Below are 118,854 nucleotides of genomic sequence, written 5' to 3' on the forward strand. Positions count from 1 at the left end.
GTTATACATGGTCTCCAGCCCCTTGATGTACTTCAGCAGGAGGGCCTTAGTTATCAACCTTTCCCCAGTAAGCTTTTGTGGCAGCCGTCCCAAGCTTTAGTGCTTCCCTCAGCACATAGTCCTGGACCTTGGTATGTACCAGTCTGTAACACTCGGGCATGGACAGGTCCTTGCACTGGAAGACCAACAATTCTCGGGTGAGTATTGTAATCTCTGTGCAAAAGGTTGGTTGTGTGTCCCTCTGTGCCCTCCTCCTCTCTGCTCTCTTCCAGGTTCATGATCCTGGTGCCCCTTTGGGTGCTGTGGCCCCTCTGCCTGTGGCTCCAGTTCTCTCCCTCTCTGATGCTCCTCCTCACTGGAGGTCTCAAAGCCTGAGTGAATGAGGCCCATGGCAAATAACTGCACTCAGTTCTCTGGGTCTCCCACCCTACCTTGCACTGTACATACAAATGCCAGGTTAGAGAAGATACTCAAGCAGAATGCCCCCACGGTGCTTGGCAAGTTTGTCTTTGCTCCTGATTGCTACTACCACTGTCCACTCAGTTTCACCTTTCCTACCAAGTCACGCTACCTGTCGCAATGACTGGTGACTGCAGCCAACACTGACCTCCGGCTAAACCTCTGCCTCGTTATAGCTGATGAGGCTCTGAAGCTCCATTATTTCCATGTGCCACTCATAAAATTAGGGAAACTTGATAAAATAGCAGTTATCTGTTTAACAGGCTTAGTTACCTTCCCACTGTGTTCAGCATGACCTCCTTCTGCCAATTCACCTGCCTTTGGTAATATTCGGTCATGACATAAAGACATCGGACTTCCCTCCCAATGCCTTTTGCTGCTATTTTCCCACTCCTCCCACCTCACAGCCTGTCACCAATGGGATGGTAAAATTCTGGCCCATGAGTCCTACAGCTGCGCAAAGGAGGACAGCCCTTCATGGTGATGCATTGTCACTTACACTCACCTTTCCAAGCATCAATACACAGATCAGCATCCCAAGTGGGTATTGATAATGGATTGGAGGGTCTTCACTGAATGATTCACTCAGCACAAGTGAACAGGAGCAGGTGAAAGTGGAACAGACAACCCAGCAAATGGCTCGCTGGAGGGCAAGCTCAGGTAATAGTTCTACTGAGAAGACAAAAATGTAGATTTTGGGGACCCAGCCTTCAAAAGGAAAATGTTTTAAGCCACGAACAATTGTTCAGTGTATTAGACAGCATGCAGGGAGCTACAAATACTTCAGTCCTGTACCAATTTGTATGGAGCTCTGGTGCATGTTATCAACACTCTGCAGCAAACGGTGGAGTGTGTGGTGGTCTCAGTGGACAATGAATTCAAACCCTCGTTGCAGGAGTCTGCAACACCCAAAATAGAATCTGTTGTGGATACTCATAGTGGAGCCATGAAGGGTCTCTAGGTTTCACCATCTTCTCTGCCTAGGGCTGGCTGGGAGTCTAAATTGATAGGGTTGCATCACGGATGTACTACAGTTTGTTCTTCTGCAGATCAGTGGTGGTGCTGAGCTGCAGGCCAATAGCGTGGGCAGTTATACAATGGAAATGGAGCATATTGTCCTCTCTCAGGGTGATAGCATATCCACATCCTAGCTACCTACTCAACCAATGCCCAGTGTCATGCCAGAATTGCTGCTGAGCTAAACAGTCCCAAAAGCTGTCAAGGTGTTGAAATCTGTAAATTCTCCTTCTCAGGCCTGAGATCCGAGAGGTTGCCGACCACAAGAGCCCTCATCTGAGCCATAGCAGCCTTCCACCTACTGCTCTGAAGCCACTGGGCAAGAACCTCGGAGCAGTAGTACAGTAGGTAAGAGATCACTTAAGGAAGGCACTATGTGCTCTTACCTGGGTAATAATTGGTTTGTAGGCATTTTTGTAAGCCAGTACAATGAGATAAACCTTTTTGGGAAATCTTTGCTTGCTGATATTCACTGTGTACGCTACACCTGAAGCATGGGAGCCTTGAGGACGACTACTGTGAGGTGATGCATTTTGAGAGGACTAACAAGGCAAGGGAATATACAATGGATGGTAAGATCCTAGGAAGTACAGAAGGTCAGAGGGACCTTGGTGTACTTGTCCATAGATCACTGAAGGCAGTAGCACAGGTAGATAAGGTGGTGAGGAAGGCATATGGGATACTTGCCTTTATTAGCCGAGGCAGAGAATATAAGAGCAGGGAGTTTATGATGGAGCTGTATAAAACACTAGTTAGGACACAGCTGGAGTACTGTGTACAGTAAGGATGTGATTGCACTGGAAAAGGGTGCAGAGGAGATTCACCAGGATGTTGCCTGGGTTGGAGCATTTCAGCTATATAGAGAGACTGAAAAGGCTAGGATTGTTTTCCTTAGAGCAGAGAAGGCTGAGGGGGGACATGATTGAGGTATACAAAATTATGAGGGGCATTGATAGATTAGATAGGAAGAAACTTTTTCCCTTAGCGGAGGGGTCAATAACTAGGGGGCATAGATTTAAGGTAAGGGGCAGGAGGTTTAGACGGGACTTGAGGAAAAAAAATTTCACTCAGAGGGTGGTTGGAATCTGGAATGTATTGCCTGAAGAGGTGGTAGAGGCAGGAACCATCACAACATTTAAGAAGTATTTAGATGAGCACTTGAAACACCATAGCATACAAGACTACGGGCCAAGTGCTGAAAAATGGGATTAGAATAGGTAAGTGCTTGATGGCCAGCACAGACATGATGGGCCGAAGGGCTTGTTTCTGTGCTGTATGACTCTATGACTCTACTGTTGCCTGTGGAATTATACTCCCAGTAACCGTCAGCCTCTTCGGGAGAGACAAAGGGAAAACTTGAGGAGAGGGGAGTAGGAATACAGGCTGTAGTCCATAGTAAGTGAAATCAGGAGCGAAATTAGGAAACACTTCTACACGCAAAAGGCAGAAGAAGTTTGGAACTCTGTTCCATAAATGGCAATTGATATGAGATTAATAGTTACTTTTAAAACTGAGAATGATGGATTTTTGTTAACCAAAGGTATTAGGGGCATGAGGCAAAGATGGATACGTAGAGTTAGGTTGCAGATCAGCCATGATCTTATTGAATGGCTGAACAGGCTCAAGGGGCTAAATGGCCAACTACTGTTTCTATGTTCCTATGTGAGACATGGCTCTTCTCTTACTTTCTCCAGATAAGCACACAGCACGTAGCTTGGCGATACATCCCCTTTGCTTATTGCGTTACACAGATCACGAACTGAGAGAAAGTAAACGGAATCAATTTTTGTTTGATAGCTTTCCTAGGAGGAAGAGAAAATTGTCTTGGTTATATTGTAATCAGAATTGTGGATAGTCAGTGATTGAGCAACTGAGCTGCTATAACGTAGTGTTTCAGGAACCAAATATACCATAAGAGCAGAAATTAAATAAAGAACAAAACATGAATATAAAATGAAAGAATGTAGATGGAAGATGGAAGCTTTAGATTTGATTCATTACAAATGCCAATACACCATTTATTATTCTGTTAATATCCACATTTCCTCAAAATACAAATAACTGAGGGGGAAAAAAATCAGAGGATGATTCAATCCAGGACATTGTAATCCTCCAAATGAATGGGTCAACAGCTTTAGCTATAAGGGGCCAAACATTTCCTTGGGTTATTCAACCTCTGATCTTCCCTCCCTTCCTCTTGTCCCTACACATACTGTGCCTCCCATTACTACGACAGAGGAATTGCAGACAATAACCACCCATCTCCACCTGCACCTTCCCACCATCCCACCCCATCTCCTCAAGTGGCGCAGGCTATGGGGGAAGTCAGAGTCAGGTAAGCAGGGAGGCGGGTGTCACCTACAGGTTTTTGCAGAACATTACCTTTTTGTCTTTCTCATCTAGCTGGATCGCACATAACCTCCCAGCCAATTATTTTAAGAAATCCTTTATTTCATTCCTTCCACTTGATTCTCAGTAACCCAATCTAACCTTCCATGCTCTTTTCCTGCACCATATGTACCTGAGCAGGAAACAGAGGAAGAACCATCAGCTACTCTGCATCTGGCTCAGCTGACACTTCAAAGCATTTACCGTCAATCACGTTGAGCCTCGCAAGCACCAGCCCGGAGACTAAATGTACAGGTACAGTAGTGTACTGTATTGTATTAGCAACCTAGATATTGTGAAACGGAATTCAATAAATCTGGTAACCTGTGGGCCAGACCAGAAAAAAATTGACCATATAAACTGCCAGAGTGTCAGAATACTCTAACTTGTTAATTAATGTTCATGAGGGAATAGAACTTGCCACTCATATCCAGACTGCCCTATATTTGACTCTTGTCTACACTTGACTCTTAATGCCCTCAGAAATGGTTTAATAAGGCAGTAATTTGCAATATCAATTTATTAAAGTGGCTATATCAGCACCACCCCCTCAGTGCAACCAAACTTGGGTAAGAAATAGGGATCTCCAAGCATCACCACATTCAAAGAATGGCTTCCTTCTGTGCCATAAATCTTTTTATGTTTCTAAAGAATAATAACAGCTTTCCACTTGGGGGAAATTAGAGTGAAGCAGAGAGGAGTGCATTAGATGAACACAGTGCAGCAACAAACATGTGCAATCTGATTAGAATGTAAGAACTTGCATTTTCACAAGGCACCTCACAGTCAATGATGTAGATTTGAATTCTAATCACTGTCATAATGGAGGCAAACACAGCAGCAAATTTATGAACAGCAAGTTTCGACAAACAACAGTGAGTTAAATGACCAGATAATCTGTTCAGAGGTGAAGATTGAGGGATACTTGTCAGTCAGGACACCAAGAGAAATTCCATTTTCTTCGTGAAATAATGCCATTTGTTCTTTTATGTTCACTTGAGAGAGCAGGCAGGGCCTTGGTTTAACATTTCATCCAAATGATGGCAAATCCACGATACTGCAGTCTGCACTGAAGTGCCAGCCTACATAATGTGCACGATATCTGAAGTGGGACTTGAACCCCTATCTTTCCAGGTCAAAGGCTCAACTTCTATATCCTTGTAAATCAAAACACCAGTATGCAGCTTGCAGGTAGATGGATAATGCCTCAATCTGGTAATTTAGTAATGAAAGTTAGCTTCCACCTTACCTCTAGCTATTTCAACCACATTACCCCATATAGCTACAGACACATAACAAAACAAAAAACAGAATTTTCCTCATTAGATATAGAACCAAAGTTCTCCTTTTGTCACAGTTGTATTTACTACGATTTCATTTTGGGCATAAATCAATTAAGGAGCACCTCCAGAGGCCTTCAATTATTCAGACCAAAGTACTGTCCAAGACATATCATTTTATAAAATATTTATAAAATCAAAATGTTGCTTGTTTTGTTTTTGTCCCTTAATGTGGCTGAGTGAGCACAGCTGCTCCCATATACTGTACATGTATTTTTTGTGACAAAAATAGAAAATGCTAGAAACACTTAGCAGATCAGGCAGCATCTGTTGAGAGAGAAAGAGAGTTAATGTTTCAGGTCAATGACCTTTGATCAGAATTTGTTGCCTGAATTGATTTGGGGATAAGTGAAATAGAGACAATAGTAGAATGGAATTAGTATAGGAATAGTGTCAACGGGTGGTTGATGGTCGGCACAGACTCGGTGGGCCGAAGGGCCTGTTTCAGTGCTGTATCTCTAAACTAATCTAAACTAGAGAAGAACAAGTGGATTTATTTTCATTTTGAAACTAAAACAGTATTATTTTGCGAATAATAGATGATTACAGTGTGCACAATTATTTAATATATTTGTTTTCTGTTGTTTATTTCAAAAACTTCCAAAAAGCTTTTGATAAAGCTCCACAGGAATCAACTGGTGATTCTGGGTAAACTCTGGGAATAGATAAGAAACTGGCTGAAGGGTGGGGAGTAACAAGTTGGGTGTCTCTGATCTCAGTGATGGGGCCACTATTGTTTCAAATTAGATCAATGACCTGTATTAAGGAACTCTATGCAACTTGCAGGTGATACTAAACTATGAAGAGCAGTGATAGTAGCACAGATATTAGAGAATTAGTTGGCCAGATATGTAAATTGATAACACAATGACGGATGAAATGTATTTCAGAAAGGTATAAAATGCAACACACAGGAAAGAGAAACAATTTGCGTACATCCTGAGTGGTACTGAAATAGCTAAGTATGAAGCTGAAAGAGATGTCAGAGTCTCATAAATTTGTTGTTAAGCATGTCCAATTGATGCAGAACAGTAATCAACAAAGCCAGAAGGATGTTGAATTACATAGCCAAAACAGTAATATATAAATCAGACAGGTCATTGTCAAATGTTATATTACTCTTCTTATACCACACCTTGAATACTGTGTCTAGTCATGACTGCCAAATAACGAGACTCAAGCATTGGAGACAGTACAAAGAAGAACTAATCCCTTATGTCAACATATGGGTTATGAGACAAAACATGTTCTTTTCTGCTTCGAAAGGCGGTGTCTGAGAAGTGATTGTATAGAGGTATAGAAGATTGTTAAGAGCATTAAAAAAGTGAAACTTTGGAAGTAGAACTAGATGATATGAGTTCAAATTAGTAAAAGGTCATTTTAAAACTGATGTCAGGAAACTGTTCTTTACCCAAAGACTGGTCAATGTTGTGGAATACCTTTCCAAATAGAGTAGTGGAGGCAAAAATCCTGGAATCATCTAATAAAGAGGTATATGTTCCAATGGGAAGATGTTAAATTATCTCTGGATGACGAACTGTAATAGGTCAAATGAAGCTTCTCATCCATAACTATCTTCTACATTCTTTCATCTTATCTTTGGCCTCCTTATCTTGAGAGACAATGGGTAAGCGCCTGGAGGTGGTCAGTGATGTGTGGAGCAGCGCCTGGAGTGGCTAAAAAGGCCAATTCTAGAGTGACAGGCTCTTCCACAGGTGCTGCAGAAAAATTTGATTGTCGGGGCTATTACACAGTTGGCTCTTCCCTTGTGCCTCTGTCTTTTTTCCTGCCAACTGCTAAGTCTTTTCGACTCGCCACACTTTAGCCCCGCCTTTATGGCTGTCCGCCAGCTCTGGTGATCACTGGCAACTGACTCTCACGACTTGTGATCAATGTCACAGGACTTCATGTCGCATTTGCAGACGTCTTTAAAGCGGAGACATGGACGGCCGGTGGGTCTGATACCAGTGGCGAGTTCGCTGTACAATGTGTCTTTAGGGATCCTGCCATCTTCCATGCGGCTCACATGGCCAAGCCATCTCAAGCGCCGCTGACTCAGTAGTGTGTATAAGCTGGGGAAGTTGGCCGCCTCGAGGACTTCTGTGTTGGAGATACGGTCCTGCCACCTGATGCCAAGTATTCTCCGGAGGCAGCGAAGATGTCGCTCTTGGCTGACATACGTTGTCCAGGCCTCGCTGCCATAGAACAAGGTACTTAGGACACAGGCTTGATACACTCGGACTTTTGTGTTCCATGTTAGTGCGCCATTTTCCCACACTCTCTTGGCCAGTCTGGACATAGCAGTGGAAGCCTTTCCCATGCGCTTGTTGATTTCTGCATCTAGAGACAGGTTACTGGTGATAGTTGAGCCTAGGTAGGTGAACTCTTGAACCACTTCCAGAGCGTGGTCGCCAATATTGTTGGATGGAGCATTTCTGACGTCAGGCCCCATGATGTTCGTTTTCTTGAGGCTGATGGTTAGGCAGCCGCAAACCTGTTGATGAGACTCTGCAGACACTCTTCAGTGTGAGATGTTAAAGCAGCATCGTCAGCAAAGAGGCGTTCCCTGATGAGGACTTTCCGTACTTTGGACTTCGCTCTTAGACGGGCAAGGTTGAACAACCTGCCCCCTGATCTTGTGTGGAGGAAAATTCCTTCTTCTGAAGACTTGAATGCATGTGAGAGCAGCAGGGAGAAAAAAATCCCCAAAGGTTTGGGTGCGAGAACACAGCCCTGTTTCACGCCACTCAGGATAGGAAAGGGGTCTGATGAGGTGCCGCTATGTTGAATTGTGCCTTTCATATTGTTATGGAATGAGGTGATGATGCTTAGTAGCTTTGGTGGATAGCCAATCTTTTCTAGTAGTCTGAAGAGACCACGTCTGCTGACGAGGTCAAAGGCTTTGGTGACATCAATGAAAGCAATATAGAGGGGCATCTGTTGTTCGCGGCATTTCTCCTGTATCTGACGAAGGGAGAACAGCATGTCAATGGTCGATCTCTCTGCTCGAAAGCCACACTGTGCCTCAGGGTAGATGCGCTCGGCCAGCTTCTGGAGCCTGTTTAAACCGACTCGAGCAAAGACTTTCCCCACTATGCTGAGCAGGGAGATTCCACGGTAGTTGTTGCAGTCACCGCGGTCACCTTTGTTTTTATAGAGGGTATGACATTGGCATCGCGTATGTCCTGAGGTACTGCTCCCTCGTCCCAGCACAGGCAAAGCAGTTCATGTAGTGCTGAGAGTACAGCAGGCTTGGCACTCTTGATTATTTCAGGGGTAATGCTGTCCTTCCCAGGGGCTTTTCTGCTGGCTAGAGAATCAATGGCATCACTGAGTTCCGATTTTGTTGGCTGTACGACCAGCTCATCCATGACTGGTAGAGGCTGGGCTGCATTGAGGGCAGTCTCAGTGACAACACTCTCGCTGGAGTACAGTTCTAGGTAGTGCTCAACACATTTACTTGCATTGGTCAGTGATTATGTCCCCTGATTTAGATTTGAGCGGGGCGATCTTCTTGATGGTTGGCCCAAAAGCTCTCTTAATGCCATCATACATTCCTCTGATGTTTCCGGTGTCTGAGGCCAGCTGAATATGACTGTATAGTTGCTGCCAGTAGTCATTTGCGCAGCGCCTGGCTGTTCTTTGTGCAGTGCTTCTGGCTGCTTTCAGTGCTACGGATGTTAACTCGCTGGGGGCTTTCTTGTAGTTCAACAGTGCAATGCGCTTAGCGGCTATGACAGGTTCCAGCTCTTCAGTATGACATTGAAACCAGTCTGCATTCCTCTTCGCACATTTGCCATAGGTGGTCAAAGCTGACTCATAGATGGCGTCTCTGATGTGGGCCCACTTGGTCTCAGCATCCCCTGTGGGAGTGTTTTGAAGGGCTGTTACAAGTGAATTTAGAAATTTTTGTAACAGCTGTGGATGAGAAATTCTGCTCGTGTTGATGCGCGGGTGGCCCTTCTACTTGGAATGATGCAACTTCTTTGGTCTGAGTCTAACCTTGCTGCACACCAGGGAGTAGTCGGTGTCGCAGTCCGCACTGTGGAAGCTGCGTGTGATTTGAACACTGTTTAAGGAGGCTCGCCTTGTGACGATGAGGTCTAGCTGGTGCCAACAACGTGATCTTGGGTGCCTCCATGAAACCTGGTGACAGGGTTTACTGTGAAAGAATGAGTTGGTGATGCAGAGGTTATGATAGGTACACAACTCAAGCAGTCGCTGCCCATTCTCATTCATCCTTCCAACGCCATAGCGCCCAAGGCAGGAGGGCCATGAGTCATGGTTGGTCCCAACCTTGGCATTAAAGTCCCCCAGCAGGAATAGGTGTTCGGTGTTGGGGATGCTACTAATGATATTATGGAGTTCCTCGTAGAACTGGTCTTTAGTTTCAGCTGGAGAGCAGAGTGTTGGAGCATAGATGCTGAGTAGGTGTACTGGACCAGAGGTGGTGTGCAGTTGGATGAACAGTATGCATTCCAAGCCATTTGAGGGAGGCTCTATTATGCTGAGCAAGGAACCTCTGATGGCGAAGCCCACTCCATGCTGTCTTGGTTCTTCAGGATCCCTTGCTGCCAGAAGAAGGTGTAGTCTTGCTCTGCTCGAAATCCACTCGCAGGGATGTGTGTCTCCTGAAGTGCTGCAATGTCTACATTGAGTCTGCTGAGCTTGTTGTTAATGATGGCGGTCTTCCGAGAATCGTTGATTTGTGTAAAGTCTTCCGACAGGCCAGGACACTCTATGCCCCTATTAATGAGGCCCAGAATGCTGTATGCTCTATTAACTGCTCTCTCAACCTGCCCTGCCCTGCAACCTTCAATGATTTATGCACATATACAGCCAGGTCCCTCTGCTCCTGCACCCGCTTTAGAATTGCACCCTTTATTTTATATTGTCTCTCTGCTTTCTTCCTACCAAAATGAATCTCTTCACACTTCTCTGCATTGAATTTCATCTGCCACTTGTCCACCCATTCCACCAACCTGTCTATTCTTTTGAATTTCTACTCTATCCTCCTCACAGTTCATAATATTTCTAAGTTTAGTACCATCAGCAAATTTTGAAATTGCACTCTGAACACAAAGGTCTAGGTGATTAATCTATATCAGGAACAGCAAAGGTCCTAACACCGACCCTTGGGGAACTCCACTACAAACCTTCTTCCAGTCCAAAAAACATCCATTAACCACTACTCTCTGTTTCCTGCCACTCAGCCAATTTCATATCCATGTTGCTACTGTCCCTTTTATTCCATGAGCTATAACTTTGCTCACACGTCTGTTGTGTGGCACTTTATCAAGTGCTTTTTGGAGGTCCATGTACACCACATCAACAGCGTTGTCCTGATCAACCTTCTCTGTTACCTCATCAAAAAACTCAAGCAAGTTAGTTAAAAATGATTTTGCTCTTCACAAATCCATGCTCACTTTCCCTAATTAACCTGCATTTTCCCAAATGACTATTAATTTTACCCCAAAAAGACACTGATATATGCTTAGAGGCACAGGGCAAGGCTACAATACTTAACAAGTACTTTGTATTGGTGTTCACTAAGGAAGAGGATGCTGACAAAGTATCAGTAGAAGCAGAGATGGTAGAGGTAAAAATTTATAGGTAGGATGTACTGGAAAGGCTGGCTTTCCTTTGAGTGGATAAGCCACCCAGTCCAAATGGCTTGCATCTCAGGTTGCTAAAGGAAGTGGGAATGGAGATAGTGGAAGGGCTTACCATAATCTTCCAATCTTCTCTAGATATAGGGGAGGTGCCAGAGGATTGGAGAGTGGCAAATGTGACACCCTTATTCAAGAAAGGGTGTAAGGACATTCTTAGTAACGACAAGCCGGTTAGTTTAACACGTGTGTTGGGTAAGGTTTTAGAAACAATACTCAGGGGAAAAAGAGTCACAGACCCTTGGAGATGTTTGAGTTAATTAGGGAGTGCCAGCACAGATTTATAAAAGGCAGATCATGCTTGACTAATCTAACTGATTTTTTTTGATGATGTAACAGAAGGTTGATGAAGGGAAAGCAATGGATGTTGTCTACAGGGATTTTAAGAAAGCGTTTGATAAAGTACCACATAAAAGTCCGGTTAACAAAATTTGGGCTCATGGGATAGGAGGGCAGTGTCAGCTTGGATAAAAAAATTGGCTTAAGGACAGTCAACAGCGAGTCATGGTCAATGGTCGTTTTTCAGACTGGAGGATTGTAGACAGTGGTGCTCCCAAGGGTCAATGCTAGGACCACTGCTCTTTTTGCTATATATAAATGACTTGTACTTTGCTGATGAGACCAAACTTGGAGGAATGGCAAACAGTGAGGATAACACAAACTGCCTGCAAAAGGACATAGATAGGCTGGCAAAATGGGCAGACAAATGGCAGATGAAATTTAATACAAAGAAATGTGAGGTGATACATTTTGGCAAAAGGGATAGGGAGCAACAATACAGATGAAATGGTACAGTTTTAAAGAGTGTGCAGGGACAGAGGGACCTGGGGAAGAGAGTAGATAGCAAAGCATATGGGATCTTGGGCTTCATAAATAGAGGTGTTTTGTACAAAAGCAGGGAAGTTATGCTGAATCCTTATAAAGCTCTGGTTAGGCCACAACTAGAATATTACATCCAGTTCTGAGCACCACGCTTTCGGAAGGATGTGAGGGCACTTGAGAGGATGCAGAGGAGATTTACTAGAATGGTTCCAGGGATCAGGGATTTTATTTACAAGGTTAGGTTGGAAAAGCTGGGATTGTTCTCCTTGGAGCAAAGGAAATTGAGGGGAGATCTGATAAAGGTGTACAAGATTATGACAGGTTTGGATAGAGTAGACAAAGAAAGGCTGATGTTAGAAGGACTACAGGACACAGATTTAAGATTTTGTGCAGGAGATGCAGGGGGGATGTGAGGAAGGACGATTTTCTACGCAGCGAGTAGTAATGACCTGGAACTTGCAACAGTGATGGAAGCGGCGACAATGTATGATTTCAAAAGGAAATCGGATGAACACTTGAGGGAAATATATTTACAGGGCTAAGGGATATAGCTGGAGAATGGAAATGATTGGATTGCTCTACAGAGAGCCGGTATGGACTCAATGGGCCAAATAGCCTCTTTCTGTGTTATGACTCTATGATTGTGTAGTATTTATAGAAAGGACAGATAGCCACTCTTCTATTTGATTATTTGAAAGTTTTGTTTGCGAAAGGCCAGATAAAATAGTTTTGTAATACAAACATAGGAAAATGTTTAAAACTACACATCACAACACAGGAAAAAATTTTGCAGAAGACCAGCCAGAAGCTGGGAGTCCGAGCACTTACCATTTCTTTAATCCCATTCACCACGTTTCTCATTTTCTTCAAGGCTACTACACTTCTCAGGCGGGCTTTTGCTATCACCTGATAACAGTTTCTGCATTCTAGCCATCTCATCAGCTTCAAACTCACGACAGTGCAGAATATAATGGCAGAGATGAGCTCCAGGGGAAGAAGAATAGGCTGAAAGTAGGATATCACAGCAAGGACACCGATTAATATTTCTATGACTTCTGAACATACAGCTATGCTCAGTTGTTGAACATGAATAACACACTTCAACAATAATAAAATCACGAGATGTGATGGGGTTATCTTCAATGCTGACAGAGGACCACTTGGTGCAAATGATTGGAACACTTTTAGAATATTGCTGTAGCCATTGTTTGACCAATATTTACATTTTTAGTTTTTCCTCTCTCATTTTAGGTTCTATATTTCAATTTAGCCTGATTAACAATTTAAAGTTATTTATGTTTAATATTTTAATTTATTATAACAAACAACAGATATAATTTTAAAATTAAATTATCAAACTAGGCACTCCTAAACAATAATATTGTAAGGTATTTTTTCCCACTGGTCCAAATCGTGAGTTTCTAACATTAACTTTGAAACTTCACAATTACAATCTATAGGTAGCTCGACACTTACAAAAAGCTTTTTCAATGCAAACACTGACACCTTCTGTATTACCATATATATATAAATTCACTGTCTCCAATTCATTAACATATATATTATCAATATTATACACTACTTCCTAAATGATAGCTTGGCTCAGTGGTAGCATTTTCATCTCAGACATTTGGGATTCAAGTCTAACTCCAGGATTTGAGCATATAATCTAGAGTTGCACTTCAATGCAATACTGAGAGAATGACACATTATCAAAAGTACCACCTTTTGGATGAAACATTAAACAAAAGGTAAAATGGCACTATTTGAAGAGTGAAAATTCTTCCAATGTCCTATCCAAGATTTATTTTTCAACTAACATCACCAAACCCATAAAAACTTACATTCCACTCATTTTTCATCTGTGAGATATTACTGTCCATAAATTGACTGCTGTATTTATTCCTTTTACAAGAGTGACTGCACTTTAAAAAATAACTGCTGTGCGGTACCCGCAGATGTCTTGGGGACGTGAAAGTTATGATACAAAGTCAAGCTTTGCTTTTCGTTCCTTACAGGAATAATTTCCTCAAATTGACACATTCAAGTTGATTAATTAGTTGCACCTGTGATACTCTTTTCCCATCTGCTTCAATGGTCCAGGTATTTTCAATTGATTGTTTCTATTAAATGCATCCTTATATTCTCTTTCATATATTCTTGATTTTTATTGTATTAAATATGAGTGCTATATTTTTATTTTCAGTTTACTAGCTCACCTCTATCTTGGCAGTTTTATGATTCTTAATGTTTCAAGAATTTTGCTACGCCACCTCTTTTGATTTTCTATCACTCTTTGTGTGGTTGTTTTTTGATCTCTCCTTTTCTTACCAGTTTCATCCTTAACACTAACTTTTGGATTTTGTTAGCAAGATTCCTGCTAGTTCTGACTTCTCTTCCTCCCTTAAGTTTTCTTTTTACGTTTGTATTATTTCAACTGTTGAAACTGCCACATTCTTACCTTTTTGTATTTCCTCATTGCATTCCAGAACTTGCCAGTTTTAAATGCCAGCATTCCAGACTTTCAACTGATTGGCTTTTTGAGCAACAGCTGATTTGTCCTCGACATACATAATATGGCATCAGCATGTACGCCAACTGTTGGGGTAGGTGAACTTCTCTTATGCTGTCCCTTGTCCTCATTGTGAGGAAGAAGGTAGATAGTACTTGGCAGCCATTCTTTCTTCCTGTTAAAATGTTTAATGATGGCTGAGGCCAAATTCCTGGCTGGTCGCAAGCCTCCCAGTTAAAACAGTTTGAGCTAACTGAGTCCTGAAGGACATCGCTGCCAGACTGGGCTGCAGAAGCTGGTAAGAGAAGAGAATTAATACGAGGGAATCGGGGGAAACTCTCCACTGGATGGAGTCATACCTAACACAAAGAAAGATGATTGTGGTTGCCAGTCACCAATCACCTTAGCCCCAGGACATCACTGCAGGAGTTCCTCAGGACAGTGTCCTAGGGTTAACCATCTTCAGCTACTTTATCAACGACCTTCCCTCCATCATAAGGTCAGAAGTGGGTGTGTTCATGTTGTGGAATGACCTTAAGAAGGGACCACCTTAAGGAGCTGCAAGTGAACATCACTGGAGTAAGTGATGTTGTGTCACACATAACCAGTCAGTTGTGGGTGGAGCACGACAGAGTAAGATGTGTTTAGATGTAGCTTGTGCAATGACTGTTGGTATATACATGTTCCAGTTAAAGTATAATAAAACCCACATTTACTTTGGATATTACTTGTAGTCTTGTGAGTCTTACAACAGATCACACACCAAAGGAACAAGTAATATTACACGGTGACAGCATCTGGGATTTACATTTTTTCGGAAGGCCACCAATAATTACATCGTGGCAACTTTGGATTTATTCCGCAGAGCACACCAACAAAGAGCAAACAAAGAACAGCAGGCTGCCTACCTGAAGCGGGTGAAGATCCTGGACAGCAGTCAGCAGAAAACCCCACAACACTGCAATGAGCGAGACTACAGATGGACCCCAGGATACAACAGACGATTTGACAGGAGACCGGAGCTTTGACCTATCTAGCAGAGGGTTGAAAATTTTGAAAAGCAGTAGCTGAAGCCCTTACTGTTTTAGTTTTCCCTTTATTAGCTTCATGGGTGGGGCCTAAGCTGAAAATGCAGGAAGATCTTGATCACATCACTGGAGGTCCAGCACAAAGTAAAAGGTTATTTGTGGCAGCTGCTGGTACTGCAAGCTCCAGCCCTCTGTAAAAAAAAAACTGCTCTCAGTTAAAAAAAATCAGCAGTTCACTATGTAAAAAAACCACAAGCTGTGTAAACACAGCTGTCACTCCATTTAAAAAGAACAATGTAGTCTCTCACTCTTAAAAGGGGCAGGCCTGAAAATAAAACATCTGTCCAAAAAGGAAACAAGCCTGTACAAAGCCCTATATTTATATAAAAATAGGATCATCGAGACAATGGCTTTCAGATATCCAGTTATAGATTGGAAGGTGTTGGAAATAGCATCTGAATTTAAACTGTTCCAACAGCAAATGGAGCTGTGTTTCCTGGATCAAGAAATGAGTGAACCAGAGCAACAAGCTACCAAAATTATGATCGTATTGGGCAACGAGAACTTGCAACAAATCAATACATCAGGATTATCAGCTGAGGATCAGAAGGACACTAGCAAGATATGGGCATTCCTGGAGCAGCAACTCACGGTGAAGGTAAATTTCTGAGTACATAGGCTTGAGCTTATGACCTACTAGCAAAGGCAAGATGAGTCCATTGATCTGTTTGTTGCAAGGTGCCGAGACAAAGCTCATATTGTGACTTTGCAGATAGCGAATTGTTCAGAACGGGTTATAGAGCTTTTACATTTACCCCAATAGAGGCCTCTCAAAAAAAACCTGCTAGAAAAGAAGAAAGGGCCACCATAGATGCACTACACAATGATGGAAGGAAATTTGAAGCCATCATGGCTGGGCGCAAACAGTTACAAGTGTTGGGGACGGCTACAACAATTGGTATGGTAACCAATGCTCAGATGTCAGCTACGCCTTGTCGCAAATGTGGCCTGACTCACCCAATTCACAGTTGTCCGGTGTACCATGGCCAGTGCAAAGCTTGTGGCATGCGAAGACACTGAGTAAGGCAGTGCAGAAGGCCAAGCTGAGATACTGCACACAGGAATGGTGGCCGATCACATGCAGAGAGAACGTCTGCAAGACAGGATGGCAAACGCAACAAAAGCTATGCAAACATGCAACAAAAGCCTAAGCAGGTACATCAGGTCAGCAGAGAGACAGATTGCCAGGAGGACAGGTGTGAAGAATGCACTCATGCAAACAGTGAACAAGCATTTCACATAGTCAATTTGGATCAACATGCCAATGCTATTATGCAATCTGAGGTATTCACCATGATTGGGATTGTGTTCAGTCCCATTCGTAACTCCTTATATAATGAAGCAGTCCATGCCTGCATGCAACAAGACCTGGACAACATTCAGCCTCGAGCTAATATGTAGCAAGTAACATACACATCACACAAGTGCCAGGCAATGACCATCTCCAACAAGAGAGAATCTAACCACCTCCCATTGACTTTCAACAGGATTACCATTGCTGAACAATCAACTGGGAGTTATCATTCACCAGAAACCTAACTGGACCAGCTACATAAATACTGTGGCTACAAGAGCAGGTCAGAGGCTGAGAGTTCTGCAGCATATAGTTCACCTCCTAATTCCCCAAAGCCTTTCCACCGTCTAAAAGACAGAAGTCAGGATTGATGGAATACTCTCCACATACCTTGATGAATGCAACCAACAACATTCTGGAAGCTCAACATTATCCAGGACAAAGCAGCCCACTTGATTGCAACCCCATCCACTAACATTAACATTTACTCCCTCCACCACTGACACACAGTGGCTGCAGTGTGTACCACCTATAAGATGCCACTACCCACTAACACTTAGTGGTTATTCTACACGTGCTCTTGTGTAATCTAGTGCTTCTACAAAGTGAACTCCAGTAGCAGTAGCAGGCGAGGTGAATGGCTGCTGAGAATCTGAAGAGAGCAGTTTAGACATTCTCCTAGGCTGCCCACTAGAGGCCATGGGCCATGATTTCCCTGCCTCAGACTGTGCAATCTCAGCATGGGCTTCAGCAGTCTGGGCTGCCTGGCTGGCAGGACACGGCAAAGGCAATAGCGCAGTGGCATGGGACGGATCAGCAATGCTGGTATCCGGAAAGAGGCCAGTAGGCTCCTGCTCCATGATTCCCATGTCACTGCCTCAAGGCGTCTGTTCAGCCAGCCCAGTGATCTGGTGAAGGACAGATCTCTGGGCACCAGACACACTCTGCAAACCCCTTTCGACCAAGGAGCCGAGAGCCACATGGCAGCTCCTGAGCTTCCATTGCAGCACTTTGTTATCCCGCACCAGCTGCAATGACTGCATTGAAAGCTGCAACCTGACATCAAATGCTGTATGATTTCAGGCTCTACAGGTCACTGGCTCCAATTGACCAGCCTCGCCATGATGGAGGGGATGGATTCCAGGCTCTGTGTCAAGCAACAGACCAGATGGAGGCAAACTCCTCCATCCCCCAGGCTATGACCTGTAAACATTCAGTCAGGTTTTCCATAGCTTCAAGCATTTAGTGTCTCGCACCCATCAGCCTTCTTCTGAAGCTTGGTCCTGAGGTCCTAATCTGACTCCTCTACAGTAGAATAAAAGCAAAATACTGCGGATGCTGGAAATCTGAAATAAAAACAAGAAATGCTGGAAATACTCAGCAGGTCTGGTAGTATCTGTGGAGAGAGAAGCAGAGTTAATGTTTCAGGTCAGTGACCCTTCTTCAGAACTGGCAAATATTAGAAATGTGAAAGATTATAAGCAAGTAAAGTGGGGGGTGGGGCAAGAGATAACAAAGGAGAAGGTGTAGATCGGACAAGGTCACAGAATAGCTGACCAGAAGGTCGTGGAACAAAGGCAAACAATATGTTAATGGTGTGTTGAAAGACAAAGCATTAGTACAGATAGGGCGTTAACGGACTGAAAATTGAACAGCCGCAAGTACAAACATTAAAAAAAAGTGGGTAAGCAAACTGAACAAACTTTTTTTTTGTGTTTATTTTATTTCATCTTAGTTTGCTAACGACTACGAATACCCGACATAACCACGCTAGTATGCATACATGATAAACACACACGCAGATAGAGACAGTAAAGTAGAAAGAATAAAGGAGAAAAGTTTGAAGCAAAAGCTGGTGTTTATTTACTGTCCTTTGAGTTCGATGTAGAGTCTTTGATTGCAGAGAGAGACAGGCAGGAGAGAGGATCTTTCTTCAAGTTCAGTTACAGTCTGACCCAAACTGTTCTGTCAGCAGTTCAAAACCAAACCTGGGCCAGCATGTGACTAGTTGTTTTTTTTAACAAACTCCACTGTGTTTTTGTAGATTCCTTTCATCTTAGCAGGCACCCACAGTGGAGGGTGGGGTGGAGGAGGGGGAGGGGGGGGGGGGGGGGAATGGAATGCTGGCTTGTTCCACATTCAATGTCTGGTGATCAAACCCATTTTGGTTAATTGGATCAGAGAGCCGTTCTATTGACTGTTCAGGCAACTGTCGCTTAATATGCAATTTTTTCCAGCCACTGCTAATCTCTTTAAACAATTCATCTCTTCAGTCCAGCAACAGTTTAAAATTAATGTTTCATATGATGAAATTAATATGCATCAGTCTAGGCAGGTGGGGTCTTCATGACAACATACAAGTATGGTTGTCTTCCTGTAGTGAGGTTCTGCTGTGGCCTGTTATGTGTTGTCTTGTCCTGGAAGAGAAAGAGTGGTAACAGTGAATGAGCATATTTGGCAGGTGTGTTTGTGTGTTGTGTGTGAGATGCCTCACTTGGTTAAAGAGATGTGTTTGCAGTGTGAGTAGTGCCAGTGAATGATACAGTACTGTGGGTTTTGTGAATGTCAGTGCATAGTTAGAAAGTGGATTAAGCGTGTTGAGGTTATGATGCTGGTGGTGGTACAGTTATTGCAAAGTGTACTTGTGAGATGGGACTCTACCTTGACCATTCGTGTCAAACCATTAAATTTCATGCGACACTGGAGCTATAATGTGGGCGAGGGTTTCCAGCTGTACTCTCTTGGGCGATCTCCTCCCACATGCACTGCATTAGCTGACGCTGTGGCCTCCTTTTCCCCTTGGGTTCAAGACATCCCTCCTCCTCTATACCTTCTGCACCAGGACCTGCAGTGCCATGTCGGAGAACCTGAGCGCCCTCTTTCTAGCTCTTTAAAATATCCTTCCACAGTGACTTCTCTCCCAGCCTGTGCACTCCATACCTTCAGTAGAAGTGAGTGAGTGCAGGCTGCATAGACAGCTCCAGGAAAATTGTGTTCAATCAGTGTTTGAGTGCAAAATCTGCCATTGTTGGTTTCAGCACCTGCAGGCATGTTTAAATCATGATAATCACCAATTAGACCAAAAGCTGCATGCTAAATCCACACTTTCAAACAGGCATTTCTCATTAGCACAGCACCCATTTTCACTCTTTGGCTAAATTAACTCTCGTCATGCAGGCCCCCACCTGCGAAGAATGAGGCACATTAATTTTGCCACATAGACGTTAAATTTCAAATTGTTGCTGGGAAGAAGAGAAGGCCTGTTACAAGTGGTTGCCAGGCCCCCTGGCTGGAAAGATATTTTTGCATATTAGCAGACAGTATTGGAACAAAGGAGCTATCCTCTGCTCCTATACAATACACAGATAAGACCTAGTCAAACCAGTTCGTCACGTGACCACCCTGCTGGCCAATAAGTTGCAGAGACAGTGTTTGAACTGGAAGGAAAGCTGTTTGCTCCTGGATTGAAAAAGAGCACTCCTGTCCTGTCTGCTCCCATCTCTTTCTCACGGAACTGAAAGCCACTAAAGACACATGAACCCCAAGAGAGAAAAGTCTCCTACAGTGAGCAAAGTTTAAGAATAATACTGGGCCCCAACGAAAAGCAAGATTTACCTACAAGCAAGGACTATACAGTGAGCTCGAAGACCCATAACAAAAGAACTCTCCAGATATTGCCTCAAACTTTTCCACTTTATTTCTTCTGCTCTTTTCTGTCCCCGTCTGCATGTGTGTATTGCGTATGCATGCTAGTGTGGGCACATCGTGTATCCGTAGGCGTCAACTGAATTAGAGTTTAAGTATATGTTTAATACGTTTCACTTTTCTTCTTTAAACCTAAGAAAGCCTGTTTATGCTTGTTTCTCTGCCTTACAATTGGAAAACAGTGAACAAGGATTCACCAAGTGGAAGCTCAAAACACGGTGTATTTAATATCAAACCCTGTTACAGTAAGACCAGGTGAAGGCTGAGAGGCATCCCTAGACACCTTTCTCACCTGGTTGTAGCACTCGCTTTATGTTCACCTAAGGGAGCAGACAGGGCCTCATTTTTATGCCAAAGTTATCGCCTTTGACAGTGCAGCACTCTCTCAGTATTGGAATTTAGGAGGAAATTCCTGACTGTAATTTTTAAAGTCATGGATTTAATGTAACTCCTCCCAAACCCAGTTTCTTCTTCTGAATCTGCTTGAAAACTGGTGTATACTCTAAGCCTCTGTATGATATGCAGTGCATTCCTATGCCCTTGTAAGGTTGCACACCACTTACCCAAGTCCAGTGAGGTGCAAGTTGATAGTACCAAGATTTGGGAACCCCAAGCATTGCTGGAATTTTACCAAAGAGACTATACAGTTTCTAATTACAGGGCACTCATGAGCTTGTTACTTCTTCAGCCAGGGTGATCTCATGAATGGAGTTGCATTATTTCTTGAAAGATTTATACTTTTTTAGATTTTCCTGATATCACAAGCAAACAGTTTAGTAATGTATTTTACCAGTTGATAGATAAGGCTAGTCACACCTAAAAGTAAAAAAAAAATTCTTTTACATGCTTACATGAACAGTAGGCCGGATGAACATTGTTAAAGGTAACAGGGAGACCATCTCAAAGCGAAATTAATAAATTGGAATGTTTTCTGGATTAGGACATATTACTTAAACTATTTTGAAAATCAGACCTGCCTCCTTAGAAAGACTGTACCTGGTGAGAACCCTCTCTCCTTTTCTGATTGTGCTCTTGTTCCAAGGTGTCCTGCTATCAGTTGCAGTCAAAAGTATTCAAGGGGAATTCAGCAAACCAGGTTGAAACTGTAGAGGGTAAGAGACGGTAATATTACTTTAATCAAAATTTGTGGTTGAGACTTGCGAGGCTATCCAACCCAGGAGCATCGATAGTTTAAATAAAATACAGGAAGCTATGCTGTATACACGTGTACAGAAAACTGACCGAATCTGTCCAGCATACATTGCAAAAGCCAAAAGATTTTTTTTTTAGCTAAAGTATCCTGTTAATAGCTGTAAACTGTTTTCATTACAGATAAACAGAGTCGCTGGTGAAAAAAAACACTTTAAGGCTATGGAATGTTTAGCAAAAAGCAGAAAAGCTGTAAAAATTGAGTTGAAACCAATAAACAGACATACTGCAATGCTATGTTTTGCTTTGATGCCAAGTTGGAACTTTGGAGATGCTTCACATACACAAAATCATGGAGTCATGGTGTCTGAAAACACAAAGATGAGATTGACATGTTTTAAAAAGGCTAATTTAGCTGGCCTAAGTGCACAAAGTGTTTTGAAAAGCTGCAAAGTGATACAGACTGACGTTGATTGATGACATCAGAGTTTTGCCTTCTTTTGAAATGTGCAGAAACTAGAAATTCAACAAGCAAGTTTATAAGAAATCAGTAATTTAAGGGTCTTAGATTTTTCAATTGTCCTGTGGTTTTGAAATGTGAGAGAGACCAGGAAAGGAAGCTGCTATTGTGTTTACTGATAAAGATCTTGAAGGCATCTGTAACATCCATGAGGGGTGATGAAATTACTGAAGGAAATGTATGTAACATGCTCATCATCGAGGCAGTCTCTAATATTGTAGTTTGAACAAAGAATTAGATGCTTCAATGGGCAATTCTATCTTAAGATGCATTTTGATCGGACTGTATGAACTTGAGAATGAAACATCCTGCCCACCTTGGAAAGAAAGGTATAAAAATTGTTGCAAAGTGTGATTTGTTTAAGGCGGGTAGCTTGGTCAGCTACTGAAGAGAATGATCGGCAGGGAGAGAACCACTCACTGGGGGATTGTGTATGTATAACTCCTTCTAACGTATTTGTGACTAACTGGTGTATTGTTTGCTAACTGATATTCCTATCAAACCTAGAAAAGACATTAGTATTTAATTTGGGCTTTGAGTGTCATCTCATTATTTTTCATCATTCTCATATCCAAACAGTAGAGTAACCTGTCAAGGGATTGACGATGTTAAGACCAAGGCGGGAGTAATGCACTGTTAATTCAGTCCCACTACTCCACAGGTCACAGCATATTACTAAAGTTTCCCACCTCCTGGAAATTAGCCAAATTAAACACTTTATTTATCCTCCAGAATAAAGCATGCCAAACCAGGTTTCTTTAAACAACAACAAAATTAACTATTTATTAATAAACAAAGTTTTAAATGATATTGAGAAAAATCTGTATGAAAAGATTTTATAACTTATTCTTCCTAACCCTCATGTACACACACATACATTCAAATACCAACAATTAACCAGTTTTAAAAGGTTGTTTTAAGTTGCAACAGTTTCTTAGAAATAATAAAATAATTAGTTGTCACAGTCTGGTAGGATATTTCCAGATCGGTGAGGTGTCCCAGAGTCGAACAGTCAGATGCCACTCTAAGTCTCACCAGGTGAAATTAATGAACAGTCTGTGATGGATAGGTGGTCAAGTCAATTTGTCTGCAGCAGGCATCACATATCTCTTTCAGCAAAAGGTTGTTTCTTCACCCAGAGAGTGGTGAACCTGTGGAATTTGCTACCACAGAAAGCAGTTGAAGCCAAAACATTGAATGTTTTCAAAAAGGAGTTAGATATAGCTCTTGGGTCTAAAGAGATCAAAGGGTATGGGGCGAAAGCCGGAACAGGCTACTGAATTGGATGATCAGCCATGATCATAATGAATGGCGGAGCAGGCTCGAAGGGCCAAATGGCCTACTCCCGCTCCTATTTTCTATGTTATAGCAACTTAACTTTTAAAGTAGCAGTCTAACAGTAGAAACTTTCTTGAGATTTCAGGATCTCCCAAAAACACAAAAGGCAACAGGACTCACTCTTGAGTCAGGAATTCTTGACTGGAAGCAACAGCAATCTGCCACACCTCCAAAGCAGTGTTCCTCCATAGAGTGTAGCAACTCCTCTTTTCCTGAGTCTTTTCTCTCTCTTCAGACAGGTCAAACCCACACCTTAAATGTAGTATTTCTTTCTAAGAGATGCAAGGCTTATTTTTCAGAGAGAGTAGGTCTTTTCCCTGGTCTACAAACACAAGTCCCAGCCAGCTCTCTACTAGCTGCTCCCAGTTCCTCATCTGTTTCACACTGCAAAATTGAAACTAAAACCTTTCAACAACCAAGTCACAGGACAGTCATAAATCTTCCTGGTTGCTTGGATACAAGTTTTACAGCCTGCACACTTCAAACAGAGCAGCCAGTATTCACAGAAATCCCCTTTTCCAGCTCTTAAAAGCACACAGACCTCTTAATTTAAAAACTCTTGTGGCAGGGTGGCACAGTGGCGCAGTGGTTAGCACTGCAGCCTCACAGCTCCAGCGACCCGGGTTCGATTCTGGGTACTGCCTGTGTGGAGTTTACAAGTTCTCCCTGTGACTGCATGGGTTTTTGCCAGGTGCTCTGGTTTCCTCCCACAGCCAAAGACTTGCAGGTTGATAGGTAAATTGGCCATTATAAATTGCCCCTAGTATAGGTAGGTGGTAGGGGAAATGAGGAATATGGGATTAATGTAGGATTAGTATAAATGGGTGGTTGATGGTCGGCACAGACTCGGTGGGCTGAAGGGCCTGTTTCAGTGCTGTATCTCTAAATAAATAAAAAAATAAAAAACAATGGTTAGATCTTACATAGAGAATGAATCTATAATGAGACTTCAGTATGTGTTTTCCAGATAGATTCTAAAAATAGTTTCTCATTATGTTACTGGTTTTAGTAGCGAGACTATATAGTATCGCATGACATTAAAATCAAAGTCCAATCACAAGAACACATTAAGGACTTGTGTGTACAGATCTCATTGTACTGAGTTAGCAGTAAAGCATGAATGTCGAGCAGTAGTTTTCATGAGGAGTGTATTCACAGGTGAATGATTCATTATTATTAATAAAAGGTATAGTCATCTCGGCCTGTTTTCAGATCCAGACCCGGCGTTACACAGGCAGTGTGTTTTTGTTTCATTCGTTCATGGCATGTGGGCGTTGCTGACAAAGCCAGCATTTATTGCCCATACCTAATTGCCCTTCAGAAGGTGGTGGTGAGCCACCTTCTTGAACTGCTGCAGTCCTTGTCGTCGGTACATTCACAGTGCTGTTAGAGAGGGAGCTCCAGGATTTTGAGCCAGTGACAGTAAAGGAATGGTGATATATTTCCATGTCAGGATGGCGTGCATCTCAGAGGGGAACTTGCAGATGGTGGTGTTCCCATGTGTCCACTGCCTTCGTTCCTCTAGGTGATAGAGGTCACTGGTTTGGAAGGCGCTGTCGAAGGAGCCCTGGTGAGTTGCTGCAGTGTATCTTGTAGACGGTGTTTACTAGTGCCATAATGCACTATGGTGGAGGGAGTGAATTTTTAAGGTGGTAGATGGGTTGTCAATCAAGTGGGTTGCTTTGCCCTGGATGGTGTCGAGATTCTTTAGTATTGGAGTTGCACTTATCCAAGGAAATGGGGAGTATTCCATTACATTCCTGATTTATACCTTGTAGATGGTGGACACGCTTTGAGAGTGAGATGAGTTACTCACTTCAGAATTCCCAGCCTTTGACCTGCTCTTGTAGCTGCAGTATTTATGCAGCTGCTCCAGTTAAGTTACTGGTCAATGGTGACTCCCAGGATTATGATAGTGGGGAAATTCAGTGATAGTAATGCCTTTTAACATCAAGGGAAGATGGTTAGATTTTCTCTCGTTGGAGATGGTCATTGCCTGGCCCTTGTGTGGCACAAATCTTACTTGCTGACTATCAGCACAAGCCTGAATGTTGTGCAGATCTTGCTGCATGCAGGAATGGTCTGCTTCATTATCTGATGAGTTAAAAATGGGATTGACCACTCTGCAATAGTCAGCGAACATCCCCACTTCTGACCTTAGGACGGAGGCACAATTTCTGCTGCTAACGCCTGCTCTCTCCAGATTTACAGATTGTGGAGCATGCAGCAAAGCACCACAAATCTGGACACCTTGTCAGCTGAGTATTGCAGGACACAATCTGACTGGTTAAGGCATCTAAACCTCTGCTCAATGATATGCCTGCTGGCTGAGTGGCTCTCATTGTATGGATACTCAGTTAGTGTCAGGGGTTTCTCAAGGGAGCCATAGTATCAGAGGATATCCCTTGTCACCTAGTAGCCAGCAATGCAGGTTTCTTTAGAGCTTAAAGATTATAAACACATTTTGTCAGTTCTGTGGATAGAAGGCATTCAAGTGCATGATGCGCTGCAAGTGTCACAGACAAGCTGCACATTGAGGGATTGAAATCTTTTCCTGTTCTTGAGTTGAAATGAGGGGCTTGCATGGGCACATGTGCAGTCAACGGCTTCCTTGACCATGGGGAAGCCCGCAGTCCTGTCGAATCCTACAGCTGTCTCTGGTCTTCTCCAGCAACAGGGAATGATATATAATCATTCCTCAGAGCAGATAGAGCCATAGTGACCTACCTCCCTTATGCAGAAGTGCACAAAGGATTGTGATGTGTGCCTTAAATCACTCAAGGCAGCCTGAAAGGTTTATGCTACTGAAACATTAATGCTACTGTGACCTTGACTACCACAAGCAATGTAGGCTATGTTGCAACATTGAGTCTTTGTTCCACGAGGCCACAGATTTCTGTAATAACCTCTTTGGTAAAGCGCACCTCCTCATACACTGGTCTTGAATCATATGAATATAGGAGGTGTGCTCTTTGAAGAGCTGGGTGGATAGGGCCTTTTTTGGGATAAGACATCAGCCATTTGGGACTGAGATGAAGAGAAATTTCTTCACGCAACAGGTTGTGAATTTTTGGAATTCTCTACTCCAGAGGACTGTAGATGCTCAGTTGTTCAGTACATGCAAAACTGAGATCAATACTTCTTTTTGCACACTAAGGGAATCAAAGCATATGATGATAGGGCGGGAAAGTGGAGGCAGCTCAGCCATCTTACTGAATAGTGGAGCATGCTCAAGGGGCCTTATGGCCGACGCATACTCCTACCTCTTATATTCTTAGGTGCCCACATAGGTTGAATTGAAACTGCCCTAAGTTCATCTCATTTAGAACCCCCTATTGGTTCAAACTAATACACCAAGTTTCTAATGTTATTTGAACCCTCCAGTAAGTTTCCCCCCAAAACTCACTCCTAGATAACGAGTAGCATTGATGTAACAACGCACACACAGATAGAGGCTATAATAATCAGAGTTCAACTTTGTTTTGTTTTGTAGTCTATACCATTACATTCAACTGATTAACAGCATCAAGTCACTGTTTCTTAAAGTTTCTTCAAGTTTCATTTTTCGCATTAGAATAATGAGTATTAAAACCAATGGAAAAAATTAGATTTGTAGAAGGAAAATAAAGCCAGTTACTGGTCTATTAAGTTAAAAAAAATATATATTTTTTAATGTATTCTCTGCAGTTTACAAAAATACATTGGCCCATAATTTGCAGTGAGATGCGGAAGGACTAGTTCTCCAACTCTACAATGGTCATTGAAGTTAAACGTGTCTCTGTAAAGGGTCCGGATAGCAGTCAGATTCACCAGACGCAGTTCCACATTATGCTCTGTTGCTGCCACTTCCATTGCTCTCTCCACCACATATTCATTTTGTAACTGGGACAGACTGCACGTTGAGTACATGATTGATCCGCCAGGCTTTGTGGCAAGAATACCAGAACTGAGAACGAAAACCAAAGAAAAATCAGCCGTCACCTCTGGGTCTGAAAGAAAGAACAAACTCTACTGCAAGAAAGACAAGATGATAAAATCTGAGGACTTCTTGGTGGTGGGGAGAAAGTAGAAAAAGAACATTACAGTCAACCTCACTAACAGTCATCGCCTGATGTTCAGACATTCAGGCTTTCGTTATTTGTGATTACCTGATCCTGCTGACCCTGTACCAACACTCATTTTAATACATAGTTGGTATAGAAACATAAAAAATAGGAGTAAGCCATTTGGCCCGTCGAGCCAGCTCCGCCATTCATTATGATCATGGCTGATCATTCAACTCAGTAGCCTGTTCCCGCTTTCCCCCCATATCCTTTGATCCCTTTAGACTCAACAGCTATATCTAACTCCTTCTTTAAAACATACAATGTTTTGGCCTTGACTGCTTTCTGTAGTAGCGAATTCCACAGGCTCACCACTCTCTGGTGAAGAAATTTCTCATCTCAGTCCTGAAAGGTTTACCCCGTATCCTTAGACTATGACCCGTGGCTCTGGACTCCCCCACCATCGGGAACATCCTTCCTGCATCTACCCTGTCAAAATTCAGAACTCCAGTGAATATAAACCTAACCGACTCAATCTCTCCTCATGCGTCAGTCCCGCCATCCCACGAATCAGGAACATCCTTCCTGTATCTACCCTGTCAAGTACAGAGTACACACTTTGTAAAAGAGAACATTGTACTTGTATCTAATTCTATATAGGCTCTCCTGGCAAACTGTTCATGATCAATACAGACAGGGTAAGTTACATGCTCATCACAGCTAACGAGCCTGTATTTCACCTGTCCAGAATCTCAGAAAGGTACAATGGTTAAAACAATGGCATACACAGGAAAATCAAAATACTGAGATACAGAAGGGTGGTGGGGGGGCTGGGGGTGAGGAGCGCAGAGCAAAATAGCAGAAATACTCACACCAGTAACTGGGTCTGTAATAAAGGAAGTCTTTGCCGCTCCCTGAGCCGTAATCGACTAAAGATATTGTTGTCTTCCTCAAGTACCGAGTGTCTGTCAGTTGTACAGGGAACATCAACTAACACCTGCAAGTACCAATTAAAATCAACGACTTTATTATAGACAGACCTTTCAGAAAAGTTACCAGTCTCCAAAATTTCTCAAAAATTTGAAAGGATGTAAATAAATGTTTATATTTTCCCCAAAGTCAAAGTCTTCATTGTCCAACATACCACAGGTTGACAGGCCATCACTCAGGTCTCTGCAACCAACCACTCTGAAATGAGTAAGAATGGCCAAACGGGAAATTACTGTCTGATTTTTTTTTTTTTAAACCCCTCAAGCGGCTGTCAGTTGGTCCCTTCCTATGACACCACGGCCAAAACTTGGAACTTTCCACACAGGAATTGGAGTCATAGAGTTATACAGCACAGAAACAGGTCCTTTGGCCCATCGTGTCTGTGCTGGCCATCAAGCACCTAACTATTCTAATCCCATTTTCCAACACTTGGCCAGTAGCCTTGTATGCTACGGCATTTCAAGTGCTCATCTAAATACTTCTTAAATGTTGTGAGGGTTCCTGCCTCTACCACCACTTCAGGCAGTATATTCCAGATTCCAACAACCCTCTGGGTGAAAATTTTTTCCTCAAATCCCCTTTGTGGGGTGATTAGGAAAAGTTCTCTCCTGGGAAACCAACTTATAAATTAAAGCAAATTCATCAGCCAGAACGGCTGCTGCCAGGCTCCCAGAGCCTGCTGCTCCTCTACATGGGTCTTTATTGAGAAGAGGAGAGTGTTTAAATTTCTCTAACAAAATTACTTCTCTGAGAGTCTCATAGCTGAACTGTATTTTTAAAGTACTCAGCCACTGGTCAAAAGCCAGCTGCTTACTTCTTTCAAACTCCAGATAAGTTTGATTAGCTTGCTTTTTGAGTGTTCTAAACTTTTTGTGATAGGCTTCGGGTACTAATTCATATGTCCCAAGGATAGCCTTTTTGGTCAGTTCATAATTTGATGAACTCTCATCTGGCAATAAGGAAAAAACCTCATGGGATTTTCCAATTAGTATTAAAAGAGACCAGGTCTCAGCTGGTCATTTTAGCTGCCTTGCCAGTTGCTCAAAAGACACGAAAAATACTTCTACATCTTCCTCATTGAAGTTTGGAATTAATTGAGCAAGTTTTAGCAATTTTGTACCAGCCCCGAATTATGCTCCTCCGTATTGGCCATGCTTTCACTGGGGTTATTCTGTCGCCCCCTAGTTAACTCAAGCTGCATCAACTCTCTTCGCATTCTTATGGCAGCATACAAAAAAAAGACAAAGAAAGCCTGCATTTACACAGCGCCTTTCATGACTTCAGAACATCGCAAAGCGCTCCCCAAACAATTAAGTACTTTGTAGTCACTGTTACAACGTAGAAAAAGTGGCAGCCAATTTGCACACACCAAGGTGATAATGACCAGATAATCTGAGGGTTTTTTTGTTACACTGAGGTATAAATAATGGCCAGGACACTGGGAAAAACTCCCCCACTCTTCAAAATAGTGCTATAGGACATGTTGCACACATCTAAGAGGGCCTCAGTTTACCATTTTATTTGAAAAACAGTAGCTCCCATAGCACATCACTTCTTCAGTACTGCACTGGAGTGTCAACCTGGATTATAGAATCATAGAAATTTATGGCACAGAAAGCGTCCATTCAGCCCATTGTGTCTGTGCCAGCCAAAAAAACAGCTATCCAGCCAAATCCCCTTTTCAGCTCTTGGTCCATAGCCTTGTAGGTTACGGCACTTCAACGGCATAATCCAAGTACTTCGTAAATGTGAAAGGGTTTCTGCCTCTACCACCCTTTCTGACAGTGAGTTCCAGACCCCCACCACCCTCTGGGTGAAATATTTTTCCTCAACTCCCCTCTAATCCTTCTACCAATTACTTTAAGTGTATGCCCCCTGGTTATTGACCACTCCGCTAATCTGTCCTTCCTATCCATTCTATCTAAGCCCCTCAGAATTTTATACACCTCAATTAAATCTCCCCTCAGCCTCCTCTGTTCCAAGGATTATATGCTAAAGGCTCCTGTAAAGCAGTACCTTTCAATTTTTTCTGAGAGGGTTCCCTGTAATTACTGACATAGTGCCAGAGCCCTTATCCTAACTTCTGAAGGACAGTACGAACTGAAACTATCATTGAGAACTGTTTTTATTAGTAGATGCCAACAGAAATAATATGCTAGTAAGTCAACTAGTAAGAAAAATACAGAAGTCCAAAGAGTAACAGGTCTCATGGACCTCCCTGGGATTACTCTGACAGACTCTATGGGACCTCAATTTAAAAGCGGATGCTGTGTAAGTGTCAGAGATCCTGAGTATTTTGACAGCAGCTGATTAAGGAAGGGAATAATTGGATTGAAATATAGAGTACATGCCAATCCAAATGTTTTTTCTTCAGGCATTTTCTCACTTTGGAATGATGGATTCTCTAATTTGTACACTTTCTACGTTCTATGCATTTGTATGTCATTACCTGAACAGAAAAATGTTTCTTTTCTCCAACATGGGTATTTTATATCCCCTTTTCAAGCTGCTCACTACCATATGTTTAAGTCGGAGGGCAGGTATGGCTCAGCTGTAGACGTGACCTTAGCATCTGTGGAGTGCACTCCTTACCAGGTTAAGCAGGCAGTGTGACTTCAACGTGGACCAGCCTTTTCCAGCCTGCACTGCTCCCATTTAAAAATGATAAATCTCATCTCTATACAGTGCATGGTCAAGGAGTCTGGCAAAACTCACTCAAATAATGTTGAGCCACAAAGACACCTGAAGTTAAACCTCTTGACCATCTTGTGGAAATCAAGTAGTCAGCTGTGTAGGGTAACAACTGTTAAGTTTTAAAAATATAGCTGGAAGTTCCGTTAGAATGCAACTAGAGGGTTTTTTTTTATAAATCACACGAACATCTGTCACACAATGTACCCACCCGGTCAAAGGTGTTCCTCTCTAGTTCTCCCCAGTGCCTGCCATCAAATGCTGTGATGCGTAGCTTGTCCTCTGTACGGACATTTTTTGGGACATAACTGTGAAGAATTTTACGCAACCTGCTGAGTCGAGATGAGGATATATCATTGACAGCGAGCTGGCCTGTCCCGACACAAAAGAACAAAGTAACGTTTATTCTCATTCTTCAACATTACAGAACAGTTCACGATATGGTATATAAACAAGAAATGCTGGAAATACTCAGCAGGTCTGGCAGCATCTATGGAGAGAGAAGCAGAGTTAACGTTTCAGGTCAGTGACCCTTCATTAGAACCAGACCTGCTGAGTATTTCCAGCATTTCTAGTTTTTATTTCAGATTTTCGGCATCTGCAGTATTTTGCTTTTACGATTATGGTATAGTCTGCTCCTAACATTTTCTCCTCTTCTCATCTTCCTACACTCTATTTTCTTTTTAAAAAAGGTAACAAAAAGACTTGCATTTATAGAACACCTCTCACCACTTCAGGATGTCCCAAAGCACTTTACAACCGGTGAAGCTTAGTCAAGATTTTGGCGTATTTGTAATTGTTATTGAGATGAGGAAAGGTAGGGATGTTAAATGGAACGCCTTCCTGGTACACAGCATCAGTACCAAACATTCCCAGGCTTGGCACAGTACAGGCAGGGGTAGAGTAAAGTTGAATGAACTCTGTTTTTACAAAGTGGATTAACTCCAAACTCAGAAGTGCAACTCACAACTTAACATTAATGCCCCTTCCAAGTGAGACTGCCAATTGATATCAAATTATGGGCCATTTTATGCTAGGAATTACACCTACTGAAAGTAGTATAAAATAATTCAGACCTATTTCATGCTAGACCCTGACAAATAATAGAGAGGAGATTTTTTGATCCTCTCAGTCTTGGCTACATTAGACAATGTACTAACTCCAGCCCAGCCTCACATCCTCCTTATACATTTTACACTCATAAAACTGACTGTGCAACCTCCTAATGAGGTCAGTGCTGGACTATTTTTACAGCAGACTCCCTCTAAAACCAGCAGCTGGAAATCATAAAACACAGCAATGAAACTAACTGCAGGTACAAGCATTTCTATAAATATATATATTTTTTAAATGAACTATTGAATTGGAAAGGAAAAAGTTAGATTTATTTTGAATGTTTCTTTTGCTGAAGGGAAACTTACAAATTGAACCAATTAAGTTAGAGTCATGTTTGCTGAAAACAGATTTAACTGTTTCATATCTCAAAGCAAGTTTCCATCTTCAGGCCATGAACCCTTTCACACCACAGTGGATAGACCATTGCTTGCAGGCCTCTATGAAAGCTGGTCTATAACCAGCTGTTCGCAGGAATTGATTTTCCTCACATTGGGAAGCATACTTTCAGGTGGCACAAAAAAGGTCAGGAATGTATCCCATAAATGTCAGACCATTTTGTTACACTGTCTTCAGAATTTTGAAATGTTGCCATTTTACAGTTTCTCCCGCTTATGCTAAAAAGAACCCGTTAACTTACGACAGCATTCAGTCTGCAACAGTGCCAGACACTTCCCACCAGGTGCTGCACAGAGGTCAAGGACTGTATGACCTGGCTGAACATCCAGAGCGAGTACTGGGAGGAGCGATGCAGCATCCATCAGATAATATTCCAACAATCTTAAACCATCTGCTCTGAAGTAGGGCAAAATAATGTATCAGAATATTTTATGACAATAGTAGAAGTTGAAAAATACCCCACATCTGAGAGGAGTGAGGGGAGGCGAGTTCAATATCCTCACAAAATATCTTATGCAAAGCTTTTGGGAGCTAATGGCTAATTTGAAATGGAATCATTCCCCACCCCCCCCCGCCACACCCCCCGATATTATTTTGCATTTATCTTCCCTCTCTTTTTAAAAATCCCACCACTTTTCTGTTTTTCACTTCCCATTACATTTTTTAAAAAAGCATTTTAGAATATGATACAATTTGAACTGCTAAGAGGTTGGCACGAGTGGGCTTCTGCTGACAAAAGGTGACTTTCATCTGAACTGGAGTTTGGCACTGAGATAAGGTAGGCCTGCATCTACAAAAAAACAAGCAGCCGCAATTAGTTAAAACTAATTTGTTAATCTTGACTAAAAGAGGAGTATATTCGGTCAGGGTTAGGAGTTCAGTTACTGGTGCATGCAGCATATATGCAGGTGCAGGATATCCAAACTCAGCAAAGTATCCAGTACTATACATGTCAAATCAGTTAACTGTGTTGCTTGAGAAGAGGTTTGCTAAGGTTCTGGGCCAACAGACTACTTTTGGAAAGATTTCCAAAAGGGGAGGAAAGATTTCTGAAAGACCCTATGCAAAAGTGGATCATCCTACAAATAGAGATGAATGAAACAGAAGAAAGTTAATTGGATGATGATCCACAGGGAGAAGGAAGAATCAATACACGAAAACTCTGTGGGTCTGGATTGTCTAACAGGTAAACGGTTCTCACCACCCCCAAGGAAGATGGAGGCATAGGGAGTGTAATCATGAGCAAAGCCACTATACTGTGACACAGGGCTTACCCATCAGTAGTGTGGAACCTGTGTAGAGATTCTAGGATTAGAATTCGGTGGATGGACAACCTGGCCTCCTAGGTGTTATGAGATATAAATGAAAACTGATGATTGCACAATATTCAGCACCATTCGTGAATTCTTCAGATACTGAAGCAGTCCATGTCCCTATGCAGCAAGACGTGGACAACATCCAGGCTTGGGCTGATAAGTGGCAAGTGACATTCGCGTCACACAAGTGCCAGGCAATCACTATCTCAAACAAGAGAGAATCTAACCATCTCCCCTTGACATTCAATGGCATTACCATCGCTGAATCCCCCACTATCAACATCCTGGGGGTCACCATTGACCAGAAACTGAACTGGACCAGCCACGTAAATGCTGTGACTGCAAGAGCAGGTCAGAGGCTGGGAATTCTGTGGCAAGTAACTTACCTCCTGTCTCCCAATGCCTGTCAACCATCTACAAGGCACAAGTCAGGAGTGTGATGGAATACTCTCCACTTGCCTGGATAGGTGCAGCTCCAACAGTCATGAAGCTCAACACCATCCAGGACAAAGCAGCCCGCTTGATTGGCACCCCATCCACCACTTTCAACATTCACTCCCTCCACCACCGACGCACAGGGGCAGCAGCGTGTGCCACCTACAAGATGCACTGCAGCAACTAACCAAGGCTCCTTCGATCGCACCTTCCAAACCTGCGACCTCTACCACCTAGAAGGAAAAGGGCAGCAGATGCATGGGAACACCACCACCTGCAAGTTCCCGTCCAAGTCACACACCATCCTGACGTGGAACTATATCGTCATCCCTTCACTGTGACTGGGTCAAGATCCTGGAACTGCCTTCCAAACAGTACTGTTGGTGTACCTACACCACAAGGACTGCAGCAGTTCAAGAAGGCAGTTTACCACCAACTCTCAAGGGTAATTAGAGATGGGCAATAAATGCTGGCCTAACCAGCGAAGCCTACATCCCCTGAAAACAAAATCCAAAAATCATGTTTCACATAGGAACTGATGGCATTGGAAAGAGTGGAACAGAGCTCTTGCAGAGAGACCTTCAGGAGTTAACTAACAATTTCACAATTATAACCGATGACCAAAAGATGGGTGAAAACAGTCCTATCGGGAAGTAGTTGGCTTCAACTTGACATCGTTCCATAACGGAGTTGAGATCAGTACAATATCCCTGCGAGAAATGTGAATACCAATTTGTCTCGTTCAACAATCAAACTTCGAAACCGCACGAGGTTTACAACAAGTGACTAAAATACCTTGCAGGCTTAAAACGTGTGATGCCTCCCCTTGGAAAAGTAAAACACTTGAGGTTCGGGCTAATGGGTAAAGACTGTTTCATTTCGAGGATGGATGGCAATTCCTGGTCCGTGTTACTGCTGAACACTGAGGGCTCAGAATAAGACTCGGGAGTTTGCAGATTCGGAGGCAAATCCTGCATTGCCTCCAGTTGAGGGTCCGCGTGTGATGTACAGACCGGCCCCTGGCATTCCGATTTCCTCCGGGCCTCGTACACAAAGTCTAAGGCCTGCTGCCGCTCCATCTCGTGGATCACTTTGTCCACGTCCCCGAACCCGTTGAGCAGAGCCGCATATTTCTGCTCACAGAGCAGACTGAGGCGGATGGAGGGCCACAGGTCCCCGAACTGCAGGCTGTAGTTCATGTCCATGTTCTGCAAAGCCAGCTGAGTGCTCGGGACCCTCGGCCGGGACGAAGCCTGGAGATTGAAAGCAAAGACTGTCAACATTATTGAAGGTGGTTTCTCACCGAGATTGTACACGCGCGCGCACACATTTAACTCCATCACTGATCGACTTCTTCTCCGACTCACCCATTTCTTCTTGTAAATGTTCCGCCGCTGCAGCCGCCGCCATTCTCCCAGTCTCTCGGTTAAAAGCTTCAGGCGGGAACTCGATCTCCTCAGCGCCGCCATTCCGTCCCCCACTTCACCGGTCCCACCAGAAACTCAAACCGCTCCACAAGCGTTCCGCCTACTCCAACATTGGGTTGGGACTGGGTCAATCTGTCTGTTCCTCTCTCCACAGGTTCTGCTTGACCTGCTGAACGTTTCCAACATTTTCTGGTTTTGTTTCAGATTTCCAGCATCCGCATCGTTTTATTTCTTTCCATGTAGCTGGCTTTATTCCAAATCTTAGAATTATTACATGAAAGAAGCAAGTGTAGTTAAAAATGTGAAAAAAGGCTTGAAAAGCACAGCAAGTTAGTCAGCATTTCTGAAGAGGGAAATATAGTCTGCATATCAGGTTCTACATGAACGCTGATGACGCCCAGCTCTATCTCACTACTATCTCTGTCAACCCCTATGCTGCCTTTGTACTGCTTGTTTGACATCAGTCCTGGATGGGCTGAAACTTCTTCCAATTCTTCTTCTTCTTTGGTCTCCTTGTCTCGAGAGACAATGGGTAAGCACCTGGAGGTGGTCAGTGGATTGTGAAGCAGCACCTGGAGTGGCTACAAAGGCCAATTCTAGAGTGACAGACTCTTCCACAGATAAAATTGGTTGTCGGGGCTGTTACACAGTTGGCTCTCCCCTTGCAATTCTGTCTTTTTTCATGCCAACTGCTAAGTCTCTTCGACTCGCCACACTTTAGCCCCGCCTTTATGGCTGCCTGCCAGCTCTGGCGATCGCTGGCACCTGACTCCCATGACTTGTGATCAATGTCATAGGACTTCATGTTGCGTTTGCCGACGTCTTTATAAAGGGAGACATGGACAGCCGGTGGGTCTGATACCAGTGACGAGCTCGCTGTACAATGTGTCCTTGGGGATCCTGCCATCTTCCATGCGGCTCACATGGCCAAGCCATTTCAAGCGCCGCTGGCTCAGTAGGCCGCCTCGAGGACTTCTGTGTTGGAGATACGGTCCTGCCACCTGATGCAAAGGATTCTCCGGAGGCAGCGAAGATGGAATGAATTGAGACGTCGCGCTTGGCTGAAATATGTTGTCCAGGCCTCGCTGCTGTAGAGCAAGGTACTGTGGAGACAGGCTTGATATACTCAGACTTTTGTGTTCCGTGTCAGTGCGCCATTTTCCCACACTCTCTTGGCCAATCTGGACATAGCAGTGGAAGCCTTTCCCATGCGCTTGTTGATTTCTGCATCGAGAGACAGGTTACTGGTGATAGTTGAGCCTAGGTAGATGAACTCTTGAACCACTTCCAGAGCGTGGTCGCCGATATTGATGGATGGAGCATTTCTGACGTCCTGTCCCATGATGTTCGTTTTCTTGAGGCTGATGATTAGGCCAAATTCAGTGCAGGCAGCCGAAATCCTGTCGATGAGTCTCTGCAGACACTCTTCAGTGTGAGGTGTTAATGCAGCATCGTCAGTAAAGAGAAGTTCCCTGATGAGGACTTTCTGTACTTTGGTCTTCGCTCTTAACGGGCAAGGTTGAACAACCTTCCAATTAAACGTTGAAAACATAGAAGACATTGTCTTTGACCTTGCCATGAACAGCATTTCCTCACCATTGATTCCATTCCACTCCCAGACCACTGTCTCAGGTTGAATAAGGCTGTTCAGAGCCACAGCATCCTACTTGACCCCAAGGTAAGCTTCCAACCCCATAACCTGTCCATCATAAAGACTGCCTGTTTCCACCCTGGCCTCAGCTCATCTGCTACTGAAACTCCCATCTATGCTTGTTACTTCCAGACTCGACTATTCCAATGCTCTCTGTAAATTTGAGCTCATCCAAATCCCTATTGCCTGTATCCTAACTCTCATCAGGTTCCATTCACCCATCTTCCCTATGATCGGTGGCCTACATTGGCCACCAATGCCTCAATTTTAAAATACTCATCCATATGTTTAAATCCCTACATGGCCTTGTGCCTTCCTATCTCTGTAATCTCCTCCAGCTTTACCATCCTCTAAGAGCTCTGGGTTTATCCAACTCTGGCCTCTTATGCATCCCCCACTTCCTTTCCCCCATCAGTAGAGGCTGTGTCTTCAGCCATCCAGGCCTAAAGCTCTGGAATTCCCTCCTTAAATCTTTCAACCTCTTTCCTCCTTTAAGATGCTCCTTAAAATCTATCTCTGACCAGACTTTTAGCCACTTGCCTAATATCCCCTTCTTTGCCACAGTATTAATTTTTGTCCTGTGAAGAGCTTTGAAATGTTTTGCTGTGCTAAAGTTGCTATATGAGTGTAGGTGGTTGTTGTTGGGCAGAACCATATCCGGAATCTTTTTAAAATTGCTTCACTTTTGCTCTATCTTCGAATATTATGTTCCATTGCGAATAAATGTTAGTGTAAATGTTTTTGGTGAATAACTGGATAGAAAAATTTCCAACATGCGCAACTTTAGTTTTATAGTATAGTTTCTTAATTTTTTTTGGTATGTCTTATTACCACTCTTGTTTTAACAAATCTCATCTTTAGTGGCTTACTGTAGGTGCCAGTGTACTTGGGGAATAGGCCTCCATTTTAAGTATCATCTGTATAGCTATCTATATTTAAAAACTCTATCACCACTCCAGATGCCACAGAATGTCTGAAGAACTTCCGTTTATATAGCACCTTTCACAATGTCCCAAAGCACCACAGCCAATTAACTACTTTTGAAGTGTAGTCACAGTTCTATTTGTAGGGAAATTGGGCAGCTGATTTGCATACAGCAAGGTTTTATAAACAGCAATGTGATAAATGAGTTGATTTTTAATTATGTTGGTTGAGGAGTAAATATTGGTCAGGATACCAGGGAGAACTCCCCTGCTTTTCTGTGAAAAGCATGATGGGATCATCCACTTGACAGGGCAGACAATCTGACATTAAAGGCCAGCTCAGGTCTGGTAATGAAACCCAACCTGAACCCGACAGAACCAAATCCGACCAGAGTCCTTCCAATTTTTCCCACGCCTGACCCAACCCGACCATCAGTTAACCTACCTTCCGTTTTTCACTTTGTTGCTATCTGCACAAGCTTAAAATAACTTAACAAAACCACCCTTCTAGTCCAAAAATTAAATTAACAGCAGACCACTTACTTGAGCTTGTGATAGAGCATGTTTGACCCAGCCCGGCCCTACCCGAGCCCCATTGCCGGACCCAGAAGTGCGACCCAACATGTTGTCGGGTTTGGGTCGGGTAGCCGGCCTTTAGCTGACATCTCATTCTAAAACATGGCCTTTGCCAGTTTGAGCTGTGATGGTTGATGTCTGTTCCTGGAAGAGGGAGACCCAGTACAGTAGCAGCCCTTGTTGGTAAGGCTCTAAGTGTACCAAGGTAAAGGCTGGAGTACAAAATATAGGGTGGCCTCAATTAACTACTTTTCGCAATTTCATAGTATTACTGGTTCCTACATACATATTTTCGATCCTTCGGACAGATCCATTCTTTGTATGTTGTCGACGTGATCCAACACTTTGAATCTCTCAATATCCAAGAGGTTGCCCAAGTGGGATACTTGCATATTTTTTATTTAATCCTTTCCCCTAATACTACAGTTTCAAACATAATCACCACCCAGACTATAACTGGGCAAATAAAATTGTGAGAACAAATTGAGTTTTGCCTCAGCTAAGTGTAGAGGTGGGTCTGGACTTGGCAATAATGGCAGTAAAGCCAATATGTAAAATTCTTAGAGGGCTTGACAGGGTAAATGCTGGGAGGACATTTCCCCCGGTAGGGGCATCTAGAACTAGGGGTCACATCTGAGTAAAGGTCAAGACTAAGGCGAGGAAAAATTTCTTCACGAAAAATGGATTGTGAATTTTTGAAATTATCTACTGCAAAAAGCTGTGGCTGCTCAGTCGTCGAGTATATTCAATTCAGATCAACTAATTTTTGGATGGGGGATACTGCGGGAAGGTGTAGCTGAGGTAGATCAGCCATGATCTTATTGAATGGCGGACCAGGTTTGAGGGGCTGAATTGGTCTACTCAGGTTTCTATTTCTGTTCGATGTAGAATATTTCCCCACAGAACAAAAACAGATCTTTCTTCAGAAGGAATACTGAACAACAACTGTTGTAGTGCCAGCACTAGGAAAGCACATTGCAGCCTCTCCCCATTCAGGACAGCAGTAGGCCATTCAACCCCTTGCGTTTGATCCACCATGCAATTGGATCATAACTGATGTGTATTTTAACTCCATTTACACACCTTGTTTCCTTATCCCTTGTTCAACTTCAGGTGAGGAAAATAGTTTAGCAGACTGCCAAACTGAACTATATTCCTCACCTGAAGTTAAGCAAGGGGGACCAAGGTGGGTAAATGGAGTTAAAATACAGATCAGCCAGATATATGATTTGACTAAGGAAGCAGTTTAAATAGGGCAAGATTGAAAGAATCTATTTGTATAGAAAAGGGGATACACCTTCACTTCAGAACAGTGCTAGCCTGTTTCAACTCTAAACCATCAGTGTAAACAAAGAGAATGAGACGAACAAGATTATTCAAGTTTGGGTTCAATAAATTTATTTATAATGGCAAGTAAAACAATTTCTAGTTCCAAACCCGATCACAAACCTTTGACAAAAACAATGCTTGAATCATTGTGCAGTGGACCACAAAGGTTCATATCTTACAAGTACAGTCAGAAATCAGTGAATAACTGAGTTTCCAACAACTGATTTGAATCCCGGTACAGATGAGTTCCTCAGGTACTGGACTTCACTTTAAATTACTGAAGATCTTTACAGCCACCTGGAACAAAAAAAGTGTTTTAATCTTGTGTGGGGCAGAGACCAGAATGGGAGCAGTTGTGTATGAGTATCCTGTAAGTTAATTTGGAGGAAATTTATAACAAGTGCATCCAAAACACAACCTTTTAGCAATATTGATTTATTGCTTTTTAATTGATAGAGGACGATCAAGAACACAAATTTTTGTATTTCTCATTTATTTTGGCCTTTTTAACAACATAAAACATTGCAGGTTTAGCAGAAAAGGTTAGGGGAGTGGGACTAATTGGATAGCTCTTTCAAAAGAGGCCAGAGAGACAATGGTCCAAATGGCCTCTGTCTCGTATCATTCTATACTTCCAAAACTAAGTTTAAATTTCAATTGGAATTCTTTAAAATTTATACTGACCATCTACTTTCCAATGTTTAATTCTGATCACAAAAATTAATGCATTTTCATCACTATTTTTTTTTTTAGAATTAGAATATTACAGCGCAGTACAGGCCCTTCGGCCCTCGATGTTGCGCCGATCATCTGACCTACACTATTCCATTTACATCCATATGTCTATCCAATGACCACTTAAATGCCCTTAAAGTTGGCGAGTCTACTACTGTTGCAGGCAGGGCGTTCCACGCCCCTACTACTCTCTGCGTAAAGAAACTACCTCTGACATCTGTCCTATATCTTTCACCCCTCAACTTAAAGCTATGTCCCCTCGTGTTTGCCATCCTCATCCGAGGAAAAAGACTCTCACTATCCACCCTATCTAACCCTCTGATTATCTTGTATGTCTCTATTAAGTCACCTCTCCTCCTCCTTCTCTCTAACGAAAACAACCCCAAGTCCCTCAGCCTTTCCTCGTAAGACCTTCCTTCCATACCAGGCAACATCCTAGTAAATCTCCTCTGCACCCTTTCCAAAGCTTCGACATCCTTCCTATAATGCGGTGACCAGAACTGCACGCAATACTCCAGGTGCGGCCTCACCAGAGTTTTGTACAGCTGCATCATGACCCCGTGGCTCTGAAACTCGATCCCCCTACTAATAAAGGCTAACACACCATATGCCTTCTTAACAGCCCTATTAACCTGGGTAGCAACTTTCAGGGATTTATGTACCTGGATACCAAGATCTCTCTGCTCATCTACACTACCAAGAATCTTCCCATTAGCCCAGTACTCTGCATTGCTGTTACTCCTTCCAAAGTGAATCACCTCACACTTCTCCGCATTAAACTCCATTTGCCATCTCTCAGCCCAGCTCTGCAGCCTATCTATGTCCCTCTGTACCCTACAACACCCTTCGACACTATCCACAACTCCACCGACCTTCGTGTCATCCGCAAATTTACTAACCCACCCTTCTACACCCTCATCCAGGTCGTTTATAAAAATGACAAACAGCAGTGGCCCCAAAACAGAACCTTGCGGTACACCACTAGTAACTAAACTCCAGGATGAGCATTTGCCATCAACCACCACCCTCTGTCTTCTTTCAGCTAGCCAATTTCTGATCCAAAGCTCTAAATCACCTTCAACCCCATACTTGCGTATTTTCTGCAATAGCCTACCGTGGGGAACCTTATCAAACGCCTTACTGAAATCCATATACACCACATCCACGGCTTTACCCTCATCCACCTGTTTGGTCACCTTCTCGAAAAACTCAATAAGGTTTGTGAGGCACGACCTACCTTTCACAAAACCGTGCTGACTATCGCAAATGAACTTATTCTTTTCAAGATGATTATAAATCCTGTCTCTTATAACCTTTTCCAACATTTTACCCACAACCGAAGTAAGGCTCACAGGTCTATAATTACCAGGGCTGTCTCTACTCCCCTTCTTGAACAAGGGGACAACATTTGCTATCCTCCAGTCCTCCGGCACTACTCCTGTCGACAATGACGACTTAAAGATCAACAACAACGGCTCTGCAATCTCCTCCCTGGCTTCCCAGAGAATCCTAGGATAAATCCCATCTGGCCCAGGGGACTTATCTATTTTCACTCTTTCCAAAATTGCTAACACCTCCTCCTTGTGAATCGCAATCCCATCTAGCCTAGTAGGCTGTATCTCAGTAATCTCCTCGGCAACATTTTCTTTCTCTACTGTAAATACTGACGAAAAATATTCATTTAACGCTTCCCCTATCTCCTCTGATTCCGCACACAACTTCCCACTACTATCCTTGATTGGCCCTGTTCTAACTCTTATCATTCGTTTATTCCTGATATACCTATAGAAAGCCTTAGGGTTTTCTTTGATCCTATCCGCCAATGACTTCTCGTGTCCTCTCCTTGCTCTTCTTAGCCCTCCCTTTAGATCCTTCCTGGCTAGCTTGTAACTCTCAAGCGCCCTAACTGAGCCTTCACGTCTCATCCTAACATAAGCCGCCCTCTTCCTCTTGACAAGCGCTTCAACTTCTTGAGTAAACCACGGCTCCCTTGCTCGACAACTTCCTCCCTGCCTGACAGGTACATACTTATCAAGGACACGCATTAGCTGCTCCTTGAATAAGCTCCACATTTCGTTTGTGCCCATCCCCTGCAGTTTCCTTCCCCATCCTACACATCCTAAATCTTGCCTAATCGCGTCATAATTTCCTTTCCCCCAGCTATAATTCTTGCCCTGCGGTATATACCTGTCCCTGCCCATCGCTAAGGTAAACCTAACCGAATTGTGATCACTATCGCCAAAGTGCTCACCTACATCTAAATCAAACACCTGGTCAGGTTCATTACCCAGTACCAAATCCAATGTGGCATCGCCCCTGGTTGGCCTGTCCACATACTGTGTCAGAAAACCCTCCTGCACACACTGGACAAAAACAGACCCATCTAAAGTACTCGAACTATAGTATTTCCAGTCAATATTTGGAAAGTTAAAGTCCCCCATAACCACTACCCTGTTACTCTCGCTCCTGTCGAGAATCATCTTCGCTATCCTTTCCTCTACATCTCTGGAACTATTCGGAGGTCTATAGAAAACTCCCAACAGGGTGACCTCTCCTCTCCTGTTTCTAACCTCGGCCCAGACTACCTCAGTAGACGAGTCCTCAAACGTCCTTTCTGCCGCTGTAATACTTTCCTTGATTAACAATGCCACACCCCCCCCTCTTTTACCCTCTTCTCTGTTCTTTCTGAAACATCTAAATCCCGGAACCTGCAACATCCATTCCTGCCCCTGCTCTACCCATGTCTCCGAAATGGCCACAACATCAGGATCCCAGGTACCAACCCATGCTGCAAGCTCACCCACCTTATTCCGGATGCTCCTGGCGTTGAAGTAGACACACTTTAAACCAAGTTCTTGCTTGCCAGTGCCCTCTTGTGTCCCTGTAACCTTATCCCCTACCTCACTACTCTCAACAGCCTGTACACTGGCACTGCAATTTAGGTTCCCATTCCCCTGCTGATTTAGTTTAAACCCCCCCGAAGAGCACTAACAAATCTCCCCCCCAGGATATTGGTACCCCTCTGGTTCAGGTGAAGACCATCCTGTTTGTAGAGGTCCCACCTACCCCAGAAAGAGCCCCAATTATCCAGGAAACCAAAACCCTCCCTCCTACACCATCCCTGCAGCCACGTGTTCAACTCCTCTCTCTCCCTATTCCTCTCTTCGCTAGCACGTGGCACAGGCAACAACCCAGAGATAACAACTCTGGTTGTTCTCGCTCTAAGCTTCCACCCTAGCTCCCTGAATTTCTGCCTTAAATCCCCATCTCTCTTCCTACCTATGTCGTTGGTGCCTATGTGGACCACGACTTGGGGGTGCTCCCCCTCCCCCTTAAGGATCCCAAAAACACGATCGGAGACATCACGTACCCTGGCACCTGGGAGGCAACACACCAACCGTGAGTCTCTCTCGTTCCCACAGAACCTCCTATCTGTTCCCCTAACTATGGAGTCCCCAATGACTAATGCTCTGCTCCTCTTCCCTTTTCCCTTCTGAGCAACAGGGACAGACTCTGTGCCAGAGACCTGCACCCCATTGCTTACCCCTGGTAAGTCGTCCCCCCCAACAGTATCCAAAACGGTATACCTGTTGTTGAGGGAAACGGCCACAGGGGATCCCTGCACTGCCTGCTGGTTCCCTTTCCTTCCCCTGACGGTAACCCATCTACCTACTTCTTTTACCTGAGGTGTGACTGCCTCCCTATAACTCCTGTCAATAATCCCCTCCGCCTCCTGAATGATCCGAAGTTCATCCAGCTCCAGCTCCAGTTCCCTAACGCGGTCTGCGAGGAGCTGGAGTTGGGTGCACTTCCTGCAGATGCAGTCAGCAGGGACACTCTTGGCGACCCCTACCTCCCACATTCTGCAGGAGGAACATACAACTGCCTTTACCTCCATTCCCACTATTCTAGATTCCCAATAAATCTACTGAAAAACCAAACGAAAAAAAAAGTCAAAACTTGTTCGCTTAGCAATCCGACGGACTGAAGTTTTAAATAAAAAGCTTACCTTATCAACACCCTGGAGTCCCTTTTTTTTTGGTTAGAGGAGGAGGGTGGGTGGGAGACACTACACGTGTAGTGTCTCGGGTACTGCCACTGCCCAAATAAATAGTGTTCCCCTACCCAGCAGTCCCCGGTCCTCCGAAACAAAAAAGGGATTAACTTGTAACTTACTGAAATTGACCGCTCAGCTGAAAGTCCGCTCCGCACCCCGTTCTATCAAGGCTGCTCCTCGCAAAAGACAAAGATTTTAAAACTGCCCAAATAAATAGTTTTCCCCTACCCAGCAGTCCCCGGTCCTCCGAAACAAAAAAGGGATTAACTTGTAACTTACTGAAATTGACCGCTCAGCTGAAAGTCCGCTCCGCACCCCGTTCTATCAAGGCTGCTCCTCGCAAAAGACAAAGATTTTAAAACTGCCCAAATAAATAGTTTTCCCCTACCCAGCAGTCCCCGGTCCTCCGAAACAAAAAAGGGATTAACTTGTAACTTACTGAAATTGACCGCTCAGCTGAAAGTCCGCTCCGCACCCCGTTCTATCAAGGCTGCTCCTCGCAAAAGACAAAGATTTTAAAACTGCCCAAATAAATAGTTTTCCCCTACCCAGCAGTCCCCGGTCCTCCGAAACAAAAAAGGGATTAACTTGTAACTTACTGAAATTGACCGCTCAGCTGAAAGTCCGCTCCGCACCCCGTTCTATCAAGGCTGCTCCTCGCAAAAGACAAAGATTTTAAAACTGCCCAAATAAATAGTTTTCCCCTACCCAGCAGTCCCCGGTCCTCCGAAACAAAAAAGGGATTAACTTGTAACTTACTGAAATTGACCGCTCAGCTGAAAGTCCGCTCCGCACCCCGTTCTATCAAGGCTGCTCCTCGCAAAAGACAAAGATTTTAAAACTGCCCAAATAAATAGTTTTCCCCTACCCAGCAGTCCCCGGTCCTCCGAAACAAAAAAGGGATTAACTTGTAACTTACTGAAATTGACCGCTCAGCTGAAAGTCCGCTCCGCACCCCGTTCTATCAAGGCTGCTCCTCGCAAAAGACAAAGATTTTAAAACTGCCCAAATAAATAGTTTTCCCCTACCCAGCAGTCCCCGGTCCTCCGAAACAAAAAAGGGATTAACTTGTAACTTACTGAAATTGACCGCTCAGCTGAAAGTCCGCTCCGCACCCCGTTCTATCAAGGCTGCTCCTCGCAAAAGACAAAGATTTTAAAACTGCCCAAATAAATAGTTTTCCCCTACCCAGCAGTCCCCGGTCCTCCGAAACAAAAAAGGGATTAACTTGTAACTTACTGAAATTGACCGCTCAGCTGAAAGTCCGCTCCGCACCCCGTTCTATCAAGGCTGCTCCTCGCAAAAGACAAAGATTTTAAAACTGCCCAAATAAATAGTTTTCCCCTACCCAGCAGTCCCCGGTCCTCCGAAACAAAAAAGGGATTTAATCCTTCTTCAGTGTGAACACCACTCAAAAACACAATCAAGTACTTATAAGTAGCAGTTTCAATAAAAAAGGGTTGAACGCCCTTGATGTATCCTATAACAGACATTCAAGAAAGATTTCTGCATGAGGTGAGTAGTTAAAAACTTGCACATTAAGTGGTACTGTGAAAAGGAAGATCAGAACTGTATGCCACCAAAACAAAATACAAGAGTGAACAATGCCTGTAAGGAAAATTGGACGTCTTCGCTAAAGATCTTAATGAGAACACAGGCATGTATTTACTGCACAAGGAGGAAAGTGCTTACACAGTGGTCCCGGGCATGCAGGAAGTCAAACAGCTCCTCAGTACAGGTCTCTGCTGTTTGCGATCGAGAGTTCACTCGCTCTGTACAGACGTCTAGTCGTGCTCGCAGTTCCACACACTTTTCAATCTGCTCGCATTTCTCCCTGACAGTCGTTAAGGGATCCTGTGCAAAAACAGATGGTTTAAACCAATCAAACTTAAATTGTATCTTCATCAATGTAATGTGTTCAAATACAAACTTTAAGCATTTGCCCAGTATTTAAACACTTGTTTTCAAAGAAAGGTAGATTTTTAGGGCTATCAAGTTAGATTTAATTCTCAATTTTTTGTCTGAGTTTGTGAATATTCACGTTGTGTTACTACGTTCTCAGAAATGAAGGGCACCAAACTGGAAATCCAAGAAGGGATAGGTAGAGGTTTCAGGCCTGCTAGCCTCACAATGCTGACTTTGTAATCCCAGCCTTGCCTATGTGGGGAATATTAAGTGGAGTCTTACCTGTACATTTGAATAGTAGCTTGTACTGATTGAATGCTTTTTCATCAGCTCCTGAACTTTTGCCTAAAAGCTTAAAGTTTCCTCAATGCAAAAGCCATTACAAAATAATCAGAATTTAGCTTCATGTTCATAATCACCTTAACAGGTGAGATTTTCAACTTCAACCAAATATTCCAAATGACAGAAGGCAGCAAATGAACAGGAAGTCAATCACGATTTGAGTTTGACAAAATCAGCTTGAAACCAGTAAAAGTAGAGGCCTGAGAATACAATGACCATTTATTGTATGCAATAAATGACCAGTTCTTTATGGAGGTTTAGAGGGAGAGGGTGGTGAGAATATTGTTACTGTAAAACCATGTTAGACCATTGCAATCTGATTGCAATGTCAGACCAAATCTACATTTTCTTCTTGCCTACAGGTAATTAATATGAGTAAACAGGTAATTAATTTGTGAAAAATATTTAACCCTCACAATCTTGTTGCAGCTTCGCTTTAGTCCTAGATTGCTACCCACCGCTACGTAACATTTCTAAATTTGTTTTTGCAGAGTTCAAGAAGCAGAATTAATAAAATAGAAAGGAAGCAAGTAATAAAAATGAAGTAAGAGACAAAATTTGCACTCAATTTTTAAACCATTTCGCTTTGTATCTACAACAGACCAGATAATTTCAAATGTTTTACACAATGAACACAAACGAGTTGGTAACTAGAGATTAAACAGCTGTTTCTTCGCGAGAGATTAATATTTCAACTTGGACCCTTAACCTTCAATAGCACAAATGGCACAATCAAGCCAAGTCCCCTATCAACATATTGGGGTCACCACTGACCAGAAGTGAATTGGACCAGTCATACTAGCCCCACAGCTACAAGGTCCAGGCAGAGGCTGGACACTCAGCAACAAGTGGCTCACCTCCCTATTCCTCAAAGCTTATCCACAAGGCTCAGGTCAGGGGTGTAATGTACCACACTTACTTGGATGGGTGCATCTGTAACACTCAAGCTCAACAGCATCCAGGACACAGCAATTCACCTGATTGGTACATTATCACCAGACTCAATATCCACCCATTCCATTACAGATATACTGAAGCAACAGTATGGGCTATCTAAATGATGCACCAATTCATCTCAACAGCACCCTCTTCCCCGAGTTCTGCCATAGAGGACAAAAACAGTAATGTTATGGAAACACCATAACTTGCAATAGGGATGGGCAATAAATAGGACCTTGCCCACATCCCAAGAACAAGAAACATCAATGAAGACTTCCAGGTATCTAGGATTTACAAAGAGCTTTGTGTACTTACCACCAATTCTTCCTCTTCTTCATCCTAAGAATAAACAAGAAATGAGATAAATGACAAGTTGATCCATAACATCTATTTGCATTTAGATGGCATCTTTCACAGACACACAATTAAAAAAAGGAATCAGGATGACAAAAAGCTTGGTCAATGAGATAGGTTTTAAAGAGGGTCTTAAAAGGAGGGAGGTAAAGTAGGTTAGGGAGGGATCTCCAAAACACTAGGCTTCAGCAGCTGAAATCACAGCCATCAATGGTGGAACAAGCTTGAGGAGCTAAATGGCCTCCTCCTGTTCATATGTTGCTGTAAGCCAGTGTAGGTTGACATGGAGAAGGCTAATAGACAAGTGGAATGCTGCAAGACAGGAAACAGGCCGAAGCTTAGGGAGAGTGAAAGTTGGGATAGCAGAACATTGAACTGAAGGTGACAAAGGCATGGTTGAAGATTTCAGCAGCAGAAGGGCTGAGGGAGAGGTAGAACTTGAGGTGGAAATCTTTATCATGATACTCAGCTGGGTTTTAGAAAGACACTGCGGCGGCAACAAACATGGTCACAGTCACTGGAATAGATGATGGAATCTGTTTGTGACGTGGGTGGAGGGGCAAAGATAGCTTCAATCTTAGTTGGAAAAATCATGGCTCATGCAAGACTGGATGCTGAACAATATCTGACAGCAGACAGGTTGAGAGGTGCTGGAGGTCATCCACATACATGTGCATGCTGATGGTATCACCAAAGGGTGGCAGAGAGATGAGAAAGAGGAGGTGATGGCTAATCATAGATCTATTATGGACTTCTGAGGGAATGGTGCAGGAGTAGGAACAGAAGTTATTGTTACAAGTGATCTGGCTATGATTGGATACGCAAGAGTAAAATTAAGCAAGAACAGTCCCACTGTATTGAATAGAGTCAGTATTAGGAGGATGGTTCTGATGATGATGCTGGCCACTGTCTAACACTGAAACAGAATGACCACAAATGCAACAGAAAACCTCATTCATGCCTCTATCACCTACAGTCTCAACTATTGCAAGACTCCCCTGGTGGGCCTCCTACCCTCTCCCGACAACATACTTCAGTTCATCCAGAGATCTAGCACATCCATTCTTGCTGATCCACGATAGCACCAGTTTCCACAGCTTCAAGTTTAAATTTCTTCATGACCATGGTTCCTCCATAACTACAACCTCTTCCCGAAGAATTCCCCATTTCTCTGACACAAGCCTTCTATTCGCCCTAGCCCTTCAGTCACCTGGGCCCCACATTCAAATTCAATCCTTAATACACTCCTCTCCACCTCCCTTTCATTCTTTTGGATACTCCTTAAAACACATTTTTGTCTAATTCAGCTTCACATTTATCAACATTAAAAGGCACTAGATTAATGTAAGCTGTTCTTGCATCAAGCTAGATAAGAATTTAGAAGTTGCCATATTTAAAAAAGCATCAATATTCAAGACACCTTTTCTGCATCTATCAAACTCTACAAAAAAAAACTCATTATATTTCATTAGAGGTATCTAAAAAGGGATAGAAGGATGAGCAAAAAAAAAATCACAAGAAACAGTGACCTGTAAAGTGCTTAAGTGGAAAACAGGAGATTATTAAATATGTGCACATCTTCCCTTTTGTTCTGTTCCTTTTTAAATGCTGTTCATCTGAAACATCTTTATCTTCACAGCTAACTGAGCAATTGAGTCTTTCAAATATTTTACATTTTTGTTTTAAATTTCAAACATCTACTTGTTTTTTTGCTTTATTACATTAGAATCCTCCCACAGCCAAAGACTTGCAGGTGATAGGTAAACTGGCCGTTGTAAATTGCCCCTAGTGTAGGTAGGTGGTAGGGAATATGGGATAACTGTAGGGTTAGTATAAATGGGTGGTTGTTGGTTGGCACAGACTTGGTGGGCCGAAAGGGCCTGTTTCAGTGCTGTATCTCTAAATAAATAAAATGTGACACCTGTTGGGCAAGAAAGATAGATATTTTTATAGTCAATTGCTAGTACAGAACTTGAGTTCTTTTGGGCCTCCTTATCTCGAGAGACAATGGATACGCGCCTGGAGGTGGTCAGTGGTTTGTGAAGCAGCGCCTGGAGTGGCTATAAAGGCCAATTCTGGAGTGACAGGCTCTTCCACAGGTGCTGCAGAGAAATTTGTTTGTTGGGGCTGTTGCACAGTTGGCTCTCCCCTTGCGCCTCTGTCTTTTTTCCTGCCAACTACTAAGTCTCTTCGACTCGCCACAATTTAGCCCTGTCTTTATGGCTGCCCGCCAGCTCTGGCGAATGCTGGCAACTGACTCCCACGACTTGTGATCAATGTCACACGATTTCATGTCACGTTTGCAGACGTCTTTATAACGGAGACATGGACGGCCGGTGGGTCTGATACCAGTGGCGAGCTCGCTGTACAATGTGTCTTTGGGGATCCTGCCATCTTCCATGCGGCTCACATGGCCAAGCCATCTCAAGCGCCGCTGACTCAGTAGTGTGTATAAGCTGGGGGTGTTGGCCGCTTCAAGGACTTCGGTGTTGGAGATATAGTCCTGCCACCTGATGCCAAGTATTCTCCGAAGGCAGCGAAGATGGAATGAATTGAGACGTCGCTCTTGGCTGGCATACGTTGTCCAGGCCTCGCTGCCGTAGAGCAAGGTACTGAGGACACAGGCCTGATACACTCGGACTTTTGTGTTCCGTGTCAGTGCGCCATTTTCCCACACTCTCTTGGCCAGTCTGGACATAGCAGTGGAAGCCTTACCCATGCGCTTGTTGATTTCTGCATCTAGAGTACTTGAGTACTACTGAAAATAGAGACATGTTGACAAAGCTTTTCACATTGGTATTCTTGTAGATTGTCCTTATGTGAGCAATGTAAGGGAAAGTCCGAGAAGACTGCTGATTTGTTGGCAATCACCATCCTTGCAGACAAAGTAATGCTGGGACACTTAGAATATAGAACTGGATCATATTTTAAAGGCAAAATACTGCGAGTGCTGGAAATCTGAAATAAAAACAAGAAACACTGGAAATATTCAGTAGGTCTGAAGGTCAGGGTCACTGACCTGAAACGTTAACTCTGCTTCTCTCTCCACAGATGCTGCCAGACCTGCTGAGTATTTTCTGCGTTTCTTGTTTTTATTTCATTTTTTAAAGGGTTGAGTAATATTCTAGGTATCCTATACGGTCTTTCTTACATTACAGGGCAGATTCCGCAACAAACTACAACTAAAAGAAAGTCATGATTTAAGAATAAAAATATTGGCACCAGAGCCTTCCCAATAGTTGGGGAAAGTGTATATATCAGCTAATCGGTAAAACAAAATAAATACTTCAAGAGCTAGAAGCAAAAGCTGAAACTGCCACAGACACAGGTCCGTCAGTAACGCTGGGGGAAATCAGCAGTCGCCGTGCACATTTAGTGACCTGATCTGGAAACCAGGACAAATCCGGGCCAAGCTGACTTCAAACACCTCACACTGTCCCTCAACCCTTTCACCCGGATCTCCTTACAGGTCGACGAATACTGGCCTCTGTCCTTGGACTCACTCTCGGCCCAGGCTTGTCCTTGGCTTGCCGCTGGGCCCAAGTTCAAAGCCAGAGCAAATATTTAAACTCCAGCCTCAATTTACAGACTGTTTCGCCCTGCCCGTCCATTTATGCCCGTTCCTATCTCACTGAACCTTACCTCAGGCTCTCCAGTGCTCAACATCACCTCATCCTCCAGCCCCATGGCGCCAACCTTTCGCTCAGACCCGGCAAGAAATGCTGCGCATGCTCAACTGACTGAAATGACGTACGCATCGAAAGACCCGGATGGCTAATAGACGGGCATAGACCGTATTCAATGGCAGGAAATGGTGGAACACATGCACTTCCGGGTTACGTGCTCAAGCTAGGAATGACAAATCCATTCATTTGAATGACAGAGGCTATATACCTGGGCCATACTTTGCTAATAATCAATTTACATTTTACTCTGAAGTGAAAAACAAGCGCGAAATCACATTCGCCGCTGCCGGAGTAAATTGTACGGCGTTTTATTATTTATCAATACATTATTTAGTTAACATTGAAGGCTCGAGGCGTGGTCGTCTTTTGCATACAATATTTATTCAAGAAACAAACGTTCAAAAAGTGCACAAATAGCAAAGTTGCGAGTTCACTGTTGTTCTCAACATCGTATTTGGCTCTGATGAAAGGTTATTGACCTGAAAAGCTACGGTACAGAAACAGACCATTTAGGCCATCGTGTCGGCGCCGGCTGAAAAAATCTAGCCGTCTATTCAAATCTTACCTTCCAGCACCTGGTCTGTCGTCTTGCAGGTTACAGCACTTCAGCTGCAGGTGCGGGTACGTTTTAAGTGAGTTGAGGGTTTCTGCCTCCACCACCAGTCCGGGCACTGAATTCCAGGCACCCACCACCCTCTGGGTGAAAATGTTTTCCTCATGTCCCTTTTAATCCGTACCCCCTGGTAATTGACCTCTCTGCTAAGAGAACCAGGTCTACTCTATATAGGCCCCTCATAATTTTGTACACTAAGTCACCTCTCAACCTCTTCTGTTTTAAGGAAAACAACCCGAGGGAAGTTCGTGTCTTACTAACGTAATTAAAGTTTTTAGAAATGGAAATGGGAAGTGGTTTCCAGTGGTAAGACATGACCTTCCCTTATCCAATCTTTCCTCATTGCTGCAACTTTCAAGCCCTAGCAACATTCTTGTAAATCTCCTCTGTACTCTCTCTACCACAATCATGTCCTCAGAAACAGAAAAAGAGGAGCAGGAGTAGGCCATTTGCCCCTTCGGGCCTGCTCCGCCACTCAAAAAAGATTGTGTACCCTGTTTCTGCTTTCTCCCCATATCCCTTTGGCAATTCCTTCTTATCATGTGGTGACCAGAACTATAGTTTTATACAGTTCCAGCATTACATCCCTGCTTTTGTATTCTATACCTCAGCCAATAAAGGAAAGCATTCCATATGCCTTCTTCACCACTTTATCTACCTGTCCTGCCACCTTCAGGGATTGTGGACATGCACTCCACGGTCTCTCACCACTTCTACCCCTGTCCCTATGCTCCCGTTTTTGGTGCATTCCCTTGCTTTGTTTGCCCTCCCCAAATGTATTACCTCACACTTCTCCGGATTGAATTCCATTTGCCACTTTTCTACCCACTCAACCAAACCATTGATATCATTCTGGAATCTAGTTATTCTCTTCACTATCAACTACACGACCACTTTTTGTGTCATCAGCAAAGTAAGACACAAACTTCCCTTAATAAATCCATGCTATCCCTGATCAACCTGTGCCTTTCTAAGTGATAGAATCAGTTCTGAGATAGTTTATCCTAATAATTTGTCCACATATTTCACATATGCTGCGTGATCTACTGAGTGCTTCCAGCATTGTTTTTAATGTTAGGCACCAGTTATCAAACCTGTAAACCTAACGGGTTTTGCATGCGGATATAATTAGAAACATTTTTGCTTTGTTTAAGATAAAATTAAGATTAGGGGCAGCGGTGGCATTGTGGTAATGTCACTGGACGAGTAATCCAGAGGTCCAGGCTAGTCCTCTGCAGACATGGGTTCGAACCCCACCATGAAAGATGGTGAAATTTGAATTCAATTAATAAATATGGAATTTTTAAAAAGCTGGTCTAATGGTGACCATGAAACCATTGTTGATTGTTTTAAAAAACTCTTCTGGATCACTAATATCCTTTAGGGAAGTAAATCTGCCATCCTTACCTGGTATGGCCCACGTGACTGCAATGTGGTTGACTCTTAAATGACTTCTGAAATGGCCTAGCGAGCCACTAAGCTCAAGGGCAATTAGGGATGGGCAATAAATGCTGGCCTAGCCAGCGACACCACATCCCATGAACGAATAAAAAGGTAAAAGACGGACTTACTGCTGTTCAATTTTGCTGGCATCACAGCATCTCATTAAATTTTTTTTTTATTACAGAACGACTTTGCCTGCACATCATTTTAATTAGTTTATTCAATATATCGCTTCTAGTGATGGTAACATATGAAAGAGATCGAGAACAGTTTAAACAGCGAGCACATTATATAATTCTTATTTATAGAACAAAACCAATTCTATGAAAAATCCCTGAAGTCGAATAATGAAGTTATTATAAATCAATTTCATCCTACCCCTAAAATAACATTGGAGAAATGTAGAAGAGTACAATGATTTAAAAAGAAGCTCCTTCGTATTGTCCTTTAAACTTTTTTCTGGTGACCTGAAGATAAGCCATTCTGCTGGACCCAAAGATTTTTTTTTTTTTAATAAGAAAAAGGAGACTTTTTGCTTACATTATTGTAGTACTCCAGCACAACTTGGAGAACTCTTTGCAATGGCCACAGCCCTGCTTTCTGTCCAATATTTTAGTTTGAGTGTTAAATCTCCAATTATACCTCGAAGAGATTGTTAATTATGTATATTAATGCTAATGAGGTTAGATCAGTGGAATATGAAGGGTTACATTCAATTAACAATACTTCAAACACAGCAACAATTTCCCACTTGAAAAAAAAACAATCTCTATAGATCAGGTCCGAAGTCTTTCTCAAAAGGAAATGGAATGTGCCTAATTACATTAAAAGAGTCAGAAGTATTTCAACATAGTTATCTAACCTAATCATCAAAAAGATAACTTCTCACTGCTGAGGGAATTTAAAGTGACACTCCATTAATTTCAACATTCTTCACATTTATGATTATTTACCTTGTAATATTTAACTGGAATTCTATTAGAAGGATAATACAGCTTTAAAAATGATCTTAGTCTCTGAAAATTAGGGAAATGCTTTGTTCTATTCAGTGATTTACATCCCCACTCTTCCCTTTAAGATGTAGACATGTTACGTCCACGTGGTGATGTGATGTGGTTGGTTCCCATTGTTCCACTCCCCACCTGACCACAGCAAACGTATTTGTATTAGAGTTTAGCCCCTTGGTGTTTTACTTTTCAAATAAACAGACAGCAACAGGTTTTCTTGTAGGTTTGAGAAAACTGAAAATGAATTATTTATTGATCAACACGCCTTATCCCGAAATTGCCACAACCGCATGCACTCTCACATTCACGCTTGCATAACACACACACACACACAACAGCCAGAGAAAGGAAAAAGGAAGGAGACTTTTAGTCGTGGGGGGTGGGGGGCAGAGAGAAGGTTACGACAAATCTGTTGAATTCGCTTGGAATTCAAGTTCTTGATGGATGCAGGCCTGAGATGAGTGTAGCTGTCTCTCTGGATTGAAGATTCTATTGAAGATGGCAGGTTACTTCTAGATCTCACTGCTGTACAAGGTAGATGTTGGATTCTGTAGCAGGACATATGCTATTTCTGGCTTGGTTGGAACACAAGCCGTTAAACAGAAGCAACATCCTCTCTCTTTCTGGCTTTTTAAAAACGCTGTTATTTCTCACTTCCTGTTGGGACACACTCTGGTTTCCTCCCAATGGCCCAGGATGTGGCTACTTCACACCTCCTTTGTTTCAGAAGATAATCAACTCCGGAATGTTTTAGCATAGATGCATGATCAGTTTAATTGACAACTCTTAGCTTTTGTCAGACAGTTTGAATACATAAAAGGCCAATCTCTTTTTCTTCGGTGGCCATTTTGGACCATTGTTCACTTTTTAAAATAAAGGTTCTTTTTTTTTAAAGACAAAGTCTGCTTTTCATAACTCTTCAGAGTTAGTCCATGATTGTTATATCATCACACTTCCAGTGTGCACGACACATCGCATAGGGAGCTGCAAACCCACAACCCACCTTTCCTGATGTGAACAGACACTACAAGGAGATAGAGATAACAGTAAAGTCCCTTTCATATTGTAAGGGATGTGAAAATGAAGCAACTGATCAACCTATATTGTAAGAATTCTGTGTTTGGTATCCCAAAAAATGTCACTGAACCAGATGAATCATTAACTCCCTTTGCCTTAACTCCTCACCAAGGAACCATCTAGTGTTTCATGGTCATCTTAGGTCTAGAAGGGAATGATGCCTTAGTTTATTTTGCTGAAATATCTCACCAGCAAGTAAAAACTGACTGAGTTTACCTTACCAGCCATCAATTCGAATGCTTGCAAGCTGGAATAAATTAATTAAGCCTCTCTTGCCAAATCAAATAAATCAGGCAATGGACTAACAATTATTTATTGAGTACAAGATCCTAATTATCACTACTTAAACATGGAGTACAAGGTTAATAGATTTGTTATAAACAGGATTACCTAGAAATTGGAAAAACATAATAGTTACTTTATGAATTAATAACAGCTGTTGTAAAGGCAGCTCAGTGTATCACTGATTCAGCATAATTGGATTGCTGAATTTTAAATTATAGTTGAGACAAGAGTTTGAGACTACTGCAAACTGGTGAGATTAATTGAGGATTAACTATTTAGAAAGATGAAGATTTAAGATCATTGCAAAGCTAGTCTATTGAATAGATTTGAGTCTATGTGTTGATCAGCAATGGTTCCAGAGCTTCTACAGCTATGGGCTGAATCTTAATTCCCATAAATGGATGTGCTGGAGTCATGTCAGAGGGTAAAATGCAAGAAAGAGCCATTCCTACCACTTACAGTTTTAACAGGATCCACTTGCAGAAAGTGAGTGGTATTATAATCAGGTTGCCTGTCTTCATTTTAAATAGTAATTCTATTTTTAACCACAGGCAGCCAAGTTTCTCAGGCATTGCAAAATTTGGCAACATAAAGGAGATGAGAAAGGCTGAATCTATGAGGTAAGTGCCTTTATAGCATCACTTGCAAGTCTGGAGAAGTAGCAATATTTCCTCCAGGCCCAACAAGCAACCCAGTAAATCCACCCCAAAACCTGCCCCCACCCCATCAATAAACAGAACTACAATGATGGATCCCTCAGATCACCATAGGAAACACCACCCAACCACCTCCACCACCCCCCCCCCCCCCCCCCCCCACCCTTCCCCCAACAGAATTCGCCTCCAGGCTGAAAATCCAGTCCAATGTCCTTATATGCATTGTGTTTGGGTTGTTCTTCCATGCCCTGGGATGGCGGTATTAGCGTCTGGAACACCAAACAGATGCTGGCGAGATTCTCTGTTGCACTTGGGATCCTCCATTCCAACTGAATTTACCTTACAAACTGTATCTGATTGAGCTGACTTAACTCTCACCTTCTTTGATCACAGACAACAAGTCAATGGCACATTTATCTTTGCCTGTATGTGGCTGGTGTAGCCATACAATCTGAATTTAATAGCCTCTCACTCTTTTATCTTGAATAAAATGTGTACTTGTAAAGGTACTATATCTACCAGGTAAAAATTACAAAAGACTAGAGACAACAAATAAAATCTCTTAACAAGCCAAAATAATCTAATGTAGATAAGGAGAATCTAAGGTGTTTCATGCACCTGTTTATATATCTTACATTCAAAAAAAGACCTCTTTCCATTCAATTGACCAATCTGTAGCAGAAGGGTTCACCTGCTATCGTGTAAATCATTTCTAACAGTCACACAGGTTCCTGTAAGATGACAAAATTAGTAAGGCAAGGATAACTAGACATACCAGTCCTAATTTCACTCCTCTAACTTCTCAATCATTCTTTAGCAAACAGTCCAACACAGGAACATGATTGGCATTAATTAGCTATTCCTACACTCAGTTCTAATATTGACTATTTTATCACTGGCTAGGAATGTTCTGTTTCAATAAATGCCCTCATCGTTTTAGTAAGTTAAGTTTCACTGTATTGAGTTTAACTACTGACTCTATAGTGTGCGGCTACCTTTTAGCTGAAACTCCATTTTGAGAACACATTTCCAGCAATTGAGAGAGCATTTTCCCTGCAATACCTCGCACTATGCTGTATTAGCTTGATTGTCCAGAACATACACAAATAAAGACATCAGATTTGGAGGGGAGGGAACACATTTATAAAACAGTTGAGATAGTAGAAATATTTACATACAAGTGTAAAAAAAAGTCATCTATGATCCATCATCTTTTTTTCCTTTCATATATGTGAATATGGCTTCCTATTCGACCATCTGGCACATGAGTGTGAAAAAATATTGCAGTTTTCACATAGTTTCTGGTCGTCAGAAATGGCTCTATTTTCTTTGAGAAAGAAACAAAATCTCCAGGTTAGAAGATGCATAAAACGACAGCAGATTTAAATCTATTTCTTCAAATTTACTGTCAACAAATATGCTGGTTGGCTTGACATGAGATTTACTAACAAAGAAATCTATAAAATGTTAGTGTTCCTATAATACATTTGCTCAATTTGTCCACATTCATGCTCCCCTATTTTAGTTGAAAGCACAGGATAGAACCAGGTGTGCCACAAATCTTTTTCTCAAGTCACTTTTACTGCCACTCAGTCTATGTGACCTGCTTCACTCTGATTTGACAACTGTCCACATTATATATGTCAAGGCTGTAATTTAAATAGCAAAGGATGGAGAGAAAACAAATTCTTAAATTCTGAAGGGTTAGAGCTGAAAGATTCTGCATTTGGGGCTGTATCTGCATCACTTTGAGTTACCCATGAAAAGAGCCTTCGCATCATCAAGACTCAGTTATTTCTAACAATTCCCCACTCCTGAACTCAAAAAGCACAAAAAAAAAATGATTTTCCAAAAAAAGGAATCTGCTGGCTAGATCCTATAATAGCCCAGCATACATATGCAGGGAATGAGTTCCAGGATTTTGATGCAGCAACGATGAAGGAACGGCAATATATTTCCAAATCAGGATAGTGTGTGACTTGGAAGAGAATTTGCATGTGGTGGTGCTTGCATGTGTCTGCTGCCCTTGTCCTTCTAGGTGGTAGAGGATGATGGTTTGGAAAGTGCTGTTGAAGAAGCCTTCACAAATTGCTGCATTGCAGCCACGTGTGATGTTGGTGGAGGGAGTGAATATTTAAGTTGATGGATGCAGTGCCAATTAAGCGGGTCGCTTTGTCCTGGATGGTGTTACGACCGAGGCAGGAGAAGTGCACCGTTTATTCTAGTTCCACTTCTCCACGGGTCACAACTTATATTTAACTTTTTTCCCCCAATTACCGATACGTTTTCATAGACAATCATAGACTCCATTTTTATCCCAGAATAAAACACACCAACTAGGTTTCTTTAATAAACAAAATGATCAGTTTATTATAAAACAAGTCTTTACCAGTTATGAAGTAAAGCATAAACGCACAGATTGAAATATTAAAGTGCCCTTTTTACCTTAGCCCCCTACACACACACACATACACCGGTTAACTGGAAAAATAAAAGGATTTTTGTTTTTAGAGCTCTATTATAGGCAAAAGAAAACACTTGGGCTGAATGCTTTCTCATTCTTGAAGAAACAACAATTGAGATATGCTGTCTTCCAAAACTGGCATACAGTCTGGCCTCCGAATACACGTAGATGGGTCACTGGGATCTTTTAGAACAGATCTTTTCAGGTGGCATTAAGAATTAATTTAGGAGGCTTTTCTTCAAAGACAGGAGATGAGATGAGTTGACACAGCGGACTTCTCATGAATTTGAAAGGGATGCTGGAAAGCTGAGCTGGGTTGTGGTCTTCTCTCCTGGGAAGTTCTCTTTTCTCCTGAGAAATGCTCTTTCTTTTTATACAGTTCACCCCAACTCAAAACAATTAAAAAGTGAAACCGACAACAGGAGGTCAACCTTTTGACCGCCATCAATCCTGACCTGTCACTTCTTCGTAAACAACTTTTCCAAGTGTCCAAAGTTCTCTTGTTTATTGAGCTGGAAGTCAGGTGGTTTCCCAAAAAGGCTCATTTTCCTCACAAGACCTCTCAGTACCCCTTTTAAACAACATTTCCAGGGACTGTTTCTCAAAGTCAAGTGGCCTTTACATGACCCCCTTTGAAAACCCCAATGTTTAACATTCCTTCAATCTTTCGAAAATTATTCCTCAAAAAATATATTTAACAAAACACAAAGGCACTTTTGTAACAATGGTGTTGAACCTCGAGTGTTTTTGGAGTGGCATTCATCCAGATAAGTGGCAAGTATTCCATTAAATTTCTGACTTGTGCTTGTAAATGGTGGAAAGGGTTTGGAAAGTCAGGAGGTGAATTGCTTGTCACAGATTATCCAATCTCTGACCTGCTCTCGAAGCCACAAGATTTATGTAGCTGGTCCCCCCAGGATATTGATTGTGAGGGGTTCGGCAATGGTAATGCTGTTGAAAATCAAGGGGAGGTGCTTAGACTCTCTTACTGGAGATGGTCATTGCTTGTCTCTTGTGTGCCACTCATCAGCCTAAGCCTGAACCTGAATGTTCTCTAGGTCCGGCTTCATTAGCCAAGAAGTTGCGAATGGAACTAAACACCGTGCAATCAACGAACATCATTTCTGATCTTATGATGGAGGGAACATTGTTGATGAAGCAATTGAAGGTGGTTGGGCCTACAACACTGCCCTGAGGAACTGCTGTAACGATGTCCTGGGCCGAGATGATTGGCTCCAACAACCACAATCATCGTCCTTTTAGCTAGGTATTACTTCAGGCAGTGGAGAGTTTTCCCCAATTCCCACTGATTTAAATTTTAATCAGGCTCCTTGATGCCAACTTGGTCAAATGCTGCCTTGATGTCAAGGACAGTCACTCTCACCTCACCTCTGGAATTCAGCTCTTTTTCCCATGTTTGGACCAAGGCTGTAATGAGGTATGGAGCCACGTGGTCATGGCAGAACCCAAATCAAGCATCAGTGAGCTGGTTATTGGTAAATATCACTTGATAGCGTCAACGACACCTTCCACTTTGCTGATGATTAAGAGTAGACTGATGGTTCGATAATTGGCTGGACTGGCTTTGTCTTGCTTTTTGTCGTTTTTAATGACAATTCAGTAGTTTCATGGTCACCATTACTGAGACTAGCTTTTTGTTCCAGATTTATTTAATTAATTTCCCAGCTGCCCTGGTGGGATTTGAAATCTTATCTCTGAAACATTAGTCCAAGCCTCTGGATTACTAGTTCAGTAACAACTGCTATGCTATCATCTCCATTTTTTTTTAAAGATACATACATACCTCTTCCATTACATTATAAAATACTAGGTGAGTAGGAAGGGAGGCTTGACCAGAAAATCTTCTGTTCAACCACTTAAGTGGCTCCTCAAAAAACAAGTCAGCTTCATCGACATAGCTGTTATTTCCAGTCAGATCTGGAGGACATTCCAGAAAGTGCATTTTTATTGGGCAATGGACATGGCTGTGGAGAAATGAGAAATGAAGTGAGACAGGCAAGCTTCATGCACCAATTTCTGAGAATACTTTTTTTATTCATTATTTCCTCCTTGTGAGCCTTCTTTTGTCTACCCAAATCAAGTGACTTTTTGCTTTGATAATGGGTTGGAGATCTACTCCCACGTTTCTGCCAATACCCTAATAAGTCTGAAATTTTCTCTCTATATCTGGGAAGATGATAATAAAGTAGTTTTCATTAGGTATTTACTTTTCAAGATTACAAAGCTTCAGGCTAGACCAGATATTTATGAATGGAAAGGCCTGCATTTTCTCTTTGAAATCTGATAGTTTTCCTGCATTTCTTTGTTAACGTTACTTTGGGGATGCTGTTGCTTTGGAAAGTATTTAATTTGGACTTGTTTCAATTCTCTAGACTGTTACTTCCCACGTTACAGTTAACTGATTGGAGATACATTTGTAGTAGGCCCAATTCTCTATCCTCTGGTCAAATGCTCCAATATTGCTATCAATTTAGGTGAGAGGTCAGGCATGTTTTGAACACCTAGATCAACTTCACTCATTTGCCCACTTTCTTCACTGGCAATGATATTGTGGTGGATAAGAATAACATCTCTACTATACACAAATACTGGCACTGAGCACCTCTTCATTTAAAAAACGTCACTGGCTTCATAAAATGACATGCCAATTATGATAAAGACCAGAGAGCTACAGACCTTCAAGATTGGGCGGCACAGTGGCGCAGTGGTTAGCACCGCAGCCTCACAGCTCCAGGGACCCGGGTTCGATTCTGGGTACTGCCTGTGTGGAGTTTGCAAGTTCTCCCTGTGTCTGCGTGGGTTTCCTCCGGGTGCTCCGGTTTCCTCCCACATGCCAAAGACTTGCAGGTTGATAGGTTAATTGGCCATTATAAAATTGCCCCTAGTATAGGTAGGTGGTAGGGAAATAGAGGGACAGGTGGGGATGTAGTAGGAATCTGGGATTAGTGTAGGATTAGTATAAATGGGTGGTTGATGGTCGGCACAGACTCGGTGGGCCGAAGGGCCTGTTTCAGTGCTGTATCTCTAAACTAAACTACCAATACAATTTTCCAATACAGCATTAAAAGAATGAAAAAACTTGCATTTGTATAGAACCTCAGGACATACCAAAGCACTTCATAAGTAATGAAGTTTGTTTTTGAAGTGTAGTCACTGTTGCAATGCAGAGAAATGCAGCAGTTAACTTGCATATAGAGCAGTCCCACAAACTGCAATGAGCAGTTCTTTTGCGATATTCAAATTAACTTTGGTCAGTTTACTGCCCTTCCCCCATCACTGCTGTGATTGAGAGACTTCAATCTCCTGCTGAGCCTGTGACTAGCCACTGGTTATACTGGCTTTTCAGCTTAAGTCTGTTCCTGACCAGAAAATCACTCACCTTGCCTGAAGAACAAACCTCTGCTGCTTCTGGATTTTATGCTATTCTCCATCTTTGCCTTCATCTTTCTATCCTGCAACTGACTCTCTACAGCTCCTGGGTCTTCATTCCTACGAAAATAGTGCATCCTGCAATACTCTACCCTCAAACAGCTTCTGGATTTCACTTGCTTCACTTGACTCCGAACTCTGACAACAGCTCGTTGTTGCTCCTTGCTAACTCCATTCTACGGGTCATCATTATCCCACAAAGGGCCTCGGATTTTAACTCTGGACTCCTTTCTATTATCTCCTATCTATTTCTCATTTATTATCAGGTTTTATGTACTCAAGACTTTTGCAACTTGAGCTCTCCAAGTCCACTCACATGCGGATTTTGACTGCTGCTCCAGACCCCAGCTAATGAATCGATTTCCACTTTTGCTCTTTTTAACTTTTTTCTTTATCCCTCCTGGACCCCTCTCTTTTCACATACCTCGTTTCACTTCTCCACTCTTAAGCACTCATCCCTCCCAATTCTCTACCCCAACTCTTCAGTACTCGTTGACCTCCTGCTCTCTTGCTGCCGTCCCAGGCTTGACTCCTTCTTAGGTAAGCCCACAGCTTCCCCCTGTGCTTCACTTGGCATCCTCCAATGGGCTCATCGAGGCACTTGGTTCTGGCTCACTGTGAGCAGCATTCCCAAATGCCCAATCCCACTCTCTCGTCAACCTTCCCACCCAGTGCACCCACAGGGGGCTAAGCTTGCCAATCTTTGACTTGTCCAACTCACCCCTCCCACTGCTGACCCTGTGGACAGCAGATCAGCTCTCATCGCCCCTCTACACATCTCCCTCCAGAATATCCATTCATTTATGAACAAGGCCCTTGTCATCATGAACTTATTGCAGATGATTGCATTGACACCATGGCGTTAACTGAAACCTGGCTGAGGGGTGATGACACCTTTCCCCTAAATGAAGCCTCTCTGTCAGACTACATCTTCCACCACTTGTCCTGCTAAGACCGTCATGGTGGCAGTGTGGCACTTATCACTAGATCACACCTTGGCCGAATCCCCTCTGCTCCTTCTGCACTTTCTCTTCCTTTGAGCATCTCACCTTGTTTCACCGCTCTCACCTCTCTTTCAAAATCTTCTTCTCTATTGCCCTACCAAGTACAATAAAAATGTTCTCACTGGGATATCTTTACTGCTTTCTTCCCTCAGCCTCTAAACCGAATGACTTCTCATCCTTGGTGATTTCAACTTCCACCTCAATTCACGTTCTCTCTTCTGAGTTCACTGCCCTATCATCCCCAAATCTCTCCCTCCATGTGAAATCTCCGATCAATATTCTCAGCCACCCCCTTGAACTTGCCATCTCACGTGCTCTGGCTAATCCTATCATATCAATTACAGATAAGACAATCTCTGATAGCTTTCTTGTATCACTCTCCAACCACATCCCCCAACCCTACCTCATTTTGTATCCATCTGAGGAAAAAACCATCTGCCAATTCACTTACAACTGCACTTTCAAATTCCCAACTATCTGGCCTTTGGCCCTCTGTTCACCTCGTTTCTGCAGCTACTGACTTGCTCAACTGCACCCTCAGCTTCACCTTTGATGCCCCTGTCCCGAATAAAATCATCTCTCTTACCGTGGCCGTTCCCCTGATACATCTCTCACCTCCACTCCCTCAAGTCCAAGGGACAGAGATTTGAAAGGATAAGGTGGACAACTGGTTTAACCATCCACCGTCAGATCGAGCTGGACCACATAAAATTATTGGGTCCTACTCATTGACCAGAACTGCTCACTATTCAAGGATAATCCGGCTTCTTTTCTCTACTACAAACTGTCTTCATAAACCCCTCTCCCCCACACCTCCACTCTCACCTCCAACAAGTGCAAGGAGCTCATGGACCTCTTTGTAACTAAGATTGAGATCAGGCCAGTTGCCTTTACCGCATCCCTCCCTTCCACTAGCCCAACTTCCTCCAATGCTCCCTCCGGCCCTAGCCCTGAACTCGCTTCTTTAGAGAGGTTTCTCTCCCATCTCCCCTCGTGCCCTCTGAGCTCAAGATCCACCTCCTGTTCCCTCGACCCTATTCCCACTAAATTGCTGACCACCCAACTTCCCCTCCTGATCCCCATGTCAGCAAATATTACTAATGGTTCTCTCTCTTCTGGTGTGTCCCTCTCTCCTTTAAATCTACCGCAATCACCCCATCCTCAAAATAAAACCCTGACCGCACCATCTTTGCAAACTACTATTCCATCTCCAACCTCCCTTTCCTCTCCAAAGTCCTTGAACATGTTCTCGCCTCCCAAATCCATTCCCATCTTTCACGGAACATCACGCTTGAATTCCACAAATCAGGATTCCGCCCATGCCACAGTATCAAAATAGCCCTCATCAAAGTCCCTAATTACATCCTATGTGACTGTGTCAAAAGTGATCATTCCCTCCTTGTCCTTCTCTACCTGTCAGCAGCTTTGGCATTGTTGACCACACCATCCTCCTACAACGCCGTGCTACTGACGTCCAGCTGGATGGGACTGATCTCACCTGGTTTCATTCTTATCGATCTAATCGTAGCCAAAGTATCACTTGCAATGGCTTCTCTTCCTGCTCCTGCACCATTAGCTCTGGTGTCCCTCAAGGATCTATCCTTGGCCCCCTCCCATCTCTCATCTACATACTGCCCCTCAGCAACATTATCCGAAAGCAGAGTGTTAGTTTCTACATGTACATTGACGACACCCTGCTCTACCTACCACCAGTTCTCACAACTCCTCTACTGTTGCTAAATTGTCAGTCTGCCTTTCTGACATCCAGTACTGGAGGAGCAGAAATTTTCTCCAATTAGATATTGGAAAGACTGAATCCATTATTTTCCATCCCTACTCCAAACTCAGTTCCCCAGCTACCAATTTCATCCCTTTTCCTGGCAATAATCTGAGAATAAGCCAGTCTGTTCACAACCTTGGTGTCATCTTTGACCCCAAAATAAGCTTCCTACCTCATATTCGTGACATCACTAAGATTTACATATCCATAATATCGCCCGACTTCACCCATCTCAGCTCATGTGTAGCTAAAACCCTCATTCTGAATCACAAAGGGTTGGCACGTGTGGGTTGACTAGACTTGACTATTCCAATGCATTCCTGGCTGGTCTCCCACACTCAACTCTCTATAAACTTGAGGTCATCTAAAACGCTACTGCCTATGTCCTAACTCACACCAAGTCCCTTTGGCCCATCATGCCTGCTCTCGCTGACCTACACTGGCTATGAGTCAAGTAACGCCTTGATTTTAAAATTCTCATTCTTGTTTTCAAATCCCTCCATGGCCTCTTCCATTCCTATCTGAAATCAACTCAAACCCCACCAACCTTCAGATATCTGCGCTCCTCTAATTCTAGCCTCTTGAGCATCCCCAATTTTAATCGCTCCACTATTGGTGGCCATGCCTTCAGTTGCTTAGGCCCCAAGCTCTGGAATTCCCTCCCTACACCTCTCTGCCTTGCTTTCCTTCTTTGAGACACTCTTTAAAAGTTACCTCTTTGACCAAGCTTTTGGTCATCTGACCTAATATTTCCACATGTGGCTTGGTGTCATATTTTGTATTATAATGCACCTGTGAGGTGCCTTGGGACATATTATGTTAAAGATGCTGTTGTTGTTGCTCTGTTGATTGAGGGATAACTATTGGACAGAACACAAGAACGCCCTGCTCCTTTTTGAATGGCAAATCCACTTGAGAAGGCAGACAGGGTCTCAGTTTAATGTATGATCTGAAAGACAATGTGGGGGGAGGGGTGGATTTTTAACCTATAAAGATTGGGTCAGGTGGGTTGTGGGGGGGGGGGGGGGGGGGGGGGTGCTCAGTTAAAGTCTTAAAAATCAGATTCCCAACCCACACGTGCCCATTTCCAGCTTTAAAATTAGGCTAAAAGATGGGCAGGCAGCCAACCCGCTCCAAGGAGGCAGGTTGGTACTCTTTGTGATTCAGCATTTCAACTTTAACTCTGGTTGGCTGGGTTTCCCCAAGCATTAGGGAACCAGGGAGTTACATCTAGACATGGACTTGGCAGATGCAGGTGAGTGCCATTATACCTACCTCCTGCATTCAGCATACCTGTCTGAGGAACCCTCATGATTGGGCACCACACCCCCTCCCTGACCTTACCCCCACCCCAGACCCAAGATCTCCCCACACTAGACCTCTGACCCAGCCCCCACAACAGATCGGCAGCCCACCTGATTGGGAGTTGGGAAGGAAAGAGAGAAGGGGAAAAATAGCATCCATCTCATTGATCCTTGAGTTCTACAGGTAAGATGACCCAGGTGCCTACATAAATGGAATACGATTCACATAATTACCAGAGGACATTATTGCCAACTTTACAACTGGATCACATGCACTATAAGAGAACTTGCTGAAGAAAGAGGATGAATATTAAACTTATGACCCATTCTATCACCAGTCTTTACCAAATAAATAGTGATGTTGTATTTTTACAAGAACTACAGCAAAGTGATCGCTATTTGAAGCTGTTTTTTTTAAAGCCCAGCTTCATTGCTCATGTGTCAGTGACAAAATCAGAAGATAAATGCAATGAGAAAGCCATTCCCCCATCTCAGTTCATCTATCCAGAAAGAGCATACAGTGTCTTCATCACAAATCAAAAGATTTGCTCCCAGGTTATCTTTGTACGTGTGTTCAGATGTCACAGACCTTGCTGGAAAATGGGTCACTCCCTCCAACTCTGAACTTACTAGCACCAAATATTGCAAAGCTTTCGTATACATATGTAAGGGTTTTAAAATCCCAAACAGCTGTAGTCTCTCACTTTCAACATAAGCTGTTTTTGCATCATACTTAACATACCTGTAGAATGGTGTTGAATGGCAAGGCATCAGGAAGAACAAGGAGGGCTCTTCTCTCTCTGGCAGAGTGTTCTTACAGAGCTGCTGAACATACTGCATCACATCCAGCGTTCCACGCTGGTGAATTAAGCCAGTATATAGAACTAGACACATATTAGAAAACAACAGAAAACAGACTGCCGGCTTCTTCCATGCTTTCAAATTAGCTAATGAGTAGCCTATTCAGAAAAGGGAATAAAACCAGGATTTTATTACACCATTCTACTTAAATGTATTCAAACAAAGAAATCGAATGCAAGTAGTATTTTCTGTGCATAAAACATGAGTAAATAATTTCAACTATTTATTCCAGGTAAGTACATATTTTTATATAAAGGATGCATTTTACCAGATTTACACTCAAATTATGCAATTTGTGACTGAACTTTAAGAATATTTCAACAATCCCAGAGTTAGAAAGTTAAAATAAAAAACCATATATAGCACTAGCACTTTCATAATATCACAACAGGAAAGAGCTACAAAAATACCTACAATCAAACTGCCTCTGAAAATAAACAAGCTGAAGTCAGAGATATTATATCTTTTGACACACATGAAAAAATGTATTTCTCCTTTTATGAACTTTAAAAATGCTAATCCATTCTACATTTTTCAAAGCCAAGTATTACATGTGGAAAATTTTTCAATTTAAGATATTTTCTTTTAAATTCTAATCAGCAACAGTTACACAAGTCTTGAAGTAAAATAATGAAGCAGATACTTACCGCAAAACACCATGCAGAGAGGCAGTACTGGATAAATAAACCTGAATTCCTTGTGGCTTAAGAAACTGTAATAAGGAATATATATATTTTAAAATACACAGGTATTCCAGAGGTGATATTTGAAAGTCTGCATGTGCATGAACCTGGTAATGCTGTATATCAGTGCATCAGCAGGCTGTGCCACCCACAAATGTCAATTTCTCTACAACATCCAGATTGAGTGAGGCAGTGAGCAAAGGGGAAGAGGTAATCAACTCAAACACTCATGTACCACCCAGTGTCTGCTTCAAAGCAGAGAACAGTTTGTGTCTGCTTTTGTGGAATGATTATTCACTACAGTAGGTTACCCATTATAACTATGATATGGTAGATCAATTCAGTCATACAGTGCCTAATACATGGCTCCAGCACTACCCTAACCATGTCCAATTATGCTTTTGCTAATAGAGATCACACAGGATCCAAATCTTTAATTTTCACCTCTTTCTACCCTTGACAATAACCTCTGACTGTAGTACAGCTCATGAGAGGTGGTGATGAAGAAAGTGAAGGAACTTCTCCAGTTTCACTGCTCTGCAAAGGTAGAATTGTGTTTGAAATTGCTACAGCTCAGCAGTAGCACTCTCACCTCTGGCCCAGAAGACTGTAGGTTCAAGTTCCACTCCACAGACTTGAACACATAAACTCAGGTGACACTTCAGAGCAGTATTATCTATCTAGAGATACAGCACTGAAACAGGCCCTACGGCCCACCGAGTCTGTGCCGACCAACAACCACCCATTTATACTAACCCTACAGTAATCCCATATTCCCCATCACCTCCCTACACTAGGGGCAATTTACAATGGCCAATTTACCTATCACCTGCAAGTCTTTGGATGTGAGGGGAAACCGGAACACCCGGCGAAAACCCACGCAGACACAGGGAGAACTTGCAAACTCCGCACAGGCAGTACCCAGGATCGAACCTGCGTCCCTGGAGCTGTGAGGCTGCGGTGCTAACCACTGCGCCGCCCTGTGCAGTACTGAAGGAGTGCTGCCCTGTCAAAGGTGTAGTCTGCTGGATGAGAAGTTTAACCAAGGTCCTGCCTGCCCTCTCAAATGGATGTAAAAGATTGCATGATACAATTCAATGCAGAGCAGGGAAGGTCTCCTGGTGTCCTGGCCAACATTTATCCCACAAACATCTAAAACAGATGGTTCTGGTCATTTGTTTAATCACCTTTTGTGGGACCTTGCTGTGTTTAAATTGGCTGCCTCATTTCCTACATTGCAGCAGTGATTATATCTATTAGTTCCAAAGCATTTGGGGCATCCTGAGGTTGGGAAAGGTGCTATATAAATGCAAGTCTTGATTTTTTTTCCTTTAAAACAAACATACTGGAGACCTATGCTTACGAAAGGGAGGAAAGACTATATATTTTCTTGTGAAGCTGGCTCACAACTATTATCCTTTATGTGGAAAGTATTTATCGTAACCCCTTAACCTGTACCAACATTTCTCCTAATTCTAAATTTCTGCAGTAAGTCCTAAAACAACAAATTATTCTACATTATGAACAGAGCATATTTTAAAGAGAAAGTAGGGAAGTATCTGTAAAAGAAGAGGATGCAAAGGCTATGGGAAGGCAGCAAGGGCAACTCATGGACTGCTCTGGCAAAAATCTGGAAGAGACACTTTGAGTCAAATAGTTTGTAAACCCATGATTAGCATAGTGTCTTGTCTTCAATCCATCTGTGCCACAAGGTTCAATGTAGCCAAACCTTGCTTCCACTTCGTACATACCCAGCTCAGGAAACACCATTTAAGTTAGGTTGGAGGAAGGAGAAAAAGGAAAACTTTAGATCAGTAGGAAGAGATTTATACCTTGTTGGTTTGCAGCACTATATTAAATGGTATATCTGTAATTAAACAGGATAAAAATACATGCTTTGTATAAGACGATTACTTGAGTGCATGTTTGTGAGATTATGCATCTTCAACACAAATTAACTGGACAAAGAATTTCTCTGAAAATGAATTCTGAAAAATTTGCATTAAAGACAGACACCTTTAATATCTTCTTGTGGAGATCATATTGTGCTGCTCTTAACTGTCAGAATATTTTTTAAAAACGCAACTCCACTGAAGGTAGTTGCAGAAACAAATCAGAGAGCAGGGAGTAAGTTACAAAATGAATCTTAACTTAGGACTCCAATATCTGTAAACATCAGGGCCGAAATAGATTTTAACTAATGATTAGGATTCTGGTTCTGTCTTCAATCCCAGATAGCCTTACACAGAAAGCCCCAAACTGAGTTGTTACATACCTATACACAATGAGGGTCCACATCACTGCTATGAGCAAAACTCTATACTTCTTGGGTACCAACAGGCATCCATGAATGAAAAAGGGAAAATGAGTTCCCATGATAACAGGAAATCCCTGAGTGAAGTACCAATGCCACGAGTGTGAGCCGTAAAATGATCCCATGTTCTGAATCACATTAAATCTGAGGAAATTCCATTGAACCATAACCCACTGAAAGCAAAGACAAACAGGAACAAAATGTAAATTGGCAACAAATTATGCTATGGGATTGTAAATGGAACAAGATAACATGGGTATTACCAACAGGCGAGAATGAAAGGCAAATATCTTGGATAGGTTTGCCCCAGAGTGGTTTGCTTCAAAACAAAGGTACTATATTATGTAGGGTTCGGAATCCAAACAATTACATTGATTTTTTAAAGATATATAGATTCCAGGAAAAGAAATGAGTGCTACAGAATCATCATTTTACAGACACAATTTAACAGTTAACATTTCAAAATTAATCAATGAAACTAATGAACAGTAATTCCTTCCCTAACCATCCTTATGCCAAATTAACAGCACTACTGGCAGAAGTACAGAAGTAGGTACTGCTGAGAATTTCCAGCATTTCTTGTTTTTATTTTAGATTTCCAGCATCTGCAGTATTTTGCTATCATAGCAGGTACTCTTTTGCTTTGTTGAAGCAAAAGATCTAACAATGAGTGTTTTTAAAAAAATAAAGCTAAAATAATTAAATCTATAACACTGAAAATAATAGGCACCACATCTATTAAGAATAAGATGCCTCAGTGCATTATAATTTGCTCCAAAGTATGCCAGGCCAGTGGCTTTATCACAAGCTGGCCACACTACAACAGTTGTGTTACACAGCTTAACAGTAGCTTTTGAAAGATCAGTCAAAAATATGAAAAAATCCTACCTCACCATAAAATATTCGGTCAATGATCAAAGAAATCCCAAGCGTTAAACATCTGTGAAATAAACAGCATATTCACAGTGGAAAGTTTCACTTAAAAATAACTGGCACACCAATACACAGACTCAGTAGTAGGAAACACATTTCCACCCTGATTTCGTCAACACATCTAGTTCATGACTTTGGCCGTGCCACTAGGAAGGAAAAAGTAACCTTAAGCTATCTTTTATTGCTGAGAATTGTGCAAAAGAACAATGTTGGTAGAAGATTGGTAGCAGTTGCCCACTAAGAAAGAATGGCACACAACATGCAATGGAAACAGCCTTTCTTCTGCATCTGTCTCCACCTCAAAAAATTCAAAAGTGGGAAAAATCCAAAAAAGTGATTCTATATCCTACCTTTCTGCCACTCCTTGGCAGATACAATTGTCTGTCCCAGCTAAGAAGCCTTACAGATTCCTTTACAGGAGTCCTGCAATAGGATTTTCTCCATTGTGTGTGTGGAAAGTAATACAGCAATCTGCAGCAAGCTCTGTAAATAATTATCCCTCAAGGATCAAGAGGATGAATCAAATGCACAACTGGCCCAGATTCTCTCAAAAAGTATTGAGACAATCCACATAGGTGGCGAGAGCTGGAATCCTCAGCATACTTGTGCAGTGAATAATTCCATCAAGTTCAAAATGAAATCCTTGCCCATGTCAGGGTTATCTGGGACTCAAGGCCTAGGGCTTCCAAACAGTAGTCATCAATACGAACATGAAATAAACTTGATTTGAAATATTGGTGAGAAATTGCTGTTGTTCCTGTTAATGCTGCCTCATCCCCGTCCCCTTCACCTACTTTCCAAGAGCAGATGGAATAGTCATCTTGTATTTCTCAGTTACACCATATTAACTTCAGGCAGGTCAGCAGTAGTACTGAGCCACTAATATTGGATGGTATGCATATGAAACTCGGACACAACCCATGCCAGCAAGAATGCTTTGTTAGTTGGTCCCTGAATCATAGAAGGACTGTATTGCTTTACACTTAATCTTTATCTAGGTCAAAGCCAAGCTGCTCCCAAATTGAAAGTTTACAACTAACAATTTACATAATTAGTGTTTTGATTTTTACTCCTTTCGGTTCCTGAGCAAATTCTGATCTTGACATGAAATGCAAATGCAGAGTATCTACAGCGAAGTAATTGAGTTGCTGATTGCAAATTGTATTCAACAGCAAAAAATACAGGATTGACTCTTAAACTGGTTTGTCTAAAGGTTTATGCGTCTGCCCTGATATGGGGCAAACTCCTCTCCCCTCTTGTACATACCCAACTGGTAGACATTTGTGCAAGAGTAGATCCAGTTTCTTCAGTTCCTGCCAGAAGTGAGAAAATAGCAGTGGCAGCCAAAGGATGACAGCGGTGGGGCGCACAACAACGGCAAAAGCAGTCAGAGCCAGATACTTTGAACTGCAGATAGAAAAAATAAAAACAGACACAATGTGATCTGGTTACAGCTGCCCTTATATGCTCTCACAAAAATAAACAGTTCTTCTGCAAACTTACCCCATTTTTGCCATCTTTCCTACTAAAGTGATAGTTTCTATGTGTAGTTCCTAGGTGACATTTCCAATTTCACACAATCTTCCCATGTCTTTCCCAATTTCCCACTTCTATTTTAGAGACAGCGGGCTGGCAGGAATAACAGACTATATTAATGCATCTCTCTCTGCTGCGTCTCCTCTATTCACCCATCATCCCACAGAAGAAAAAGATTTTAACAGAGAAGTCTGCATCTTATCATGAAAAATCTACTGGAAAATCAAGTAATGTAATCAGAATCTTTTAACAGTGGGCAAGTTTAAAAAGAAACTTTCAAGGAAATACAGAGGACATTAATTATCTCTCACTCCAAGACCTAAGATGAGCAAGTTTTATTTACTGAGAACTACAAACAATTCCAACATCTATCATCCCAGATAGCACAGTGATTCATGCAGTTTCAAAAAAAAAACACATGGAACAAAAGACCATTTTTTCAAGGGACATTTATTTATTCTCCAGAGTAAGTAGAATAATCACTGGTAAAACCTCACCAGGAGAAAAACTGAACTCCATGGCTCCAACCCTGAAAAGGCAAAATCACTCGACAGTAGAAACTACGATGCTAGGAAGTGAGGCTCTTCATGAAGAAGCCAAATTCAAATTCCTATCCAATTGGCCTGTGCACTTTTATTTAGTCCACAGAATGAAGCACTTGGTGTTGCCTGAAGGGGGAAAAAGAAACAGAAAACTACAGGTGGGATGGCTGGGCTCAAGGTCCTGTCCTCAAACCCAAACTCAAGTAAGCAACTCAGTACATTATGAAGATGTAATGAAGAAAATCTGTAGAGACATCGATGCAGTGGAATATAAAATTAGACTGCAAAGATGCAACAGCAACTTATATTTATGTAGCACCTCTAACATGATGAAACATCCCGAGGCACTTCACAGGAGTATTATAAAACAAAATATGACACTGAACCACATAAGGAGCTATTAGGTCAGATGGCCAAAAGCCTGGTCAAAGAGGTAGGTTTTAGGCAGTGGCTTAAAGGAGGAGAGCGAGGTGTAGGGAGGATATTCCAGAGATTAGGGCCAAGGAAACTAAAGGCGCAGCCACCAATGATGGTGCGATTAAAATTAGGGATGCTGAACAGGCTAGAATTAGAGCAGTGCAGATATCTGAGGGTTGGTGGGGCTGGAGGAGATTACAGAGATGGGCGGGGGGGGGATGGAGGGATTTGAAAACAAGGATGAGAATTTTTAAATCAAGACATTCTTTGACTGGGATCTAATGCAAGTCAGTGAGCACAAGGGTGATAGGTGAACGGGACTTGGTGCAAGTTAAGACACAGCAGCAGAGTTTTGGACAACCTCAAGTTTATGGAGGGTAGAATGTGAGACACCAGCCAGGAGTGCATTAGAATAGTCAAGTCTAAAGGTAACGAAGGCATGATGAGGGTTTCAGCTGCTGATAAGCTGAAAAGGGGCAAAGTCAGGCGATATTACAAAGGTGGAAACAGGCGGTATTAGTGATGGTTCGAATATGAGGTCGGAAGCTCATTTCGGGATCAAATGTGACACCAGGGTTGTGAACAGACTGGTTTAGTCTCAGACAGTTGCCTGGGAGAGGGATGGAGTTGGTAGCTAGGGAATGGAGTTTGGAGGGGGGACCCAAAACAATGGCTTCAGTCTTCCTAATACTTAGTTCATGGAAATTTCTGCTCATCCAGTACTGAATGCTGGATAAGCAGTCTAACAATTTTGCATCAGTAGAGGAGTTGAGAGAGCTGGTGGTAGGTAGAGCAGGGTGTCGTCAGCATACATGTGAAAACTAAAGCTTTCGGATGATGGCGCTGTGGGGCAGCATGTAGATGAGAAATTTGAGGCCAAGGACCTATCCTTAGGGGAACCCAGCTGGACGACAACGGAGAGGCGTTGAAGGAGGATAGTGCAGTCAATTGTGTCAAAGTAGGTCGAGAAAGATGAGGTGGGATAGTTTACCTTTGTCGCATTCACATAGGATATACAAGAGCATAATGCAAGGGGATGGAGAAAACAATGGAGGAAACCCAAATTATTCAGGAGTGAAATTACCATTTCCTGCACAGAGTTTGTAATGGCTTTAAACTCCATAAGTCCTCACAAATACAATAGTCCTGAATTTCGATAGGACTCTTTTGATCTCCTACTGTAACTTAGGGAGAAGATTGGCAGAAACTATGTAACAGCCACTTTAAGCATTTATGCCATTTCTCTGGGGTTTTGTCAATTTTCCAGAGAATCCACATAGAAACTTCAGGCGAGTATCACATCTTGTGATGAAGCATTCAAGTTGTTCTTTCAATCACACATACTACGTCAATTATGGGTCCTCACATAAGGAAAAAACACGACTACTGCATTTGCAGTACACAATACCCACCCAAAAGTTATCAAGAGTTATGGCTTTTTACAATCACATTCCCAATATATGTCCAGTTATCCAAAATGCTCATCCATAATGGCTAGCCTTTAAAACAGAAATCCCCAGTGTAAACAAACTGATTACAAGAATATTTGATTAACAGTAAACTAATTGTAGAGTGCAATTCCCTATCAATGTTTGCATTTTTCTTTTAAATTGAAGTTTCTTTTCATATCTTCTATAAATCCTTCATTCTCTCCTGCCACAAAACACGCCTTTGAGCAAAGAGCATGCAGGTGATATTTTCAATAGCGGTGGAAAATAGCACTCTATAAACGAGTTAGGAAGTGAATCTGCCTCCTATTTTCTCCATGGAAAAGCACTCTTTTCAATAGATTGCCATAAGAGTAGAGCGGAGATCAGGCTACTCTGTGTGGGAAGTTAGGAGCACAAATCTTGTATCTTGTCACATTAACATACTATACTAAATTATACAATTAGCATTTAAAAAGGGTTTAAAATAAAGCAAACATTTTCCTGACCTACTCCCAGTCTTTGTACCCTGAAAAGGGTAATAATAAAGTGTAAAGCTGGTTAGAACAGCTTCCATACTATTCGTAATTGTCCGGGTACTGCAATACCATGTGAACCAGGAACACAGTTGGGAGAAATACTGGAAAAGAATAAAATATTATACATTTTTAAAATTAATTTGTATGGACACTCATTAAGTTTACATAAAATAATTTTCTAAATACACAAAATACTTTTTTTTTTTGAACAGTTAACGGTAGCAAACCTCATTTCATGTTTGGAACTTTGAATGCTTATCTTAGTAATGCAATTTAATTTCCCTTTACTGCCATTAGATGTTGCCACCCATGCATCTCACGCATGAAACTAACTTAGACTCGCACAATTCTGAAATTGACAAATTGATGCAATAAAAGGATTCCTCTTACCATAGTGCGGACTGTGGAAACCAAGATCTCTGGTGTCAATGTATTTTATCCGCTCTGATTTCACAGTCCATTGCAACAAACAAACTTTGTGACAGTAATTATCCTGTTAAATAGAGAGCTTTCTAGATATCTTGATTGAAATCACCTTATACTCTCCAAAATGCAGCTTTTAAGGTCTTGCTTACAGACTAATGCTTAGAGGAATAGCAAAATTAGGGTAGACCAACAGTTGTGCAGCTGGTCTTGAAGATCAGACTGTGAACTACTGTAGACTTGGGGTTGGAAGAAAATAGAGCTAACAAAACAAAATATTTTCTTAATGGAGTGGTTATTTTTACATTTAAAAAGTGTGTGCTCCTCTTATCTAATTGCTTTAGCTTATATTCACCCTTCTCAATATCTCATACATTCTTGTCCAAGATTTAGTTTGGTAATGGCTTCTTTAATGGTCGTAATATATTAGGAGTTATACCTTAGACCAGAGCAGCGGCAGTTGGCAGCGGACCTGGACCTGAGGAAATAAAGAGTGAGGCTCGAGGCCCTTACCCACCTTAGATTGGAGCAGTGGCAGTCGGCGGCGGACCTGGGAGGCGGCAGATCCAGACCTGAGGAAATAAACAGGAAGGCTCGAGGCCCTTACCTACCGTGGACCAGAGCAGCGGCAGTCAGCAGCTCTCTCGCTGTGTCGGTGCACGTTGAGTTTCAAAAAAGGAAAAAAAAAACTACAAGTGACATCACGGGAGATCTGTAGGCTGATTGGTTGGTAAGTAACAGCTATTATTACTTGTAAATAGCTTAAAAATTGGGCGAGAAAAGTTATTTTTTTAAACCCTCAAATAGCTACCTTGTAAGTTATAAGGTTAGTACTACTAAAGGTTTTGTTTTAATTGGTGTAATTTATTAATAATTAAATAGAATAGTGCTGTTTGGACACAGTGAGGCTGAGTTGTGTGTGAGGGATTTTACTGACTGGGGAAGCAGGGCGCAGGGAAGCAGCTGACTGGTAAATAGGTTCAGGCGGGTTTTTCTACTTTTTCTACTATTTATACTACTGCAGTTCTTTAGCTTCAAAAGTAAAGGTAAGGACTTAAGATTGTAGTGGGTAGTGTTTGGAATAGAACAAGGCCCCCAGCGTAATTAATATTTTTTTAATTAAAGGGAGTAACTAAGTAATCTGAAGGTAAGTCACGGCAGGAGAGCTCGCACTCATGATCTGCTCCTCCTGTGCTATGTGGTAAATCAGGGACACTTCCAGGAAGTGTATCCATCTGCAGCTACTGGCTACCTGCATTACGGAGCTGGAGCTGCGGGTGGATGCACTGTGGCATCCGCAATGCTGAGATCGTCATGGATAGCACGTTTAGTGAGGTGGTCACACCGCAGACAAATGCTGCAAAGGCAGAAAGGGAATGGGTGACCACCAGGCAGAGTAGAGGAAGGTAGGTAGTGCAGGAGTCCCCTGTGGCCATCCCCTTCTCTAACAGATATACTGCTTTGGATATTGTCGGGGGACATGGCTCAGGGGAAAGCAGCAAGAGCCAAGTTCATGGCACCATGGGTGGCTCTGCTTCACAGGAGGGGAGGAAGAGGAGTGGCAGGGCTATAGTGATACGGGATTCAATCGTAAGGGGAATAGACAGGCTTTTCTGCAGCCATGAAAAAGACTCCAGGGTGGTATATTGCCTCTCTGGTGCTGGGGTCAAGGAAGTCTCTGAGCAACTGCAGGGCATTCTGAGGGGGGAGGGCGAGCAGCCAGTTGTCATGGTACATATCGGTACCAACGACATAGGTAAAAAAAAAAGGGGATGAGGTCCTACAAGCTGAATATAGGGAGTTAGGATGTAAATTAAAAAGTAGGACCTCAAAAGTAGTAATCTCAGGATTACTACCACTGCTATATGCTACCGCGAGCAGAAATAGCAGGATATAACAGATGAATACGTGGCCAGAGAAATGGTGTAGGGGGAGGGATTCAGATTCCTGGGACATGGGACCGGTTCTGGGAAAGGTGGGATCTGGGCAGGACTGAGACCAATTTCCTCGGGGGGGGGGGGGGGGGGGGTGGTTTAAACTACAATGGCAGGGGGATGGGAATCTAAGCAGGAAGACAGAGGAGGGGGAAACAAGGATAGAAATGAAAGACAGAAAGGTAAGAAGCAAACGTGGAAGGCAGAGAAAACGAGGGCGAGAAACAAATGGGGCCATAGTGCAAAATGATGATTAACAATGTTAAAAAGACAAGTCTAAAGGCATTGTGTCTTAATGCGCAGAGCATTCGCAATAAGGTAGATGAATTACCAGCACAAATAGATATAAACGGTTATGATATAATTGCGATTACGGAGACATGGCTGCAGGGTGACCAAGGATGGGAACTGCACATCCAGGGGTATTCAATATTTAGGAAAGACAGGCAAAAGGGGAAAGGAGGTGGGGTAGTGTTGTTAGTAATGGAAGAAATCAATGCAATAGCGAGGAAGGATATTGGCTCGGAAAATCACAAGGTGGAATCTGTATGGGTAGAGCAGAAACACCAAGGGGCAGAAAACACTGGTGGGGGTTCTTTATAGGCAGAACAATTAAACATATACTTTGGTTCTATCTTCATAAAGGAGGACACAAATAAACTCCCAGAAATGTTAGGGAACCAAGGGTCAAATGAGAGGGAGGAACTGAAGGAAATCAGTATAAGTAAAAAAAATAGTGCAGGAAAATTAATGGGATTAAAGACTGACAAATCCCCAGGGCCTAATGATCTGCAACTCACAGTTGGAGAAGTGGCCCTGGAAATAGTGGATGCATTGGTGGTCATCTTCCAAAATTCTATCGACTCTGGAGCAGTTCCTACAGATTGGAGGGTGGCAAATGTAACCCCACTATTTAGAAAAGGAGGGAGAGAAAAAACAGGGAATTACAGACCAGTTAGCCTTACATCAGTAGCGGGGAAAATGTTAGAGTCTATTATAAAGGATATGATAGCAAAACACCTGGAAAGCATAAACAGGATTGGATAAAGTCAGCGTGGGTTTACGAAAGGAAAATCATACTTTACAAATCTACTGGAGTTTTTTCAGGATGTAACTAGTAGAATAGATAAGGGAGAACCAGTGGATGTGGTGTATTTGGATTTTCAGAACGCTTTTGATAACGTCCCACATAAGAGGTTTGTGTGCAAAATTAAAGCACATGGGATTCGGGGTAATATACTGGCATGGATTGAGGATTGGTTGACAGACAGGAAACAGAGAGTAGGAATAAACAGGTCTTTTTCCGGGTGGCAGGCAGTGACTAGTGGGGTACCGCAGGGATCAGTGCCTGGGCCCCAGCTATTCACAATATATATTAATGACTTGGGTGAGGGAACTAAATGTAACATTTCCAAGTTTGCAGATGACACAAAGGTGGGGTGGGGTGGGGGTGGGGGGGGCAGGAGAGGAGGACTGTGAGCTGTGAGAAGGCAGCTTCAATGTGATTTGGACAAGTTGGGTGAGTGGGAAAATGCATGGCAGATGCAGTATAAAGTGGATAAATGTGAGGTTATCCACTTTGGTTGGAAAAACAGAAAGGCTGATTAGCTGAATGGTGATAGACTGGGAAAGGGGGAGGTGCAACAAAACCTAGCTGTCCTTGTACACCAGTCACTGAAAGCAGGCATTCAGGTGCAGCTAACAGTCAGGAGGCAAATGGTATGTTGGCCTTCATTGCAAGAGGATTTGAGTACAGGAGCAAGGATGTCTTACTGCAGTTATACAGGGCCTCGGTGAGACCACATCTGGAGCATTGTGTGCAGTTTTGGTCTCCTTATCTGAGGAAGGATGTTCTCGTCATGGAGGGAGCGCAAAGAAGATTTACTAGGCTGATTCCTGGGATGGCAGGATTGAAATATGAGCAGAGATTGGGTCGACTAGGCCTTTATTCACTAGAGTTTAGAAGAACGAGAGGGGATCTCATAGAAATCTATAAAATTCTAACAGGCCAGATGCAGGGAGGATGTTCCCAATGGCTGGGGAGTCCAGAACCAGGGGTCACAGTCTCAGGATACGGGGTATGCCATTTAGAACCAATATAAGGAGAAATTTCTTCATTCAGAGGGTGGTGAACCTGTGAAATTCTCTACCGCAGAAGGCAGTGGAGGCCAAATCATTAAATATATTCAAGAAGGAGATAGATATATTTCTTAATGCCAAAGGGATCAAGGGATATGGGGAGAAAGCAGGAACAGGGTACTGAATTAGACTATCAGCCATGATCTTTTTTGAATGGCAGAGCAGGCCCAAAGGGCTGAATGGCCTACTCCTGCTCCTATTTTCCATGTTTCTATGTTTGAGTTAAAACTAGTTTCACTCAAGAGAATGGTCCAGATCACATTTGTTGCAATAATTTGTCAATTTGTTGCAATATAAAGTCTATTGGTGTGATTATAGATACTATCTCACCTTCCATGCTTGTTGCATAAAAATGTTTCCACGTGTATCACTCACTTTAGAGTCTCTCCGTCAAGTTGCGAAAGACTTGAGGCAGTCAAGACACCTTGGAAGAATTTCCATCCCACATCAAATGAAAAGAAAATAAATATGGAAAGATAGAATAAGCAACATTCTTACCACCCATTTTGCAATCTCTGCACTCTCCTGTTTCTTCATGATAGAGTATAGCTTTACATCTGCCAGTGCTGCCAGAAGAGACTGGACTAGTCGAGGACCCCAGATCTACAAAAACAATTATGACAGGTTCACTGAAAGCAATACAATTAATGTTAGACAGCAGATTGTAGATGTAAATCATTGCCCAGTGAGTGGCATCCCTGCCACAGCAAAAGAATCATTATTCCTGCTCTCTTGCACTATTGCGGTTAATAAAAATGCTGATGGATATGAAACTTACAATTTTTTTTAAATGAATAGGTATCTGTGCAATCAGAACATTTTCTATATAATCTCAATTGGTTCAAATTGCAGCACAGACTACAGCTCATCATATGAAGTTCTAATTCTTAATGTGGCAAAGCATGATGCTAACCAGAGATTAGCATAAAGGAAGGCTTGAAAATAAAAGAACATACTGCAGTAGCCAGCTTAAGCCTGGGTGCAAGTCATTTCGCTTGCCTAAGCAGTGATGCAGAGGGTACAAGCAGAATAGTAAGGGGCATTGGACATAATGCAAAATCTTAACTTTATGTGTATTCAAGTTAATATTTTTATTCTCTGTACTTATTTCTTTTTTCTCCCCCAGCATATGTAGAACCAAGTATTTACAATCCTCAGAGAAGCAAAGGGGTATTTCCATCAGGCAAAGATACCAATTTTTAAAACTGTTTGTAAATATGGAAATGGCTTAAATTGGGGGAAAAGAATTTTATCCCATTCTGATTTCACCAGATCAAAAACATCCCATGCCAGAACTACTTCCAGACTTCCACCTCAGAGGGCCAGGTACATCAAAAATGTAAATACAAGTCAGCACCTCCTTTCAGCAACATACTACAATTACAAATTTCAGCAGAATGAAGTAAAATATCATCTATGCCACTATTCTTAAAGTGCTGCAAAGAATAAAATACTACTTAAAAGGTTTCATTTTCAGCATCTTCTGGCTAGTTAGAAGGATCAACCAACTGCCAGAATCTTGGTATTTTGATATTTTTGCAGGATATGTTTAATAATACACATCATTAGTGTAATATGGATGATTCTAACAAATGTAAGGTTCATAATACAGTAGAGAATCAAGCTTAGTATAGAAAGTACAGAGGAAATCTAGAAAAGGGAAGAGGGCCAAAGAGACTGCATGATAATAGATGAGGAGCTAATGTAAAATGGAACCCAAATGTCTTTTATAAATATATAAATAGTAAGAGAGATTAGGAACCAAAAAGGAGGTTTTTCTTATGGAGGCAGAGGACATGGCTGAGGTATTAAGTGAGTACTTTGCACCTATTTTCATTAAAGAGGATGCTGCCAATGTAGCGGTAAAGGAGACAGTAATTGTGATATTGGGTAAGATTAAAAATAGAACCAGTTAAAAGGTGGACAGCATTCAAAGTAAAAAAAAAAGTCACCTGTCCAGATGGGATGTATCCGAGGTAACTGAGAGAAATAAGGGTGGAAACTATGGATAGTCTGGCCACAATCTTCCAATTCTCCTTAGATATGGGGACAATGCTAGAGGACTGGAGGATTGCAAATGTTACACTCCTGTTCAAAAAATGGAAAAAGGGATAAATAGGGCAATTACAGGCCAATCAGCCCAACATCATTGGTGGGGAAAGTTTTACACATTAATCCAGGCCAAAATTAATTGGTACTTGGAAAAGTATGGGCTAATAAATGAAAGTCAACACAGATTTGTTAAAAGCAAATAGTGTTTAACTAAATTGATTGGGTTGTTTGATGAAATAATGGAGGGTTGATGGGGGTAGTGCAGTTCTGCTTATGGAATTTTATAAGGCATTTGATAAAGAACCACATAATAGCCTTGTTTGCAAATTTAAAGCCCATTGGATTAAAGGGACAGTGACTGTGAGAATAAGAATTGTAAACAGAGAACAGTACTGTGAACAGTTGTTTTTCAGACTGAAGGGAAGTGGTGCTCCCCCAGGGTCAGTATTCGGACTACTGCTCTTTTTGATATATACTAATGGTCTGGACTTGGATGTACAGGGCATAATTTCAAAGTTTGCATATGGCATAAATCTTGGAAATGTAGTAAACAGTGGGGAGGCTAGCACAGACTTCAGGAGGGTAAACAAACTGGTGAAATAGGCAGGCACATGGCAGATAAATTTTCATACAAGTGTGAAGAGATATAAATTTTGGTAAGAAGAATTAAGAGAGGCAATATAAACTAATTGGTACAATTTTGAAGAGAGTTCATGTACATAAATCTTTGAAGTTGGCAGGATACATTTGAGAATGCTGCTAAAAAGCATATGGGGGTCCTAGGCTTTATTAAGAGGCATAGAGTACAAAAGCAAGGAAGTTATGGTAAACCATTACAAAACATCAGCAATTCCCCCGCTGGAATATTGTGTTCAATGCTGGGCATCACACTTTAGGAAAGATGTCAAGGATTAGTGAGGGTGCAAAAGAAATTTACTAGAATGGACTAAGGACACGTGTTCAAAATTATGATCGGTTTTGATAAAGAGTAAATAAGGAGAAACTGTTTCCAATAGCAGAAGAATCAGTAACCAGAGGACACAGATTTAGGGTGATTGGCAAAAAAAAAGACAAAACGAGAAAACTTTCTTTGCCCATGCAGTGAGTTTTTGTGATGTGGAATGCACTGTCAGAAAACAGATTCAATAATAACTTAAAAAAAGGAAACTGAATAAATACTTGGAGAAAAAAATTACAGGACTATGGGGGGAGAGCAGGAGAGTAAAACTAATTGGATAGGTCTACCAAAGAGGTGGACAGGCACGATGCACAGAATAGCTGCCTTTGGTGCTATTTCATTCTATGATTCTGATACCAAAGAACAGACAAGCTCAAAGGTTTTCAAAAAAAATCAGTCATAACTTTCATTTCAACAACTTTAAATCTCATTTCTGCAGAGTCAAGGCTGATTAATAACTACTTTTTTAACCTTACCAGCAGTTGAACTGTATCCTTCTTGAACATTTGCAACAATTTATAAAAGCTTGCAAAGACCAGTGGATAAGTGTAGCCTCGAAGCCTCTCTTTCCATTCCCAGGTTAAATAACCATATTTGAGAATGTTAAGGTGATAGTATTAAATATTTCTTTTAAAAATAACAAAATCATCCTTCAGTCTGTTTTAAGCACCATGCCTGATCAATCAAAAAATGGACACGACCAATGTCTGTTAAGACCGTGCTTAGCAACAATCTGATACAAGATATAGTATATATTCGGAGGAAACAAATAAAAGAGGGTGTATAATGCATGCCAGGTGAATTCAAGTGAGAACCAGGCCAAATACAAGAAGTTGAGAGGGGTGGTGAAGAGGAAAATAAGACTGACAAAGAGAATATGAGAATAGAATGGCAGTCAACATAAAAGGGAACCAAAAAATCTTCTAGCAGCATGAAAATAGCAAGCTGGTAGTAACAGCTGGAGTGAGGCCTATTGGGGACAAAGCGAGAAATATATGCTTGGAGGCGCTGGGCAAGGCTAGAATACTTAATGGGTACTTTGTATTGATAACTAAGGAAGAGGAATCTGACAAAATATCAGAAGCAGAGAGAGCAGAGGCAATAGGAAGAGTAAAAATTGAGAGTGAGGTGGTACTGGAAAGGCTGGATATGCTCATAATAGATACATCACCTGGTGGCTTACATCATAGGTTGCTGAAGGAAGTGGAGGTGGAGATAGTGGAAGGGCTTGCCAAAATCTTCTAAACTTCCCTGGATATGAGGAAGATGCCAGTGGATTGGAGAGTGGCAAACGTGACACCCTTATTCAAGAAAGGGTGCAAGGACAGTCCCTGCAACTACAGGCCAGTTAGTTGGTGGGTAAGGTTTTAGAAAAAATAACCAGGGAAAAATATCAGGCACTTGGAGAGGTTTGAGTTAATTAAAGATAGCCAGCATGAATTTTTAAAAGGCAGATCATGCTTGACTAATCTAATTGAATTTTCTGATGAAGTAATAGAGAAGGTTGATGAAAGGAATGTGGTGGATGTTGTCTACATGGATCTTAGGAAAGCGTTTGATATGATACCACAAAAAAGGATAGTTAACAAAATTGAGGCTCATGGAATAGGAGGGTGAGTGTCCAACTGGATAAAATTTGGCTCAAAGACAGAAAATAGTGTGGTAAATAGTTGTTTTTCAGACTGGAAGATGGTAGACAGTGTGTTCCCCAAGAGTCAGTGCTAGGACCGCTGCTCCTCTTGCTATAAATAACTTGTATCTTGGAATAGAATCTCAAATTTTGCCAAGGAGACCAAACTTGGAGGAATGGCAAACAGTGAGGATATGAATCGCCTGCAACAGGACATGGATAGGCTGGCAAAATGGGCAGACAAGTGGCAGATGGAATTTAATACAGACAAGTGTGAGGTGAAGTATTTTGGTAGAAGGGATCGGTGAGGCAATATAGAGTTAAAGGCACAGTTCTAAAGAGCGTGCAGGAAGAGGGAGACCTGGGGAGGCATGTGCATTAATCTTTGAAGGTAGCAGGACACACAGAGAGTGGTTAGGAAAGCATATGGGATCTTGGGCTTCATAAATAGAGGCATTGAATACAAAAGCAAAGATATTATGCTGAACATTTATAAAGCTCTGGTTAGGCCCAAACTAGAGTATTCTGTCCAGTTCTGGTCACCACACTTTAGGAATGATGCAAGGGTTCTTGAGAGGGTGCACAGATTTAACAGAATGATTCCAAGGATGGGGAATTTTAGTTACAAGGTTAGATTGGAAAAGCTGGGGTTGTTCTCCCTGGAGCAAAGGAGATTGAGGGGCGGTTTGATCGAGGTGTACAACATTATGACAGGCTTGGATAAGTTAGACAAGGGAAAACTGTTCCCAATAACTGATGGTACAAGGACTAGGGGACACAGATTGAAGATTTTGGGCAAGAGGTGCAGGAGGAATGTGAGGAAGAACTTTTCTATGCAGCAAGTGGTAATGACCTGGAACACTCTGCTCAGGAGGGTGGTGGAAGTGAAATCAATGATTTCAAAAGGAAATTGGATGAGTACTCGAAGGAAATAAACCTGCAGGGCCACAGGCATTGAGCGGGGAAGTGGGACTGACTGGATTGCTCTGCGGAGAGCCAGCATGGACTTGATGGGCTGAATAGCCTCCTGCTATGCCATAAATGACTCTATATAGGCCACCATCTTGCTCCATGACCGGTCTCTCCACTCCACAACTGCTCAATCCTTCATTCCCAGCAGCAAAATCTGAGTCATTTAGTCCTCTCCACGGTCAACTTGCCAAGGCCCTGCTTCTCCTTCCTAGTAGACTGTCAAAAGTTTGATGTAAACAACGACATTGAACAATGTAAAATATCTTGAGTCAAAAAATGCAACCAGGTTTCTTCAATTTATGTGGGAAGACCCAGAGAGCAGGGGCTAATTGGACTCGGGTGCACAGACATAATTCAGTTCACATTTCAAAATCATATTTTATCCTTATTTTTTTTACATAATACTACAAGTTTATATCAGTTACAGTTAAATAGCAACACTTATAACAATCTGGGAAGGAGAAAAGTAGAGATGATTGGAGCATAGGAGTTCCTTTGCAGTGTAGAGCAGTTGTCAAACTTCTTCACCCACGGACCACTTAGGTAAGGCAAAAGACCACGTGGACCACGTGTGAGGAAGACCACGTGGCTCTTCCCCATCTGCTGTCACTCGCCACTGCAAAAAATATGTCAGAATTAATGTGAAGATGACCGCTGTTTTTGATGAGACACCAATGACGTGATGTCTGGTTCCTAGCTGGAGAGCTTCAGTCTCATGTCGGACTCCATGTTCAGCCGGTTCCACTTTGTTTTCAGCCCCACAACTGTTGAAAATCTGTAGTTGTATGTTGTTGCGAATGGCAGTAGGTGCTTCAGAACGTTAGCGAGTCCAGGACACTCGGACCATATGTGGAGCCAAAAGTCCATCACTTTTTTTTTTGGTATTCCCGTCCGATGCAAGCTCAACAAGATTATCCACCTCTTTTGAGGGAACCTTGGCACTGATCTCTTCAATGTGGCCCATGTTTGTGAATGGATTTCTGATCCACTCAAATCCTGTCTCTGGTTCTGGGAAATACTTCCTGAATTGCTTGTGGAGGCTCCGTAGGTGCGCTCTGAAGTCTTCAACAATCTGCCCATCAATTTCTTCCTTGGACACAAGCAGGAAACTGGCAAGAGTTGTGAAAGAGCCAAATTCTCGACAGTTGAGGCGGCCACACCACAGCTCCATCTTTACATATAAAGCTTTTACTTTGTCCTGGACATTAAGGAAAGGTTCGGCCCATTCAAGATGCTGAAAATATCAGCCAAGTACACTAGTTGGACAAGCCATGAGAAATCACGCATGTGGTCCAAGAGGTCACACCCTGGACAGTCGTGCAGGTAGATTTTGACCTCTTCACAGTTCAGAGGTGAGTACTTTGCCCTGTGACAACCAGCGAACTTCAGTCTGGAAAAGAAGTTTCATGTTTACATTCTCCATCTCTTCACACAGAGCTTTAAAAATGCATGCGTTCACAGGGCGTCCTTTGATAAAGTTAACAATCTTTACTGCCTTGTCCAGAACCGTTTTAAGGCCAGTGGGCACCTTCTTCACAGCAAGTTGTTCACGATGAATGCTACAGTGTGCTGCTGCCAACTGCTTGGAAACATGCAGTTAGGCCTTTCATCCTGCCAGTCATTGGTAAAGCACCATCAGTATAAATACCGACACTTCATTTCAAATCCACTTTGTTTTTGTGAAAAATATTCGATGTCTTGAAAATGGTTTCTCATGCTGTGTTGGTAGGCAGAGATTGGCAGAACAAAAATGCGTCATGTACTTCGCCTGAATATTCACACTTGACATGCCAGAAGGTTAGCATTGCACACTATATCAGTGCAGTCATCAAGTTGGAGCAAGTAGTACTGGCTCTGGCGCAGACATGACAACAGCTAGTATTCCACATTTTCAGCCATAAATGTTGCTCGATGCTGAACAGTATCATTTAAAAAGCGTACCTTTTCAATGGCATTCTTTGCCTTTTCACCAAGCATGATGTTTGCCGTTATTTTTGCAGCAGGCTTGATCAAATTCTCTGACAGTATAATCTTTCCCAATTTTTGCTGCCAGCAGTGATACCTTGTATGAAGCCTCTGTAGCATTAGCATTTTCCTCACGAGTAGCAATAAAATGCATGATGTGCTTATTGTGGATCAGTTCTTTGCATATGTTCTTAAAAAACTCAAGGGGCTTTCCAATGCATTCCTCGTGTTTGTATTCAAAATGGCATTTACTCTTAGGGGGTTTCATTGCTTCATTAGCCAAAGTTTCGAAACACAAAACACAATGAGAGTTGAGATCTTCTTTATCACCCATCCAGAAAAAGATCTAATTTCAAGTAGTCACTGTGAAAACATTTTTTTACTCTGTTCTTGCTATTTTGGTTACTCTTAGTGTTTTAGTCTTGATCACTATTACTTGCAATAATTTCACTAACAATCTCTTCACTGTTCTTCTTGTATCCACAACTAGGCAAGTCCTTCACATCGAACATACCTTCCGCTTCATTGTACACTGCACTTGTCACCTTATTGACATTAGAATCAAAGTGTCATGGGGGTGGTTCGCAAATCACTTTACTTGCATTGTCACCACTATTTTGCACCTGGCTCGCACTCACACTATCACAAATTTTGCTGGATTTGCACTTCAGACTATCAGATTTAAGTCAACGATCCATATTAACATTTTTGATGCTGAGTTTTTGGAAACAGTTTTTAAAAAAGCTTCAAACTGGGATATTCCAGAGTAGCAGTCAAACCATTCAATTTGCACAAAAATTTATAACTGTCGGAGCACAGTGTCATACAGGCCCTCACCTGCCAAGAATGAGCCACAAATTATTTTGCCACATGAACATTAAAACTTAAAATTAGTGCTTGGAAGAAAAGAGGGCCTATCACAAGGAATTGCTAGGCCCCTCACTGGAAAGACCTTTTTTTGCATACTGGCAGATAGGGTTGGAACAAAGGACCCAGTCCTTGCTTCTCCAATACACAGAAGATCTCGTCAGGCCAGTTTAGTCACATGACTAAAAGCAAAATACTGCGGATGCTGGAAATCTGAAATAAAAACAAAGTGCTGGAAAAACTCAGCAGATCTGGCAGCATCTGTGGACAGCGAAGCAGAGTAAACATTTCAGATCAGTGACCCTTCTTCAGAACTGGCAGATATAAGAAATGTAAAAGATTTGAAGCAAGTAAAGTGGGGGTAAGGCAAGAGATAACAAAAGAAAAGGTATTGATAAGACAAGGTCACAGAATAGCTGACCAGAAGGTCATGGAGCAAAGGCAAACAATATGTTAATGGCGTGCTGAAAGACAAAGCATTAGTACAGATAGGGTGTTAACGGATTGAAAACTGAACAGCCACTAGCACAAACCTGTTTTTTTTCATGTTTGTGCTTGTGGCTGAAGGAGGGTCACTGTCCTGAAACGTTAGCATCTGTGGAGAGAGAAGTAGAATTACCAGACCTGAATTTTTCCAGCACTTTATGTTTTTATTTTAGTCATATGTCTAACTGGCTGTTTGAATTTGAACTTGCCACAGTGTTTGAAAGGAGAAAGCTCTTTGCTCCTGGACTGAAAAGACCTCGCTCCTGTCTGCTCCCATCTCTTTCTCATGGAACTGAAGACCTATTGAAGACACATGAACCCCAAGAGAGAAAAGCCTCCTACAGTGAAAAAGGTTTAAGAAGAATACTGGGACCCAAGGAAAAGCAAGACAACTTACAATCAAGGACTACAGCGACCTCAAAGCACAGTAAAAACCCCTCTTCAGAGATTGCCTCAAATTTTTTTAATTTATTTTTCGTCTGCTCTTTTCTGTCCCTATTTGCATGTGCGTATGCATGCTAGCGTGGGGCGCGCTGTGTGTCCATAGGCGTTTAGGGTATTAGAGTTTAGGTTTAAGGTTTAATAAAGTTCACTTTTTTTCTTTAAACCTAAGAAATCCTGTTTATGCTCATTTCTTTGCCTTATAATTGGAAAGTGGTGAACAATGATTCACCAAGTTAGAGCTCAAAACACAGTGCGTTTAAAATTAAACCCTGTTACAAGACGACCAGGTGAAGACAGTAAAAGACACCTTTTTCACATGGTCATAACAACAGTCAAAAACCAAAACATAGGCTAAACAGTTTAACACAGCCAACTGGAAGCATGGGTGCTGTGAGCATGCTCAGACATGTTGTCAAGCCTTGGTGGGGCCATGAGAAAAAAAAAGCCAGATTCCTGACTAGGTGACGCCACACAACCTGACTGCCTTATAGCATATACGCTTGTGGAATATTTTGCTGCTTTTTTACGACTAAATATAACAAATTTATGTGATTTTCTTTATTAACTATAAGCAAATTATCAATTCATACCAGAGACTAAAGTATAGACATTTTCATAATCTCAACATTAATCCTACAAGAGAACAGGTTTATTTAAAACATTGACATGTTTTATAAAATCATCACAATAATCTTCTGAGAAACTAATACTTATCTTAAATCTATATTCAAACAAAATCAACAGTAACATAAATCTTGCTTAAACTACATCATTGTTGCTCATGCATATGACAACTTGTGCACACGTGGGAGTCGGTCATGCGAGTGGTGGGGATGCCGGTTCTGGACTATTCTCTGGTCTGGCCTCAGCCGTCGCATTACACGTCAGTGACTTGCATTTTGGACCAGCCCCCGGACCACATTAAAAATGACTGTGATGGGTTCATCTAAAAGTTACAATTTTTACAAAGTACATACGCAATTTGAAAACACAAAGGATATTTGAAGACCATGTTGTGTGCGACTTCAAGTGACTGCCAATACTCATCAGGAACAAAGCTCGTCTGGACCAGAAAACAGTTCACCATCCTCAAAGCTATACTGAATATAAGTAAGTAGGTGTTTGGACCCAATAATCCTAGAATAGAAAAAATTACAATTACAAAAGCAGCAAAATACTCTGATGGCTTCAAATATCAACTGTGTTTTTCTGAGGAAGGCAGTGTCACAAATATTTTTCATAGAGTACGTATTGTACCTTAGGAAAAAGAATCTTATATCATTATAATTTTCTGTAGGAAAATTCACCCACAAAAAAACTTTCTGTGCATGCTTCAGTTTTTATTCTCAAGGAAAATTGTGGTCTATCACTAAATATTATGAATGCTAAACATTCACTGTTAGATCATGAAAACTGACTTGCTCTCCAAAACACCCTTTCCGTAAAGTCCTGTTTTTTCCTTTGGAACAAAAGGAGACAGAGTGGAGATTTAACTGAGATGTATAAAATCATGGAGGGGCCTAGAGTAGACAGGAAGGATCTGTTTCCATTAGCAGAGAGGTCAATAACCAGGGGAAATAGATTTTAAATAATTGGTAGAAGGATTAGAGGGGAGTTGAGGAGTATTTTCTTTCCAACCAGACAGTGGTGGGGGTCTGGAGCTCGTTGCCTGAAAGGACAGTAGAGGCAGAAATCCTCATCGCATTTAAAAAACAGTAGATTATGCACTCGAGGTGCAGGAACCTACAGGACGACGGACCAAGAGTTGGAAGGTGGGTTTAGGCTGGATATATCCTTCTCAGCCGGCATGGACACAATGGGCCAAATGGCCTCCTTCTGCACCACAAATTTTTCTTTTTCTATCTCAGCACCTAATCAGTGGAGAGCGCACACTGGGTGAAATAGGGAATTTACTTGTTATAACTGTTTTCTGTTATTAACAGCAGCATGATTTGGTCAAATTCTGGAATAATCAAACTATTTCTTAAAACTGGTGTCTGCCAACTTTTCACTTGATTTTATTTGAAGAGAAATAACACACTTGCCTTTCTTCCCAAATTTAGAACCATTCAATGCAGAACGAGGCCATTCAATCCATCATGCCTGTGCTGGTTCTTTGAAACAGCTATTTAATTAGTCCCACTCCCCTGCTGCTCTTTCTCCATATCCCTGTAATTTTTTTCTTTGAAAACATAGATTCAGTTCCCTTTGAAATTTAATATTGAGTCTGCTTCCACCTCCCTTTTAAACAGTGTATTCCAGTTCATAACAATTAGCTGCAAAAAAACATTTCTTCTCATCTCCCCCTTAGTTCTTTTGCCAATTATCTTAAATCTGTGTCCTCTGGTTACTCTCCTGCCACTGGGAACAGTTTCTCCCTATCTAGTCGTCATTTCACCCAGAAATGTATAGTGTACAGCAGTAGTTAGCAAACACTTTTGTGAGAGATATGCCCTATGAATATTGACACATCTAGGGATCACCTCACCTAATTTCTATAAGGCAGTGCCAGCTATCCAAAAAACAATGCTATCACTGTACAAGATATTTACTTGTACACAGTAACAAAACTGATGTACCAGTAATTCAAAAACAGAAATGTATAGATAGGATACGACAAAAGCAAAATACTGTGGTTGCTGGAAATCTAAAATAAAAACAGAAAATGCTGGAAATGCTCAGCAGGTCAGGCAGCATCTGTGAAGAGAGAAACAGAGTTAACATTTCAGGTTGATGACCTTTCACCAGAACTGAAAAAAAATTGAGATGCAACAGATTTTAAACAAGGAAGGGGGGTGGGTGGGGAGGGGAGAGGGAAAGAATAAAAGGGAATGTCTGATAGGGTGAAAGGCAGGAGAGATTAAATGACAAAAGTGATGATTGTGAAAGGCAAAAGGGACATGGGACAAGGGCTAATGGGGCAAGAAACAAATGATGGGTCTAAAGATGATGCATATGGGAAAGCTGAGTCATCAACAGCAGCTGCCATCTGAAAAATTGAGGGCAGAGTTTATGATGTGAAATTATTGAACTTGATGTTGAGTCAAGAAGGCTGTAAAATGCCCAATGGAAAGATGACATGCTGTTCCTAAAGCTTACATTGAACTTCAATGGAACAGTGTAGGAAGCTCAGGACAGAGAGGGCAGAATGGGTGTGAGGCAGAGAAGTAAAATGACAGGCAACCAGAAGTTTGAGATCACACTTATGGTCTGATTGGGGGCGTGCTGCACAATGGTCACCCAACCTGTGTTTGGATTTCCCAACTGTTATGACAGAGGCTGGAGGAGTGCACTGACTTCCTCTAGTTCCGCTTCTCTATGGGTCACAACATATATTTAAATATTTTACCCAGTTACCAATACGACCAATGATATACTGTATTTTTATTTCAGAGTAAAATCCACCAACCATGTTTCTTTAATAAACAAAATTAAATTATAAAACAAGTTTTATTCAGTAAAGATGCAAAGCATTTACACAGTTTGAAATATGAAAGTTCCCTTCTAAATTAGCCCCCAACACACACACACACCATTAAAGAAAAAATAAAGAAGCTTTCTCTGCCGAGATCCCTTCACAAAAAAGACAAAGAAACTTTGGCCAAATACTTGTTAATTCTTGAAAGGAAAGTATAATACATGGAATATCAGTTGCCCTTTTATTCTGGCATCCCAAATACACGCAGATGGCTGTCATTAGGATCTTTTTGGAGCAGTTCTCTTCAGGTGACGTGAAGGATTAGTCTGGCAGGCTTTCCAAGAGAAATGCAGCATCGGGGTTTCAGCTATCACACGGAATTCTTAGGGTTTCTCAAATAGGTGGAAAAAGGATGAGCTGGTGTCTTCTCTCTTAGCAGGCTTACCCCCAACTGACTCAAAACAATATCCAAAACTAAATCAACTCTTGACCACCGTAAATCTTGACATGTCACTTCTCTGTAAGCAACTCCCCCCAGTCACCAAGGCTCCTGCTGTTTATTTAGCTGAAGACATGTCACATCCAGTAAGGGTTGTTTTTAAACCAAAATCTCAAGTCCTTCCAGTGATTTATTTTTTAAAAAAGAGTCCAGCATCTATGGAATCTCTTCAGTCTTTCAAATGAATCCATTTCCACAATATTTAAACACAAGTACTCACAAACTATTAAAAAATGGAAGCACTTTCATACCACCACCTACAGGACACTGCATTGTGAGCAGTGAATGCAGTATACTAAATTGAAAGAAGTACAAGTAAATCGCTATTTTATCTGGAAGGAGTTTTTGGGGCCTTAAATCATGGGGCAAAACCAGGTAAAAGGGCAGGTGTTTGAATTTCCTACTTTTGCATGGGAAGGAGAGGTGGAGTTGTGGTGATTGACGAGTATCACAAAAGGAATGGTTCCTTAGGAGGCTGAATGGGAAGGGTTGGGGAAGGTGTGTTTAGTAGTGGCATTACACTGGAGGTGCCGGAAATGGCAAAGGAAGATCCATTGAATATGGAGGGTGGAAGGTGAGGACAAGGGTCACTCTATTATGGTTCTGGTAGGGAGGAAAAGGAAGTCAGAGAGAAGAGTGGGAAATGGAACAGGCACAGTCGATCGCCCTCTCAACCACAGTCGAGCAGAATCCTCGATTGAAGAAACAGGAAGACGTATCAGAAGCACTGGTATGGAAGGTGGCAGCATCAGAATAGGTGTGATGGAGAGAGACTGGGAGAATGGAATCGAGTCCTCACAGGAAGAAGGGTGGCAGAAAGCGCAAAGTCATAGTGTCAGAGTAATTTATGGCACAGCAGGCAACCATTTGGTCCATCAAGTCCATGCCGTCTATCTGCGGAGCAATCCATTCAGTCCAACTCCCCCATTCAATCCGCGTTGCCCTACAAGTTTATTTCCTTCAAGTGCCTAACCAATTTCCTTTTGAAGGTTTCCACTTCCACCACCCTCGTGGGCAGTGTGTTCCAGGTCATTAACACTTGCTGTGTAAAAAAAAGTTGTTCCTCATATTTCCCCCTGCATCTCTTGCCCAAAACCTTCAATCTGCGTCCCTTAGTCCTTGTACCAACAGTTAATGGAACAGCTTTTCTTTGCCTACCATATCTAAGCCTGTCAATCTTGTATGCCTCTATGCAAGGAGAACAACCTCATCTTTTCCAACCTAATCTTGTAACCACAATCCCCCATCTCTAGAACTATTTCTGGTAAATCTTCTCTGCAATCTCTTGAAGACCCTCACATCCTTCCTAAAGCGTGGTGACCAGAACTAGACAGAATACTCTAGTTGGGGCCTAACCAGAGCTTTGTAAAGATTCAGCATAACTTCCCTGCTTTTGTACTCAATTCCTTTATATACGAAGCCCAAGATTCCATATGCTTTATTAACCACTCTCTCAATAATGTCCTGCCACCTGCAAAGATCGATGCACATGCACCCTCAGTTCCTTATGTTCCTGTGCACGCTTTAGAACTGTGCTTTTAAGTCTATATTGCCTCATCCTACCGCTTCTGCCAAAATGTATCAGCTCACACTTCGCTGTCTGCCCATTCTGTTAGCCTATCTCTGTCCTGTTGCAGGCGGTTCACATCATCCTCACTGTTTGCCACACCTCCAAGTTTGGTATCATTGTAGTCAAGGTAGTTGTGGGTATCATTCTGGAGGGCGAGGGTGCACAGCCAGAGGTTGTGATCCACATTGGTACCAACGACATAGGAAGAAAGAGGGATGAGGTCCTGCAGGCTGAGTTTAGGGAGTTAGGAACAAGATTAGCAAGCACGACCTCAAAGGTAGTAATCTCTGGATTACCCCCAAGGCCATGTGCCAGTGAATATAGAAATAGGAAAATACACAAGACGAATGCGTGGCTGGAGAGATGGTGCAGGAGGGAGGGCTTCAGATTTCTGGGGCATTGGGACTGGTTCTGGGTAAGGTGCAACATGTACAAGCTGGATGGTTTACACCTGAACAGGACTGGGACAAATATCCTTGCAGGAAGGGTTGCTAGTGCTGTTGGAGTTGGTTTAAACTAGTTTGGCAGGGGGATAGGAACCTGAATGCAGTTTTAGATGGGCCAATTTCAGTGCCAGGAACGGGAGGCAGAAAATTAGCGTGTGACTCTGAAAGACTGAAGCAGCAAAGGTTAAAAAGCATGCAGCACATGAATTTGGCAGTATTAAAAGGAGCATAGTAAATAAAGCTGATAAGCTGAGGGCACAGATAGACACATGGCAACATGATATCATTGCTATAACAGGTCCCTGAAGGTGGCAGGACAGGTAGGTAGAGTGGTGAAGGCGACATATGGAATGCTTTCCTTTATTGGCCGAGGTATAGAATTCAAAAGAGGGATGTAACGCTGGAACTGTATCCAACGCTGGTTAGGTCACAGTTGGAGTATTGCATACACATTACAGAAAGGACATAATTGCTCTGGAGAGAGTACAGAGGAGATTGACAAGAATGTTGCCAGGGCTCGAAAGTTGCAGCTATGAAAAAAGATTGGATAGGCTAGGGTTGTTTTCCTTAGAACAGAGAATGCTGAGGGGTGACTTAATAGACGTGTAAAAAATTATGAGGGGCGACTTAATAGACGTGTACAAAATTATGAGGGGCCTAGACAGAGTAGACAGGAAGGACCTGTTTCCCCCAGCGGAGAGGTTAATTACCGGGGGCACAGATTTAAGGTGATTGGTAGAAGGATTAAAGGGGACATGAGGAAAAACTTTTCCACCCAGAGGGTGGTGGGTGTCTGGAATTCACTGCCAAGAACAGTGGTGGAGACAGAAACCCTCAATTCTTTTAAAAGGCACCTGGACATGCACCTGAAGAGCTGTAACTGACAAGGCTATGGACCAGGTGCTGGAAGGTGGGATTAGATTAGGTGGCTAGTTTTTATCCAGCCCCAATGGGCTGAATAGCCCCCTTCTGTGCCATAATTGTTCTATGGTTCTATAACGGAAACTTGGCTTAAAGAAGGGCAAGAATGGCAGCTCAACATCCCTGGATATCGAGTTTGCAGGTGGGATAGAGAGGGGGAAAGAAAAGGAGGGGGGGTGGCATTATTAATTAAGGAATCAATAACAGCTTTGAGGAGGGATGATGTGCTAAATGGATCATCAAATGAGGCCATATGGATGGAGCTCAGAAATAAAAAAGGGGCAGCCAACTACTAGAAGAGTACTATAGACCCCCAAATAGTGAGAGGGAGATAGAACAAATATGTAGACAAATTTCAGAGTGCAAAAACTATAGGACAACAATAATTGGGGATTTCAACTACCCCAATATCAACTGGCACACAAACAGTGTGAAGGGCACAGAGGGCACAAAATTCTTGAACTGCATTCAAGAGAACTTTTTTAGCCAGCACCCAGCACGTAACAAGCCCAATGAGAGGGGGCGCAATTCTAGATTTAGTCTTCAGTAATGAAGCTGGGCAAGTGGATGAACTAACAGTGGGTGACCATTTTGGAAATAGTGACCATAATACAGTTAGTTTTAGCATAATCATAGAAAATGACAAAATAAAACAGGAGCAAAAGTTCTAAATTAGGGGAAGGCGAATTTTATGAAACTGAGAGGCGACCTGGCAAAAGTGGACTTATTACAGCCACTTGAAGGAAAATCAGTGGCAAGCCAGTGGAAGGCATTCAAAAGCGAGATACTACAAGCAGTGTAGGCATGTCCCCACAAAGATAAAGGGTGGTACTGCCAAATCTAGAGCCTCCTGGTTATCTAGAAGCTTACAGGGTAAATTAAAGCAGAGAAAGAAAGCTTATGACAATCACAAAAAACTAAATACTTTAGAAAGCCTAGAGGAGTATATAAAGTGCAGGGGTGAAGTAAAAAAGGAAATTAGAAAAGCAAAGAGAGGACATGAAAAATTATTGGCAGGTAAAATCAAGGAAATCAAGAATCAGCACATTAAGAGCAAGAGCTGGGAGGTTATGATGGAGCTGTATAAAACACTAGTTAGGCCACAACTGGAGTACTGTGTAGAGTTCTGGACACCACTCTATAGGAAGGACGTGATTGCACTGGAGTGGGTGCAGAGGAGATTCACCAGGATGTTGCCTGGACTGGAGTGTTTCAGCAATGAAGAGAGACTGAAAAGGCTAGGGTTGTTTTCCTTAGAGCAGAGAAGGCAGAGGGGGGGGACATGATTGAAGTACACAAAATTATGAGGGACATTGGTAGATTAGATAGGAAGAAACTTTTTCCCTTAGTGGAGCGGTCAATAACCTGGGGGCAGAGATTTAAGGTAAAGAGCAGGAGGTTTAGAGGGGATTTGAGGAAAACATTTTTCACCCAGAGGGTGGTTGGAATCTGGAACGCACTGCCTGAAGAGGTGGTAGAGTCAGGAACTATCACAACATTTAAGAAGTAGTTAGATGAGCACTTGAAACACCATAGCATACAAGGCTACGTGCTAAGTGCTGGAAAATGGGATTAGAATAGGTAGATGCTTGATGGCTGGCATGCTTGATGGGCCGAAGGGCCTGTTTCCGTGCTGTATAACTCTATGACTAACTAAGGAAAGGGTACGGCCTATCAGAGATGCACAAGGGAACTTACGTGTGGATGCAGAAGATGTGGGCAGGGTTCTTAATGAGTTTTTTTTGTCTCTGTCTTCACAGAGAGGGTTGATGTAGACATTGTAGTTAAAGAGGAGTGGTGTGAATTATTAGATACGATAAGCATAATGAGAGGGGAATTACGAGAGGGTCTGACATCCTTGAACGTGGATAAATCGCCAGGGCCAGATGGACTGCATCCCAGGTTATTAAAGGAAGCCAGGGAGGAAATAGCAGATGCTCTGAGGATCATTTTCAAATCCTCACTAGATACAGGACAGGTACCAGATGATTAGAGGTCTGTGAACATTGTACCATTGTTTAAAAAGGGTGCGAGGCTTAGGCCAAATAAATCTAGGCTAGTCAGTCTGACCTCTGTGGTGGGTAAATTATTAGAAATAATTTTGAGGGACAGGATAAACTGCCACTTAGAAAGGCACAGATTAATCAGGGACTGACAGCATGGATTTGTTAAGGGAAGGTCATATCTTACTAACTTTGCGTTTTTTAAGGAAGTAACAAGAAGAATTGATGAGGGTTGTGCAGTGAATGTGGTCTACATGGATTTTACTAAGACATTTGACAAGGTCGCACAAGGCAGACTGGTCAGTAAAATGAAAACTCATGGGATACAGAGGAATGTAGCAGGTTGGACCCAAAATTGGCTCAGTGATAGGAAACAAAGGGGAGTAGTTGACGGATGTTTTTGCGAATGGAAAGCAGTTTCCAGTGGCGTTCCACAGGACTCAGTGTTGGGTCCCTTGCTGTTTGTGGTATATATTCATGATCTGGACTTAAATGTGGGAAGTGTGATTGGGATATTTGCTGATGACAAAAATTGGCCATGTAGTTGATAGGGAAGATGATAGCTGTAGACTCCACAATGATATCAATGGTTTGATTGAGTGGACAGAAAAGTGGCAAATGGAATTCAATCCAGAAAAGTATGATGTAATGCATTTGGGGAGGGCAAACATAGTGAAGGAATACACAATAAACAGTAGGATATTGAGAGGGGTAGAAGAAGTGAGAGACCTTGGAGTGCATGCCCACAGGTCCCTGGGTGGCACGACAGGTAGGTAGAGTGGCGAAGAGGGCATATGGAATGCTTTGCCTCATTGGCCAAGGTATAGAGTACAAAAGCAGGGATGTAATGTTGGAACTGTATAAAACACTGGTCAGGCCACATTCGGAGTACTGCGTACAGTTCTGGTCACCGCATTACAGAAAGCACATAATTGCTCTGGAGAGAGTACAGAGGAGACATACAAGAATGTTGCCAGGGCTTAAAAGTTGCAGCTTTGAGGAAATATTGGTTAGGCTAGCATTGTTTTCCTTATAACAGAGGAGACTGATGGGTGACTTAATTGAGGTATACAAAATTATGAGGGGCCTAGACAGAGTATACAGGAAGGACTCCCCTAGCGGAGAGGTCAATTACCAGGGGGCACAGATTTAGGCTGATTGGTAGAAGGATTAGAGGAAAATCTTTTTCACCCAGATGGGATGGGTGTCTGGAATTCACTGCCAGGAATGATGGTGGAGGCAGAAACACTCAATTCTTTTAAAAGGTACCTGGGCATGCACCTTAAGTGCAGTAACCTGCAAGGCTAAAGACCAAGTGCTGGAAGGTGGGACAGATTGGGCGGCTAGTTTTTTCAGCCGGCACAGACACGATGGGCTGAATGGCCTCGTTCTGCGCCATAATTTTTCTATGGTTCTATCAGCGGATTTGTAGTGGATAGATGTGCATAGTGACAAAATAGTACCCAGTGACAAGGAGTCGTCAATTTAAAATCATAAAAAGTAGAGATTTTGGGAGAAATTGTTGGAAGAACTGCTTTGCCACAGAAATTGGTTGAGGCATGTTTTGAGGGGAAAGTGGATGAATATTTGAGGCACATGAAGATACAGAGCAATGAGGAGTAAACAGGAAGTGGGATTATTTTTGGAATGAAAACAAAATGATAGAAACACTCAGCAGGTCACGCATCATATATGGAGAGAGAGACAGAGTTACAATTTCGGTGGATAACCTTACATCAGATTACGAGCTTAATTTTGGATTGTTCTAGCAAACAGCCAGCATAGACGCAATGGGCCGAAAGGCCTTCGATACTCAAACCTCAATGGTGGCCTTTTGGGATCTTGCGATCCATTGGGGGGGGGGGGGGGGGGAGAGGAGAAGAACCCCAGTTAATCAGGAGGTAAATAGTACTGGGTGACTACAGAGCTGTTAGCCATGGAACACTTGACGCCCCGAGGGTACAATAGATTCAGATTAAAGCGTACCATTTCTTCAAATCATACTACTGCACTTTGAATTATACGCAACGTTAGTCACAGACACTGTAGACTCTTGTACATGATATTGTCCATTGGATTGGCAACTGGCGAAGATATCCCCATAACATGTTTCTTCAAAGGGCTTTTACCAAACACAATACAGATACGAATTGCAAATAACATTTGCACAGAGCAGTGGCTGTCCGTCCAGTCTGTACCTGTGCCCTGCTCCATGTTGGAGGGCTCTTTGCTGTACAACGTCGATTTTCTCTTTCTCAGCCGGACAGTTTCTGAGGCCGCAGCGTGCCTGCCCCTAAACAGACCGCTCCTGAGTTTCTCCATTCCGACTGAGCACACTCCGCCCACTCTCAGCGCTCCATTCAATGCTTCAGCTTCCGCTCCCACGACGTAACCCCGCCGCGCGCGGCGCTCCTGCGAACCAGTCGGGCTCGCGCGAGCTCCATTCAGTCAATCAGCGCGCGGCGGCGGCCATGTGCAGTGTCGATGCTGGACGAGCTTAACAACCAGGCCCGAGCAGCTCGACTATTCCACCGGATGATGCTTGCTCCTGAGAAGGGGGTTGGGTGGTTTCCAAGGTGACTGCTCTCCTATCACATGCCCATCCCCTCCACATTATAATCACAAAGCCTCAGACCTAGAGGTTAGCCGCTTCCTAAGCATATAAGCATTAACGTTAAAAAAAATACTGCGGATCCTGGAAATCTGAAATAAAAACAGAAGGTCTGTCATTAGACAGACATGAAACGTTAACTGTATTTCTCTCTCTCCACAGATGCTGCCATATGTTCAGTATTTCCAGCACTTTCGGTTTTTATTTAAGCGTTAAAGTTTTTGTTTTAAAATGAAACTACCAGCCCGCTTTTCCGACGCTCCTGCCTGCAAAGACTACATATCCCATAATGCCACGTTTGGAGGATGCGTGCGCAGTCGAATGGAGGGTGCGGTCACATGATCGCTGATTGGCATTTTCTTTTTGGGACGCAGCAGGCGGCGTGTGGTCTATTTACAGTGTAGCATGTGGCCAATCAGGAGAGTAGGAAGGGGGGGTGGGAGAAGAAGGTTGGCATCCAAGTTCGTTTGAGAGCGCAGCGTTGGAGTAAGGTAGGCTGTATCTTGTAGCCCAGCTCAGGAAAAGGTATAGGAGGCTAAGTGTTCTGTATTTTTACCCGAGTCATTTACTCCAGTGGAAGTTTAAGCAGCAAATGTAACTGTAGTTTTCTTTATTCCTGATTTAAAGAACGGATTTTAGGAAAATGCGAAAAAGAGCCGCACGGATTCAAAGTTTAACTTTTGTCTTCAATGAAAACAATCTATCAGTGAATGTTTAGTTGAACTTTAATCTGGGTCTTTTTGACCGAACAGCTGTGTCTGCGATCCTGGAGGAAGATCTGAATGTTTTATTTATTAACGGGTTGTCAACATCGCTGCGCTATTTCTCTTTCAGGGGAAAGTGCAGGAATGTGTTTTCCAACAACAAAATAGTTTTAGTTTTGTTAAACTCTCTGCAGCTTTGCTTAATGAACGCCTGCAACAACCTTAAAACATAGATTAGCCTCCCACCGTTCCTGTTGGTTATCGAAGTTTTTACTTTCCACCCCCAACACAAACATACAACCCCCACCCCCAAGGTCCTTTTCCAGGTCCATTTAATGTTGACAGTTCTCCAGGACTTTACATTACTGTCCAAAACCTAGCTGAGTAACTCCGGCCAGCCTTTTAACGCAAGTTGAAAATACAGAGCAGGCCTGGCAGAATCTGCAAAAAAAAGTTACATTTCAGGTTATAAACCCTTCGTCAGATTTCAAAACTGGAAGACAAGCAAACTGACTGAACAAAATGGGGGGGGGGGGTAGAGAAATAGTAACACTCAGCAGACCAGGCAGCATCTGTGAAGACAGAAATGGAGTTAACGTTTCAGGTCAATGATCTTTTTTTTAAATCAGAATTCTTCCGATAAGTGAACAAAACGTCCTACTATACAAGTGAGATGGAGTTTGTGGTGTGGAGCACAAGATACCATTAAATAAACTGTGGTTAGAGCCAACAAAGCGTCAATAAGAACTTCAGTAATGCCGGAGATGAAGTAAGGTGAAACTAGGCAATCTTGGTGATGACAGGTGAGAGCTTAGATTAGGGTGAATTAAGACACCAAGGTTGTGAACTGTCATGAAGGGAGTTCCGAAGAAGGGTCACTGACCCGAAACGTTAACTCTGCTTCTCTTTCCACAGATGCTGCCAGACCTGCTGAGTGATTCCAGCATTTCTTGTTTTTGTTTCAGATTTCCAGCATCTGCAGTATTTTGCTTTTATGAAGGGAATGGAGTTGGAGGCTAGGATGCAGAGTTTCTGGCAGGATCAGTCAATGTTGATAAATATAAATAATGTTGGCAAGTGTTCTCATATAGAAGAGGATGAGATAGGGTCCAGAATGAAAATGGTTATATGGAGCAGAAGGCAAAGCTATTGCAGAAGATCTAATGACTATATTGGGACAGGCAGGAATGGGCCATGTTTACATAGAATTATGTAGGATATACCGAACAGAAAGAGGTCATTCGGTCCATCCAGTCTATGCTGGCTGTCAAGAAAACCCTATATGCCAAATGAGAAATATTAAGTTCATCGGTTGGAAACTTCCATTAGACTTTTAATGGAAAAAAATCTTACAACTTTGAAAAAAACTAACAGCCAAGATGGCCACTGCAATTTGCATCTGAAATACCAGGGGATTGAACTGGAGACAAAAGTCCAACAAGAAGCCCAGCCAGGACAAGGGCTTGCTCTAAGTGACTGAATTACCTAAAATGGGTTCATTAGCACAACAGTCAAGGCAATCCTCACATCTTGGCTTTGAAAGAACAAACCCTCCTCCAAGTGTAAATTGACATCCTGGGGCATATGGAATCTTGAATTTCGTTAGAAGGTTCCGGAAAACCTGAAGGAACCATGTGACTGTCCATCTCTGAAGAAACTGGGAGTTGTTACACAGAGACCAGCAGTAACTCAGTGTGCAGCAGCAGAGGAGGCTGTGTGCTTCCCTTTCTTTCTGTCTCTCTCTCTCTTTCCCTCCCCAGAAAGCATCAAGTTTAAAAACCAACTACGACTGTGGACCCTCCAAGCCTACAAACTGCTACAGCCAGAAACCAGGGGAAGAGCCAACTACAATTCCGCCTTCAAGCAAACCCTGAGCAAAACAAGCCAACCAAAGTGCACTTTGACCAATCAAAGACTCCCAAGAGTACAACTCTAGCTGGACAATCAATTAATCATCCAACCTCAAACAGTGTATTTAACCTTTATTTATTCTGGACTTTAATCCAATCACCAAATCTATTTTCCCTCTAATCTATTTGTGCATGTGAGATTCTCATGTGAATGTGTTCTTGAATAATGTAGCGTATTTTTAAATCGGGGTTAGAGTGTTAAGTTTAATAAACTTACCTCTCTCTCTTGTTTAAACTCAAGAAAACCTGTTTAATTGATTCTTTCACAATCACAGTAAGAGTAAAACACTGAGGTGGTAAGCACAGCCACTGTTTAAAAAGGAATACATCCTGTTGTGATCAAATAAGAGGAAGGGCAAGAGGGGCCAACTGTGAACCACCCCCTCACTTCACCGCAACAGAAATTTGGGGGCTTGTCTGAGATCGTAACCCAACGACCAATGAGAAATTGGAAGTGGGAAACCAAATAGATCTCTCTCAAAATTTAAAAAAAACTTAAAATACAGTTTTCTTGTGTTTCACTGCTAGAATACTAACATGTCCACACTCAAGGCCAGTACCTCCTTAAGCCAGAGAAAAGGAACTTGGGACAGGTTAAAGACCCTATCTATTGAAGAGTTGAGGAAATATAGCTGGGCAGTTAGGGATTACTATCCAGGCAAAAACTAAGAAATCTGAAATCCTAAGATTTGTGGTCAACCATTTTTCACTTGAACCTGAAGATTCAGAAACCGGGTTAGAGTCAGAAACAGACAGGGTAATGTTAACCAAAATACAATTAGAACAGAGGAGACTGGAGTTAGAATTCCACAGAGTGTGTGTGAAGAAAGGGAAAAAGAGAGAACTTTCCAGAAGCGGAAAGAGAACTAAGGTGGCTTGAATTAATTAGGGGGAGACCCAGTACAGCCAGTGAAGGCATAGCTAGTGAGGAAGCTACCCCTAGCTCAGGGCCGTGTGCTGAGTTCTTAAAGTTCTTCCAGTTGATTCAAAGCTCAATGAGGAGAATGTGGAAGCATCTTTTGTCACTTTTGAAAAGCTTGCAAGACAGCTGAGATGGCCAACCAAGAGCTGGACCCTGTTGTTATAAAGCAAGCTAACAGGAAAAGCCCATGAGGTTCATTCACTGTTGCCAGATGAAAGTTCATCAGATTATGAGATGACTAAAAATGCTATCCTGGGGGCATATGACCAAGCTCCCTCAGAGGAGGCTGAACTGGCATTACAGACAGATGACCCGACTGTCTGGTTCTCTGAAAAAAGGATGGGTTAGACAGGTGTTCCCGAGTTGAGACTCTGCAAGTCGACCCAATAATAAAGAAGTAAGCACAGACTGCCCAAACCAAAGCTGAAGCAGAGGGAGTCCCTGGAAGCGTAACGCCAGAAGTTCCGAACTCTCCAGAAGCAGCCTGATCAAACGCCTCGAGTTTGAGAGTTAAGCAGCTTGCTTTTGATCAGTGGATAAGGGCACTTAAGGTACAGCCCACATTTGGAAATCTCAGAAATCCTTCTTAAGGGATTTAAAAACACACTTCCCCTTTCTATTAAAACCCATGTAGAGGAACAAAAGGTTCAAAGAGCCAGGCAGGCCGCAGTTCTGGCTGATGAATTTACCCTTGTACATAAGTCCTTATCCCAAGGGACTTCCTTTGCTTCAGTTTCGTTTTGGGCAGTCTGTGTCAACTTCTTTAATATTGGGTCAGCTTGCTGAGCCTCAACTAGGGAAGATCTGTCTAACCCATCCTTTGGATGCTCTAACTTCTCAAAGAAGCTTTCAGATAACCAGACGGTAGACTCACCTGTCTGCAGTGCCAGTTCATCCTCCTCTGAGGGAGCTTGTTTGGCCATGGACCGAGTCACCACACAAGTCAGGGGAAATGCTGAGGGCCTTCTCCTGCAACTGTTCTGTCCCCTGACCTCTTTCGGTCTCTCTAAAACCACTGAGGAAGCTACCACCTTCGCTCCCCCCACCCCCCACCCCAGCAGATGATTACCTAGGAGCAGTTCGATCCCGTCCATGGGCAAACTAGGGACAATCCCCACAGTTACTGGTTCTGAAACTAGGTCGCACTTCAAGTGCACCCGATATAACAGTATGGGCATACACCGCCTTCTGATACTATTCACTAACACCTTAGCCTTCACTGCACTCTCTGGGAGAAAGGTCATGCCTTTTCCCAGCAAAAGGGACTTGGTGGCCCCTGTATCCCTGAGTATGATTATGGGTTGCTTGCCCCACTCGAGGGGTATGGAGTCACTTTTCCTTGGCATACAAAATCCTGATAACCTTCAGGGATGTTTTGAAATTTGAAGTGGTTCACCAGATAATGGTGCTGCTGAAGTACCGTAAAGAAATATTAAGAATGGCCCATGCGCTTCCAATGGCTGGACATATCAGTGTATGAAAAATCAAAACCCACATAAGACAGCATTTTGACAGGCCACAATTCCGCAAAGATGTGGTGGAGTTCCACACGTGTCAGGTTGTGGGGAAGCCCCAACCTGCAATATACATAGAAATATAGAAAATAGGAGCAGGAGTCGGCCATTCGACCCTTCGAGCCTGCTCCTCCATTCATTATGATCATGGCTGATCATCCAACTCAGTAGCCTGTTCCAGCTTTTGCCCCATACCCTTTGATCCCTTTAGACCCAACAGCTATATCTAACTCCTTGAAAACATACAATGTTTTGGCCTCAACTGCTTTCTGTGGTAGCGAATTCCACAGGCTCACCACTCTCTGGGTGAAGAAATTTCTCCTCATCTCTGTCCTGAAGGGTTTACCCCGTATCCTTAGACTATGACCTCTGGTTCTGGACTCCCTCACCATCGGGAACATCCCTCCTGCATGTACCCTGTCAAGTCCTGTTTGAATTTTATAGGTTTCTATGAGCTCCCCCCACCCCCCTCACCTGAACTCCGGCGAATATAATCCTAACCAACTCAATGTCTCCTCATACGTCAGTCCCACCATCCCAGGAAACAGTCTGGTAAACTTTCGCTGCACTCTCTGTATAGCAAGAACATCCTTCCTCAGATAAGGAGACCAAAACTGCACACAATATTCCAGGTGTGGCCTCACCAAGGCCCTGTATAATTGCAGCAAGACATCCCTGCTCCTGTACTCGAGTCCTCTCGCTATGAAGGCCAACATACCATTTGCCGTTTTTACCACCTGTTGCACCTGCATGCTTACCTTCAGCGACTGGTGTACGAGAACAGCCAGGTCTCGCTGCGTATTCCCCTCTCTCAGTTTATAGCCGTTCAGATAATCTGCCTTCCTGTTTTTGCTTCCAAAGTGGATAACCTCACATTTATACACATTATACTGCATCTGCCATGCATTAGCCCACTCACTCAACTTGTCCAAATCACCCTGAAGCCCCTCTGCGTCCTCCTCACAACTCACCCCCCCCCCCCACCCAGTTTTGTGTCATTTGCAAATTTGGAGATATTACATTTAGTTCCCTCATCTAAATCATTAATGTATATTGTGAATAGCTGGGGTCCTAGCACCAATCCCTGCGGTACCCCACTAGTCACTGCCTGCCATTCGGAAAAAGACCCATTGTCTGCCACCAATTTTCTATCCATCGCAATACGCTACCTCCAATCCCATGCACTTTAATTTTACATGCTAATCTCTTATGTGGGACTTTGTCGAAAGCCTTCTGAAAGTCCAAATAAACCACATCCACTGGCTGTCCCTCATCAACTCTACTAGTTACATCTCAAAGAATTCTAGTAGATTTGTCAAGCATGATTTCCCTTTCGTAAATCCATGCTGACTCTGCCCGATTCTACCACTGTTCTCCAAGTGCTCTGCTATAAAATCTTTGATAATGAACTCTAGAATTTTCCCCATTACCGACGTCAGGCTGACTGGTCTATAATTCCCTGCTTTCTCTCTACCTCCCTTTTTAAATAGTGGTGTTACATGAGCTACCCTCCAATCTGTAGGAACTGTTCCAGAGTCTATAGAATCTTGAAAGATGACCACCAATGCATCCACTATTTCTAGGGCCACTTCCTTAAGTACTCTGGGATGCAGACCATCAGACCCTGGGGATTTATTGGCCTTCAATCCCCTCAATTTCCCCAACACCATTTCTCTACTAATACTGATTTCTTTCAGTTCCTCTCTCTTACTAAGCCCTGTGTTTCCCAACATTTCTGGTATGATATTTGTGTCCTCCTTTGTGAAGACAGAACCAAAGTATGCATTTAGTTGGTCAGCCATTTCTTTATTCCCCATAATAAATTCCCCTGTTTCTGACTGTAAGGGACCTACATTTGTCTTCAATCTTTTTCTCTTCACATACCTATAGAAACTTTTACAGTCAGTTTTTATGTTCTCCGCAAGCTTGCTCTCGTACTCCATTTTCCCATTCTTAATCAATCCCTTGGTCCTCTTTTGCTGAATTAAATAAAACCTACAACTTTAATTCTCTACCAGCTTTTGGGGAACTCTTCAGCAGAGTGCTGGTGAATTGTGTGGGACCCCTGCCAAAAACAAAAGGGAACAGACAAGCACAGGTCTGTCAGACAGATAGGGAGGAAGGGGATGAAGAGGACAGTGAGGACAGGTTAGAGGAGGGCCAGGAGAATTTCCAACTGGAACCCCTGACTGTCCCATTAGCAAATCCTGAAATGTTGGAAAAATAACACCCCACAGTCTCCTACGTAAATGCAAGCCAAAGGGGAACCCTACCAAGGCTGCTAATAGCATTTACAGAAACCTGCAAGAATAAGGAAAGTTCCCAAAAAGGCAAATTAACAGTGAGGGAGATGCCTCACCTAGTTGAAGTGCCACAGGGGAGTGCAGTGAAAGCTGGACAGACACCTGGGAGCAGGAATGTCCCAGAGGACATGGGGCAGATTAGCAAAGAGACTCTCCCCACAGTAAAGGGAAAAGGGAAACAAAAATGCCCTAAAGTAAACAGCACGTGTGACTCACCAGAAAACCAAAAGTGAGGTCAGGGTGGATCTACCCACTGAAGAACTCAATGGTCAGGGTCCAAACCCAAAGCTAATCAAACCCAACAATTTCAATTCCAAATTCAGGAAGAACAAGGGTCCAGAGGGAATCTCAGACACCTCACAGGGGTTTAAAACCAATTTATTACCCACAGCCCCTATAGGGAGAAAAATTATCATGGTACTGGAACCTGAATGGTTAAAGCCACGTGTTGTAAAACAGCAGTTGAGGGATTAAAGCTTGTACATACCAAAGAACTTAGCTTATACAATGGAAATTTGCAGACCCCACACTTCACCCCATGTTTATTGAGATGCACATCCCCAGAGTATTACAAATTGATACTGGAGAAACTTTAACCCCATTTGACAACACATAACCATCCCAGGCAAGACTCTGAAAAATTAAATCAGCATTGCTGTTGCAGAGAAAAACCAACTGCAGAAATTCTAACAGGAGTGAGTGAGTGAGAATGAATGCATGCATGCTTTTTCTTTTCCACCCCTTTAATGAAATACTCCTATCGTCGCATTTCATTGCACGTGGTACGGAGGTGTCAAGAAAACCCTATATGCCAAATGAGAAATATTAATTGAATCAGTTGGAAACTTACATTAGACTTTAATGGAAAAAAGTCCCACAGTAACTTTGAAAAAAACTAGCAGCCAAGATGGCCACTGCAATCTGCATCTGAAATACCAGGAGACTGAACTGGAGATAAAAGTCTAACAAGTAGCTCAGCCAGGACAAGGCTAAAGGCCTGCTTGGGTCTGCAATTGAAACCCCACCCGAGCCCAACCTGGCCCAAGTCCTTTGACTTTTTTTTCCTGCGCCCGATCCGACCACCGGAATGAAGTTGATTATATTAAAGAGGTTGTGCTCTATCTTGGATGGAATTGCTCACTGCAGACCAGTGCGGAGTCTGAATGCACATTTCCTGCCTTGACATCCTGGCTGTCACTGTGACCGACCCGAGCCTGAATGCCGGACCTGGAAGAGCGACCCGACCCGAACGGGTTCGGGTCGGGTAGTCATGCTCTAGACAAGGGCTTTCTTTAATTGAAGTAGCTAAAATGGCTTCATCATGGCATAGTGGTAATGTCAATGGGCTAAAATAAAAGCAAAATACTGCAGATGCTGGAAATCTGAAATAAAAACAAGAAATGCTGGAAATACTCAGGTCTGGCAGCATCTGTGGAGGGAGAAGCAGAGTTAATATTTCGGGTCAGTGACCCTTCATCAGAACTAGCAAAGGTTAGAAATATAATAGGTTTAAAGCAAATAAAGCAGGGGTGGGTCAAGAGATAACGAAAGACACAGTGATGTCACACCCCTTTGCTCACATGCCCATATATCTGTCCTGGGATTGCTGCAGTGTTCCAGTGAACATCAACACAAGCTCGAGGAACGGCATCTCATTTACCGATTAGGCACGCTACAGCCTGCCGGACTGAACATTGAGTTCAATAATTTCAGAGCATGACGGGCCCCCACTTTTTATTTTCAATTATTTTTTTCTTTTTTCTTTTATATTTTTATTTTGTTTCATCATTCATTTTTCTTACCATGTGCCTGCCCACTTTTTTTTTTTCACGTTTGTGCTTTGGGCCAGGGCTGTTCATTTTTCTGTCCATTAACACTCTCTCTGCACTAATGTTTTGTCTTTCACCATACCATTAACACATTGTTTGCCCTTACTCCATGACCTTCTGGTCAGTTATTCTCTGTGACGCTGTCCTATCAACACCTTGCCTTTTGTTGTCTCTTGCCCCATCCCTGCTTTATTTGCTTAAAACCTATTACATTTTGCTAATTACAAATTGGGTCAGAGATAATCACATTGAGATAAAAGCAAAATACTGCAGATGCTGGAAATCTGAAACAAAAACAAATAGTGCTGGAAATACTCAGCAGGTCTAGCAGCATCTGTGGAGTGAGAAGCAAAGTTAACATTGCAGGTCTGTGACCTTTCATCACGTTGAGCTTGGTTTAACTTTCTTTCTGCACTTCACCTCCCCTCTATGTATTCTCTGTAACTTGGTGCAGAGTTTCCTCCTTCCTTGGTTGTGTGATGTCATCTGTGCCAATTGTCATGCCTACTGAAGGAGAACCCACAACATTTGCCAAACTTCTCCATCTGATGTTCCTGTCTACATTCTGGGGAATGCAAATATGGGTCACGTTTATATCAGGTGAGTGTCTCTCCTCTTTTCTGTACTGTAATAGTTTCCCATCTTGAACTATTGCTATTAATAGTTAAATTCCCAGTAACAGAACCAAGTGTTAGCAGGTTCAAGCATGTCACAATCAACATGCATCTGCAGCATACATAACTGACAGCTAATAGAACTTGGGAAGCTGTTGAACAGCTTAAAAACTATTGACACATCTCCTGCCCCCAAAAAGTTGCCAACTCATTAGAAAAAAAGTGTACAACAATTGTAGCCCTCAATAAAGATGTATGATCAAGGCCACTGCATCAAAGTAGCTTCAATAAATGAAATTCTTTTAAATCAGATTCCTGGGCTTCAGGATTTGTTAGTGTTTTGGATTACATTCTGCATCCAATGGCCTCAAATGGAACATACAAAAAGGAATGGTTTACAAGTGCTTTGGGACATGAACTTGTCATGACATATGTGCAAACTGCACCCAGTATTTCATCAGTTGTTTTATAGGGAGAGGTGGTGTAGTGGTAATGTCACAACTAGTAATCCAGAGTGCAGGCTAATGCTCTGGAGACATGGGTTTGAATCCCAAAACAGCAGATGGTGAAATTTGAATTAAATTAATTAATCTGGAATTTTAAAAAAAGCTAGTGTAATGATGACCATGAAACCATTGTCGATTGTAAAAACCCTTCTGGTTCACTTATGTCCTTTTAGGGAAGGAAATCTGCCATCCTTACCTGGTCTGGCCTACATGTGACTCCAGACTCACAGCAATGTGGTTGACTCTTAAAATGCCCTCTGAAATGACCTAGCAAGCTGCTCAGTTCAAGGGCACTTAGGGATGGGCAATAAATGCTGGCCTAGCCAGCAACGTCCACATCACACAAAAAAACGAATTAAAAAAAGACTGAAGTACACAAAAGTGTAATTTTCACAATGAAAATTTAGAACATACATACAAACTAGGAGCAAAAGTAGGCTATTGGGCCCCTTGAGCCTGCTCGGCCATTCTGTAAGATCATGGCTGAAGTGTTTGTGGACACAACTCCACTTTCCTGCCTATCCTTTGACTCACTTATCAAGAATCTGTTGACCTCTGCCTTACAAATATTCAATGACCCTGCCTCCACCACTCTCTGGGAAAGAAAGTTCCACAGACTCACGACCCTCGGAGGAAAATATTTCTCCTCATCTCTCTCTTCAATGGGAGACCCCTTATTTTTAAACTGCCTCCTAGTTTTAGTCTCTCCAACAAGGGGAAACATCCTTTCAGCATCCACCCTGTCAAGTCCCCTCAGGATCTTATATATTTTCAATCAGATCACCTCATCCTCTAAACTCCAATTAATACAGACCTAACCTGTCCAACCTGTCCTCCTAAAGGTTCTCTCATCCCAGGAACCAGTTGAGTGAACCACCTTTGAACTGCTTCCAATGCAATTATATCCTTAAGTAAGGAGACCAAAACTGTACACAATACTCTCGATGTGCTCTCAATGCCCTGTCTAACTGTAGCAAAACATCTCTGCTTTTATATTCCATTCCTCTTGCAATAAATGACAACATTGCTTTTGTCGTCTTAATCACTTCTTGTACCTGCATACTAACTTTTTGTGCTTTGTGTACTCGGACACCCAGATCCTTCTGCATTTCAGAGTTCTGCAATCTCTCTGAATTTAAATAATATGTTGCTTTTCTATTTTTCCAGCCAAAGTGAACAAGTTCGCACTTTCCCACATTATACTCCATCTGCCAGATCTTTGCCCATTCATTTAACCTATCTATATTCTTTTGAAGACTCCTTATGTCCTCTTCACAACTTATTCTCCTACCTATATTTGTATCATCAGCAAATTTAACAACCATACATTCTCTCCTTTCATCCAAGTCATTGATATAGACTGTAAATAGTTGAGGCCCCCGCACTGATCCCAATGGCACTCCAACCTGAAAATGACCCATTTGTGCCTACTCTCTGTTTCCTATTATCTAACCAATCCTCCATCCATGCTAATATGTTACCCCCTATACCATGGGCTCTTATTTTGTTTAGTAACCTTTGATGTGGCACCTTGTCAAATGCCTTCTGGAAATCCAGGTGCACCACATCTACATGTTCCCTTTTATCCAGATTGCTTGTTGTTTCCTCAAAGAATTCTAATAAATTAGTTAAATACTATTTCCCTTTCACAAAACAATGTTGACTCCGCCTGATTGTATTGAGATTTTCTAAATGATCTGCTGCAACCTCCTTAATAATAGATTCCAGCATTTTCCCTATGACAAGTTAAGCTAACTGGCCTGTAGTTTCCTGCTTTCTGTCTTCCTCCTTTCTTGAATAGAGGAGTAACATTTGCTATCTTCAAATCAGACAGAGCCTTTCCAGAAATTAGGGAATTTTGGAAAATTAAAACTAATGCATCCACACGTTTGAAGAAATTATATTTTTTGGTATTCTTTCCAATGCTTTTGAAGTGTAGTGTGATTCAGCATTTGAATGCAAAAATAATTTGCATATGTAACCTTCCAACATCACTGTTCACAGAAACACCCTACTTCTCCATACGAAGTATATCATGATACTGCACCCCATCTAACTCCCTGCTATGTGGAAGCACTCTTCTCCCACTCCAGCTTAGTTAAGCTTCATCAACTCTCCTATTCAAAGTCACAGACGAAATTCTCTGTGACTGTTGAGCATTATCACCCCTCATCCTGCTTGACTTCTCCGTAGCCTTTGACACAGTTGACCACACCGTCAGAGGTTGTCCAGCACAGTGGGACTCTCCTTGTTTTGTTCCACTTTATACTCCTGTTTTTCTGCATCTCAAAATTCCTTTGTGGCAGTGCCTTATGCTCAGGAATTCCCTTCGTACATCTCCCTGTCACTCCATCTCCTTCTCCAGTTTTTAACGCTAGTATAATTTCCATTTTAGTGACTGTGTGCAGCCCTTTAAGCCAGATTTCCCCATCCTCAGCAGTGTACTGCATGCCAAATGGTCTGTGCCTTTTCCTGTACCTGTAGCTAATTTAAAACAGGGGAGGGATTCACATTTAAAATGACCCAGGACAGCCCTCTGCATTGCAGGTGCAGGCTTGCCTGCACATCAGAACAGTAACCCAATATTTTCCATTATTGGAAAATTGAGGGGGTTATAGGCCAAGGTAGATCATGAGAGTCAGCTGTTGGAATGGGGGATGAAGGGGTGCAGACAAATGTACTAGTCTATCTGATTTATTTTTAAGCTCAAGAGAATGATTGCTTTGTAGTGATAGTCTGTATAACAGACTATCGTTTTTCCTTTCCAAATGTTTTGTCTCCTATTGAGTTTGTATTTGCTGACTTGTTCTGGCATGCTGTGTGAAAGCTGCTATGTTTTATTAAGACTTCAGTCTGACAAATATGACACAGTCTTAATGTAGGCATTTACATCTGTAAAAAGTACCCCTACACCTAGTTTAACAACATCAAAGAACCTACAGTACTGCACTAAATTTATTTTTGTAATGTAGTTATTGCTGCAGCAAAGCTGCCTGAGTTGTCATCCTTAATTACCATTTTCAGCAGTGCAAAATATACTTAAAGTGAAGTAAGGGAATTCATGCAGATCTGCATACTTATACTGTGTAAATACAATAGTGAAAAACATAACTAATGTGGATAGCCTAAGACTGATATTGTATGATTTTTTTTTCCTTATTTGAGAGGGGAAAGTTTCCTCCTTGCAGGTGAAGTTACAGTCAGATTTGCATCGCTTTCATCAACAACTTAGTTAGAAGCCCTTAATGTTCCTCTGTTTTTTCTACAGGTTTGATCATGGGTAATAACCTTACCAGACACACATTTGGCTTCATTCAGAGCAAACTCTTTCCATACTACTTTCATCTTGGATCTGCCTGTGCTTTCTTTAACTTAACCATCTTTGCAATGTATCATCCCAGTGAGCTTTTAAACGAAGAGGAGACATTTCAGGTATTGTACACAGTGCTCACCATCACACAATGAAAGATTTGGAATGGATGAGAGCATGCATGCTTTGTGTTGGAAATAATGGTGGATGGGGATGTAGCCCTTTCTTTCAAAGCTATTGTTTCCCCTTTTCCAGGTCTGTCTGGATTATGCACAAACTCTCGTCAACTTGTTCACAGGCTCTGCTGCTTTGAACCAGGAATGCAGTTCATTATTTTTTCCTTTTTTTTGCTGCCTTTGTGTGCCCCTCCCTGCAGCTATTTGGCTGAGATGAGCTAAGTCATGGGCAATTGTTTTAACCCACCATGCTGTGGGTGCCACACATTAGTGCGCTCTGCTACCTTGTCATCGTTCAAAGAAACTCGAAAGTCATTGAGAACTGCTAGAGCCTCCAGGGGGTGTTGAGTAGGAGTTGAATATTCTGGGAACGTCCTCTGAACTAGAACTTGTATTGCTAGGTATACTGTGGAAGGCTATCTGAAGCAGTCTCATCCTGTACTCCTGCAGCACCTTGGGAGGGCCAGGAGAGGATGTGGGAACTGAGGACTAAACCCTAGGTGTTTACTACCAGGGGTTTTCTTTAAAAATGAGTTAAGCACTCTGACATTATCTATGGAATGCAGTAACCTGAGTTGAAGAATGTAGATTGTTAGGTTGAAATCTCATCACTTATGCCAATGCTTGCAACATGCAAACATATACAAGTACACAGAGCAGCATTCCTCTCAGCCAATTTTAAATAGGTATTAAAATGTCATATAGACAGCGTAGTTTGTTAAACATGCTGTTTTCATTGGTGTCTTGGCTTTGGGATTGGGGCTGTAAGTGAAGTGTGTTTTGATAGGCTTATGCTAATTTCTGATGATCATTAGCCCACAGTGGAAATCTGCCTTAAACTGAAGGAACATTGTGTTATATCTGACTGATCTATGTGATTGTCAGCAATGCTGATTCAAAATGTTTACACCTAATTTCTTTTCTTACAGATTATAGTTTTCTTCATCTGTGTGACTGTTGCTGCATTCAATGCTCAATTGTTTGGGAAGATAACTTCTGAAATCATGGCTGACATGCATCTGATTGAACAGAGCTGTGGGCTGGGGAAGGATATTGGATTGTCAATCAACAGAGAGGCCTATAACCAGCTGAAGGAAAATAACCCCAAATACAAGAAGTTTTCGCACCAGCTAACCCTGTATCATAACACCTCCTCTTTATGTAATCTATGTTGCATCATCTGTAATGGGATAAGTTTGTACTACATGGCAGCCAATTTATCCACATTATAAAGGTGCTTTGAGCAAGATATTTAAAGGTTCAGTGTAATTTGGCAGAGTTTTACGAGCCACAGGAATTTGAAATGTAAACCACTTTATGTTGACTGTGATGGTGGACAGTAATCCAACATGATCTTTCCAATTATATATTTAGGCACTAGTGTCACCATTTTCAATATTTTAAACTGAACAAAGGTCAATGATGAGCAGAAAATTTTAAAACTGAAGGTGACAATGCTGCTGGAATTAGTCAACTGAGACAGTTCTGGGATGCTAAATTTCAGTCCAGCCATAGCCTCACTTGGTCTCCCAAGCAATGTGTAATGATGGATGTAAGTGGGCTATAGTGCTTTCTCACACCCTCCACCCTCAAATTGATGGGATTGCCCAAGTTTGGGAGCACAGCAATGAGGAATTTCCTGAGTAAATGCCAGCAGTAAAAAAACTGTGCTGGTGCAAATCAGAACCTTGTGAATGAACTGCCTGTAATTTTCAGTGAGCGATCAGTGAGAATCCCTGCTGATGGCCATACTCATAGTTAGCCTGAATTGATATAGATGAAATTAGAACAATTTATATATAATATACTCCTTGCAGGAATATATAAGACTGAAAGAGACTATTGTGATCCATCTGGCCAGTTCCAAAGTATTAAAAAAATGCCATACACTACTCTATCTCTCTCTACCAAATATCCATCTAGTTCTGACCAAGTTGATAGTATGTACCTCTCTCGTCAGTCTGCTCCATATGTTCACCATTCTCTGGATAAATCAACTTTTATATGTTTTCTCTCATTCTACCTAACTTTATAAGATGTAGATTGAATGTATCTTATCAAAAACACCAATAAATGCTTTTCGAATGTCAACAAAACTATAAATATTATAAGAGTATGCGAGTTTTGGAAAGTTCCATTATTGCACTTCTCTATCATTTGTTTTTCTCCTCCTGTATGTAATTTTGACTAGGCTGAGAAAGTTCTGATATCTAGTAAAATAAACTTTATCCCATATTATGTATAAACTGCCATGTGGGCCTAAGTTTGGTTTGATGTGCAACCTGGTATCAGACAGGCCCACAAATGGTGTTTTTCACACTGGAAGAAACTCCCTGCACCACAGCAGCTATTAATTACATACATCCCATTCAAAAGAATAACTGCATCCAGAACAGCAGAAAATCCAGTTAAGTTTGTGGACTGTACAGTGATGAATCTCAATGAAACATGACATACCCTAAGTCCCCAGCATAGACTTTAACTTCTTACATACTTAAAAATAGCTTCTGCCTGGTTTTGTGCACGTGCAGAGCAATAGCAGGTGGGACCAAAGAGACACTGCGACTTTTTTTTAAGTTTACTCAAACAGTACTTTTTCTACTAACTTTCCCTTAACAAAGAGTCAACTGATTTGAAAGGAAACAAAATTAGCAACAACAACCCATCTAAACTCAGTCAATGAGGAAAGTACAAACTATGCCTGGGTGCACTATGTCCAGAACTAAAGCAGGTTATCTGTCCTATAGCAGTATAAAGGTACAAGTTCCTGGATCTCTAACTTCCTCCTGCCCTACAACCCTTGAAGAATAAAGAAGAAAAAGGAAGCATTCGTAAGGGCTAGAAGGCTGGGAACAGACAAAGCCCTTGAGGAATATAAAGAAAGTAGGAAGGAACTTAAGCAAGGAGTCAAGAGGGGTCATGAAAAGTCATTGGCAAACAGGATTAAGGAGAATCCCAAGGCTTTTGAGATGTAAAGAGCAAGAGGCTAACAAGGGAAAGGGTTGGCCCACTCAAGGACAGAGGAGGGAATCTGTGTGTGGAGCCAGAGGAAATGGGCGAGGTACTAAATGTGTACTTTGCATCAGTATCCACCAAAGACAAGGACTTAAAAACAAGAAATGCTGGAACCAATCAGCAGGTCTGGCAGCATCTGTGAAAAGAGAAGCAGAGTTAACGTTTC

The 118,854-nt window shown here is 42.3% G+C and overlaps 4 protein-coding genes and 1 long non-coding RNA gene across 11 annotated transcripts; 2 read left to right on the forward strand and 3 right to left on the reverse strand.

Annotated features, from left to right (window-relative positions):
• The first annotated feature begins 13,711 nt into the window (after nucleotides 1-13,711).
• On the forward strand, nucleotides 13,712-21,714 carry LOC137372747 (uncharacterized). The gene is made up of 3 exons (XR_010975490.1): nucleotides 13,712-13,798; nucleotides 14,185-14,301; nucleotides 21,627-21,714. It is a non-coding gene; the product is annotated as an uncharacterized lncRNA (long non-coding RNA).
• A 5,256-nt stretch (nucleotides 21,715-26,970) lies between these two features.
• Nucleotides 26,971-35,869, reverse strand: nsun4 (NOP2/Sun RNA methyltransferase 4). Of its 2 annotated transcripts, none has more exons than XM_068036945.1 (6): nucleotides 35,656-35,867; nucleotides 35,084-35,541; nucleotides 32,779-32,933; nucleotides 31,237-31,397; nucleotides 28,217-28,341; nucleotides 26,971-27,247 (listed from the first exon to the last, which is right to left on the reverse strand). In XM_068036945.1, the coding sequence occupies exons 1-6, from the start codon at nucleotides 35,755-35,757 to the stop codon at nucleotides 26,971-26,973; spliced, it is 1,278 nt and encodes a 425-aa protein (XP_067893046.1). In that variant the 5' UTR covers nucleotides 35,758-35,867. The 2 variants fall into 2 exon arrangements, with proteins under 2 accessions (XP_067893046.1, XP_067893047.1); XM_068036946.1 differs by having other exon boundaries at nucleotides 27,204-27,290; nucleotides 35,656-35,869.
• A 4,368-nt stretch (nucleotides 35,870-40,237) lies between these two features.
• On the reverse strand, nucleotides 40,238-52,271 carry uqcrh (ubiquinol-cytochrome c reductase hinge protein). Its single transcript, XM_068036948.1, has 4 exons — nucleotides 52,169-52,271; nucleotides 48,488-48,511; nucleotides 46,679-46,840; nucleotides 40,238-40,491 (listed from the first exon to the last, which is right to left on the reverse strand). Exons 1-4 carry the CDS (start codon nucleotides 52,211-52,213, stop codon nucleotides 40,459-40,461), a joined length of 264 nt encoding a protein of 87 aa, XP_067893049.1. The 5' UTR covers nucleotides 52,214-52,271; the 3' UTR covers nucleotides 40,238-40,458.
• A 5,829-nt stretch (nucleotides 52,272-58,100) lies between these two features.
• On the reverse strand, nucleotides 58,101-102,174 carry pigb (phosphatidylinositol glycan anchor biosynthesis, class B). 4 transcript variants are annotated; one of them, XM_068036952.1, is made up of 12 exons: nucleotides 102,127-102,174; nucleotides 91,415-91,554; nucleotides 84,530-84,643; nucleotides 81,542-81,646; nucleotides 76,518-76,648; nucleotides 73,353-73,493; nucleotides 72,042-72,093; nucleotides 71,115-71,326; nucleotides 68,804-68,868; nucleotides 68,038-68,254; nucleotides 61,562-61,742; nucleotides 58,101-58,620 (listed from the first exon to the last, which is right to left on the reverse strand). In XM_068036952.1, exons 2-12 carry the CDS (start codon nucleotides 91,502-91,504, stop codon nucleotides 58,501-58,503), a joined length of 1,428 nt encoding a protein of 475 aa, XP_067893053.1. In that variant the 5' UTR covers nucleotides 91,505-91,554; nucleotides 102,127-102,174; the 3' UTR covers nucleotides 58,101-58,500. The 4 variants fall into 4 exon arrangements, with proteins under 4 accessions (XP_067893053.1, XP_067893051.1, XP_067893052.1 ...); XM_068036950.1 differs by lacking the exon at nucleotides 102,127-102,174 and adding an exon at nucleotides 101,261-101,466; XM_068036951.1 differs by lacking the exon at nucleotides 102,127-102,174 and adding an exon at nucleotides 92,906-92,967.
• A 101-nt stretch (nucleotides 102,175-102,275) lies between these two features.
• On the forward strand, nucleotides 102,276-117,776 carry si:ch211-121a2.4 (transmembrane protein 205). Of its 3 annotated transcripts, none has more exons than XM_068036954.1 (4): nucleotides 102,276-102,376; nucleotides 111,522-111,667; nucleotides 115,456-115,619; nucleotides 116,603-117,776. In XM_068036954.1, exons 2-4 carry the CDS (start codon nucleotides 111,547-111,549, stop codon nucleotides 116,903-116,905), a joined length of 588 nt encoding a protein of 195 aa, XP_067893055.1. In that variant the 5' UTR covers nucleotides 102,276-102,376; nucleotides 111,522-111,546; the 3' UTR covers nucleotides 116,906-117,776. The 3 variants fall into 3 exon arrangements, with proteins under 3 accessions (XP_067893055.1, XP_067893054.1, XP_067893056.1); XM_068036953.1 differs by having other exon boundaries at nucleotides 102,326-102,410; XM_068036955.1 differs by lacking the exon at nucleotides 102,276-102,376 and adding an exon at nucleotides 103,236-103,392.
• The last annotated feature ends 1,078 nt before the right edge of the window (nucleotides 117,777-118,854 follow it).

The sequence above is a fragment of the Heterodontus francisci genome, chromosome 8, assembly GCF_036365525.1.
Source record: "Heterodontus francisci isolate sHetFra1 chromosome 8, sHetFra1.hap1, whole genome shotgun sequence".
Taxonomy (NCBI): domain Eukaryota; kingdom Metazoa; phylum Chordata; class Chondrichthyes; order Heterodontiformes; family Heterodontidae; genus Heterodontus; species Heterodontus francisci.

What these genes read in the sequence shown, in the direction of transcription:
- uqcrh (XM_068036948.1), bottom strand. Translation starts at nt 52,213, where the DNA reads ATGGGGCTGGAGGATGAGGTGATGTTGAGCACTGGAGAGCCTGAG. An exon ending in TGAGCACTGGAGAGCCTGAG is followed by an intron (nt 48,512 to 52,168) that starts GTAAGGTTCAGT and finishes GTTTATTCTTAG; the next exon opens with GATGAAGAAGAGGAAGAATT. An exon ending in TGCATGCCCGGGACCACTGT is followed by an intron (nt 40,492 to 46,678) that starts GTAAGCACTTTC and finishes TTTTTGTTCCAG; the next exon opens with GTGGCTGTAAAGATCTTCAG.
- pigb (XM_068036949.1), bottom strand. Translation starts at nt 101,596, where the DNA reads ATGGAGAAACTCAGGAGCGGTCTGTTTAGGGGCAGGCACGCTGCGGCC. An exon ending in TCTCTGCATGGTGTTTTGCG is followed by an intron (nt 68,255 to 68,803) that starts GTAAGTATCTGC and finishes TTTTCTGAATAG; the next exon opens with GCTACTCATTAGCTAATTTG. An exon ending in TTTATAATGTAATGGAAGAG is followed by an intron (nt 58,621 to 61,561) that starts GTATGTATGTAT and finishes TCTTTCTCAAAG; the next exon opens with AAAATAGAGCCATTTCTGAC.
- nsun4 (XM_068036945.1), bottom strand. Translation starts at nt 35,757, where the DNA reads ATGGCGGCGCTGAGGAGATCGAGTTCCCGCCTGAAGCTTTTAACCGAG. An exon ending in ACATTTACAAGAAGAAATGG is followed by an intron (nt 35,542 to 35,655) that starts GTGAGTCGGAGA and finishes TTCAATCTCCAG; the next exon opens with GCTTCGTCCCGGCCGAGGGT. An exon ending in ACACGTTTTAAGCCTGCAAG is followed by an intron (nt 32,934 to 35,083) that starts GTATTTTAGTCA and finishes GCCCTACTTCAG; the next exon opens with AGCAGATGGTTTAAGATTGT.
- si:ch211-121a2.4 (XM_068036954.1), top strand. Translation starts at nt 111,547, where the DNA reads ATGTCATCTGTGCCAATTGTCATGCCTACTGAAGGAGAACCCACAACA. An exon ending in ATGGGTCACGTTTATATCAG is followed by an intron (nt 111,668 to 115,455) that starts GTGAGTGTCTCT and finishes TTTTTTCTACAG; the next exon opens with GTTTGATCATGGGTAATAAC. An exon ending in ACGAAGAGGAGACATTTCAG is followed by an intron (nt 115,620 to 116,602) that starts GTATTGTACACA and finishes CTTTTCTTACAG; the next exon opens with ATTATAGTTTTCTTCATCTG.